This window comes from Scyliorhinus canicula, chromosome 13 (assembly GCF_902713615.1).
Source record: "Scyliorhinus canicula chromosome 13, sScyCan1.1, whole genome shotgun sequence".
Classification (NCBI taxonomy): Eukaryota; Metazoa; Chordata; class Chondrichthyes; order Carcharhiniformes; family Scyliorhinidae; genus Scyliorhinus; species Scyliorhinus canicula.
The window spans coordinates 17,547,419-17,679,669 of NC_052158.1; the positions used below are offsets into that span (position 1 = coordinate 17,547,419).

At 51.8% G+C, this 132,251-nt stretch overlaps 1 protein-coding gene across 1 annotated transcript; it reads right to left on the reverse strand.

Annotated features, from left to right (window-relative positions):
* Nucleotides 1-6,138: 6,138 nt before the first annotated feature.
* Nucleotides 6,139-121,319, reverse strand: LOC119975877 (neurogenic locus notch homolog protein 1-like). Its single transcript, XM_038815772.1, is given in 32 exon segments — nucleotides 6,139-8,229; nucleotides 9,345-9,442; nucleotides 11,488-11,635; nucleotides 15,407-15,708; nucleotides 16,595-16,736; nucleotides 19,475-19,562; nucleotides 24,731-24,947; nucleotides 26,140-26,309; nucleotides 27,397-27,813; nucleotides 29,443-29,960; nucleotides 31,651-31,763; nucleotides 33,567-33,818; nucleotides 39,141-39,273; nucleotides 46,838-47,022; nucleotides 53,196-53,280; nucleotides 53,282-53,350; nucleotides 55,941-56,142; nucleotides 61,477-61,705; nucleotides 62,557-62,708; nucleotides 65,569-65,689; nucleotides 68,026-68,139; nucleotides 70,181-70,326; nucleotides 83,981-84,173; nucleotides 95,152-95,262; nucleotides 96,639-96,872; nucleotides 100,348-100,461; nucleotides 103,695-103,808; nucleotides 106,212-106,397; nucleotides 111,980-112,135; nucleotides 113,636-113,869; nucleotides 117,255-117,377; nucleotides 120,860-121,319. Coding segments are annotated over 32 exon segments (7,008 nt in total). The 5' UTR covers nucleotides 121,251-121,319; the 3' UTR covers nucleotides 6,139-6,978.
* Between the last annotated feature and the right edge of the window lie 10,932 nt (nucleotides 121,320-132,251).

Genomic DNA, 132,251 nt, shown 5'->3' on the forward strand with positions numbered 1-132,251 from the left:
TTAATGTTTTCTCTGTCTCGCTAGAGAATTCTGTCCTTACTCCACACTGATGTGAGGCCTCAGGCATTGGGTGTATATGTTGCCTTGGTGGCACTGAAGCAGCACCGGGGGTCCAGCTCGTCGGCGAGGAGTTGCAGCTCCTTAAGCTTTCTCACTTCACTATTGGTTCTTGTACCTCCGCCTTTGCTGATTGATGAGCTCTCCTCTTTGCTTTGCTGGTTGTGTCGTTTTGCCAGGTGACGATAGCTTTCCTCATGTCAGTGAGGTCTGGGATGGTGGGGCCTTTCTCATCGAAGCAATCGTGGTGTTTCCTGGCCTTGCAGCCGATTGTAGGCTTGGAGCCCTGTAATACTTTACACCAGAGAGGGGGAACCATCGTGTTGACAACAGTCCATCCCGAATCTCCAGCCCCACACTGACCTCCAGTGGACAAAACTGGAATAAGAAATATATACCGACAGGATTGACTCAGCCGGTTCTGAAGGGCGGATCTGTCCTCGTTGAGACAGAATACCTTTGACAGAAACAAAGTAAACAGCGGCTTCAGCAAGTATGCACACAATTGGAGCTCTCCACTGCTGATGGGGCACGACAGTGCTGCTGTTGTGTTACTGGACTAATCTGAAGAACCCGAGTCCTATCAGTTAAATCAACAAACAAAACCTCCTGATTTTGAATACTCACGGCAGCACGGAGTCTGCACGATCTCCCCGTGTCTGCGTGGGTTTCCTCCGGGTGCTCCGGCTACCTCCCACAGTCCAAAGACGTGCAGGTTAGGTGGATTGGCCATGCTAAATTGCCCTTAGTGACCAAAAAGGTTAGGAGGGGTTATTGGATTACGGGGATAGGGTGGAAGTGAGGGCTTAAGGTGCAGGCTCGATGGGCCGACTGGCCTCCTTCTGCACTCTATGTTCTATGTAACTCTATCCTCAACCTTTCCCGCTCTCAGACCAACCATCTGAGTTTCTAACCTCTGAACTTACCCCTCCATCTTGACCAGCCCCTCCATTTTTGTTTTTTGGTTCTCTTGCCTTGCGCCAACACAACCCCACCCTACCCAACGATGCCACTCGCCCATTGTTTTTGCGTTGCTCCAGATGAGTCCTGACCTTTGTTCTCCATTCACAGATTCTGCTGTCTTACCTTATTGCCGCTATCAGCATTCTTCAGTCCTTAACAGCAGCAGTAACATGCCCCTTGGTCCATGACACCTTTGTCAATCTCTCCTTTGCTCGCACCGATCTCTGTCCTTCCATTCTGCCCCACCTCCCTACACCTCTCTCTTCAGTTCCACAGATGCTGCCAGACTTGCCGCGTTTATCCAGCGTTTTCTGTTTTTATTTCTAACCGCTCTTGTGCAAGCTGGAATCCTCACATTTGTTGGCTCACTGATAAATGGCCACAAGCCCATCCTTTTGGAAAGTGAGAGGCCATTTCTCGGGCACCCGCTTGGTGTCTCGCCTGTGAGACCGATACAGCGGAGCGACCTTCCTTCAAGGGCTGAGGCAAGAGTAAGTCCAGGAAGGATTCACTTACCTCCCTCGCCAGGTAAGGTGCAGCATGTGACAAAGAGGCTGAAACATGTGACAAGAGGAAAGGGGATAAGCTATATAGTGGTAAGCATGCATTCACCACATCCAGTCAAACACTCCCAAGTCAGGTTTCTTTTATTCATTTGTGGGATGCGGGCTTTGCTGGCTAGGACCAGCATTTATTACCCATCCCTAATTGCCCTTGAGAAGGTGCTGGTGAGCTGCCTTCTTGAACCCGCTGCAGTCCATATTGTGTAGGTACACCCACAGTGCTGTTAGGGAGGGAGTTCCAGGATTTTGCCCCAGTGACAGTGAAGGAACGATCACATATTTCTAAGTTGGAGTGGCGAGTGACTTGGAGGGGAACCTCCAGGTGGTGGTGTTCCCATGTACCTGCTGCTCTTGCCCACCTCGATGGTTGTGGCTCTGGGTTTGGAAGTTGCTGACTAAGAGCCGGGTAAGTTCCTGCAGTGCATCTTGTGGATGGTACACACAGCTGCCACTGTTCGTCACTGCTGGAGGGAGTGAATGTTTGTGGATGGGGTGCCAATGTAGCTCGAGTTAGAGTAAAGTTCCTTCTGCACTGTCTCATCACACACTAAAGCACATATTAGACACAAAGTATATCTCCCTCTACACTGTCCTGATCAAACACTCCCAGGAAAGGTTCAGCATGGGGTTAGATACAGAGTAAAGCTCCCTCTACACTGTCCCCATCAAACACTGCCAGGACAGGTACAGCACGGGTTTAGATACAGAGTAAAGCTCCCTCCACACCAGTGTTCTTCAAACTCGGGAGCGTGACCTGCAAGTGGGTCGTGGGCGGGTGTCGGGAGGGCCGTGGAGCCGTCGTTGGCGGCACTCCCGATCACGCAAATCCCCGCGCAGCAGCTGGCTTTTCATAACGCCGGCTGCTAGCGGCCTTTCAAATGGCCGCAAACATGTAAAACAAATTGGCCGCATTGCGCATACGATCATCGGCACGCATGCACAGTGCGGCCGCTATTGTTTTAAACGGTCGCAGCTTTTTGTTTTACAAGGTCAGGGTTTTTTTTTTCATTTATTTTATTCATTTAATTTTATTTTTTTCATTTATTTTATTCATTTTATTTATTTATTTATTTTTACAAGTTCGGGGGGTATTATTTTATAAAATTTTACAGGAACAAAATTCAGAACTTTGGTAAGATGGAGACTCCATACTTTCCGACACTGGAAGGCTTCACCTTCATCCAACAGGTTCCATTGGAGGAGCGTGAACGAGGGCCAAAGGGACCCAAACCAATTTCCTCCATTTTTATCAGCAGCAAACAAGGTAAGAGAAAATTGTGGGTCTCTCAGGTCGGCTGCATGGGCCGCGAAGGTCGGCCGGCGTGGGTCCCGAAGGTTGGCCGGTTGGTAAAAATGGGTCCCCGGAAAAAAAGTTTGAAGAACACTTGTATACACTGTCCCCATCAAACACTCCCAGGGCAGCTACTGCACGGGGTGAGATACAGAGTAAAGCTCCCTCTACACTGGCCCATCAAACACTCCCTGGACAGGAACAGCATGGGGTTAGATACAGACTAAAGCTCCCTCTACACTGCCCTTTCAAATACTCCCAGGACAGGTACAGCACAGGGTGAGATACAGAGTAAAGCTCCCTCTACACTGTCCCCATCAAACACTCCCAGGACAGATACAGCACGGGGTTAGATACAGAGTAAAGCTCTCTCTACACTGTCCCAATCAATCACTCCCAGGACAGGCACAGCACAGGGTGATATACAGAGTAAAGCTCTCTCTACACTGTCCCCATCAAACACTCCCAGGACAGGTACAGCACGGGGTTAGATAGAGTAAAGCTCCCTCTACACTGTCCCATCAAATACTCCCAGGGCAGGTAGAGCACAGGGTGAGATACAGAGTAAAGCTCCCTCTACACTGTCCCCATCAAACACTCCCAGGACAGGTACAGCATGGGGTTAGATACAGAGTAAAGCTCTCTCTACACTGTCCCCATCAAACACTCCCAGGATAGGTACAGCACGGGGTTAGATACAGAGTAAAGCTCCCTCTACACTGTCCCATCAAATACTCCCAGGGCAGGTAGAGCACAGGGTGAGATACAGAGTAAAGCTCCCTCTACACTGTCCCCATCAAACACTCCCAGGACAGGTACAGCATGGGGTTAGATACAGAGTAAAGCTCTCTCTACACTGTCCCCATCAAACACTCCCAGGATAGGTACAGCACGGGGTTAGATACAGAGTAAAGCTCCCTCTGCACTGTCCCATGAAACACTCCCAGGACAGGTACAGCACGGGGTTAGATACAGAGTAAAGCTTCCTCTACACAGTCACATCAAACACTCCCAGGACAGGTACAGCACGGGGTTAGATACAGAGTAAAGCTCCCTCCGCTCTGTGTAATCCTGAAAGACTGGTCCTCTATTGGACCAGTGTAACGTTGCGTCTCCTTCATCTGGGCATTGAACTGTGATAGCAAGTTAGTGAGAAGTTTCATGTCAGCACACCTCTACAGTACACAGCTCTGGAAGTAATCACGCTCTGGGTGAACAGTGCGGCAGCATTGACCGTACACATTGGAAGCTATTTTGGGGTGAGCTGATAACAGACGATAAATGATTCTCTCACACAACACTGTCTTTTCAAGGGCCTAGTGACTTGGAAAGTTGCGGGTCTCAAGGATTGAACATTCACCCTTTCCTCAGACATTTTATTTGTCCACAAACCTTTTATTAGAAACACAAGAAGATTTGTTACAAAAAAACCCATATGCACAGTATTTATAAAATTATATCAAAAATAGCCTCTGAGAAAATGCTGCATTTAAGTAACCAGGAGAGAGTAGAAGTACTACAGCTGTGTCGATAATAGTAATAAATATATTAAAATATCTGACTGCAGTTTGAGGGCATGGCCTCATTCTTGCCCAGGGTTTGAAAATTCCCATGTTGTGTAGTCCTGAAGTGGGGGGTCTTCCTTCTGTCAGCGTGGCAGTGATTGAAAGCTCAGTGGGCCAACGGGCAATGTGCTCCAGCTCTGACTTGACTGGCGAGTGGCAGCGGTGCAACAAAGTGAGCGGGGGGGGGGGGGGGGGGTTGTGTGGTGGGGGTATGGTGGTCTGCAGATGAGAGTTTGCAGGCGATGGAGAGAAATGTTGGCACATTCCCAGCTTCTTGCTCCTGGCACTGTTGGGTCAGCCGGAGGCTGGCGGGAGAGCCGTCCGATATTCCCACCTCATCACGGAGTAACTGTCCACGCCGCACAATTTTGCGTGAAGGATCGAGTAAATCTTTCGGACTGCGACCATTCTGCCCATTGTCTTAGTGTTGGCTCTTTGGCGGAGCTATTCAATGAGTTCCTCGCCCCTACTTTGTTCCCACCAACGCCCACCCCACCCTCCCCCATAGCCCTGCCATTTTGTTTTAACCTTCAAGTACATAACCAATCCGCTTTTAAAAGTTTCCGCTAAATCTGCTTCCAGTGCCCTTTCTGGCATCTTCCACATTATAAAGTAGCCCGAGTCCCAGATGGCCTGAGGCTGCTTTCCCCTTTGAGGGGGGACGACTGACTGGTGGTGATTTAACCTGAGGATCAGACGAGGGGCAGGGTTGAGAAGGCGGGGCCTTCATGAATAACCTCAGCCAGTGCGGGGATTGAAGCTGTTGGTCTCAATCCGCATCATGAACCAGCTGTCCAGCCAGCTAAACCAGCCCCTCCACATTATAACGGATATTTGTAACCGTCTGCTCTCCCGCCATGTCACCCTGTGGTTCTTTTCCAAATGACCTTCAACCCATGTCCCTCTGGTTCCTAACCTGCTTAGCCACGAGAAAGTGTTTCTACTTTTATTCCATCAAAAACACTCATCACTCTGAACACTGTCAACCAAATCTCCTCTGAACCTCCCCTGCTCTAAGGGGAACAAACAATCGCCCCCCCTCCCCTTCTCATCTCTTCCCACATAACCAAAGTCCCCGATCTCAGTGCTATTTCAATAAATCTCTCCTGAGGGCTCTCCAAAACATCCTCCCTTTCTGTTGTACTCTGTGCAACGCTGAGCATCCCAAACTCTTCTTTCGAAGATTTCCTATCTTGCCATCTTCAATGATTTGTGTACATGTACCTGAGACACTGTGACTCTGCACCTTCCCCCACCCCAACCCCCTGCCTTTTAAAATTGTACCATTTACATTGCTTCTCCCCCCCCCCACCACCCCTACCCAAAAGGTATTGCTTCATACTCGTCTGCATCAACTTTTAGTCGCCCTCTACCCACCTATTCCACCAGCCTGTTTATATTCGATAATAGAACAAAGAAAAGTACAGCACAGGAACAGGCCCTTCGACCGTGCTGCCCGTCTAAACTAAAATCTTCTACACTTCCGGGGTCCATATCCCTCTATTCCCATCCTATCATGTATTTGTCAAGATGCCCCTTAAAAGTCACTATTGTCCCGGCTTCCATCACCTCCTCCTCAGCAAGTTCCAGGCCCCCACTACCCTCTGTGTAAAATACCTGTCTCGTACATCTCCTCTAAACCTTGCCCCTCGCACCTTAAACCTATGCCCCCTAGTAATTGACCCCTCTACCCTGGGAAAAAGTCTCTGACTATCCACCCTGTCTATTCCCCTGATAATTTTGTAGACCTCTATCAGGTCACCCCCTCAATGTCCGTCTTTCCAGTGAGAACAAAACGGGTTTATTCAACCTCTTCCCATAGCTAAGATCATTTTTAGATGCTCTTCACTCTGAATCCAGGACTTTCTCCTTTAACCCCGTGGGACTCAGAGGTTTGGGAAGAAGGTTCAGGGACTAGGTTGGGGTTAGCTTTACGGTTAGGGACAAGTTATCAGGTTGGGCTTCGGGGGTGTGTTTGTTATTCTTTGCCATGTGATGGTACTGCCTACACATCCCGAACATGGGGGACCATCGGCAGTGAAACCTGGCCACGGTGCCCTGTGTTTCTTCACTGACCACAGGAAACCTCTCTCTTGGTCTCTTGTACACAACAGCTCATCTCCTCAAAATGACACAAGGCTTGGTTCTTTACAGTGAATGGTGGATGGAGGGGGCTGTAGGTGGGAGGGAAGGTGAGGGGTGATGTTCACCCCCTCGGTTTGGGACTGTTCAGAGCTTTCATTCCAGGAGACATGTGGAATATCACACGGTGGCGCGACCTGATTGACGCTATCCCGCCCGCTGCCCTGGTCCAGTGCTCTTGACGCATGTGGCAAGAGACTGGCATAACTGATAGGTAGTGTTCCCCAAGCAGACACAGACTGGTGAACATGTTTCCATTTGTAAAGCCGGCGCCGTCACCAACTATCTTCCTGTGTCTCTTTGACCCGATGTTCAGTCGGAGGCGAAGCCGTGCCCACTACCCACAATTCATTGCTGGTCACACGACTTGCCCCTTTCCCTTACCTCGAAGAGCAGCCTAGGAGGTGGGGCTGACTATCCCGTCCGACCAATCAGACTGGTTGGAATGCGGCGAGGAGCTCGACCATTGGTCGGGGGATTCGGGGGAAGGCGTCAGGAACGGGTGGCGGCCCTGGCGAGGCGGAGGGAGGTCTGTATCCGGGGGTGACGGGTAGCTATGCTGGGATGGCGGGGTTGGGTACAGGCTGGTCCCCGTGGCAACGGGTTGCTCGTGGATGGTTGGCAGCGAGGCGGCATAACGATGCGGCTCGTCTCCGGGCGTCCCCTCTAGGGGCAGGTTCCCGACACCCACAGGTGCCGGCCCAGGGATGCCTGATTGGTTGCACGCAGCTCCCTCCCGGCCGATGCCACTGCTCGGGATGGGCACTGATGCCTGGTAGGGTGGCCGCTGGTGGACTGACGGTATCAACTGCTGCCCGCCTCCGCACCCCAGCCCCTCAGGCCCACTGCCCTTCCCCGTCCACAAATCCTGGCGCTGCCCGGGATAGTGGCTCAGCTGCCAGGGCTGGTTGCGTCCTCCCTGCATCTCCCTCTCGGTTGGCCGCTGGGGCATTGGCAAGTACCCGTGTGCCAGGTCTGGCCCCAGTAGATGACCCGCAGCAATCAGGCAGGGCCTTTTGGAGTAGCCTTGCTGAGATGCACCTGTCACCATTAGGCTGCCACCGCCTGCGTCTGGCATGGTCAGTAGCCGGGGGTCACTAAGGTTGGGCATCCTGTGCTTGCATAATTGGTCAATGCTGAGATGGTGGGGACCATTCAGGTTGGCATGGGAACTGTGGCAGTGCCCATCCACTGGATGCGCTGCATAGGATGGAGGCAAGAAGGCCGGGGGTGAAGCTTGATAAGCGCAGTGCAAAGTCTGGGGGATGTACAGGGAATGATTCAAGTCTATCTGGGGTTGCAGAGAGGGGTCCTGGAAGCCGCCAGCCCCTTGGCAGGGCACCACCCTCCCGCCCGCGCCGTCCTCCCCACACTCCTTTGGGCAGACTGGCCCCCGGGGACCCTGCCTCCTCCCCTTCTTTGGGGGCTTGATGGCAGGGAAGGGTGAGGAAGGGACGACGGCCGGGTCGCACGACAGGCTGCGGTCGTCGAGGAGCTGGACGATATCGTGGTGTTGGCGCTCGCTTGCGATGGCACGGGGCAGCCGGTTCATGTGGTCGGCCAGCTCCCGGTTGGCCAGATGCTCCAGCAGGACCTTCGCTGTCTCGTAGCTTCCCTCTCGGGCGGCGATGAAGAGAGGACTCTCCTCCTGTGGAGCAGAAAGAAAAAAGCAAAAGGAGATGGAGATGAGGCAACATGATTTCTCTGGTCAGTCAGTGCGAATTATCATCATGATCAGCATTTCCCAATCAATCCTTGTGCACAGTAATAGATGGGAACTCGGTGTGAGAAAGACAGAACTCTTTGTCTCAATCACTCCCAGGACAGGTGCAGCACGGGGTTAGATACAGAGTAAAGCTCCCTCTACACTGTCGTCATCAACACTCCCAGGACAGGTACAGCACGGGGTTAGATACAGAGTAAAGCTCCCTCTACACTGTCCCATCAAACATTCCCAGGCCAGGTACAGCACGGGGTTAGATACAGAGTAAAGCTCCCTCTACACTGTCCCATCAAACACTCCCAGGACAGGAACAGCATGGGGTTAGATACAGAGTAAAGCTGCCTCTACACTGTCCCCATCAAACACTCCCAGGAAAGGTACAGCACGGGGTTAGATACAGAGTAAAGCTCCCTCTACACTGTCCCATCAAACACTCCCAGGTCAGGTACAGCATGGGGTTAGATACAGAGTTAAGCTCCCTCTACACTGTCCCATCAAACACTCCCAGGCCAGGTACAGCACGGGGTTAGACACAGAGTAAAGCTCCCTCTGCACTGTCCCGTCAAACACTCCCAGGACAGGTACAGCATGGGGTTAGATACAGAGTAAAGCTGCCTCTACACTGTCCCCATCAAACACTCCCAGGGAAGGTACAGCACGGGGTTAGATACAGAGTAAACTCCCTCTACACTGTCCCATCAAACACTCCCAGGACAGGTGCAGCAGGGGTTAGATATAGAGTAAATCTCCCTTTACACTGTCCCATCAAACACTCCCAGGACAGGTACAGCACGTGGTTAGATACAGAGTAAAGCTCCCTCTACACTGTCCCATCAAACACTCCCAGGACAGGTACAGCATGGGGTTAGATACAGAGTAAAGCTCCCTCTACACTGTCCCCAGCAAACACGTCAGAAATGAAACTTCTCTGTGTGGCAAAGACTGTCTGTCAGTCGTTGGGATAAACCGGTGTGAACTATCACGCTCACATCCCTGGATAAAGGTCTTTCTCCATCAAAGGCTCTTCCTACCCTCCTCACCTTGTTGTCCTGCATGTCCTTATTGGCCCCATTGCGCAGGAGGATGAGGACAGTGCCCACGTTATTCACAGCAGCAGCCCAATGTAGAGCAGATTTCCCTGAGGGAGCAAAGGGACAGAGTGTCAGGTCGCTTGAGTTACTTTGCCATGAGTGCTGAACCTTCACAGATGTCCAGAGTCTGATTGTGACACACAATAGAGGGACGCATTGTCCTGCTGTCGAATAGTTATCCAGGAACCCACCCAACATAACACACACTGTTCACTGTATCACTGTCAACAGAATGTACCTGTGCTGGATCGCACTGTGCCAGCTGTGGCTCAACACATTCTACACAATCAAACGTTGTGACTTCAAGTTTCACTTCATAGCTTGTAAGAGTGCTGCACAGAAAGAGGGTCAGTACTGAGGGAGTGCTGCACTGAAAGAGGGTCAGTACTGAGGGAGTGCTGCACTGAAAGAGGGCCAGTACTGAGGGAGTGCTGCACTGTCAGAGGGTCATTACTGAGGGAGTGCTGCACTGTCAGAGGGTCAGTACTGAGGGACCGCTGCACTGTCAGAGGGTCAGTCCTGAGGGAGTACCGCACTGTCAGAGGGTCAGTAGTGAGGGAGTGCTGCACTGTCAGAGGGTCAGTCCTGAGGGAGGGCTGCACTGTCAGAGGGTCAGTACTGAGGGAGAGCTGCACTGTCAGAGGGTCAGTACTGAGGGAGTGCCGCACTGTCAGAGGGTCAGTGCTGAGGGAGTGCTGGACTGTCAGAGGATCAGTACTGAGGGAGTGCTGCACTGTCAGAGGGTCAGTACTGAGGGAGTGCCGCACTGTCAGAGGGTCAGTGCTGAGGGAGTGCTGGACTGTCAGAGGATCAGTACTGAGGGAGTGCTGCACTGTCAGAGGGTCAGTACTGAGGGAGTGCTGCACTGTCAGGGGCAGTGCTGAGGGAGTGCTGGACTGTCAGAGGGTCAGTACTGAGGGAGTGCTGCACACACAGAGGGTCAGTACTGAGGGAGTGCTGCACTGTCAGAGGGTCAGTACTGAGGGAGTGCCGCACTGTCAGAGGGTCAGTGCTGAGGGAGTGCCGCACTGTCAGAGGGTCAGTACTGAGGGAGTGCTGCAATATCAGAGGGTCAGTACTGAGGGAGTGCTGCACTATCGGAGGGTCAGTACTGAGGGAGAGCTGCACTGTCACAGGGTCAGTAGTGAGGGAGCGCTGCGCTGTCAGAGGGTCAGTACTGAGGGAGTGCTGCAATATCAGAGGGTCAGTACTGAGGGAGTGCGGCACTGTCAGAGGGTCAATGCTGAGGGAGAGCAGCACTGTCAGAGGGTCAGTAGTGAAGGAGTGCTGCACTGTTGGAGGGTCAGTATGAAGTGAGTGCTGCACAGTTGGAGGATGCCTATTTTGGATGTGCACAGTAAGAAGTCTTACAACACCAGGTTAAAGTCCAACAGGTTTGTTTCAAACACGAGCTTTCGGAGCAGGGCTCCTTCTTCAGGTGACATTTTTGGATGTGACATTAAATCAAGGTCCCTTTTTCCCGATACGGTGATGTGAAAGATCTATTTCAAAGAGGTGGGGTCGTTCTGGCGTCTTTCAGAATAGTCACCCCCACAAGCAACAGGAGTAAAATAATACCATCATCACATTGTTACTGGTGGGGAGCTTGCTGTGATCCGCCTGGCAACCAGGATTCCTACATTACATCAGTGACAGTACTTCGGGAAGTTTGTATCGTGCTAACTTTGTGAAAGGCTCTCTCAATGAAGTGTCATTTTCAACCTGGGATGGCTGCCGTGTCAAACTCCCAGTGGAAAGAGTTGAGTCGAAGAGTTAATCGTTTATCGATCAGCGGGAAGGCCGACTCACTTTACTCTTCACCTGCAGGCTGTCCGTCAAAGTGACTGACGTCCCCCCTCCCCCCCGCCCCGCGGTGGTTTGACCGAATCCCCCTCCCCTTCAGCTCCCTCCATTTTGAAGGTGGAACGGTCCACCTCAGCTCCACTGGAAAACTGACGCAGCTGTTTTCAAATTATTCTCTGCAGCTGACGGGGAGCAACATTGTGGGGGGGGGGGGGGAGCATATGCGCGCGCGCTGATGTTTAAAATCACTGGCGACGTTCTTTGCCCAAACCGCCGCCTGGCGGATTACCGTGATTGTCTGTGGCGCTGACGTCGGCGTTGCAGTTTAACAGCTCCTCCACCACGTTGTCGATGGCGAGCCGGGCGGCCAGGATCAGCGGCGTGGTCCCGTCGTGCATGCGCGCGTCCACGTCGGTCGACCGGTTGCGCACGAGGATCTGGGGGGGGGGGGGGGGAACAAAGGACGGTTAGCCCACCTCTCCCAGCTCGCTCATCACTCGGCCCCTCTCTGTGTCCTACTTTGCATCGAAACATTTACCGGCTGTGCCCACCTCCTGTCAAGGAACCGCGCTTGCCTTTGGTCATGGCTTCTTTCTACGTGAAGTTTGAGGATGGCCATGTCTCCTGATAGAATTCCTGTGTAAATCCTATCATTTCAGGATGTGGCCAGTGGCGGCTCCCAGTACAGAACGTGCATATCGCTGAAAAAGGGACGTGCTGTTAAAGCTTTCCAGCCTGCACTTATCAGCACAGACACAAGGATGCCAAATTTCAAAGGGATCAACAATTCATGCTGCGTGAGAAGTAGGGTGCTGATTGGTTGGTAAGCGGACTTTGATTGGTGGAGGTGTTGCCATGGAGAATGTATCAGGGCACTGCTACCCAAAAGCCATTGTTTACATTTAAAAAAAAAGCTTGTCTGATGGGTTGAGATGCACAGTGGGGGAGTTTACCGAGGATCAGTGTCCAGCCCCACCTCCCCGCCACGTTTTTGGTTAATTGAAAAGGCACAATGTCTGGACAAGTTCCTTTTGCCTTCAGAGAGCTGGACCCTGTATCTGAACATATGTAACTTCTAGTAAGCGTAGCCAGCCCAACGGACTTAAATTGGTTGTTAATATATTTCTTGACACATTCGGGAGTGTTCAGTCAGTGCTATCCATTTGCGGAATCACTTCTAATGTTGGACACTGTGTTCTGAGTTAGGCACGTCCGGCTGGTTCAGTAGTCAGCACTAAGAATAGCCAAAGTGATGTGCCATTTGATGCGATCCATCAGTCAGTGGGACGTAAGCCCTACATACCCGGTATGTACATACCTGGCGCTGAAAGTCATATCGGAACGTAGGAATGTTGGATTTCGGAGCAACAGAAGGCCAATCCGCTCTTCAAGTTTGCTCTACCATTCAATAAATTCATGGCTGATTTGGTTTTGATCTGAACTCCACTCACCTTTAATCCCATAACTATTGACTTCCTTGTCAATCAAAAATATGTGGAACTGTGCCTTGACCATTTGGCCATCTTATGGCCTGTTGAATCAGTAAAGGGAGAAGACTTCTGTGCGTTTCGCACAGCCCATACATACACGGATGCAGTGAGCCGTGAAGACCAATCCCATCTTACATGGCAGCTCTCTCCGCACACGCGAGCCCAACACGTGTTTTTTGTAACCTGCTTTCGAGCAGGGCCGTGCCATCATGCTGAGCAGCAGGCTACACGGATGTGGATTTGGATCGATCATTGAACAGCGTGAGGTTTGTATCAATGCAGTTGTTCTGGTCAGAGATGACTGTTCCAGTCCCTTTATTAGGTTTTCAGATATGTATGTCTGGATTGGCCTTGATGCTTCGCAATGCCCCCGCCCCCCACCCTTCCCCCCCCCCTCCCCCCACCCCCCTCCTCCCTCCCCCACCACCCCACACCCCCACCAGACATTCACAGTGCTTGTGAAAATGGGGCAAGCCAGTGGTTATCCTGCAATGTGCGTGTGCTGGACCAGCGAGGTGTCCTTCCAGGGCCCAGCTCCAAAGCCGCTGACAAAAACATTTGTTGGGCTTACGTAAGAGTAACGAGCAGCCGGGTGGTATCCATATGGTTGGATTAATCTTTGCGACTCACTGCGTCCGTCTATCTATCGGCTCCCAGGACGCGCACAAGTGATGTGTCTGCCTATTTTATCTTTGGCATGAATTGGACAAATCGCTGAGTGAGTTGCTGCAGTCAAGTCTGACTGAGTTTTCCACATACACAGTGACAATTCCTTCTCCTTCGTCGAGAACAAGAGGACTTGCATATCAATAGCAAGGCTGTGTCCATTGGCTCGTTCGATATAGCGAGTCCGTTCATTATTGTACCGTTCATGGGGGGGGGTCGGGGGCCATAGACATTTACACCACGTTAATGTATCATGGTGAGCTAGGAAAGCCACCATTGTCTCAATCTGTATTCATTGAACTTAGCAACTCACACAGTTGGGTTCGGTTTGAACTAGGACCACGTGTGCCCAAATAGATAGCGTTGCCGTCGGATCCCCTCCAGGCCCTGCTCTCGCAGCCACCTTTGTCGATTTGCATGAGAAATCCCCGCATCCCAGCACCCCCTTTGCATGTTTCCAGCACATAGACGATATGTTTGCTGTATTTGAATCTGAAATGGCATGCAAGAACCTCCTTACACACCTTGAATGGGCTCCATCCCATGTGCAAATTCTCCTCTGAAATGGAGCAATCGACTGCCCTTTCCTCGGTGTGCTGGTCGAGAAGTCCACTCACGTGATCTCTACTACTGCCCGCCTTTGCTGTTGAATACACACATTAGGATTCCTATAGCTTCACAGGCTATAAGTGGCCCTATCAGTAATCCCATGATGAGACCATCAATTCACGCGACACGTGGTTAGAAGTGAACAGTGGTTTTAATCGTCTTACAACAGAGCCTGTCTGTGACACGATGAACTCCAGATGAACTGCAGGCAGGCTCTCAGCATCACCCTTTATACTTCTGGTTAGGGGGGAGGAGCCGTGGGTGGAGCCACGGGTGGAGCCCAGTACAAACTCCCGTACACTCCCAGTGCATCTCCCCCTAGTGGCAGATAAGCACAACTGCTCGTGTGCCGAGCTTACAGAGACATAGTAATACAGTGTGAATTACGCTACTGTGATTCACCAAATCTCATAAATAGGGCCTCAGCTACTTGCTCATCATGTGAGTTTGATGCTGAATTAGGGTGCATCAAAGATATCCTGCGGGATAATGGCCAACCCGATCAAATCATTGTTTAGAGTATACCGTGCAAGCTCATTAATGGGCATAAAGCTGCCACTTTTAGTCCTTCACACTGCTACTATGCAGTAGCAATGCACTACGGCTGGCATTCTGCATTAACAGGATGCAGACATCAAATTGAAAATCATTCCGCCGACCACAGAACCGGGTAATGTGGTATATGAAGTACAATGGCAGTGTGATGCCAGATGTGTACGCCGTACGTCCCAATGACTGGGGGAATCGTATCAAACAGCATGTCCCCCTCGGATGTTCGCAACAGGCAAAGCACTGACCGTCCCCAACCAACCCCTGCTTGCAAAAGCTCAGAGCGTACCGTCAAACACTTGATATGAGTCCGCAATTGTGCAGCACTTACTGAACAATCCTGAGTATGCGCCAGGAATTATACCAATTAGCAATTTAAGATGATCAGTCAGGCTTGTAATGTGGCTCATTGATGTTTGCTGGGAAGCGACATATTTATAAGCGTGAGCAGATCCTCTGAAGGCAAAAGGACTTTGTCCAAGCATTGAGCCTTTCCAGTTGAGCAAAAGCTCGGCGGACACTGGTCCTCGACGCATTTCCCAGGGCATGTCCCAATCGTATGGTGGAGGCCGCGGGTTTGGAAGGTGCTGTCAAAGAAAGTTTGGTGAGTTGCTGCAGAGCACCTGGAAGAAGCTGCAGACACTGCGTACTGGTAGCAGAGGGAGTGACTGCTTACTGTCGAGATGGTGCCGATCAAGCCTTACCAGTGAAGAGCGGTTTCAACTGGTCTAACCAGGACTGGGAATGTTCAATCTCAACACTTGGTATTAAAGCAGGAAACATTCCAATAAATTCAGGAATTACACATGTACATCTGGGAGGTAAGGTGAAGCATCATGAGATATAGGAAGGAGAGTGAAGAATATTGAACGTCACTGTCATGGCGTACAGTACCTGGAAGACTCCCTGTGCATCCGCTGCCACCGCTGTGTGCAAGGGGGTGCGTCCCGATCGATCTTGGACGTTGGTGTCGGCTCCCATGTCCAGCATGCATTTTGCTGCGTCTGCCCGAGAGAACCGGGCTGCCAAGTGCAGGGCTGTCTCACCGGTCACGTCCGTCTGAGGATGGAGGCTCGCTCCCTGGCCCATAAGGTCCATAATGATGCTGGCTGAACTTTCTTGGGTCTCCGTCTCGGCGTAACTAGATTCCAGACCTCCGCCCGCGCAGGCAGCCAACATCAGTGGCGTAACTCCATCTGAAACCAATAACGGACCGTGCGGAAAATGGGATTAAATAGAGATGGTCAGAGTAGGGAGGAAAAAGAACTAGGAACAAATAAGGTACGGAGACAAAGAGCTAGAATGTCATACAGAGAGGATGACGAGGGTAGAGAGTAAAGGGACGGAGTCTGAGGCCTATTGCACACTGCTCCAGGTTTATTTGAGCCATAAATGGGAAAATGTTGGTACAGCAAAGGGAAATCAAGGGGAAAGGTCATTCCAGGGAGGTGGCTGACACTTAACAGTGGTTTGGGTTTCAAATTTGTTGAAAGGCTATGTTGTCCTGAACCTGGGAGTAGGCCACATTGTCATGGAACTTGGGAGAAGGCCTGCTTCACCATGGAAGCAGGGTGCAAGCCATTTCACCACGGTACCTGGGAGAAGGCACATTGTCATGGAAGCTGGGAGGCCATGACGTCATGGAAGCTGGGAGAGGAGGTCATGTCATGGAAGCTGGAGCAGGCCATGTTGTCATGGAAGCTGGAGCAGGACATGTTGTCATGGAAGCTGGAGCAGGCCATGTCGTCATGGAAGCTGGGAGGAGGCCATGACGTCATGGAAGCTGGGAGGAGGCCATGATGTCATGGAAGCTGGGAGGAGGCCATGATGTCATGGAAGTTGGGAGAGGAGGACACGTCATGGAAGCAGGAGCAGGCTATGTCGTCATGGAAGCTGGGAGGAAGCCATGACGACACGGAAGCTGGGAGAGGAGGACACGTTGTCATGGAAGCAGGAGCAGGCCATGTCATGGAAGCAGGAGCAGGCCATATCGTCATGGAAGCTGGGAGCAGGTCGCGTCTCCATGGATGTTGGGAACAGACATTGTCGTGATAGGTGGGACAGTGATTGGTGTCTACATACCTGGGCCTCTTGCATCAACATCCATGTTCTCAGTGTTCTCCTGTGGTGGGGTCAGCGCTACAGACTGTGGAATATTGACAACGGCCTTGATGTGCTTTTGGGTCCATTTACGATGATCAGGCAGCATCGAGATCTCCTCAGACTGAATGAATAAACACATAGTATCAGCACAAAAAGGTCTAAACCATCTCTAAAGCCGAATCTGGTCTCCCCCCTTGGGTACATATACACAGGCATGGGCTGGAATCTCCGGTTCCTCCAGCTGCGTGCATCTCAGCAGCGACCCATTCTCTGGAGGTGGGATTCTCTACTTCCACTGTTTGTCAATGGGATTTCCAATTGAAGCCACCCCAAGCTGCCGGGAAACCTGTTCGGGCACTGGGGGGAGCGGGGGGGGGGGGGGGGGGGGGGGGGGGTAGAGGGGGAAGCTGCCGGTGGTAAAAGAATCACTGGAGATTCCAGCCTTTTATCAGCTGTGGCTCGGTCGGTCACACGTAGTCCCCCAATTACAAAGGTTGTGGGCTGAGGCCTCACTCCAGAGATTGTCTGACACTGTTAAAGGGTCAGTACTGAGGGACGCTGCACAGTTAGCGGGTCAGTACTGAGGGAGTGCTGCGCTGTCAGAGGGTCAGTACTGAGGGAGTGCTGCACTGTCAGAGGGTCAGTACTGAGGGAGTGCTGCACTGTCAGAGGGTCAGTACTGAAGGAGTGCTGCACTGTCAGTGGGTCGGTACTGAGGGAGTCCTGCACTGTTAGAGGATCAATACTGAGGGAGCTCTGCACTTTCCGAGGGTTATAACTGAGCGCCCACCATTTTAAAATTTGTTCATGGGTTGTGGGTGTCGCTAGCTGGGCCCAGCATTTATTGCCCATCCCTTATTACCCTTGAACTGACCAACTTGCCCAACCATTGCAAAGGGCATTTTAAGATTCAGCCACATTTCAATGTATCTGGAGCCAATGGAGACAAGATCAGGTAAGATTTCATTCCCGAACGAGTGATGGATGTTCCCGACAATCGACAATGGTTTCATCAGGGATTTAATTTCAGATTTTTATTGAATTCAAATTTCCCCATCTGCCGTGTTGAGGTCTGAATCCCAATCTCCAGAACATCACCCTGGGTCTCTGGGTAACTAGTCGAGTGGTAGAAATCCCCTCCCCCCCCGCCCCCTCCTGTCCCTGACCTATTTTGCTCCACCCAGCAGTGTACAATCCACCAGATTTCTACCTCCCTTCAGCTCTAATGAAGAGCCACACGGGCTCGAAACGTTGGTTGGGATTCACTTTTCCTGCTGGCAGTGTGGGATGGATCCAATGGGAAATACCCCTGACAAATGGTGGGAGGATAAAATCCCGCTGTCAGTGAACAGGGGCGCCTCTGAGAAACAGGGGGATCGGAGGAACCCACCCGTTTGATGTGTTCTGTACTCTGGGATAACACAGGCTGCACCCTCGATGCAGCTTTGACCAAAAGATACTCCAGACTTTGAAGTAAATTCTGTGTGATTTATTGAACCATTAGCACAGTTCTCTATGAGTTCGACTCTCCTGCTAATCTTCCATAGTAACTCAGTCTAACTAACCAGTCTGCTCTGAGCCACGTGGTGGGTGTGATGCTTCTGATCTGCCCCTGTCCTTCTCTTTGAGTGTCGTCTGTGGAAAGAGACAGAGCATGTGTGCCCTGTCCTTTAATATGGGTTGTTTAAATGCCCCCTGTCACCTCTGGGTGTCTTGACTGCCCATTGGCCGTGTCCTATTCTATGCGTTCATTAGCTGCATGTCTGCATGTCATGACATCTCTGGTGCTCCCTCTAGTGGTTACTTAGTCATAGTGTATTTACATTAACCCCTTGTGTATTTACAGTGATGCATATCACCACACTATCGACTCTCTCAGCAGACTGCGATGGAGGAGCCGAGGGCTCCATCACGAGGTTCATAGCGAAACATCAGTCAAAATTAGTTCAGAAAATGCAGGAGGGCGTTGGAATCCACACAGTGTACCTGGGCAGCAAAAGAGGTGGTGGATGGATCAGAAGAGGGATAAGGAGCAGAAAGGGATAACGGTTGTCACCAGTTTATATTTACAAATGGTTAGACAAATCAATGCCAAAATGCTGAAGAGTTGGTAACTGCAGGTTACAGCGACACCGTTGGGCAGATAAGGGGCGGGGCTCCAGTCCAATAAACACAGTCACCGAGTTCCCTCTTAGGCCAAGGACACTAAGCCCATCATGGCCCTGTGGCCAGAACCAAAAGATCGAGTAGATCCTAGAAATGCAGTAAGACTAAACCTGAAGGAATTTGAATTTGTTGAGGAGTGGGAAGGTGTCACTTTCCCTCACCTGAAAGCATTGGAAACCGACTGACAGAATGAAACAATTAGGCTGGCCTAATTGCTCAAATGTCGGCTTGTGTCTGAAAAAAATTCCTTCTGTGGAAAAGAATTTTGCGAGCCTCAACCAAAGCCATTCAGAGCGGGACGCAAGTTAATAAGGAAAAGTACAGCTCCTTATGCAATTATGGAGGGAGAATGTGCAGACTCCGCACGGACAGTGACCCAGCCGGGAATCGGACCTGGGACCCTGGAGCTGTGAAGCAACTATGCTAACCACTATGCTACCGTGCTGTCCTTATCGTGCACATTAACATTTTGTGTGGCGCCTTATTGAATGCTTTTTTTGGACATCCAAGTATACTACATCTACTGGTTCCCCTTTATCCTATTAGTTACATCCTCAAAAGAACTTTAATATATTTGCAGGTTATCTGGTTACAGATCTTCCCAGCGGTGGAAATTATGTACACCATGAAAATCCTTCACAATTTTGAACATCTTAATTAAATCTCTCCTTAACCCTCTGTGTTCTTCATTACCTTAGATTTCTTGTTGATGGGCGGACCTTCCACTAAGCAATTCTGATTGTCTTCTTCATCTTCACAGTCAGTTTCCTGGTTCAGAATCCTGGATTAACAGTTCACAATGAGAAAGAAATTTCCATCACGCCCTTCCTCTTTGCTCCTGAGTCACCAATCTTTCCATGGGTGGTGTTGAAATGTACTTCAGTCTTGTTTCTCTCAATAACATCTACCTCGCACCACCATCACTACCCCCCCCCCCGCCCAAATCTCTTTTCCCCCGCACCCCAAACTCTTTTTTCAGCTTCTCTGTATCTTCACTGAGTAGAATTCCATGGAATAACATCCATAGAATCCCTACAGTGCAGAAGGAGGCCATTCGTCCCATCAAGTCCCATCGCCGACCCTTTGAACGACCACATAACCTCGGCCCAATCCCCATCCTATTCCTGCAACCCCACCCCGAAGGGGCAATTTAGCACGGCCAATCCACCTAACCCGCACATCTTTGAACTGTGGGAGGAAACTGGAACAACCCACGCAGACAAGGGGAGAATGTGCAAACTCCACGCAGACAGTTACCCGAGGTTGGAATCGAACCCGAGTCCCTGGCGCAATGACACAGCAATGCTAACCACTGTGCCACCGTGCCACCCTTAATTCAGGAATAATTATACCAACTCTAACCCATCCTTCCCTCGGGCATTGAGATTGTGGATTTCACCCTAGAACATAGAACATTACAGCGCAGTACAGGCCCTTCGGCCCTCGATGTTGCGCCGTCCTGTGAAACCATTCTAAAGTCCCTCTGCACTATTCCCTTATCGTCCATATGCCTATCCAATGACCATTTGAATGCGTTTAGTGTTGGTGAGTCGACTACTGTTGCAGGCAGTCTCTTGAGTGTCCACTCCCTCCACACCCACATAACATAGGTGTGCCATTCAGCTGTTATTCGCTTGCACTCCAAGAATAATACACATGTGGAACTCCCCACCCCCCCGTCTGTCTCACATTCCTCTAACCCTCTCAGATTGGTCCCAAGTTGCGATCAAAGACACTGGACAATGCAGTCTGAGCATCAAAGTTGGCTTGATAGTAATGGTACAGTGGGGAATACGGTGGGCCATGAAGTTACAGATTGCGGTTGAGTACAATTCTGTTGCTGCTGTTGGCTCACGGTGCCTCTTGGAAGCCCAGTCGTGAGTTACTGGATCTGTTCTAAAGCTATCCCATTCCGTATGACGGTAGTGTGACACAGTGTGATAGAGGGTATCCTCATTGTGAAGACTGGACCTTGTCTCCATCAGGACTGTGCGGTTGGTCACTCCGACAGATGCATCTACAGCAGGTGGACTGGTGAGGCAGAGGTCAAGTATATCTTCCCCTCTCGTTGCTTCCCTTACCACCGGCTGCAGACCCAGTCTATGTTTAGGACTCGGCCAGCTCGGTCAGCCGTGGTGGTGGACGCTGAAATGACTGCCCTTGTTGCCCTGGGTGCTTCATCGAAGTGGCTTCCAACATGAAAGATTCCATTTCGACATGCATCACCGGCTGAGCGGGGTTTGGGCGGAGGTGGTAATCAGTATGAGGTTCCTTGCCCACGTTTGACCTGATGCCACAGACTTCATGGAGTCTGGAGTCAAATTTGCAGACTCCTAAGGCTGTACATAACAATAATAATCTTTATTGTCACAAGTCGGCTTACATTAACATTGCAATGAAGTTACTGTGAAAAACCCCTAGTCGCCACATTCCGGCACCTCTTTGGGTACACAGAGGGAGAATTCAGGATATCCAAATTGCCTAACAGCACATTCAGGACTTATGGAAGGAAACCGGTGCATCCGGAGGAAACCCATGCAGACACAGGAAAAACGTGCAGACCTCACAGACAGTGACCCAAGCCGGGAATCGAACTGGGGACCCTGTGAAGCAACAGTGCTACCACTGTGTTACCGTTCCGCCCTACATCAAGTTGCCCCTTCCTAACAATGGGACAGTACGTACCCAGAGATGGACGAATCTGGGACGTTGGCTTTCGGGTCGGATTTGGAGTATACGAGTACGTCAGGCTGTTGCTTGACTGTGGGATGGGACTCCCAATTTTGGCACAAGTCCCCAGATATTAGTAAGGGGGACTTTGCGGGGTTAAGTAAGGGGGTCTGATGTTATCAGGGACAGGCGGGAGGCTACAATCTGATCCGCCATAATCTTATTGAATGGAAAATCAGGCTCAAAGAGCTGAATAGCCTATTCCTGCTCGTGATTTGTGTGTTCATATGTATACTGTGATGAATGTAAGAAATTAGTACATATTGCATTTTATATCTATTGCAGTAATGTTTTTAAAAGCCTGAGTTCAGGTATATATATCTGCTGCAGTAATAATATTAAAGGATCTAGGTTAAGGTATCCAGATTCTGTGGTTGCAAAAGGTGCAATTAAGATGTTGTAAAGGGGAGACAATCATTCATTCCAACCATGAAATTGTTTACCAAGTAAGACCGAATGGTATTTTGTTCTGATTACCGGATTCCCTGGAGAGTTAATCCTTTGAGACATTGGGCATGATTGAACGGCTTGTCGTGCCTGATTCTGTGTCAGGACGAGGCAGTCAAATCTCGTGAAAGGACTGGATTGAAATTCGCAATGTTCAAAACATCTGATGAGATTCAACAGAATCTTGCGGCACAACGCGATCTGGATCTCACTCTCGCTGGGTGAGACACAGGCGAACATATTTAAATGAACCGTTGGGCTCATTTAAATATACACTCATCCAATTCATCCGGGATTCGCCGGCCTCGCCAGGGAGACCTCAACCATGACAAAGTCGTGAACCAGTTGTGATGGCAACTAGGGGTCTCGCTGGGGATTTGAGGCACCTGAGTGGTGGGGGTCAGGGAAGGATGATACACTGGCACTTCCTGGCCACCTTGGCAGTGCTACCCAGGCTGCCCAGTGGCTCCCAGGTCACTACCAGGCTTGCACAGACACTGTCAGGGTGCTAGGGTGGCAGCGTCTAGGTGCCAGGTTGCCCATGCCAGGGTTGGGCTCGGAGGAGGGGGTGCCTTGCCCATAAGAGGTGGGGTGAGGGGGACTCGAGGACCCCAGGAGTGGTAGGTTGGGTGAAGTGGAGGCTGAAGCCACGGTCGGGGTATCAAAAGATTGGGCTGCCTTTAGAAAATGGCGTCCCAATCCGTGAGTAGTCTTCTCGCACTTGCTCCCCAGTGCGGGAAATGACTTAAAGAGTGGCCTTGACAGGGAGTTCCTCCCCGAGGTCACAAAAAAACAGCACAGTGCTGTTGAATAACCAGCTCTTAGCGGCGAGAAACACCCCACTAAACTTAAATGTGAGTCCGTTGAATTGTGTCCATAGCATTTAGACTTAGGTTAGCAGGTGAGGGGATCTGGGTGGTAAGAAGATGATGTAATTAATGGGAAGAGGCAGGTCTGTTGGAGGCAGCTTAGCTTTTGGAGTCTCCTCGGAGCTTTAAGCTAAGCAGAAGCTTTTGCCAAAGGATGTCAGGTTAAGCAGTAGTCTGACACAGACAGAAGGATCTGCAGGTTGTTTTCAAAACAGTTTTCTCTCTCTCTCTTCAAGCAGTCTTTCCAAGAAAGGTATCCTCAAGTGTACAGCAAGTTATCCTGCGTTTGCTAACTTTATTTACAAGTGGCTTTTGACCTGTGATGGGCTTTGCTTCATTGGAGATCGAGAAAGAATAAGTTAGCAGTAAAATGGGTTTAAGTGTTTATTGAAAAGCTATTTTCTGTGATGTTAATGTCTTTAAACCTCTGTTAAGAATAAAGTTTGTTCTAATATAAAATATACCGATTGGCCAGAGTTCTCTCTCCTTGAGCGAAGTATTTTTTCCTCACAGTTTTACAAATTAAACAATTCATACATGGGATTCTTGTCTGGTATCTTAACAAATGTTGGGGTCTGGTCCAAGATCTTAGCAAAATATCTGGGCACTGGATACCTTTGTTGTTTTGGATGCCGAGGTCAATGCCAGGTTTGTTCTCATTCAACTTTTATTCAATTTTCTGATCGAACTGAGTGGCTCGTCGGCCATTCCTGAGGGAGTTAAGAGTCAACCACATCGCTGTGGGTCTGGAGTCGGGTGCAGGCCAGACCGGGCAAGGATGGCAGATTTCATGCCCAATAGAGCATGAGGGAACCAGATTTGTTTTTTTAAAATAATAATCCAGAGGTCAGCATTACTGAGAGCAGCTTTCAATTCCAGATTTATTAATAAATTCACTCCATTACCATCAAGCCTACTTCGATAACTAAGACGGTATTGTCCAGTGTCTTTGATTGTAACTCGGGACCAATCTGAGTGGGTTAGAGGAAGGGGGCAAGGAATGTTCCACATCTGGACCGAGGGTTAGAGGGAGGGGGGGTTGAGGAATGTTCCACATCTGGACCAAGGGTTAGAGAAAGGGGACATTGAGAGAGGGAGAGGAATGTTCCACATCTGGACCGAGGGTTACTGGGAGGGGTAACTGAGAGGGGGAGAGGAATGTTCCACATCTGGACCGAGGGTTACTGGGAGGGGTAACTGAGAGGGGGAGAGGAATGTTCCACATCTGGACCGAGGGATACTGGGAGGGGTAACTGAGAGGGGGAGAGGAATGTTCCACATCTGGACAGGGTTACTGGGAGGGGTAACTGAGAGGGGGAGAGGAATGTTCCACATCTGGACTGAGGGTTACTGGGAGGGGTAACTGAGAGGGGGAGAGGAATCTTCCACATCTGGACCGAGGGTTACTGGGAGGGCTAACTGAGAAGGGGAGAGGAATGTTCCACATCTGGATCGAGGGTTACTGGGAGGGGTAACTGAGAGGGGGAGAGGAATGTTCCACGCCTGGACCGAGAGTTAGAGGAAGGGGATACTGAGAGGGGGTAAGCTGTGTTCTCTATGTATATTATTCTTGAAGTGGAAGTGAATACAGCTGAGTGTCTCATGTATATAACCCTGGGTGTGGAGGAAGCATGCACTTCCTGATTAACCCCATAAAACCCTTCTGGGAACATGTGGTAAAATTGGGAAACTGGTCCCACATTGAATTGAAATGTCCCTCCCCCAGCCGGGATTTGAATTTATAAACCCCGACTATATAAGTCCAGACCTCGGGATTACTCGTCCATCCGTAACATCACTGTCACGCCATTATGCCCAGATTCTCTGCCGTGCCCGCGGTAAGAATGATGCCGCCTCCATATCTTCCCAACCATTCCCCCCCCGCCCGCCTGCCCAAACTTACTTCATTCCGATGGCGTCTTCCCCCACCGGCTCCCTCCTCTTGTAGTTCTTGGACTTCCTGCTCGGGGCAAAGCCGGGGGGCAGCCAGAGGGGTCCTCGTTTGCGTTTCGGTTTTTTGGCGACGTGAATGCCGACGAAGATGCCGACGACGATGGCAAAGAGGACAGCCAGTGAAATGCCAGTCAGTTCCCATGGAAAGGTCACAGCTCCCACCTCTGCTTTAAAGAGAAGCACCAGGAATGTCACACAAAGGGTCGGCAGCCAGGCAATTGCACATTAACCACCGACGGGTCAATTCCTACATGGTGGTTGCACGCAGTCAGAAACAAGCCTCGCCCAGAGCTCAGGGGATTGTCTACTTTCCCTGTCAGTCACGCTTACCGTGATGCTGTACAATCTGACTGGATCAGTTTTACAACTTTTATAATTTTGAACATAACTATCTTCCACTGGCTGAATTTGACAAGATAAATAATCTTGCTCCTCTCAGGAGACTCTGCTTCAGTTTGTGAATAAACAATGAGTAAAGGGCCACAGAATAAAATCATAGAGTTAGTTTGATCATGTCCAATCCACCTAACCTGCACATCTTTGGATTGTGGGAGGAAACCGGAGCAAACCCACGCACACACGGGGAGAACGTGCAGACTCCACACAGACAGTGACCCAGCGGGGAATCGAGCCTGGGACCCTGGCACTGTGAGACGGCTGTGCTAACCACTGGGCCATCACACCGCCTCAGGTGGGGGTGTGGAACTGGCAGAGTTGCTCCTACGGTTTCTGTCGGGGTGTGTGGTCGGAGAACTCCTGTGTTGTAACCATTCTACTTGCTGTGGTTTGTGCATTCAAACCACAAATCCCACCGAATGCTTGCCTGAGAGAGTAGTGTCGGTTTTCTGATCCTGCCGTGTGATCCAAATCTTCTCATTGGCGACAGGTAGTTTAAGGAGGGGTGGGGGGGGGGGGGGGGGGTAAGACAGCCTGGGAGAAAAGTGAGCCTCTTTGTAATCATACACTTTCAGAGACTTCACGACTGAACTAAAAGGGGATTTATGAACAAATCATATAGAGCAGCATGTTTGCAGCTCATTCCAAAGTCCCTGTGCCCTCGGAGGACTCCTCCCCCTGGGGTGATTCTGCATTCTGAGTCCTGATTGGTCACCCAGGCCAGGTGACCCTTACTCTGCTGTGTTGCCCTTACAGGGACGATCACCACACCATGCCATCCCTTCAGGGTTTGGTGCAGCTCCGCGCAAACTGGGGGAGACGGAGACGGGAGGATGAGACAGTCACAGGGGTCAGTGGATGAGCCCCATGTCCCATTCCGAAAGTGGCAGCAACGAGAAATTATGAGGTTGGTGGGGGGTGGGGGGGGGGGGGGGGGGGGGGGATTTGAGAGACCTGACTGACCTTCCTTAGACATGACGGCGACAGCTTGCAGTGGGAAGGGGAACTCCTGCCCACCATTCTCGGAGGAAGCCAGCGCGACGACAAAGGCAGCAGCGTCCAGGACGGTGGGGAAGCAGGTCGTGTAGGTCACCAGACAGGGTTGTATGTTGATCTCCACAAAGATGATGCACCTTCCGTTTGAGTGAAAGACAGCACAGATGAAGGTTAGCATTACGGAGGCTTTGCAACACAGAAATTGGTCCATGCCAGTTCCACATGAACCTAATCCGACCCCTCCTTCATCTCACCCTCTCAACCCACCTTCCCTTTTCTCCCTTGAATACATCCGTATTATCCACCTCAATTACTGGGTGTGGCGGCGAGTCCCACACTGTTCCCACACTCCTGCAAACTTGTTCCTCATTACCGTACATTTCTGTCCCTCCGTTTTAGACTCGCCCAGAAGTGGAAACATCTCTCGGCCTATCCCTCATCATTGTGAAGGTTTCCATCAGTTTTCAAGTGGGACATTCAGGTCCCGTGGGGGGGTGGGAGGACTGGGAAATTCAGCGAGCCATTTAGAAGACCATCGACTTCAGTGAGACCGGAGACCCCGCCCCCTCCAAAGTTTTATTTACTGACGAGCGGGGCTGCTTGGTCTTTCCTTTTCTCGTTCAACGGTTCCAGCTGGCTGGCCCAGGGTTTGTTGCCCATCCCTCTCATCGCCCTCACAATGGCGCGCTAGGCCGCTTTGGAGTCAACCGGGATTCAGCAGTAGCTGTGAATTCCAGACGAGCTCAATTTAAATCTGCCCACCCCCCCACCCCACCCCCGGCCGACTCAGAGACCAACAAATCTTTAGCATTCTCTGCCCTCCCCACTCCGGGGGACCCCATGGATGCTCAGCCAATGAAGACTGAGTTTGACAGATTTTGGGTCCTCAAGGAGTTAAAGGGATGTGGGAATATAATGGGAAGGTGGAGTTAGAGTCATAGAGATTTACAGCACAGAAAGAGGCCCTTCGGCCCAACGGGTCTGCGCCAGCCATTGAAGCACCTATCCTAATCCCATTTTCAAGCACTTGGTCCGCAGCCTTATTTGCTGTGGGGGACCAGCCGTTATCGTTTTGATTGGTGGAGCAGGATTGAAGGACCAGATCACTTCCCCCAGCTCCTTTTGCTTATGTTCCTATCCGCTCTCAGTTGTGGTACCATTCGACCCCAAGACCAATGAGTTTGCCGCTTCGTCAACATCAACCACGTGTGCTGGGGTTCTTACCCGAGGACTTTGCGTTCTGCGCCCTGCATGGGCCCAACTCCCTCCTCCTCCTCGTGCCGGGCGAGCTCCCTCATCACGCGTCTCCTTCCCGGGGTACTGACATTGTAAACCAAAGCGGTCAGGTTGTCCAGGTCCTCGCGTCCGTGGTATGGGAAGACCATGTCCTCCCCACTCGGGCTTCTCTTGAGCCGCACGGTGGAGTGCAGGACCAAGCCCAGGTTCCAGAGGAAGCTGGAAAGGCTGTGCCGCAGCCTCCCCGGGCTCAGGGAAGTCACCAGCACCAGGGTGCCGCTGGCAAAGTCCTCGGCTTCGGGGCGGGCGCAGTCCATGCCGTCCCAGCCACAGTCGGCCGAGCTGCAGCCCTGGTCGCAGTGGTCGTCGTTGTAGTGGTGCTTGCAGTAGGCATCGTAGTGCGGGCTGTGGAGACAAGGCAGCGGGTAAAGACAGGGAAGAGCGGACAGGAGAAAGGAAGCAGGAAAAGGGGGAGAAAGCCAGAGACAACGGAAGGAGGACAGAGAAGTTGGCATTCACCACCAGAGGGCATCTTACATCACGCTACCGTCAATGAAGTAGGTTTTGAAATGTTTCCATTGTGTTAATGTAGGAATTGGGGCAGACAATGTACACACAGGGGTTTCTGTTGTGAGATTGGACTATCAAGGTAGACATGACCAATTCAAAACAGATCAGGGGAGTTCACCCTTCATCAAACACTCAAAATAAAAACAGATCATTTCTATATTTTTTTTATTCGTGCCAGTTAGGATTTATTGCCCATCCCAAAATTACCATGAGGTGGAGGTGGTGAGCCCCCCCCCCCCCCCCCCCCTGAACCTGCATCCATGTGGTGAAGGTACACTCATAGTGCTGGTAGGGAGGGAGTTCCATGATTATGAACCAGTGACAGTGAGGGAACGGCCGATATATTTCCAAATCAGGTTGGCAAGTGACTTGGAGTGGAACCTCCAGGTGGTGGGGTTCCCAGGTATCTGCTGCTCTTGGCCTTTCGGATGGTGGCTGTCATGGGTTTGGAAGGTGCTGTCTAAGGAGCCTTGGTGAGTTACTGCAGTGTATCTTGTAGATGGTACACACGGCTGTCACTGTGCGTCGGTGGAGGGAGTGAATGTTTATGGAAGGGGGAGCAGTCAAGCAGCTGCTGTGATCTGGATGTTGTCGAGCTTCTTGAGTGTTGTTGGAGCTGCGCTCCTCCAGGCAGGGGGGGGGGGGGGGGGGTTCCATTACAGTCCTGACTTGTGCCTTGTAGGTGGTGGACAGGCTTTGGGTGATCAGGAGGTGAGTTTCTCACCGTGGGATTCGTGGTCTCTGACTTGCTACAGCATTTATTTATATGGCTCGTCATCATCACCACACTGTGAGTGGGACTGCCACATTTTACTACATTTTAATGATGATTCAATAGATTTGGTGCTTGAGGTGAAGTATATGCGTCGTAATTCACACTGTATTTTATTGTATGATATTGTGTCCTTGTGGGCTCTGTATGTGAGCCGTTGCGCGGCTCTGCCCATAGGGGGAGATGAGGAGTTTGTACTGGGCTCCGCCCATGGCTCCGCCCATGGCTCCGCCCATGGCTCCTCCCACTAACCGGAAGTATATAGTACTGCAGCCGTAAGCCTGCTCTCAGTTCCTCTGGTCGCAGGCTGGCTCAGTTGTAAGACAATTAAAACCACAGTTTACTTCCAATCGTGTGTCTAGTGAATTGATGGTCACATCAGTGCTTGAGTAAATCCCAAGGTGATGAGAAGCAGTGGTCAGAATTCCCCAGCTGTTGGGATTGTCTGTTCCCACCGGCAGCGCACCCCTAGCCCGTGGTTTTCCTGGTGACGTGGGGTGGCTTCAATAGGGAATCCCATTGACAAGCAGCGGGGGTAGAAAATCCCGCCGCCGGCAAACGGCGCGGCGTTGAGAAACACGGGGCTGGAGTGGGGTGGGGGCAGGGACAGGAGAATCCAGCCCTTTGGTGTACGAGGCCCTCAGATCACGCCAGCCACCCACAGCCCCATTCAGGAAACACTGCTCACTCACTTGCACTGGGCTTTCTGCTGCTGACAGTCAAAGCCATCAAAGTGGCACTCCATGTTGTTGCAGCCCTCATCACACTTGCCGTCCTTGAAGGCGGCTTGGCAGAGTTCCTCCAGCGCGCACTTCCTCCAGGGGTCGCCGGCGCAGTCACCTCCATCCCAGCCGCAGGCCAGGGTGTCGCAGGCCGCGTCGCAGGAGCCGTCACCAGCCCGGAGGGTGCAGAGATCATCCGAGCACCCGGCTCCAGCCGAGCGGTTGCGGCCCACCTCTGGGCTCTGGCAGTAAAGGCCTCGGAAACCAGGCGGGCAGCGGCAGAAGGCACGGGGCTCCCGGGCCTGCTCCAGGCAGGTGCCCCCATTTTGGCATGTGTTGGGCATGCAGCGGCCGCTTTTCGGGGCTGAACAGTCCGCGCCCCTGAAACCCAGCCGGCAGACGCACCGGCCCGAGACGCAAAGCCCACCATTTTGGCAGGACCGGGAGTTGCAGGAGTTGTAAATTTCACACTTTCCTCCACTGTAGTCCTGTAAACAAACAAACAAAAAAGAATATTATTGCTGGCAAATCATCATCACTTGTTGTCAATGATATTGGCCAATGGAAAGCTGCGCCCTTACGTTGCCAGGAGACATAAAATCTGCTCGGTGCAAACAAGATGGGGGAGTGGTGTAGGGCATCCAGAAGCAAATGTTCCTCTTGCCTGTCATCTATTCCGCTAATTGCACAATGGGGCGGCACAGTGGTTAGCACTGTTGTCTCACAGTGTCAGGGTCCCGGGTTTGATTCCTGCCTCGGGTGACTGTCCGTGTGGAGTTTGTACGTTCTCCCCGTGTCTGCATGGATTTGAGACCAAGGGCAGGAGATTTAGAGGAGATTTGAGGAAAAACCTTTTCACCCAGAGGATGATGGGAATCTGGAACGCACTGCCTGAAAGGATGGTAGAGGCGGGAACCCTCACAACATTCAAGAAGCATTTAGATAAGCACGTCAAACGCCAGAGCTCGAACAATGCTCCAGACCAAGTGCAGGAAAATGGGATTAGATTAGATAGGAGAGGGTAGCACGGTGGCACAGTGGTTAACATTGTTTCCTACGGCACTGAGGACCCGGGTTCGAATCTCGGCCCTGGGTCACTGTCCGTGTGGAGTTTGCACATTCTCCCTGCGTCTGCGTGGGTTTCGCCCCCTGTGGTGAATTATATAGCTCGTAATTCTCACTGTATTGCCTTACATGTATTGTGTCCTTGTGGGCTCTGTATACAGCCGTTGCGCGGATCTACCCATAGGGGGAGATGAGGAGCTTGTACTGGGCTTCACCCTTGGCTCTGCCCATGGCTCCTCCCACTAACCGGAAGTATAAAGCACTGCAGTCGTAAGCCTGCTCTCAGTTCCTCTTGTCGCAGGCAGGCTCAGTTGTAAGACTATTAAAACCACTGTTTGCTTCCAATCACGTGTCTTGTGAATTGATGGTCCCATCACCCCACAACCCAAAAAGATGTGCAGAGTAGGTGGATCGGCCACACTAAATTGCCCCTTAATTGGAAAAAAATAATTGGGTACGCTAAATTTATTTAAAAAAAAGATTAGATAGGGGATTGATGACCGGCGCAGATCTTTTAAAATAACAACGGTGACAGCTTCATGGTCAGCATTACTAAGGCCAATTTGATATTCTCGGTTTATTAATTGAATTAAAATTTCCCTCCATGCCGGGATTTAAATCCCTGTCATTAGAGCATGCGCCTGGGCCTCTGGATCACTAGTCATGTGACATTACCATGACGACACTGCCTTCCTCTTTGCTTGTTTTCTTCCCACCCCCTCACCCCTGCAAACTCCCCCCCCCCCCCCGCCGCCCAATCAGGACTGGGGCCTCGAGTCACCGCCCTCGGATCTTCCTTCTTTCCATGAATTTTGCCTCGTTAAATAGGAAACACCCAGAAATTGGGAAAACCCTGGTCGAAGTGATGCCTCTGCCATTTTCCTGAATGGGGGGGATGCATATCTCCTCATCGCTCTGCCCCCCCCCCCCCCCCCCCCCCCCCCACCCACTGCTTTTGTCTCCCTCCTCAATCCTTGAGGAATTCAGCCTCCTCTACCTCGGTCACATCCACAGATCTTCCTCCATTTCCCGCACCCCCCGCCACCCCCTCCCCCAGCCCTCACATCACCCTGGCGAGGATGCAGCAGATGGGCAGAAGGCGCCGTAACTCACCGGCGGGCACTTGCACCGGAATCCGAAGGGCGTGTTGACAGTGAGGACGCAGGTGCCACCGTTGTGGCAGGGCCCGGATTTGCAGTTGTTGATGACGGACTCACAGCGCCGACCTGCGGGAGACACAGCGGGCAAGATAACGGAGCACCCGTCGATCACGCGTGAGCAAGGGTGGTCACACCACATCCAAACCAGGCCTTCGAAATGAAATCACCCAGCACGCCGCCAACCTGCGGCTGGTTACACACGAGCACATTGAGGGGGGGGGGGGGGGGGGTGACCTGATCAAGGTGCTCAAAGTGTGAAAACAGTCCCGTCGGCTGGAGAAAATGGTTCCCTCTCTTTCCCCCTTCATTTCCCTGAAATCTGGAACTCCCTCCGTGAGACTGCCATTGGGGCAGCTGGAGCTTTCAAAACTGAGGTCGCCGGAATTATTGATCGAGCGGACCAGGTGACCAGAGGCCAAGGGTCATGATCGAATATATTTTTTTTTTCTATGATCGAATATAATGGTGCAGCAGGTTCGAGGGGCTGAACGGCCTCATCCCAGGCACTAATCTACCTTCAAGGCACTTGCCGAATTGCCGTTCACCGAGCTCCCCCAGTAAGACATAGCGCCTCCTTCAGGGGAAGAGAGATAGTTCAAGAAGGGAGAAATGGAAAATTAAAACTTGCATTGATGAGAGCACCGTTCGTCCCCTTAGTAGATCCCAAAATGCTTCACAGCCAATGAGGGGTGAGGTGTCGCCATCGTTGTCATGGAGAGGAAGGATGGAGTTAGTGAACGGCACAGTAAAACTCGGAAAGTGGTCTTGGGGTTGGAAGGTTCAGACTCTTATTTTTAAATACTTGTTCCTGTTACCAATCGTCAATCAGTGTTCAAACACTGGATGGGGGCACTGGTGGCAAAGCTGGCATTGACCGTCCAGCCTTGGTTGCACTGGAGCAGTCGTGGTAAGCCTTCTCTTGGGGCCACATGTGTTTTTTGCCTTCCTGAGTTGTGGGCGACGCTGGCTAGGCCAGCATTTGTCGACCATCCCTCATTGTCCTTGGCTTACTCGGCCCTTTTCAGAGGGCAGTTAGGGGTCAACCACATTGCTGTGCGTCTGGAGCCACATCGAGGCCCGACCGGGTAAGGATGGCAGATCCTTAAAGGGGACATTAGTGAACCAGATGGGTTTTTCAACATTGGGCCACAGTTGATGACTAACTTTTATTTTAACATTCCAGATACATTAACTGAATTTAAATTCCTGGGTGATTTGAACCCCTGCCCCCAGATCATGAACCTCGGCCTCTGGGTTTGTTTCTTCCGGGTGCTCCGGTTTCCTCCCACAAGTCCCGAAAGACGTGCTTATTAGGTGAATTGGGCATTCTGAATTCTCCCTCTGTGACCCGGACAGGTGCCGGAATGTGGTGGCCAGGGGATTTTCACAGAAACTTAATTTCACAGTAGCACAGTGGTTAGCACTGTTGATTCACAGCTCCAGGGTCGCAGGTTCGATTCGCCGCTTGGGTCACTGTCTGTGCGGAGTCTGCACGTTCTCCCCGTGACTGCGCGGGTTTCGTCTGGGTGCTCCGGTTTCCTCCCACAAGTCCCGAGAGACGTACTGTTAGGTAATTTGGACATTCTGAATTCTCCCTCTGTGACCCAAACAGGCTCCGGAATGTGGCGAATCGGGGCTTTTCACAGTAACTTCATTGCAGTGTTAATGTAAGCCTACTTGTGACAATAATAAAGGTGATTATTATATTAGCCCACCCTAATGGTGGTGCCAAAGAATGTCGGATGAAGGTGATTAAAATTGAGTGGAGATTAGCCATGGACTCATTGAATGGAGGAGCAGGTGGGAGAGGGGCCGAATGGCCTCCTCCCTTTGCTCATGTCGCTGCTGCCGGAGATTTGAGGCACTGACCTGTGTATCCAGGCTTACACTCACAGTGGTAAGCATTGACCAGTTGCACGCAGCTCTGCGTCCCACTGCTGTCGCACGGGTTGGAAAGGCACTCGTTGACATCGCCCTCACACCGCTCTCCAACATAGCCGTCTTGGCAGTCGCAGGAGTAACCACCGATCCTGTCCACACACCGGCCTCCGTGGTAACACCTGGGCTGGTGGCCCGAGGCAGGAGAGGCACAGTCATCAATGTCGTGTTCGCAATGCGTACCTGTGGAGGGATTTACACCGAGAGAGAGAGGGAGGGAGAGGGAGAGAGGGAGAGGGAGAGAGAGGGGGGGAGGAAGAGCGAGAGAGAGGGCATAGAGAGGGGGGAGAGAGAGCGAGAGAAAGGGGGGTGAGAAAGAGAGAGGGGGAAGAGAAAGAGAGAGGGGGAAGAGAAAGAGAGAGGGGGAAGAGAAAGAGAGAGGGAGGGAGAGAGAGGGGGTGAGAAAGAGAGAGGGGGAAGAGAGAGGAGAGAGAGGGGGTGAGAAAGCGAGAGGGGGGAAGAGAGGGGGGAGAGAAAGAGAGGTGAGGAGAGAGAGAGGGGGGAGAGAGAGAGGGGCATAGAGAGGGGAGAGAGAGAGGAGGAAGAGAGAGAGGGGAGAGACAGAGGAGGAAGAGAGAGGGGGAGAGAAAGAGAGGTGGGGAGAAAGAGCAAGGGGGAAGAGAGAGGGGGAAGAGCGAGGGGGAAAGAAAGAGAGAGAGAGGGAAAGAGAGGAGAGGGAGGAGAAGAGAGAGAGGGGAGAGAAAGACAGGGGGAGAGAGGGAGGGGGAGAGAGGGAGGGGGAGAGTGAGAGGGGGAGAGAGAGAGGGGGAGAGAGAGAGGGGGAGAGAGAGGAGGAAGAGAGAGGGGAGACAGAGGAGGAAGAGAGAGAGAGGGGGAGAGAGAGAGGTGGGGAGAAAGGGAGAGGGGGAAGAGAGAGGGGGAGAGAAAGAGAGAGAGGGGGAAAGAGGGGAGGGAGAGGAGAAGAGAGAGAGAGGGGAGAGAAAGACAGGAGAGAGAGAGAGGGGGAAGAGAGAGTGGGAGAGAAAGAACGAGAGGGGGAGAGAAAGAAAGAGAGGGAGAGAGAGGGGGAGAGACAGAGAGAGGAGGAGGGAGAGAGAGAGAGGGGGCGAGAAAGTGAGAGGGGGAAAAGAGAGAGGGGTAGAGAAAGAGAGAGGGGGAGAGAAAGAGAGAGGGGGAGAGAGGCGGAAGAGAGAGAGAGAGGGGAGAGAGAGGGAGAGAGAGAGAGGGGCGAGAAAGAGAGAGGGGGTTAGAGAAAGAGAGAGGGGGAGAGGGAGAGAGAGGGGAGAGAGAGAGGGGGAGAGCGGCAGAGGGTGTGATGGGGAGAGAGGGAGTGAAAGGGGGGAGAGAGAGGGGGGAGAGAGAGTGGGCAGAGAGGGTTGTCATGATATGCAGACACATAAACAATGGGTCATCAGAACAGGACATAACCAATAGATAATCAGGACACCTAGAGGTGGCATTACCACAAGGTGGCACTACACGACCACTATAAAAAGGATAAGGCACACAGTTTCTGTCTCTTCCACCAGCAGATACCAAGAGAGCAGGACAGGGTTGATTATCAGCAACATCACACCCTAGCACGTGGTCTAGAGCAGGCCTGCATAGTTAGCAGAGTAGACTGAGTTACCAGTCAGATTAGCAGAGTGTCAAACTCATTTAGGAGCATTGTTAATCGCTCACTAAATACGTTGAACTTATCTCAGAGTCTGGAGTATCCTTCAGCAAAGCCTACATCAAGTAGCAGCTTATGGCACTCGAAGTAACATAACACAACAAGGGGGGAGAGTGAGAGGGAGAGAGGGGGGGGGGGGAGGGGGAGAGAGAGAGGGGGTGAGACGGGGAGAGAGAGGGGAAGGAGAGAGAAGGGGAGGGAGAGAGAGATGGGAGAGAGAGAGAGGGGGGGGGAGAGAGAGAGGGGAGAGAGAGAAGGGAGAGAGAAGGGAGAGGGGGGAGATGGGGAGAGAGGGGAAGGAGAGAGAAGGGGGAGGGAGAGAGAGATGGGGAGAGAGAGAGGGTGGGGGGGAAAGAGAGAGAGGGGGAGAGAGAAGGGGGAGAGAGAAGGGAGAGGGGGGAGATGGGGAGAGAAAGAGGGGAAGGAGAGAGAAGGGGGAGGGAGAGAGAGATGGGAGAGAGAGAGGGTGGGGGGAGAGAGAGAGGGTGGGGGGGAAGAGAGAGAGGGGGAGAGAGAGAAGGGGGAGGGAGAGAGGGGGTAGAGGTGGAGAGAAGGGGAGGGAGAGAGAGGGGGAGAGAGAGGGGGGAGAGAGAAGGAGAGAAAGGCAGAGGGAGTGAGGGGAAGAGAGGGGGCAGAGAAAGAGGAGAGAAGGGAGAGAGGGAGGAGGAGGGGGGAGAGAAGGGGAGGGAGAGAGGGGGGAGAGAGAAGGGGAGAAAGGGAGTGAGGGGGCAGAGAAAGAGAGTGGTGGAGAGAGGGGGAAAGTGGGGGAGAAAAAGAGGAGAGGGGGTAAACAGAGAGAGAGGAAGAGAGAGAGAGAGGGGAGGAGAGAGGGGAAGATGGAGGGGGAGAGAGATGAAGAGCGAGAGATAGAGGGAGAGTGGGGGAGAAAGAGGGAAAGAGAGAGAGGGGGAGAGACAGGAAGAGACAGAGCAGGACAGAGAGGAGGAAAGAGAGGGTTGAGGGAGAGAGGTTGGTGAGCAAGGTAGGGGGGATAGAGGAAAAAGAGAGGGTGGGGAAGAGAAACAGTGGGGGGGGGGGAGAGAGAGGGGGAGAGAGTAGGGAGAGAGACGGAGGGGGAGAGCAAGAGGTCGAGAGAGAGAGGGAGGGAAAGAGAGGGGGAGAGAAAAAGGGGGAAAGAGAGAGGGGGAGAGCGATAGGTGGAGAGAGAGATAGAGAGGGGGAAGAGAGGTCGGAGAGGGAGGATGGAGATAGAGAGGGAGAGAAAGAGAGGGGGAAAGGCGGAAAGCAAGACAGAGAAGGGGGAGAGAGGGGGTGATAGAAGGAAAGAAAGAGGGGTAAACAGCGGGGGAAATCAGAGACAGAGTGGGAGAGAGAGAGTGGTGGAGAGGGAGGGGGAGGGAGAGAGAATGGGGGAAGGAAAGACGGAGAGGAAGAGAGAGGAGAAAAAAGAGGGGAAGAGAGGGAGGGGAGAGTAAGAGGGAGGGAGGGGGAAGAGGGAGAAAGAGAGCGAGGGGGAGAGAAGGGAGATAAGGAGAGAGGGAGAGGGATGAGCCTTTCAATCTGGAGGAGGAACAGCACGAACAAATTCCACAGGGACATGAATCATACTCTGGGAATCCCCGTTCCCAGTATTCCATCTTCAGCAATGTAACAATTCACTCCCACTGTGGGGAGGCGGGGGGGGGGGGGGGGCATAGGGTGGGGAGGGGTCTCCCAGGTATTGTGGGGAGGGGGTCTCCCAGGCACTGTGGGGAGGGGTCTATCAGGTACTGTGGGGAGGGGGTCTCCCAGGTACTGTGGGGAGGGGTCTATCAGGTACTGTGGGGAGGGGGGTCTCCCAGGCACTGTGGGGGGGGGGTCTCCCAGGTACTGTGGGGAGGGGTCTATCAGGTACTGTGGGGAGGGGGTCTATCAGGTATTGTGGGGAGGGGGTGTATCCGGTACTGTGGGGAGGGGGGTCTCCCAGACACTGTGGGGAGGGAGGTCTCCCAGGTACTGTGGGGAGGGGTCTATCAGGTACTGTGGGGAGGGGGGTCTCCCAGACACTGTGGGGAGGGGGGTCTCCCAGGTACTGTGGGGAGGGGTCTATCAGGTACTGTGGGGAGGGAGTCTCCCAGGTACTGTGGGGAGGGGTCTATCAGGTACTGTGGAGACGGGGGTCTCCCAGGTACTGTGGGGGGGGGGGGGGGGGGGGGGGTCTCCCAGGTACTGTACTGTGGTGAGGGGGTCTATCAGGTACTGTGGGGAGGGGGTCTATCAGGTATTGTGGGGAGGGGGTCTATCAGGTACTGTGGGGAGGGGTCTCTCAAGTACTGTGGGGAGGGGTCTCTCAAGTACTGTGATGAGGGGGTCTCCCAGGTACTGGGGAGGGGGTCTCACAGGTACTGTAGGGAGGGGGTCTATCAGGTATTGTGGGGAGGGGGTGTATCCTGTACTGTGGGGAGGGGGTCCCTCAGGTACTGTGGGGAGGAGGTCTCCCAGGTACTGAGGGGAGGGGGTCTCTCAGGTACTTTGGGGAGGGGGGTCTCAGGTACTGTGGGGAGGGGGTCTCCCAGGTACTGTGGGGAGTTGGTCTCTCAGGTACTGTGGGGAGGGGGTCTCCCAGGTACTGTGGGGAAGGGTCTCCCAGGTTCTGCGGGGAGGGGGTCTCCTAGGTATGGTGGGGAGGGTGTCTCTCAGGTACGGTGGGGAGGGTGTCTCTCAGGTACTGTGGGGAGGGGGGTCTATCGGGTACTGTGGGGAGGGGGGGTCTATCGGGTACTGTGGGGAGGGGTCTATCGGGTACTGTGGGGAGGGGTCTATCGGGTACTGTGGGGAGGGGGTCTATCGGGTACTGTGGGGAGGGGGGTCTATCGGGTACTGTGGGGAGGGGTCTATTGGGTACTGTGGGGAGGGGTCTATCAGGCACTGTGGGGAGGGGGGTCTCCCAGGTACTGTGGTGAGGGGGTCTATCGGGTGATGTGTTGGGTACTCTGGATCTGTGGAGACTGCATTTACCTTAGCAGTAACATAGACAGGCTACCAACACTTGTAATAGTACAACTCTATTTTATTTAACTATGAGCTGTTGAAATACTTGCACTTATGGGTTTACACTATGTTAGATTGATTGAAGACCTATGCCTAACCTGACCAGCCTATGCTGCTAGCACATGGTGGATGTTTGTGCTACTGACTGCGGGCTCTGTCTGTCTCAGAGGCTGCATCCCGAATGAGCAGGAAAACTAGTGCCCTCTGGCTTTATAGTGAGCGTGCTCTAACTGATGAATGGCTGCTGTGTTGTGTATGTTGATTGGTCTTGCAGTGTCTCAGTCAGTGTGTGTCTGCACCATCATATACTGATGTGTATATTAAGACATTGGGTACTGGGGGTCTCTCGGGTTCTGTAGGGAGGGGGTCTATCAGGTACTGTGGGGAGGGGGTCTCCCAGGTACTGTGGGGAGGGGGTCTCCCAGGTAGTGTGGGGAGGGGGTCTCCCAGGTACTGTGGGGAGGGGGTCTATTAGGTACTATGGGGAGGGGGGTCTCCCAGGTTCTGTGGGGAGGGGGTCTCCCAAGTACTGTGGGGAGGGGGGTCTCCCAGGTACTATGGGGAGGTGGTCTCCCAGGTACTGTGGGGAGAGGGTCTAGCAGGTACTGTGGGGAGGGGGTCTATCAGGTATTGTGGGGAGGGGGTGTATCCGGTACTGTGGGGAGGGGGTCTATTGGGTATTGGGGGTCTCTCAGGTTCTGTAGGGAAGGGGTCCCTCGACACATTCTGCAGGCAGCTCGATTGTACATGGACAGTGGGAGGAGCAGTTTCTCAGCCGAGTGACTGTTTCCTGTTGTGTGTATTCTCACAGGGCAGAGAGGAGATGCTTCAACCTGCCGATGAGATAATTGCCCCTTTTGGGTTTGATGGTTACTTACCCCGAGTTCCATGGAGGCAGGAACACTGATAACCGTCAATCATGTCAATACAGGTGCCACCATTCTGACAGGGCTGGGAGCGACATTCATCGGTCGCTTCGGAACAGTTTGTGCCGGAATAACCAGGAAGACACTGGGAGCAAAAACATAAAGAGCCCCGTCAATCATTGCTGCATTGACTGTGAACAGGAGGCTGCAGGAGTTACCTGGTCAGCGCCTGCTGCATTACTGGAACACCCTGACAATATACTCACAGCCACTCTGACATTTCCACCTTTCCCTGCCAGAAAGCACAAAGGGAAATTAACACACTCCAATAAATATTTGGAGAAGACAGGGTTCTGGGCGGGGGAATGAGAAATTAGGGGATTACAAATTCCTCGGGGAGAATTAGGGATCTACTAGATTAAGGATGACCAGAGCTGATGGACTCCAGGACTGAGGGTCATTGAGGCTGAGGGATAACACGATTGAGGGACACTCGAACTGAGGGGCACCAGGACTGAGGGACTGTGGACTGAGGGTCACTGGGACTGAGGGTCAGGAGGAGGGAGAGACATCAGGACTGAAGGACACCAGGACAGAGGGACTCGGAATGGAGGGTCACCGAGATTGATGGTCTTTGTAGTTTCGGCTCACCATGATCTGAGGGACGGAGGGGATCGAGGGTCACTGGGACTGAGGGTCACTGGGACTGAGGGTCACTGGGACTAAGGATCACTGGGACTGAGGATCACTGGGACTGAGGGTCACTGGGACTGAGGGTCACTGGGACTGAGGATCACTGGGACTGAGGGTCACTGGGACTGAGGGTCACTGGGACTGAGGATCACCGAGTGCCAGAATGAATATCAAGTGCCCATTCCTCACGTATGAGTTCAGAGAGTGAGCAGCAATTTTCCTCCTTCAATGATCCTGAAAATATTCCAGGAATGTAAGCTTCCAGCCCCATTACCAGACCATCGGGGTGAACACACGGCATGTCAAAGTGGAACGTCTCGACATTTAAAATGCGGACTATTTAGCCAAGGGGAGTGAGCGAAACAAACTGTTGAGGGTGAGGGACGGAGAGTGGTGCGGTGGGGGGTGGGAGGGGGCGAAGGTAGGGGGCCTCACAATGAGTGAAGCCAGGTTGGGATTTGGGGTTTCGGAGCCAGAATCACACTGTTAACTGTTGTGTTATGTACTCTGGGATAACGCAGGCTGCAACTCGATGCAGCTTTGACCAAAATATACTCCAGACTTTGAAGTTCAATGTGATTTATTGAACCATTAGCACAGTTCTCTATGAGTTTGACACTCCTGTTAATCTTTCTATAGTAATTCAGTCTAACTAAGCAGTCTGCTCTAAGCCACGTGGTGGGTGTGATGCTTCTGATCTGCCCCTGTCCTACTCTCTAAATGTCACCTGTGGAAAGAGAAAGAGCATGTGTGCTCTGTCCTTTTATATGGGTTGTGTAATGCCCCCTTGTGGTAGTGTCACCTCTGGGTGTCTTGTCTGCCCATTGGTCGTGTCCTATTCTATGTGTTCATTAGCTGTATGTCTGCATGTCATGACGTCTCTGGTGCTCTCTCTAGTGGTTACTTAGTTATAGTGTATTTACATTAACCCCGTGTGTATTTACAGTCATGCATATCACCACATTAACAGCAGCCAACAGGTGCCACTATAGAGCCAAGGAGAGCTGGATGTACTGGCTGCCTTACACCAAACTCTCGGGTACTGAGGCCTCGTGTAAAGGTTGCTGCAATGCCTCAGCTGACTCACAGACTAGACAAGCAAAGCAACAGCCCGCTGTAGTCATACTCAAGAAATCATACCTTACAGACAATGTCCCAGAAACACCATTACCATCCGTGGCTATGTCCTGCCCCACCGACAGGACGGACCCAGCAGAGATGGTAGTGGCGCAGTGCTATACAGTCAGGGGAGAATTGACCTGCGAGTCCTCAACATCGGCTCTGGACCCCATGAGTCTAGCATTACCGCTTACAGGCTACCCCCCCCCCCCCCCCCCCCCCCCCCCCCCGGCTGATGAATCAATCCTCCTCCATGTTGAACATCACTTGGAGGAAGGGGGAGGGCAATGTCCATAACCAAGCATGGCTTGTTAGTACCAGCACAGACTGAGCTGACCGGCTCCTAAAGGACGTAGCTGCCATTCTGGGACTGCGGCAGTCGGTGAGGGAACCAACAAGAGGGAAAGACATACTTGACATCTTCACCAATCTGCCTGCCGCAGATGCATCTGTCCATGATATTATCGCTGTGACCACCACACAGTCTTTGTGGAGGCAAAGTCCCATCTTCACATTGAGGATACCCTCCATCGTGTTGTGTGGCACTACCACCGTGCTAAATGGGATAGACTTCAAACACGTCTAGCAACTCAAGACTGAGCATCCATGAGGTGCTGAGGGCCATCAGCAGCAGAATTGTACTCAACCACAACCTGTAACCTCATGGCCTGGCATATCCCCCACTCTACCATTACCTCCAAGCCAGGGGGTCAACCCTGTTCAATGAAGAGTGCAGGAGGGTACGTCAGGCGCAGCATCAGGCGCACCGAGAAATGTGGTGTCAACCTGGTGAAGCTACAACACAGGACTACTTGTGTGCCAAACACCATAAGCAGCAAGTAATAGAGTAATAGTGATGCCACAATTAATGGATCAGATCTAAGCTTTACAGTCCTCCCACATCCCGCCTTGATTGGTGGTGGACAATTATACAGCTCACTAGAGAAGGAGGTTCCATAAATATCCCATCCCCAATGATGGAGCAGCCCAGCACATCTGTGCAAAAGACAAGGCTGAAGCATTCGCAATAACTTTCAGTCAGAAGCCCTGATTGGATGGTCCATCTCGGCCTCCTGTGGATGTCCCCAGCATCACAGATGCCAGTCTCATTTGACTCATACTACGTGATGTCAAGAAATGGCTGAAGGCATTAGATTCTGGTGGTAGCGGGACCCCTTTCAGTGAGTGATACTTTGAGGGCCGTGTGAATGGACTCAGGAGCGAAGAACACGGACTTTATCCTATCTGGGGTTTAGGCGTGGTTCTGGCTGTTGGGGGTTTGGTCAGAGTTGGCCCCTGAGTTGTGGGAACAAGACCTAGTTGGCGCTGTCCTGTGTATATACTTCTTCTTAGTTCGATAAACCTCTGCTGTCTTTTAACACTGTCTCACGATGTAATGTTGGCGACGAGAATAGATCAAACCGGTCGAAGGAAACTTGTGAAAAATCTGGAAGGGAGAGGAAGAACCTCTCAGAATACTGAAAGGTAAAAGATCGTCAGCAGTCGAATAGCGATGTCACTCTTTGGAAAAATTGATCCGTTTGATCTGGAGGTCGAAGGTTGGGGCCAATATGTCGAAAGACTTCAATACTTTCACTGCTAATTAAATCACTGCAGAAGAGAATCAAAACTTAATAGTACAATTTTCGGCCCTCAAACATATAACCTCATGCGAAGTTTAACTTCTCCGGAGGCTCCGGACTCTTTGATCAATTGGTGCAGTTAGTGAGAGACCATTATAACCCCCCCGACCTCCATTATTATGCAGACATCCAAGTTTCATTCTGTCATCAGAGGTCTGGGTGAGACGGTATCTGCTTTCGTAGCCAGGCTTCGACAAATTCGGTACTCCTCTCAGCGACACGCTACGTGACAGGTTGGTCTGTGGGGATCAACAACTTAAATATTCAGAAGATGTTGCTGGCAGAAACCAGGATATCCTTGGGCAAGGCAGGCGAGTTGGCTCAAGCGACTGAAAGCACTGAGCAAAGGGCTTTCGAATTACAAAGCATGCGGGCCGAGGTGACCCAGTTATGGCGGGTATCAGCGGCCGCTCACGGTTGCTGAAGAGAGGGATCAGCGGAGCCTGAAATGAAGAAAGTGACCGACTGTCACAAGGGTTAGAGGCTTGTTGCTGTCGTAGGGGAGAACACTCTAAGAAAGATGCAGCTATGAAGAATTCAGCATTTAGGATGTAATAAGAAAGGCCATTTGCAAGCTAGATTCAGAGGTAGTCTACTCCAAGTTCCCAAAAAATGATGGTGACTCCAGTCAACAAGCTTGAGAAAGACGCTGAAGAAACCTTAGATACATACAATGCAAATATGGTGAGATTAAGTAAAATAACCCCGTTGTGATCATCCTCGATGTCAATGGCTGTCTGCTCAAAATGGAGGTTGATATAGGGGCATATGATGCAGTAGTGGGTGAGCAAATGTTTAAGTATCTGGAGGAAGGGCTGCGGCCTGTGGTACATCGGCCACCTTAGCCACCTGTACTGGAGAGGCACTGAAGATATTGGGGATGGTGTCCATAACAGTATCATACCAACATCAGTCAGCCCAGTTACCATTAATGGCTGTGGGGGGAAGGAGGCTAAGCCTCATGGGGTGAGGTTGCCTGAGGAAAACCAAATTGAATTGGTTTGAAATATTCAGCATCACTGGCGGGGTCTCCACGAGCTTCTACGGAATTATCATAAGGCCTTCCAGAGAGAGTTAAGATGCAACGCCAAATGTTTTAGGTGCCAAAGCCTTATGCTTGACACCAAAAGGTGGAGGTGAGGTTGAAGCGTCTGGAAGACCTGGGGGGTAATTACTCGGTACAGTTTTCAGAATGGGCAGCACCCATCGTACCAGTTTTGAAGCCAGACTGGACAGTCCCAATCTGCAGTGATTATAGGATGATGGTGAGCAGGGTGGCAAAAGTAGATAAATATAATAATAATAATTGCTTATTATTACTTGTAGGCTTCAATGAAGTTGCTGTGAAAAGCCCCTAGTCGCCACATTCCGGCGCCTGTTCGGGGAGGCTGGTACGGGAATTGAACCCGTGCTGCTGGCCTTGTTCTGCATTATAAGCCAGCTGTTTAGCCCACTGTGCAAAATCAGCCCCTGTATCTTTTACCCAGGATAGAAATGTATATGCCAAGTTGGCTGGAGGTCTTAAATACACTAAGTTGGATTTGAACCATGCATATCAGCAGCTTGAGCTGGAAGATGAGTAAAGAATGTTCGTTATCAGGTTTATTCCAGTAGACAAGATTACCCTTCGGTATTTCATCTGCCTGCGCAATATTCCAACGCGCAATGGAGAGCCTTTCGCAGGGACTTCCGAAGGTTGTCATGTATCTGGACGATGTCCTAGTGACAGTGAGGGGCAACACCAGAGGAACACAGAACAAATTTGGAAGAAGTCCTCTCGAGGTTTAAAGAAGCTGGTATTCGGTTAAAGCGAGAGAAGTGCATGTTTCAGGTCGATGAAGTAATGTATTTATGTTCCAGAGTCGATGTGAAGGAGTTCAACCCGCTCGAAGATAAGATAAAAGCAGGAAAAGGGGGTCCTGGGACCAAGGAATACATCAGGATTGAAGATTGTTGCGAATGCTTCAGCCTCATCTTTTGCACAGATGTGCTAGGCTCCTCCGTCATTGAGGGTGGGGATATTTGTCCTTTCTAAGGAATAGTCAATTTGGGCCACGCTCTTGCCCAACCTATTGACCATTTTGGCACCTCTGCATAAACTGCCGAGGAAGCACCAATGTTGGAAGTGGGACGATTCCCAGAGAAAGTCTTCTCAGGTCAAACAGACCCGGCTGTCGTCACCCTTGCTGGTCTATTTCAAGTCCATCGATGTTACTCGCGATGCATCACTCCATGGGCATCGGTGCGGCCTTCTCACACAAGATGGAAGATGATGTGGAAAGGCCTGTCGCCTTTGTGTTCCTGTCAGATGTTGAAAGTAAATATTCCCAGAATGACAAAGGAAGTCCTGCGGTCAGTTATGCCGTTAAAAAATGTCATTGATGTTCATGGCCAAAACTTCACTATCATGTCATAGAATTTTACAATGCAGAAGGAGGCCATTCGGCCCATCGAGTCTGCACCGGCTCTTGGAAAGAGCACCCTACCCAAAGTCAACGCCTCCACCCTACCATCACGGACCATCAGCCATTACTCGGCATTTTTCATGCCTGCCCCGCCAATGCTGCCGCCTGAGTCCAGAGATGGACACTGTTCTTGGCTGCACCTGTTCGTTCACCTGTCGATTTACTGTGCACCTCAAGGGAAGGCAGCTCACCATCACCTTTTCAGGGCAATTAGGGATGGGCAATAAATGTTGGCCTAACCAGTGAAGCCCACATCCCGCAAATGAATGGGGAAAAAAATATATACAAGAGAATGAGAGAGAGAGAGAGCGTTTTTGAGGATCAGGGAGAAGAAAAATTAGAAAATGTGATGTGGTATGTTCTGTCCACCAGCGGATGGCGATGTTGCTCAAAGTTTGTTCGACTCAGTGAGAAGGTTGCGTGTACTCCGTAAACAACAACCTATATATCGAGCGCCTTTGAAATGTTTTTTTTAACAGGAGTGTTCTCAAACAAAATTTAACGTGGAGTCATGAAGGAACATTGGGGCAGGAGTAGGCCATTCGGCCCCTTGAGCCTGCTCCACCTTTTAACTAGATCGTGAGTGATCTGCAGTCTCCACACCACCTTCCAGCACTAACCCCTAACGTTGCTGGTAATTAGAAATCTATCGATCTCTGTCTTGAACGTGTTTAATGACTGAGCCCCTCCCCCCCCCCCCCCCCCCCACAGCTCTCTGGGATAGAAAATTCCAAATATTCACCACCCTTCGTGTTAAGAAAATCCTCCTCCTCTCAGTCCCGCGTGGCCTACCTCTTACTCTGAGACTGTGACCCCCCCCCTAGTTCAAGATGCTCCTTCCTGCGTCTACCCTGTCGAGTCCTGTGAGAATTTTGTACACTTGGATGGGAGACCGTCTCTCATTGTTCTCGACTCTGGAGAATCCAGGCCCAGTCCCCTCAATCTCTCCTCAAGGGACAATCCCACCATCCCGGGTATTAACCTGTTGAACCTCCGTAGTCAGTGTGTCGTTGAACACACAGGGAGATACCAGGGCAGACATCAAACCTTGGTCAAAGAGGCAGGTTTCAAGGAGCAGAGAGGCAGCAAGGGGCAGGGAACGAATTCCAGAGTTTGGGGCCCAGGCAACTGAACACGTGGTCACCAATGACGGAGCCATTGAAATCCTGGATGTTCCAGAGGTCAGAATGAGAGGTGCGCAGATGTCCCGGAGGATTGAGGGGCCTGGGGCAAGGTTACGGAGATGGGGAGGGGGGCTGAGGCCATGGGGTGGATTTGAACACAAGAGCAAGGAATTTATAAAAACGGAGGCATTGCCAGACCGGAATCCACGGCAGGTTTTTTCATAGAATTTACAGTGCAGAAGGAGGCCATTCGGCCCATTGAGTCTGCACCGGCTCTTGGAAAGAGCACCCTACCCAAGCACACCACTCTATCTCCATAACTCAGTAACCCCACTCAACCAACACGGAGGGCAATTTTGGACACTAAGGGCAATTTAGCATGGCCAATCCACCTAACCTGCATATCTTTGGACTGTGGGAGGAAACCAGAGCACCCAGAGGAAACCCACGCGCACACGAGGAGAACGTGCAGACTCCGCACAAACACTGACCCAGCCGGGAATCGAACCTGGGATCCTGGAGCTGTGAAGCAAGTGTGCTAACCGCTATGCTACCGTGCTGCCATTGTGAGGGACATAGATGTGTTATGAGGCACAAGGGGTGAGAGGTCAAAGCGGACCGGACTAGGCCTCCAGCTTCCTTCGGGATGCGAGCAAACCCAGTACCTGGCAGGAATACTTTGCGGTCAAGTCGCGGCAGGTGGCTCCATTCTGACAGGGGTCGGGCTGGCATTCATCGATGTCCGTCTCGCAGTAGCTGCCCTCGAAGCCAGCCGGGCACTGGCAGAAGTGGGAGTTTCCCGCATCGATGCACTGCCCGCCATGCTGGCACAACTGCGTGGCATCCAACCCTAGTGGGAGGGAAATGAACAGTTTTAGAGAGAGCATCGCCCACATCGTGCGCCATGCGCAGCCCAACACTTTGTCACTGAACCAGAGGGTAACCGTCAACACTGGACCCTTACCACACTGTCATTCATCGTTCCAGTGGTACGACCTAAAGATTTAATTTCTGTAGCGCCTTTCACAACCTCAGGAGCTCCCAAAGTGCGCTGCAGTCAATGCAGTTCTTTTTCTTTTTGAAGTGCAGTTATCGTTGTCATGTAGAACCAAGTGTGTCCGCCTATCGATCCATCTCTCCATCCAGTGGGGAGGGCAGCGATGAGAGAAAGATGGAGGCACCAATTGTAAAATCCCCCAAACTTGACTTCAAATCCCTCCACCATGGCCTTCACCCCTCCCGATCTCAGTCATCTCCCCAAGTCCCACAGCCCTCTCAGATACGAGGCTGGCTGGGTCTGAGAGGTTGTTTTCCTTCGGGCAGTGAAGGCTGTGTGCGGGGGGCACCTGATTGAGGTGTACAAAATTATGAGGGACATAGATAGGGTAGCTGGGAAGGAACATTTTCCACTTAGTAGAGGGGTCAATAACCAGGGGGGTCATAGATTTACGGTCAGGGGCGGAAGGTTTATAGGAGATGTGAGGAAAATCTTTTTCACCCAGTGGTTGGAATCTGGAACTCGCGGCCTGAAAGGGTGGTAGAGGCGGGAACGCTTGGCAATATTTAATAAGCATTGAGATGAGCATTTGATATGCTACTGGTTACAAGGCTTGGACCAAGTTCTGGAAAGTAGGATTGGAATAGGTAGTTGCTTGATGACCAGCATAGGCTTGATGGACCAAAGGGCCTCTTTCTGTGCTGTAAAGCTCAATGTCTGAACTCCTGCAACTCCGACCTCTTGAGCAGCCCCGATTTTAATCGCTGCACCATTGGTGGCCGTGCCCTCAGTTGACTAGGCCCCAGGCTCCGCTTTCCCTCTCCATTTCCCTCCGCACCTCATTTCCCTCCCTTCAGTCACGACTTAAAATCTTCCTCTTTGACCATGTGTTTGGCCACCTGCCCTCGGACTTCCTTACGTGACTTGGTGTCACATTTTAATTCATCTGCTCAAGCGGAAGACTTTATTTGGGGTGGCATGGTGGCACAGTGGTTAGCTCTGCTGCCTCTCAAAGCCTGGGTCCCGGGTTCGATTCCAGCCTCGGGTGACTGTCTGAGTGGAGTTTGCACGTTCTCCCCGTGTCTGCGTGGGTTTCCTCTCACAGTCCAAAGATGGGCAGGTTAGGTGGGTTGGCCGAGCTCAATTTCCCCTTAGCGTCTGGGGATTTGCAGGCTGGGTGGGATTGCAGGGATGGAATGGGGATTGGGTCTAGATGGGGAGCTACTTCAGTGAATTCATGCAGGGGGTCATAGATTTACAGTCAGGGGCGGAAGGTTTATAGGAGACTCGATGGGCCGAATGACCTCCTTCTGTACTGTAGAAACTCCATGTCATTCTGTTACATTAAAGGTGTTGTATAAATAAATTGTATAAATAACTTGAAGAGATGTCCACCTCTGTTCTTTCTCGTGTATAAAACAAATGAGAGGTTTAATGTGAAGAATAATGAGAAACATTATTCTAAATGAAAGGAAATGAAATGAAAATCACGTATTGTCACAAGTAGGCTTCAATTGAAGTGAAAAGCCCCTAGTCGCCACCTTCCGGCGCCTGTTCGGAGAGGCTGTTACGGGAATTGAACCGCGTTGCTGGCCTGCCTTGGTCTGCTTTAAAAGGCAGCCTTTTAGCCCTGTGCTAAACCAGCCCCAGATTCTAAAAGGGTACAATTTGAAAGAGGATGGTAGACTACAGGGACCCAGTACAATCAGTTCGCTACGCAATGCTTTTCCAGTAAGAGGAACAAACAAAATTAATCAACATGGTTGATGAAGTAGACCTCAGAGACACGTTCGTCGTCAACATTATTTCTAGTGAGGACAAGGATAGTCCAGATATACAGAAAGATGACACCTCAATGACGATTTGCAGCAATAGTGAAGCAAATACTCAAAAAGACAAATGGACAGTTCCATTAATGATTTCTGACACACTAATGAACTTCAAACTCAACACGGGAGCGAAGGCTAACCTTATCAGTTTGTCAGATTTAAAAGCTGAGAATGAAACTGCAAGTATTAAATAAAGCAGTAATACTGTCAGACTACAACGGAAATGAAATTACTACACTAGGAGCATGTGGGCTCGATGTAAATGTGAAAAACAGAGTTCACATGGTAACATTTTCTATTGTAAAGGTGGAACGCGAATCTTTCCTAGGACTGGAAGCGTGTGATGCTCTTGAGCTAGTTAAGCACATTTACAGTGCAGACAGCACTGCAACCAGACAGCATGCAGCATTAGATTCCATACTGAAGGAATATCCTAAAATATTTCAATGCTTTGGCATTTTACCATACACATATAAAATCCAATTAAAGGAGAATGCAAAGCCAGTGATTCACGCAACGAAACGTGTACCAGCTCCATTGAGAGAGAAATTGAAGGCTGAGCTAGAAACGATGACAGTTTAGGCACAACCAAATGCATAGAAGAACCTACAGATTGGGTAAACTCTATGGCTTGCGTCGAGAAGAGAAATAACGACCCACGAATCTGCATGGACCCCAAAGATCTGAACCTCAACAGTAAAAGAGAACAGTAAGAAGTCTTACAACACCAGGTTAAAGTCCAACAGGTTTGTTTCAAACACTAGCTTTCGGAGCACTGCTCCTTCCTCAGGTGAATGAAGAGGTATTCACCTGAGGAAGGAGCAGTGCTCCGAAAGCTAGTGTTTGAAACAAACCTGTTGGACTTTAACCTGGTGTTGTAAGACTTCTTACTGTGTTCACCCCAGTCCAACGCCAGCATCTCCACGTCTTAGAAGAGAACATTATCCGATTCTGAAGAGGGAAGAAATCACACGGGAAATGTCAGAAGCAACATGATTTTGTAAGTTGGACGCTTAACAAGATTTCTGGCAGCTCAAGTTAGACAAAGAAAGCACAAAGCTGTGTACTTTCAACTCTCCATTCGGACAACATTGATTCTTATGGATGCCATTTGGTATAATTTCTGCATCATAAATTTTTCATTGTGCCATGGAGAACATAGTTGATGGGGTTCCAGGAGTCAGAGTATATGTTGGCGAGATAATGGTCTGGGAACCAACAATAGAAGAACATGACAAAAGGCTTCTCAAGGTCCTGAAGTGCATTAAAAAGCATGGCTTGGGGCGGCACGGTGGCGCAGTGGGTTAGCCCTGCAGCCTCACGGCGCCGGGGTCCCAGGTTCGATCCCGGCTCTGGGTCACTGTCCGTGTGGAGTTTGCACATTCTCCCCGTGCTTGCGTGGGTTTCGACCCCACAACCCAAAGATGTGCAGGGTAGGTGGATTGGCCACGCTAAATTGCCCCTTAATTGGAAAAAATTAACTTATTTTTAAACAAGCATGGCTTAACGTTGAACAAAATCAAATGTCAAATTGGTGTTGACAATATCACTTTCTTGGGAGATAAGCGTTCTTGGGAGATAAGCTTTTTGCAAAAGTCGTTCAGCCTGAACAAGATAAGATAAAGGCAATCTTGAAGATGCCACGTCCCAATGACAAATCAAGATTGATAAAGGAAAAAACGGCCAAAGACACAGTTGTGTAAAAGGTGATAACTTATCTCCACGAGGGACGGCCTCAAGGTTCCTGCTCCAGCTATTATAAGGTTCGGGCTTTTGCTTCAACAACAGAGAATTGTAATTGCACAATCGTTAAGGTCGATGATTCTGAGGAAAATCTACGGAGGGCACTTGGGAAGAGAAAAGTGCAAAAGAAGAGCCGAGGACACAGTTTATTGGCCGGGCATCAACCGCGATATTGAAGCAACGGTTAAAAAACTGTGCACAGCGCAGGAAAGTGAACAGCTGCACACAGTGTAGGAAGCTTCAGTTCAACTGCCGAAAGAGTCAGTTACTCGTAGATTAGAGAGGAAACCGATCTTTCAAAAAAGGAGGCATAAGAGATTTTACGATAAATCTCCGAGAAGACTCCAACCATTGCAAGCAGATGCCACAGTCAGGCTGGAGGATTCCAATGGGAACAGATGGTCAAAGTATGCAAAGTATGCAACTGGCAGGTCCTCATTTGTATCTGATCATCACTGATGATGGAACAGTCTTGAGGAGAAACAGAAGAGCTCTGGTGAAAGTTCAGTAACCTTTTATAGTGGAACCGTAAGAGGGATTTGTGCGCAATCCTAAGACAGTTGAAAAAGATACAGCTCAGCAGGCAGAGCCAGGACAAAATAAAAATGCAAATAAAAATGCAAAATTCAACAAGAACAAGAAGAAACAACTGCAACAACTGATGAAAATGAAACACGGTCACAAGTTCAACCACTGCTCAGAGGCAAAGACATAAGCCTGAGATACTGAATTTGTGATGGACCGTAAATAGTCAAAACCGTCTGCACTGACGGAGTCCGTATCCTTCCATTCCCACCCTATTCATATATTTGTCGAGATGTCCCTTAAATGCCGCTATCGTACCTGCTCCCACCACCTCCCCAGGCAGCGTGTTCCATATATTTACCACTCTCTGTGTAGAAAACGTGCCTCGCACATCTGTTCTAAATTTTCCCCATGCACTTTGAACCTATGTCCCCTAATACTTGACTCTCCGACCCTAGGAAAGAGCATCTGACTATCCACTCTGTCCATGCCACTCATAATCTTGTAGACCTCTTTCAGGTCGCCTCTCAACCTCTGTCATTCCAGTAAGAACAGACCGCGTTTATCTAACCTCTCCTCATAGCTAAAGCCCTCCATATCAGGCAACATCCTAGTAAACTGCTTCGGGACCCTCTCCAAAGCATCCACATCCTTCTAGTTCAACAACTTCAGATGATTAGCTCTACCTCACCTCAACCCATTTGTTTTCATCTCATTTCATTTTAACTGTCTTTTACCATTTCTTTCTTTCTTGTCTTTCTTCATATATATTCACCCCCCCCCCCACCCGCTTTTATCCACCTTTCCTTACCCTTTCTCCCCTTTCCCCTCCTCCCACATTTACATCTGTCACAGTTTACCCTCTGATGTTAGTTTCCCTGCTGTTTGACCTTTCACACCTTTTGTCCTCTCTGGGGACTGCCATTAGCACTCGCTCTCTTTGGTATCTGTGGCCATTAGCACCCAGTTAGAACATAGAACAGTACAGCACAGAACAGGCCCTTCAGCCCTCGATGTTGTGCCGAGCAATGATCACCCTACTCAAACCCACGTATCCACCCTATACTCGTAACCCACCAATCCCCCCCCTTAACCTTACTTTTTAAGGACACTACGAGCAATTTAGCATGGCCAATCTACCTAACCCGCACATCTTTGGACTGTGGGAGGAAACCGGAGCGCCCGGAGGAAACCCACGCACACACGGGGAGGACGTGCAGACTCCGCACAGACAGTGACCCAGCCGGGAATCGAACCTGGGACCCTGGAGCTGTGAAGCATTTATGCTAACCACCATGCTACCGTGCTGCCCCATTACCCAGTTTACCTGGGTTTCTGTGGCTATGACTCATCTTTCATTCTCACTCCACAGTATAAATATTTCCTACTTTCTCTGCAATTTAGCTTTGACAAAGAGTCATCGGACTCGAAACGTTAGCTCTTTTCTCTCCCTACAGATGCTGCCCGGCCTGCTGACATTTTCCAACATTTTCCCTTTCGTTTCAGATTCCAGCATCCGCAGTAATTTTCTTTTTTCCCACATCCTTCTAGTAGTATGGAGACCAGAGTTGTACACAATATTCCAAATGAGGCCTAACTAAGGTCCTGTACAGCTGCAACATGACTTACCAATTTTTATATTCAATGCCCCGACCAATGAAGGCCAGCATGCCGTATGCCTTCTTGACAACCTTATCCACATGTGTTGCCACTTTCAGTGACCGGTGGACATGCACGCCCAGATCTCTCTCCCTGTCGGTACTCGCAAGAGTTCTACCGTTTATTGTGTACTTCCAACATGTACTGGACCTTCCAAAGTGCATTACCTCACATTTGTCCAGATTAAACTCCATCTGCCTTTTCTCCACCCAAGACTCCAACCAGTTCAGAGAAAACAATTGAGGTTTAACGGCTCCCCCAACCCCTTACCACGTTTGCCAGCAGCGACTTCGCAGGACACCTTAGGCACGTCACAGTAAAGACCCGACCAGCCCATCTTGCACTCGCAGTGGAAACGTCGTATTCACCTGCTCACACTTCCCATCGTTCTTGCACACGGGTTTGGCACACCAATTTATCAGAGTCTGTGGGCGAAAGAAAGGGATGGTGAGAGGTGGACCAGGCAGGTGGGGTGAAAGGTGAAGGGTCGTGCGGTGCAGGACCAAGGCTAAAGCCAAGGCGCCGCACAGCAGCAACACTGACACGGTGCAAGGAGAGGTCAAGGTGCAGTCAAGGTGAACAAACGAGATGGTCTTTTTAAAAAGCTGCAGATGATTGGAGGATGAGGCATGAGGAGTCCCATAGCTGCCATTAGCATAATTACAATTATTGTCAAAAAAGCCAAGAGGGAGATGAGGAGAATGTGCTTTTTTTTGTAATGAAGTGAGTTGTGATCAGGAATGCACTGTCTGAAAAGACAATGGAAAATGATTCAACAGGCCTTTGAAATGGATAAAAATACAAAATTAAATTGAAAATTGCAGGCCTTTGGGGAAAGAGTAGAGGGAGTGGGTCTAATTGGATTGTTCTTTCAAAAAGACAGCACAGACACGATGGGCTGAATAGGTTTTCCTGGGACCTGGTTCCTTGGTGTGGTTGACATGTGCCTGCAGGGTGAGACTGCAGACCTGGATAGTTGTACTGGCACAAGGCCAGCTTTCGTTTTTAGAATTTACAGTGTAGAAGGAGGCCATTCGGCCCATCGAGTCCGCAATGGCCCTTGGAAAGGTAATCCTACCTCAGGCCACACCTCCACCCTATGCCAGTAACCCAGTAACCCCACCTAACCCTTTTTGGACACCAAGGGCAATTTAGCATGGCCGATCCACCAAACCTTGTGGGAGGAAACCGGAGCACCCGGAGGAAACCCACGGAGGCACGGGGAGAAAGTGCAGACGCCGCACAGACAGTGACCCAAGCCAGGAATCGCACCTGGGATCCTGAAGCTGTGAAGCAACTGTGCTAACCACTGTGCTACCGTGCTGCCTATGCTTCGCGGGCGTCTTCCACCCATGTTCCCATCAGGAACTGGTACCGCTGGTGGATGTTCCCCACTCCCCCCCCCCCCCAGAGCAACCTTTACCTCTGGTGATGCACAGTGGGGGGGGGGGGGCGGCAGGGGGAGGGCAGAGGGGGGTAGGGGGGAGGTTTTGTGGCACAGTGAGTAGCGTCCCTACCCCGGAGCCAAAAGCTCCTGGTTCCAGTCCCACTCCAGGACTGGATGGCCAAGGAAGGTGTGTTCGTAACGCGGAAAAACAAGGTTGAGTATCAACCATCAAAATCTTTCCAAACTCACGCGAATGGCAGGCGGCAAGAGTGGAAGAGACTCCTGCTCAGCCCCATTTGATATGGAGAGATGCCCCCTTCAAGGTATAAGCACCTGGTGTCAAACCAGCGACCGGTTCCCCGAATTAACAGTTGTGGATTAATAGTATGCCTTAGGTACGGGAAGAGAATTGGAGTTAGAAGACTGAGATGAGATGGATGGTTTTTGTGGGGTCAGGGCACCATAGTCCGTGAAGCAACGGCGGGCAAACTGGGTTGAACTACAGGGTCTGATTGACTGAAAGACACAGGTCCGAGGGCAGACGTTCCTTTTCTGTTGGAAAAGCGAGCAACATAGGTTAATGTGCTGGGAATTAGCCACGCAAATCAGATTTACGAAGCTGTGGTCATGAATGAAATGGCAACTGTCCAAACACTTGACTGACTGATAACCTGCGAGTGACTCGACATGGCACCTTCCCCATTACTGGTGGGGCCTTCGTTCTTGCTCTCGGTATCCGTGGGTGACCCAGGGCTTACTGCCGCTTGGTGATAGTGGAGGACTGGAAGGGCCCCACCAAACAGGATGTGGAACTCATGCACCGGGCAGGGCGATATGTGAGGAAAGGTTAGAAGGAAGCTGCAAATGTTTCCTTTTGAAAATAGGTGACATCCAGTTTCTGAGGCGACGAGAGGGTTTGACAGAACATTCCCAGGGAAATACTTCACCGTAGACGAAGATTGAAATATCAGGGGGTGAGGGAAGAGGATAGCAATTAAAAATGAGAATATGAGTCAATGTCAAGTAGAAAAGTCTTTAATAAGGCCGCCAAGCGATCTTTGAAAGAATAATTACAATTATTCTCGCAATTAAAAACTTTAACCTCAAGCAATAGCGGTTTAGATTACACCCTGTCGGACAAAATGGCCACAGAAGGCTGTACGGTCTGCAAGTTTGCACAGGCCGTGACATTAGCTGAGATCTAATTGAATTCGAGTGGGCTGGGCAGGGGTTATACTGAGAGGTCGCCAGTCCTGGCCGGAGAACTGGGATGCAGACTCAGGATAAGAGCTCAGTCGTTTAGGATGCAGTTAAGGAACAATCTCTTCACTCAGGAGGCTCTGAATCTTTGTGAGTCGAAGCCAGGGAGCTGGAGTGGATCTTTCGTTGAGTGTCTTTAAGGCTGAGATTAAAAAATGATTGGGCAGCAAAGAAACCCAGGGGTGTGGTGGGAAAGTGGAGTTCAGGTGGGGGGTCAGCGATGATCTTATCGAATGCTAGAATTTAACTTCAAAAGCCTGAACTGACAACTCCTGTTCCTAATACCCCAACTCCCCGAGAAAAAACATTTTGCTTCTTATCCATTGCCGTAACCCATTGACCCTCCATTTCCTCTGTTGCCTGGTTACCTGGCAGTTGCTGCCTGTGTAGCCCTGAGCACAGGAACACTTGTAGGTCCCATAGCCGTCCTGGCAGGTGCCTCCATTCAGGCAGGGCTGGGAGTCACACTCGTTTATTTCCTGCTGGCAGTAGTGACCAGCGAATCCGGCTGGGCAGTGGCAGGAGAAGTTGGCGACTTGGTCGACACATGTCCCTCCGTTCAGGCAGGAGCTGTGGAATAAGGAGAAAAAAGCTCATGATAAGGTAGGAACAAGTGGCTGAACATACCTACCTGGGTTCTGACATGACATTAGTGCAGTACTAATTAAATATCATCGCAATCAGGTCAAAATCAGTTCACCACAAACAGGAGTTCACCACAAACATACAAAATAGGAACCGAAGTCGGCCACTCGACCGTTCTATCAGATCATGGCTAATCTGTTTGTGTTTCAAGTACCACATTCCCAGTTATCCCCATGACCTTAGGCAAATGTGGCGCGACGGCGCTTCCGCGATTCTCTGCGGACCCGCCGGTCGCGTGCACGTGGGTGACGCGGCGCTGGTCGGGGGCCGTTGGGGGCCATCTGGTACCACCCGGCGGGGCATCCTGGTGGGGGGGACAGGGGGAATCTGACTCCATGGGGGGCCTCAGCGGTGGCCAGGCTCGCGATCGGGGGCCACCGATCGGCGGTCCATTGTGATCTGGGGGGGCCTACCTTACTCCGCATGGGCCCGCAGTGTGGGTCCGCCATGTCGTGCCAAAGGGGGCCGCCGCGCGCATGCGCGGTCCCGCATGCGGGCGCTGTGCGCACGCGCAGCTGCTCGGTCTGGACAGCAGGGCCCCGCCGGCAGCCAGAGCTGTGGGACGCACGCCGGTCCCTGCTAGCCCCCTGGAAAATGGGGAATCACCCCGGACTTTCGAGGAAAAAGTCTGGAGTGATTCTCGCCCATTTTCCGTGGGACCTGGGGACTTAGTCCCCAAAAGTCAGAATCCCACCCCTGGCAACTGATCTATGCTCACTGTGCTTGATTGGTTAGGTCTGGTTGTTGACTCAGACCGAAAGTGAACAGAGGAGCTACTAGAAGCTAGAGCTAGGATAAGCAAAGGAGCAAGCGTCTATAATGTCTGTACAGGCAGCATGCTTGCCTCTGATTCAGAAGACTGTAGATGCACAATATCTGAGCTGACAGTGCTGAGGGAATGCTGCACTGTCAGAGATGCCATCTATTTGGATAAGACAAGTAGCCAAGGCCCTGCCTGCCCTCTCAGGTAGGTATAAAAGGTCCTTGGGCATCTTTCAAGGAGCACAGAATTTCATCCTGGTGTCTTGGCTAATAGTTATCCCTCACCCTGCATCATAAAATGCACGATTATCTGGCCATTATCATTTTGCTGCTTGTGGGAGCTTGCTGTGCACAAATTGTGCGCCAGATTTCCCTACTTGGAAATACAGACCTGGGTGTACAGGGCAAAAGACAACATTTGCAGATGACTTAAACTCGGAGGTGTCCTGAACTGGTTTGGAGGATAGCGATAGGTTTCGAGAGGACGGCGACAGGCTAGTGGCATGGGCTGACATGTGGCAGATGAAGTTTAAGCAGAGATGTGTGAAGTGATACACACTGGTCGGAAAAAGGAGGAGAGGAGAGACAAAGTAAAATGAAGGGGACAGCGTGGCCACGGGACATACCTGGGGGCACATCTGCACAAATAATTGAAAGTGACAAGGCAGGTTGAGAAAGTGGTTAAAAGAGAATTTTTGTAGACTTACAAAAGCAGGGAATGCCAAGATGAATCTTCATAAAAGATTGATTTGACGTCAAATGAAATACCCTGTCCAATTCTGCCCACCACACTTCAGGAATGGATCTGAAAGCTTGTGATAAGGTGCAGAAAAGATATGCGAGAGCTGTTCCAGGGTTTGAGGGAATTCAGTACAGCGGATAGATTGGAAAATCTGGGATGTTCTTGGAGAATAGAAGGTTAAGAGGAGATTGGAAAAAGATGTTCAAAATCATGAGGAATTTAGTCAGCGCAGGTAGGGAGAAACTGTCCCCATTGGTTGAGAGGTCAAGACCCAGAGGACATTGATTTAAGATGAATGGCAAAAGGAGCAAAGACGTCATGAAGAAAACAGAAATGGATTGGATTTTATTTATTGTCACGTGTACCGAGATACAGTGAAAAGTATTTTTCTGCGAGCAGCTCAACAGATCATTAAGTACAGGAAAAGAAAAGGAGATAAAAGAAAATACATAATAGGTACACAATGTAACTACATAGACACCGGCATCGGGTGAAGCATACAGGGGTGTAGTGTCAATCAGGTCAGTCCATAAGAGGGTCGTTTAGGAGTCTGGTGACAGTGGGGAAGAAGCTGTTTTTGAATCTGCCCGTGCGTGTTCTCAGACTTTTGTATCTCCTGCCTGATGGAAGAACATAGAACATAGAACAGTACAGCACAGAACAGGCCCTTCGGCCCTCAATGTTGTGCCGAGCCATGATCACCCTACTCAAACCCACCCTATACCCGTAACCCAACAACCCCCCCCCCCCAACCTTACTTTTTATTAGGACACTACGGGCAATTTAGCATGGCCAATCCACCTAACCCGCACATCTTTGGACTGTGGGAGGAAACCGGAGCACCCGGAGGAAACCCACGCACACAGGGGGAGGACGTGCAGACTCCACACAGACAGTGACCCAGCCAGGAATCGAACCTGGGACCCTGGAGCTGTGAAGCATTTATGCTAACCACCATGCTACCCTGCTGCTGAAGTTGGAAGAGTGAGTAAGCCGGGTGGGAGGGGTCTTTGATTATGCTGCCCGCTTTTCCCAGGCAGCTGGAGGTGCAGATGGAGTCTATGGTGCAGCGAGTGGTTAGGATAGGAAATGTGTTGCCAGAGAGTGCCGTGGACACATTCAATCTCAAAAGGGAACTGGGTCAACATCTGAATGGAAAAACATTGCAGGTAGACAGGACAAGGCCAGACGAGTGGGCCTAGTCAAGTGGCTGTTGCAGAGAACCAGCATGAACCTGGCGGGCCAACTGTGCTGTAACCATTCTATAATTTCCACCTGGGAGGATAGGAGTTGAACTTGACTGAAAAAAGAGACAGGTTGCAGAATATTTTCATCTCGCACTCATCAGGACAAACACACGAATGGTATATTTTGAACGATCACCATAATTAACTTCATTGCGGTGTTAATGTAAACTTATTTATTTGTGACAATTTATTTGTTTAGATTGCAGGAGAAACGGGTGCAGGTCAGTCAGCAAGCTGACTCTGATTGGCTGAGGCGTTGCCACGGAGAAAGCAATGGAGAACTACAGGCTCAGACGTGTTCTCCAGAAAAAAAAAAGGAGTGTGTTCCAGCCTTGTGCCTTCATTTTGTTTCACTCAGGAGCTTGGGGAGCTGATAGTTCCTCATTATTTTCACCACGGGAATGATGTGTTATATGTGCTGGCCTAACATCGACTGCAACTGGATGCAGTAAAACGAAAAACAGGCTTCCGACACAGGAGATGGTCCAACACTGTTCTATCGAACCTGTTGATTGCTGTACATCATCTGCTGTGGGTTGACACTCTGTTAACCTAACTGATAACCTCCTACTGGCTTGACCAGACTAGCTCTCTATCACATGGTGATGATGTTCATTGGCCTGTGCACTGCCACTATCTCCCTCGCCGTGTCCTGTGAGAGAGGGAGAGCCTTAATGCCCGGTGGGCTTTATAGTGGTGGTGTCCTGTCTGGTGATTGGTTGTTCTGTGTCGTGTGTGTTCATTGGTCATCCTGTGTGTCAATCACTGCCTCTGCCTGTCTGCATCTCATTATATACATGAGTGGATGTCATGCCAGGCAATGCCTCAGTGAATCAGTGCTGACTGGCTGACCAATCACCACTCTTCCATCTTGTGGTATAATATTTTGGGGCAATTGTTTGAAATTTGATATTCTAGCATTTGTCCCAAGGATCGCAGGATGTAGAACTTTGGCAACAAGCCTCTCCCTCTTCAGCAATCATAGAATCATAGAATTTACAGTGCACATTCTATGATTCTACATTACACCAGCCACAACAGTTTAAAAAATATTACATTCTGGTGGGTGTGGCATAAAAGAAAATTTCTTTCTCACGAGGGTGAGGATGAGCCGATTCTTTGAAGGGGTGGAAGATGTGTGTGAACGTTGCGGGGGGGGGGGGTGGGCTAATCACACGTTCATATGTTTTGGTCCTGTCCAAAGCTGGAGGATTACTGAAAAGAGGTTTATGGGTAATCTCTAAAGCGGTGCATGTGAAACTGGACCCGGGCCCCCGGGTGGCCATATTCGGGGTGTCGGACCAGCCGGGGTTGGAAACGGGTGCGGAGGCAGATGTTGTAGCCTTCGCCTCGTTGATCGCCTCGTTGATCATCCTGATGGGATGGAGAGCAGCCTCTCCACCCTGTGCCCTGGCATGGCGGGGAGGGGGGGGGGGGGGGGGGGGGGGGGGGGGGGTACCTGTTGGAATTCTTAACTCTTGAGAAGGTTAAGTTTGAACTGAAGGGAAGGATGGAGGGGGTCTACAATTCATGGGCATTATTCATTATGCACTTTCAAGAACTGGATAACATCGAACATTAGTTGGGGGGGAGGTGGCTGGGAGGGTTTCATAGAATTTCATAGAATTTCCAGTGCAGAAGGAGGCTATTCCGCCCATCGAGTCTGCACCGGCTCTTTTTTGAAAGAGCACTCTTCCCAACTGCACACCTCCACCCTATCCCCATAACCCAGTGACCCCATCCAACACTAAGGGCAATTTTGGACACTAAGGGCAATTTATCATGGCCAATCCACGTAACCTGCACATCTTTGGACTGTGGGATGAAACCGGAGCACCCGGAGCAAACCCACGCAGACACGGGGAGAACGTGCAGACTCCACACAGACAGTGACCCAAGCCGGGATCAAACCTGGGACCCTGGAGCTGTGAAGCAATTGTGCTAACTGCTATGCTACCGTGTTGCCCCAGAGTTGGGGTGAGGGGGGGGCGGTGTGTGTTGATGATGACTGGGTGATTCATGATTCCTTTTTGTCATTTGTTCATGTGAACATGCAGGCTAATGTTTGGGGTTTGGTGGAAGGATGGGATCGTTGTTATTGATATGGGGATTGACATATTTGTTACTGATTATTGTTTGTTGTTGGTTGGTGTAAATTTGGGAGAAAATGTGAAAAGGGAGGAGAATAAAAAATATTTAAAAAAAAGAACATTTCTTTCTTTGGCCCTGGACCTTATCGATGCCGTCATCCATTATCCCTCCTGTAGTAACCCAGGAGACACGAAGATAAAGGTTAAACGAAATTTATTTAAACTCAAAAGTAAAGCGTAGCCATGGCCGACAACATTGATGTCCCAGCCCGGGACTAACGGCTGGGGTCCAGAACGTTATTGAAAAGGCTCAATAACGAGCCTCCGCCCGTTACCATGGGAATGTTTACTCCAAGAGCCCCACGGGGAGATGAGTGAGGGAGCCCTCGTGGTTCCCCGTGAGGGTTATCACACCTACCTCGGGGTGCAGTCTGGAATGTCGTTTTCACAGCGGATGCCATCGTACCCCAGTGGGCAGTAGCAGGTGTACCCGTTCACGTGATCATTGCAGAGCGCCCCGTTCCGGCACGGGTCACTGCTGCATTCGTCCATGTCGTCCTGGCAACGCTCACCGGCGAAGCCCGCCGGACAGGAGCAGTTAAAGGAATCTACCCCGTCCTCACAGGAGCCACCATTGAGGCACGGGTCTGGAGGAAAACACAGGTAGAGGTTATATCTCATATCAGCCTTCCCCTCACCGCTCAACCAACCATCCTCAGCCCCCTCCAATCCCCAACACTACTATTGTCCCGTTCAACTGGCTCAATGCACTTTGCGTCAAGTTGTGCCCTGTCAAAAAACTGCTGTAAAGAACCAGGGGAGAACAAAAAGAAAGTGTGTCCACCTGGGGGTTAAAGAGGCTGCAGTGTCACTGATTGGCTGAGGGTGGATGGAGACATGGTTGTGAAGTTTGGGGGGGGGGGGGATCCATGAAGATCTGCATAAAGGAGGAAGGGGCAGAGAAGAAACGGGGCGATTTTTAAAAAACAGAGACACGCTGTCAAAGTTTTCTGACTTGCACTCATCACGACAGATGCAAGAGTGCCCAATTTCAAAGCGAGCAAGAATTTATACTGCTTGAGAAAAGGGTGCTGACTGGTTGTCAGGTCAACTCTGATTGGTCAAGATGTTGCCATGGAGAATGCACCAGGAAACTATTGTCCCCGCGTTTATGTTATTATGAGCCAACTATTTTCCACTCAACCAGAATCGACTTACCAACCAACCAGCATCATTTTCCATGCACTTTAACTGTTGCTACCCTTGAAATAGGCATTCTTGGTCACATTTTTCCAGCCTTACCCACGGGTGGGATCATCCAGATTTGCAACAGTGACCTTCTGCTGCAGCCGAGGAAGAGACAGTTTTCTTCCCATTTCAGCCCAGTATAGAATGTGTGACCTGATAGTGGAGGGAGGGAGGGAGAAAGGGAGTGCGGAAGGGAGGGAGGAAGAAGAGAAAACTGAGGGGAGGTAAGAAAGGAATCCTGATCACTTACTGGGTGAGCAGTCGTCAATGTCCACGTCACACAGCCGGCCACTGTAGCCCACTTGGCACTTACAAAGGTGCCCACCTTCAGAGTTCTGGCACTCCCCTTGGTTGAGGCAGGGGTCCGAGACGCATTCATCAATGTCCTCCTGGCAAACACGCCCTGCAGAAGTAACCAGTAAAAGCCATTGTAGTCCTTCATTTTCCACTGCATGTTGTGCTTCTGCTCTGTACTCTGTCTGCTTCATGGCCTACAGCACAATGGATATTATTCCCTCTCCGCTTAAACTCTTAGAATCATAGAATATCTACAATGCAGAGGGAGGCCACTTGGCCCATCGGCTGTGCCCCCACCCTCAGAAAGAGGACCCATCCAGGCCCACTTCCCCACACTGTTCCCGCAGCCCTGCCTAACCTGCTCATCCTGGGACATGAAGGAACAACTTACCAGAAGCAATCCACCCAACCAGTACATCTCTGGACTGTGGGAGAAAACCGGAGCAACCGGAGGAAACTCACACAGACGGGGGGGGGGGGGGGGTAGATTCACTTGCACCTTTTGTACAGCACCCGATCTGACAATCCTTGCATCATACTCAACAGCCTCCGAATTATCATAACGACAGAGATAGTATAGTGGGTGGGAGCCCAAATCCCGTTGGGCCCGGGGGGCGGGGATTCGATGTTTACGTGGGACTCGTGCCCGGCGCCGCTCCCGCAATTCTCCGGTCCACGGAGAATGCTCGCACGCTGATTACATGGGGCGGCTGGAGGGGGGGGGGGGGTGGGGGGCCATTGATAGAGGCCTCTCATCCCCCCCTCCCCCAAGCGATTCTCCAGGCAAAACTGGCCTGGTTCCCAATGGCGTGGTTCTAATCCCAGGTTGTCAGTAGGGAACCTCGGGTGGGGGGAGCCGGGGGGATCAGGCACTGAGGGTGGGGGGGGGGGGGGGGGGGGGGGGAGGGGGCTCATGGGCAGCGATCGGGCGGCTCGCATCCGCGGGCGCGCGCCATCTCAGGGGCCTACATTGTTGATGTCGGTCCGCAGTCAGAGTCCGCCATGGCGCACGACGGTGGCCTGCATGCACGGTCTCCCGACCGGAGGTGCGGGGTCCCGTATCCGCAGCCAGAGCTGCGAGAAGTACTCCGGGGTCGTGCCAGCCCCCCGCAGGTAAGTGAATCGCTCTTGAATTTTTTAAGGAAAGTCAGGAATGAAACGCCAGCGTTTGTACACCAGCGTGGGGACATTTCCCTATTTTTGGAGAATCCAGCCCAGTATATTTTCATGTGTGAGTATCTTTAAGAAATGGGTGTTTATAAATGGGTGTGTATATGAATATCTGTAATGTGAGTACCTTTAGGAAATAGGTGTTTACTACTGTAGTGATGTCAGAGAGTGGGTGGAGCTGGGCTGTCTGTCAAGCTTTTTACTTTCGTTTTTGAGCGGGCTGCAGGGTGCGTTTTAGTTTCGTTTTCAGTGTTGGAGCTGAAGCCAGACCAAGCAGGTGTACTGTTGATCTCGCTGCCATCAAAAGACTATCTCTTGATCATTTGGTGAATTCAGAATTATAAATGCTTTCAAGCGTGACTTTAACCTGATATGCTTCTGTTAAAGGTTTTGTTTTTAAGTCTTATGGATGTTAAAAAGGAAAGCTTAAAGGTTTACTTAGTTTTGTAGTCTTTGGAGATTGTATTTGAATTAATGGTTGCTAAGATGTTCATGTATGTTTTAAAAAGGTTAACTTGAGTTGATAGAATAAACATTGTTTTGCTTTAAAAAATACTTTTCCATTTCTGCTGTACCACACCTGTAGGGTGGGCCGTGTGCTCCCCACACAACACAATCTATTAAAAGTTGTGGGTCAGGTGAACTCCATGATACACTTTGGGGTTCTCTAAACCCTGGCCCATAACAATATTTATTTCCTCAACATAAAGGAAGAAAACTTGGGCAGAATTTTCTGCCCCCTTCCCCACCCCCTCCCCTGCAACTGCGTGTTTTCAGGCAGTGAAACAGACTCATCATTGGCCGAGGTGCTAATCACAGTGCTACAGAGAAGCAAATGGAATGCTGGCTTTTATTTCAAGGGGACGGAACATAAAAGTGACGAGGTGTTGCTGCAACTGTACAAGGTAGGAGTGAGTCCACATTTAGAATACGGTGAACAGCTTTGGTCCCTTATTTAAGGAGAGATATATTATTGGAGGCAGTACAGAGGAGGTTTACTAGGATATTACCGGGTTAGGAGGGACTGCCAGGCGAGGAATGATTAAACAAGTTGGGCCTGAACTCCTTGGAGTTCAGCAGAATGACAGACGATATGATTGAAACATAACCAGATTCTGGGGGGTGAGACAGGGTAAATGTTGGGAGGATGATTCCACTCATGGGAGAGTGCAGGGCCAGAGGGCATAGTCACAGAATAGTGGGGTGCTCATTTAAGACAGATTTGAGGAAGAATTTCTACTCCCAAAGTGTGGTGAATCTTTGGAATTCTGTAACCCAGGAAGCTGTGGAGGCCGAGTCCCTGAACATTTACAAGGCTGAGATCGGTAGGTTTTTAATCAGTTGGGGAATTAAGGGTTACGGAGATAAGGCAGGAAAGTGGACTTAGTGAGTGTTGGATCAGCCATGATCTTATTAAATGGTGGAACATGTTCGAAGGGCTGAATGGCCTACTCCTGTTCCTGTTTTTTATGGTCAGGTGGTCTTATAGAATACCCTATGCATACTCCTAAATGCCTTTGTATCTTTGCGGCTTCCCTGGGAGTGTTTGATGGGGACAGTGTAGAGGGAGCTTTACTCTATATCTAACCCCGTGCTGTACCTGTCCTGGGAGTGTTTGATGGGGACAGTGTAGAGGGAGCTTTACTCTGTATCTAACCCCGTGTTGTACCTGTCCTGGGAGTGTTTGATGGGGACAATGTAGGGGGAGCTTTTCTCTGCCTCTAATCCCATGCTGTACCTGACCTTCTTTCCCACTTTGGGGTTGAGGTAAATAACATTATCAGAAGTCTCTCACCCGCTCCATCCAGCTGGGCATACACAAGAGAATTCCTGGTAGTCTGCTGACTCAATACAAGTGCCACCATTTTTGCAAGGGTCCTGAGCACAAGGAGCGAGGAGGGTCTCGCAGCTCAGACCTATGAGGAAAATAAGCGTGAGAAAATTAATCAACTGCGGAAAATACTGACCGAGCAGAATCTATACAATTGCACTGAATATTGATAGGATATGCCAATCAAATGGACACTCGAAAATCAAGATCAATCTCAGCGCAGGATTGCAATATCTACAGGTACCCCCAAACACTGGATTCCCCCTATTCACAGGATCACTCAAAACACAGGATCCCCCCCTTACACCAGGGACTGGATTTACCGATTTTGAGGCTAAGTGCCGATGCCGGTACATTTTACGAAAGCGGCGCCGACCCCTCACCGATCTGGTATGGGGCAAGCGCCGTGCCGTGTAACCCCCCCCCCCCCCCCCCCCCCCCCCGGCTCTCTCGACAGAAACGGCTGGAGAATGGCCGGTTGCCCATGACGCCGGCCCTGCGTGGACAAGACCTGCCAAATACTGCCTGCCTGGCCACCCTCTGGCCAACTCCCCACCAGTCCCCCCCCAGCCCATTGCGGTAACCCTACCCAGCCTCCAGCACGGCTCACGGCCGACTGTGGCAGCGCTGGACACAGTCCACCGCAGTCACGACATGTTCCCGACCGCTGCGGCCACACATCCCCTGCATGGTCGGGAACTCGGGCCATCGGGGACGGAGAATCGGGGAGCGCCTTCATGTGATGCACATGCAACGTGTGCTGCGATGACACCATTTCTGAGGGGGCGGAGGATAGAAAACCGACGTCAAACATGGTGCCGCCCCCAATTGGGGCATCTGAAGGGATTCTCCACCCAATCGGCAATTATAATATCAGCGTCAGGCAACGGTGAATCCCGCCCCAGATCTCCTGAATCACATGACCACCCTCCCCCCCGACCAGGCCGCCCCCCAGATGGATGCACGCCGAGGTCCTGCTGGGTAAGACCACACGTGGACGGTGTATTGTTATGCTCTTGACGTAGCATAAGCTGCTTCCTTGATGTGCACTCTGACAAAGGAAGGTTCAGACTTGGAGATAGCTTGAACACATTTATTAAACTGTTAACAATTCTCCTACTTGTATTCGACTCTCCTGTTAATCCTGCTATAGCTACTCAGACTGACGAACCAGTCTGCTACAATCCACGTGGTGGGTGGGATGTTCAATCAACCCTGTATCTGTACTCACTGAGTGTCTCCACTGGAAAGAGGAAGATCATGTGTGCTGTGTCCTTTCATATGGGTTGGTGTAATGCCCCTCCTGTGCTAGTGTCACCTCTGTGTGTATCGTGAATGCCCATTTGGTTGTGTCCTATCTTACTGACCTATTGATTTAATGTCTGTGTGTCATGTCTTTGGTGCTCCCTCTAGTGTCTAGCTGGTCTACATGTATTTACATGAACCCCTTGTGTATTTACAGTGATGCATATCACCACAGACGGCGCAGGCGGATTTTTTTTACGGCCCCCGGGCAGAGAATCGTCAGGGTGGGCCGCTCGGCCCCACGCCGACTGTGCTGGCGCCAATGAGCGCCGATTCTCCACTCCCGGGGCTGCATCACGCAATTCACGCCTGGCCCAGCGATTCTCCAGCCCGGCCTGGGCTGAAAGAATCCCGCACCCTATCTCCAGCTCCCAGAACTGCTTGATGGGTCTGGATCAACCTAATCAATAAATCAGTCCATGTTCTTGGCAACTTCATCCTATACATAGATTACATAGAATTTACAGTGCAGAAGGAGGCCATTCGGCCCATCGAGTCTGCACCGGCTCCTGGAAAGAGCACCCTACCCAAGGTCAACACCTCCACCCTATCCCCATAACCCAGTAACTCCACCCAACATTAAGGGCAATTTTGGACACTAATAGCAATTTATCATGGCCAATCCACCTAACCTGCACATCTTTGGACTGTGGGAGGAAATCGGAGCACCCGAAGGAAACCCACGCACACACAGTGACCCAAGCCGGAATCGAACCTGGGACCCTGGAGCTGTGAAGCGATTGTGCTATCCACAATGCTACCGTGCAGCCCACGGTACTGAGGAGTATAATCAGCCAGAATCAGTACATCCCTGCACTGGGGAAATTAATGCTCAGAAACAAAGCTCACTGCTCATTTGATGGCTGTTTTTTAGGACTTTCTGCAAAGTCCAGTAAATACACATCTGGGCAGAAACACTCCCCTTCCCAGTAATGTCTCTACAATGCGCCAGCCACCGCCAACCCCCCCCCCCCCCCCCCCCCCCCAACTGCCCACCTCCCACCATCGGTGGTGTAGCAGATTAAAAAGTGCTATTCCCATTGCCAAGCTATGAAGGCCAGTAAAGACAAACATTGATAAGGTCTGTTCTCCAACCCATTTGAAGCACTTGTGTACCTGTGTAGGGAAGCTCGCACTGACACAGGTAGCTGGCAATACCATCGACGCAGTGGCCCTTGTTCAAACAGGGGTTGGTAAGGCAGTCATCTTGATTGATCTGGCAGTTCTGGCCTAGTGCAAAGATCAATAAAACAAAAAGGAGTTATTCGAGGATCGGAATCTGGCTGGTAGCTCACAGTGACCGGTCATTCTGTAATGGACGGCACCGCAGGGGAATGCAGCACAGTCAATATTTTCTGGCTGTTAGAGGCCTCCTCTCCATTATGGCCCTCTCGACAACAAGAGCTTAGTTTTATATAGTGACCTCCACGGCACAAACTGGCTATCTGACAACTGGGATCAATTTCCTTCACCTCGGAGACCTCGAGCGAGCGCCGTTCAGCACCAGTCTCCACAAACGGGGACCAGACAGGGATTGGAGGCCCCCAGATGCATGCCCTTTGGGCAGGGTGGTAACCTGGTACTGTTGGTGCCACCCAGGCACCCTGACAGTGCCAGACTGGTGGCACTTGCTGTGGGACTTTGGTCCCTTTTAGCTGAATCGTGCCCACAGAGTAATGCTCCCTCTACACTGTCCCCATCAAACATTCCCAGGACAGGTACAGCACTGGGTTAGATACAGAGTAAAGCTCCCTCTACACTGTCCTCATCAAACACTCCCAGGACAGGTACACACGGGGTTAGATACAGAGTAAAGCCCCACTACACTGTCCCCATCAAACACTCCCAGGACAGGTACAGCACGGGGTTAGATACAGAGTAAAGCTCCCTCTGCACTGTTCCATCAAACACTCCCAGGACAGGTACAGCACGGGGTTAGATACAGAGTAAAGCTCCTTCTACACTGTCCCATCAAACACACCCAGGGCAGATACAGCGCAGGTTAGATACAGAGTAAAGCTCACTCTACACTGTCCCATCAAACACTCCCAGGGCAGGTACAGCACAGGTTAGATACAGAGTAAAGCTCACTCTACACTGTCCCATCAAACACTCCCAGGACAGGTACAGCACCGGGTAAGAAACAGAGTAAAGCTCTCTCTACACTGTCCCTATCAAACACTCCCAGGACAGTTACAGCACGGGGTTAGATACAGAGTAAAGCTCCCTCTACACTGTCCCCATCACACACTCCCAGGACAGCTACGGCACAGGGTTAGATACAGAGTAAAACTCCCTCTACACTGTCCTCATCAAACATTCCCAGGACAGGTACAGCACGGGGTTAGATACAGAGTAAAGCTCCCTCTACACTGTCCCCATCAAACATTCCCAGGACAGGTACAGCACGGGTTAGATACAGAGTAAAGCTCCCTCTGCACTGTCCCATCAAACACTCCCAGGACAGGTACAGCACAGGTTAGATACAGAGTAAAGCTCTCTCTACACTGTCCCTATCAAACACTCCCAGGACAGGTACAGCACGGGGTTAGATACAGAGTAAAGCTCCCTCTACACTGTCCCCATCAAACACTCCCAGGACAGGTACAGCACGGGGTTAGATACAGAGTAAAGCTCCCTCTACACTGTCCCCATCACACACTCCCAGGACAGCTACGGCACGGGGTTAGATACAGAGTAAAACTCCCTCTACACTGTCCTCATCAAACATTCCCAGGACAGGTACAGCACGGGGTTAGATACAGAGTAAAGCTCCCTCTACACTGTCCTCATCAAACATTCCCAGGACAGGTACAGCACGGGTTAGATACAGCGTAAAGCTCTCTCTACACTGTCCCATCAAACACTCCCAGGTCAGCTACGGCACGGGGTTAGATACAGAGTAAAGCTCCCTCTACACTGTCCCCATCAAACATTCCCAGGACAGGTACAGCATGGGGTTAGATACAGAGTAAAGCTCCCTCTACACTGTCCCATCAAACACTCCCAGGACAGGTACAGCACGGGGTTGGATACAGAGTAAAGCTCCCTCTACACTGTCCCATCAAACACTCCCAGGACAGGTACAGCACGGGGTTAGATACAGAGTAAAGCTCCCTCTACACTGTCCCACGGAACCAGCAGGCAGGCTTCACCAATGATATTGCTGTCTCAGGTACCTCCCACACCAATGGTCTTACAGCCTCAGCCTGCGTATCATAATACCCCTAATACCGACTACCACAGCTGCCTACGCTGCTGCCCCTCTTACCTTTGAACCCCTTTGGGCAGAGGCATTCGTAGCCATTGACACGATCCCGGCACGTCCCGCCGTGCATACAGGGGTGCGATTCGCATTCATTGACATCCACTTGACATGTGGTCCCTGTCCAGCCTGACTGACATAGGCACGTGAACCTGGAAAAGATAAATCAGAAACTGCTGGTATCAATGAGCAACTGAAGGAACAGACCTTCCGGATTGTTGAATAAAGAGAGTGCTGATTGCTTGGCACGTAGTATGTGATTGGTAGATTGGTAGAGGTGTTGCCATGGAGAATGCAGCAGCGAATATTACTGCAGGTGTCAACATGGCTCACTGGTGGCACTATCACTGGCTCCCTCCCCCACAACCGCCCCCCTCAACCCACACTGCTCCCCATCCTGCCCCTCCAAGACAGAAAGTCAAGGGTTTCTGCCTCACTCCAGGACTTGAGCCCATAAACTTGGCTGATATTTCACTGATAGATAGAAATAAAATATGTGGCACCTTTCACAGTCACTGATCAGCTTAAAGTGCTGAGCAGGCAACTAAATTATTTTGCGGTGTCGCCACTGTTGCAATGTAGGAAACTCTGCAGCCAGTTTGCACACAGCAAGATTCCACAAACTGCAATGCAATAATGGCCAGATAATCATTTCTTTGCGATCTTGTTTGAGGGATAAGTATCGGCCAGGACTATGACTGTAACTCCCTCGTCCTTCTCTGAAATCGCGCCATTGGATCTGTTTGTCGGACACATGAGAGGGTAGCCGGCTCCTGAGTTTAGTGTTTCAGCTGAAAGTCAGCACTGTACAGCCGTCCTACAGTACTGCACTGGAGCATTGGCCTTGATTTAGTGCTCGAGTGTCAGGCTGCACTGACAGCGGTGTCGTCTTTCCCGCGAGACGCTGAATCGATTGCTTCAGGGGTGGATGTGAGAAAAATCCAGATGTACAGTTGGGAGGGGTTGGGAGTTCTTCGTCGTGTGCCCGCCAACATTTCTCATTTATCTCACTGCTGTTTAAAATATTGCGCTGGGCACAATCTGGCTCGCACATTTCCTCATTCGCAGCAATGACCACTGAGGTGGCTGTCCACACTTAATGACTACGCTTACAGGAAGGGAGAGCGATAGTGGATTAGTGCTAAAGTCACTGGACTGGTAATCCAGATGTCCAGGCTAATACTCTGGTGACGCAGCCTCCAATCCCACCATGGCACGAAGCGGAATTAAAAAATTTAGTAAATCGCTGCTGTGATAAATCTTTACCGGAGTGATTCCAGGGATGGCGGGATTGTCATATGAGGAGAGATTGACTAGGTTGGGATTGTTCTCAATGGAATTCAGAAGAATGAGGGGGGATCTCATAGAGACTTATAAAATTCTAACAGGACTAGACAAGGTAAATGCAGGAAGATGTTACCAATGATGGGTGTGTCCAGACCAGGGGTCACAGTCTGAGGATTCAGGGTAAACCATTTCGGACAGATATAAGGAGACATTTCTTCACCCAAAGAGCCTGTGGAATTCATTACCACAGGAAGTAGTTGATGCTAAAACATTGAATATATTCAAGAGGCGGCTGGACATAGCACTTGGGGAGAATAGGATCAAAGGCTATGGGGAGAAAGCAGGATTAGGCTATTGAGTTGAATGATCAGCCATGATTGTGATGAATGGCGGAGCAGGCTCGAAGGGCCAAAAGGCCTCCTCCTGCTCCTATCTTCTATGTATCTGTAAGATGAATGCAGTTGCGACCGTGTAACAATTCTGGTGCTTCAAAACCCATCGGGTTCGCTAACACCTTCATTTATTTTCATCTGGGAAGGAAATCTGCCGCCCTTACCCAGTCTGGCCTACACGTGACTCCAGGCCAACAGCAATGTGGTTGACTCTTAAACTGCCCCCTGATATGCCAGCCACAGTTCATTTCCAGGGCAAATAGGGACGGGCAGAATTTACTGCTCCTGCCAGTGATGGAATCATAGAATCATATGGCACAGAAGAGGCCCTTCGGCCCATCAAGCCTGCACGGGGGAAAAAAAACCCACTCTAAACCTACACTATCCCATCAAAGAATAAACGGAATAAATAAAGCTACGTCTAATTTTGGAAAAGTACTTTGGGATTTCCTGAGAGATTGAAAGGAACTGGATCAATGTCAGTCTTCCTTTGTAGCTTACAGATACTGGGCGGGAATCTCCGGTCCCCCAGTCGGGTGTTTCTCGGTAGCGCGCCGTTCGCTGGCGGTGAAATTCTCGACTCCCGCCGCTTGTCAATGGGATTTCCCATTGAAGCCACTCCACACCACCGGGGAAACTGACGGCAAGGTGCGCTGCTCGCCTGAAGAGAATCCCAACGGCCGGAGAATCACTTGGTAGATTCTTTGTTTTAATTCCGCTTTTTAAAAAATATTTTAATTCTCCTTCTTTTTCACATTTTCATCCAAACTTACACCCACCAACAACCAATCAACGGGAACAAATACAATGTCAATCCCCTGGCCAACAATTCCTCCCTCCCACCAGCCCCCAAACAACCCCCAACATTTAAAATACAAACATCAAAGAAAAGGATTCAGGAATCCACCATCGCCCCATACATAGTCACCAACAACATACACAGTCCAACTCAGTCCCCCCTCCCACCCCAACCCCCTCCTAATGTTCGATGTCATTCAATACTTGAAAGTGAATAATGAACAAAGCCCATGAATTGTAGAACCCTTCCGTCCTTCCCCTCAACTCAAACTTCACCTTCTCGAATGTTAAAAACTCTAACAGATTCCGCGCCCCCCCCCCCCCCCCCCCCCCCCCACGCCAGGGCACAGTTTGGAGAAACTGACCTCCACCCAAACAGGATTCACCTTCAGCCGATCAGCGAGGCGAAGGAACAATGCCAGCAGCGCGGGTTCAATTCCAGTACCAGCTTACCCGAACAGGCGCCAGAATGAATGAAATGAAATGAAATGAAAATTGCTTATTGCCACGAGTAGGCTTCAATGAAGTTACTGTGAAAAGCCCCTAGTCACCACATTCCAGCGCCTGTCCGGGGAGGCTGGTACGGGAATCGAACCGTGCTGCTGGCCTGCTTAAAAAGCCAGCGATTTAGCCCAGTGAGCTAAACCAGTCCCTTGTGGTGACTACGGGCTTTCACAGTAACTTCATACTTGTGGACAATAAAAGATTATTATTAAAACATCTGCTTCCGACCCCTTCCAACCCCGGTCGATCCGATACCACGAATATGGCCTCCAGAGGACCCGGCTCAAGCTTCACATTTACCACCTTCGACATTACCCTGAACACCTCCCTCCAATACCCCCCCCCAGCTTCGGACAGGACCAAAACATATGAATGTGGTTTGTGGGGCCCCCCCTGCAACATTCACAAATATCCTCCACCCCTTCAAAGAGTCGGCTCATCCTCGCCTTTGTGAGGTGTGCTCTATACACCACCTTTAGCTGTATCAGCCCCAACCTCGCGCACGAAGTTGAGGCATTCACCCTCCGGAGCACCTCACACCACAACCCCTCCTCCATGCCCTCTCCCAACTCTTCCTCCCGCTTTGCCTTCATCCCCTCCAGCGATGCCTTCTCTTCTCCCAGAATCCTCCCATAAATCGCCAACACCCCCTTCTCCATTACCTCTACCGTCAGCACTTCTTCCAACAGTGTGGAGGCTGTATCTCCATCTGTATCTCCTTCTTTTCGAAATCTCGGACCTGCATACACCTAAACATTTCCCCCTGCCCCAACCCATATTTCGTCCCTCAGCTCCTTCAATCCCGCAAACCGGTCCCCTAGAAACAAATCCTTTAATGCCCTGACTCCCTTCTCCTCCCATCTCCGAAAACTCCCATCCCACTTCCCTGGCTCAAATCTGTGATTGCCCCGAATCGGCATTTCCCTTGATCCCGCCCACAGCCCAAAGTGTTGGCGCAACTGCCTCCAGATTTTCAACGTCGCTGCTGCAACCGGACTCCCCAAATATTTTCCCAGGGCACTTGGTAGATTCTTTTTTAAATGATCACCAGCGGAGAATTATTTTTCCTGTGAACTGATTTTAAATTCCTTTTTGTCAAAGGGACAGTGGGATCTAAGAAGATATCTGCACAGATCACCGAAGGCGGCAAGGGAGATTGAGAAAGCATTAAATCACGAGATCCTGGGCTTTATAAATGTAACAGAGAGTACGAAAGCAAGTGGATCTTTATGAAACACTGGTTGGCTGCAAACTGGGCTATTGCGTCCAATTCTGACCACCACACTTTCGGAAGGATGTGAGGGACTCAGGGAGGGCCCAGAAACGATTTGCAAAAATCGCTCCGATGATGGGGCAGCACGGTCGCACAGTGGTTAGCATTGCTGCCTCACAGAGTTAGGGACCTGGGTTCAATTCTGGGCTCGGGTGACTGTCTGTGGAGTTTGCACTTTCTCCCCCTATCTGTGTGGGTTTCCTCCGGGTGCTCTGGCTTCCTCCCACAGTCCAAAGATGTGCAGGTTAGGTGGATTGGCCAATATTAAATTGCCCCTTGCAGGAATAGGATGATGTATTGGGCCTGGATAGGGTGCTCTTTCAAAAGGTCGGTGCAGATTCGATGGGCCGGATGGCCTCCTTCTGCACTGCAGGGATGCTCCAAGGCACAAATATATGCAGACAGGCTGGAAAAGATGGGACCGCTCTCTTTAGAGAAGGAAACATTAAGGGGAGGGTTTGATCGAGGTAGACAAAATCATGAGGTGTCTAGGCAGGCCAGATGCTGAGAAACTGCTCCAATTGGTAGGACGTCTTGTGTACCAGAGGACACCAGTGTAAGGCAAGTGGCACTGGAAGCACAGGAGGCACGGGGAAGACACTTCCATACACGGAGATGCTTACAAACCCGAACGTGTGGAGAGCTTGGGTTGAGGCAGAGTCACTTGTGACTTTCACAAGAGAATTAGATAAGCAGCTGAATGGAAAAAAAAAAATGATGCAGCGATACAGGGGAAGGGCGAAGGGAAGGGGGCGAAACCAGGTGAGTTGCTCTTGCAGAGAGCTGGCCGAATGGCTTCGGCTGTGCTGCATCCGTTCAATGGTTCTATGTAACTGAATGACCCTTTGTGCCTGCTTGAAATTATACTGTGGGGTCATCTCATCCAACTATAAACCATTTAATGTATTGTGTACTATTGTGTGTGGGGAGGGGAGGGGGCAGTTCAGTTTACATGGCTAGCATGTGGTCCAGAATAATGACAAAAGCGGGGTTTTCAATGCCTGTTCAGGCTGAGGTAGACAAAGGACCTGCTTCCTTGCCTGCTCAATGTTTCATTTGGAGTGGTGACCCTCAAGCGAGACAGCAACAGTCTCTCCAACAGAGAGAGAGAGATGCTCACAAACTCTTGTGGAAAATGGCTCATTACCTACTCACCTACCCTGTCATGGGTTAAATATATATATGGCACATAATAGCATGGAATCACCTTCTCCATTGATATACACATTAGTGATACTCCCTTATTTTTTATATTCCTGCTCAGAGGGGTAATTGTCATAGAGTCATAGAATTTACAGTGCAGAAGGAGGCCATTCGGCCCATTGGGTCTGCACCGGCTCTTGGAAAGAGCACCCCACTTAAGCTCACACCTCCACCCTATCCCCGTAACCCAGTAACCCCACCTAACCTTTTTGGACACTAGGGTCAATTTAGCATAGCCAATCCCACCTAACCCGCACATCTTTGGACTGTGGGAGGAAACCGGAGCACCCGGAGACAACCCACGCAGACCCGGGGAAAATGTACAGACTCCGCACAGACAGTGACCCAAACCGGGAATCGAACCTGGGACCATGGAGCTGTGAAGCAACTGCGCTATCCACAATGCTACCGTGCTGCCCCCAACGACTGCCTGCTGCACCTGCAGGCTTACCTTCAGCGATTGGTGTACAAGGACACCCAGGTCTCATTGCACATTCCCCTCCCTCAATCCAAATCCATTCGGATAATAGTCTGCCTTACCGTTTTTGCTCCCAAAGTGGTAATATATCCAAAGGGAAAGGTGAGTGTAAAGATTAAAGTTTGTGGAATGCATAAATCTGACTCTGCATGAGGAGACTCACCCCCTCCCTCCCTTCCCGCCCTGACGTGGCACAATCCCAGAGTTATCCATTAGGAAGCATCTGTTTCCTGCCTGGGAATCACAACAACAAAGGGCTGTGCTGGCTACCCTGTGGAAACGGCTCAGGAGGATCATTTGGGAGGGGAGTGAGTGCTCAGTCCGAGTGATGACAGACTGCGCTGCTTGAGCGATGCTGGCCTCCCAGTAGGAGCCCTGTCACCACTCCCAGGATAAACAGCACTGGAGAAGTCGCTCGACAGGAAGGCAAACACGCCGGGTGCCGTTCAGCTCCGTGAGACCACGACCCTGACGGAAGGGTGACGTCAGCTATTACGGGGGCTACAACCCCAGAAAGAAGGGATTATAGCGCTTCACAGCACAGGATCCAGCATATCGACAGGCCCCACCTGAACATGCTGGTGTCTATCCTCCTCTCTCTAGCATCCTCCCATCTTTCCACATCTAACTCTAGCATCATAAGCCTCAATCCACTTTTCTCTCTGATATTAACCCTCCCTTTAAATGCAGCTAGAGTACTCACTTCGACCACTCCCTGTGTTCCACATTCTCCCACTCACTGGATGAAGATGTTTCTTCTGAATTTCCGCTTGGATTTCTTGCATTGCGGTCCCCTAGCTCTGCTCTTCCTTACAAGAGGAAACAGTCCCTCTGCATCCACTCCATCAAAGCCCCTCATCATTTTAACGACCTCTATTAGGCCCCCCTTTTTTCCCTAAGCCCATTTCCTCTCTCCTGATAGGTATACACACACACAGTGCTGGTATCATCTTTGTAAATCATACAATCATCCAATCCCTACAGTCCAGAAGGAGGCCATTCGGCCCCATCGAGTCTGCACCAGCCCTCCAAGAGAGCGCCCTACCTCGGCCCACATCCCGCTCCGTCTCCGTCACCCGCACATCTTTCAGACACGAAGGGGTAATTTTTGCATGGTCAATACGTTTAACCTGCACTTCTGGATGGAAACCAGAGCACCCAGAGAAAACCCACACAAACACGGGGAGAAGGTGCAAACTCCCCACACAGACCCCCCCAAGGCCGGAATTGAACCCACGTCCCTGGTGCTGTGAAGCGGCAGTGCTAACCACTGTGCCACTGTGCCATCCTGCATTCTCTCCAGTGCCTTTGCATCCTATAAGAGCATGAGGAATAAAAGCAGGAGTCGGCCATTTGGCCCATCTAGCCTGTTTCAGCACTCCAAAAGATCAGGGGTGATCCACTTCCTGTATGTCACCCCCCCCCTCACCCAAACTCTCGACTCCGACGTAGATCAATAATCTGTCCAATCCAGCCTTGAATATGTCCCAACTTCGACTGCTTCTTGTGGGGAGTTCGAAAGATTAATCGTCCCATTTTTATCTTAAATAGGAAAAACAATTTTTCTTTCACAAAACCACTTTTACTCTGTCTGATTGTATTATGATTTTCTGAATGTCCTGCTCCTATCTCCTTAGCGATGGATATTAGCATTTCCCAATGACACATTTTTCTTTATAATATTGCGAACAGAACTGCTGATAGGGGAAAAGAGGGCAGGATTCTCCAGTCCCCGATGCCAAAATCGCTGCCGACTATGTTCAGCGCCGCCACAGTTGGGGGGTGGGGGGAGCCGATCTGAGGGCAAGGAGGGCTGTGGGTACTGGTGGGGGGTGGTCCGGGGGTGCTGAGCCTGGCCAAAGGGGGGCACTATTTGGCAGGCTGGGTCCGCACACGGCTGGCGCCATGTTGCACGTCACGGCCGCTGCAGGCTGCCGCTGTGCGCATACGTGGCCACGGACCAGGCAATTCTCCGTCCATATCCACAGCTAGAACCGGGGGTTCTACGCTGCTTGGCTGCTACCCCCCCCCCCCTCCCCCCACCAGATGGAGGATCGGTGGAGATTCTGTGCTGTTTTCTGGGTGTAAAACGCCACCGGTCCCATGCTGACGTCAGCACCTAGCCTCTCAAACGGAAAATCCAGCCCAGAGTCTTTATGCAAGTTAGGATATGGACATCAGAGGTAGGATTCTCCCGCAATTGGCAGGGTAGCCCATACCGGCGCCAAAGAGTGACGTGAACCACTCCGGCGTCGGGCCACCTGGAAGGTGCGCAATCCTCCGCACTTCCGGGTTCGAGGCTGGCGCCGGCGCGAGTTGGCGCATGCACAGGACCGCCAGCGTGTTTCCTGCGCATGCGGTTTGTTCTCTGCGCCGGCCATGGCGGACCCTGACAGAGGCCGGCCCGGAGGGAAAGAGTGACCCCATGGCACAGGCCCACCCGCAGATCGGTAGGCCCCGATCGCGGGCCAGGCCACCCAGGGCCAATCCCCCCGCGCCCCCCCCCCCCCCCCGAGGACCCTGCTAACCGCCCTCCGAGCCAGGTCCCAACGGTATGGACCTGGTCTATTTCACGCCGGCGGGACTGGCCAGGAGAATTGCCGGGGGGGGGGACCGCTGCCAATGGCCCCCGACTGGCGCGATCCCCGCCCCGCCCGAAAACTGATGCCGGAGAATTCGGCAGCCAACGCCGGAGCGACGGAGCGGGATTCACGCCGCCCCCGGGGATTCTCCCACCCAGCGGGGGGTCGGAGAATCCCACCCCAGAGTTCTGGATTATCAATTACAGAGGGCCATATGTGTACTGCTGGACAGATGTCTATTGGAATAGCCGAGTCTGGAAGTGAATTGACAGGAATGAGGGTTTGAGGTGCAGATGAAACCATAAGACAGAGGAGCAGATGTAGGCCACTCGGTCCATCGCGTCTGCTCTGCTATTCAATGAGATCATGACTGATCTGATGTGATAATCCTCAACTCCACTTTCCCGACTTCTTCCCATAATCCTTGATACCAAAGAACAAAAGAACATAGAGTGCAGAACCTTGAACATTCTTAATTACCCAGCCTCCGCAGCTCTCTGCAGTGAAGAATTCCACAGATTCCCTGCCCTCTGAGAGAAGAAATTCCTCCTCATCTCTGTCTTAAATGGGCGACCTCTTACTCTGAGATTCAGCCCTCTGGTCCGAGAATGTCGCACAAGAGCAAACAACCTCTCAGCATCTACCCCTGGGAATTCTATGTGTCTCAGTAAAGTCGCCTCTCTTTCTTTTAAACTCCACTGAGTACAGGCCCAACCTACTCAACCTCTCCTCAGAAGAAAATCCTTCCATAGCCGGGACCAACCTAGTGAACATTCTCTGGACTGCCTCCAATGCCAGTGTATCTCTCCTTAGATATGGGGACTGAGGCTGATCCGCAGTCAGGCCATGTCATAGTGCTTGATATAAGTGGTCTCAGTGAATATGTGGTTGGAAGCTCTTTGTGGGATCAAAAACAAGCCATATGCCCTTTGACCTCCCCCAGTCAGATAAAATCTGAAGAAACAAGATCAGCAATATGGATCCTGGAAAATAAAAGACAAGGCTGAACGACAAAATATTTGTTGGGTTTGGAAGCATCCTGGCTTCAGTATTTGGTCAGAAACCTGAAGCCATCGGCTATCATGGCCCCTCTGACCTGCAGCTATTGGCTATCACATCTGCTTTAGTCTGCAACCATCGCTACCACTCTAATCCGCAGTCATTGGCCATTAATGCCTGTCTGACATGCCGCCATTGGCCAGCCCCACCTCTCTAGCCTGCAGCCCTTGGTCATAACTAACTCAGCCATTGTGGTCATCACTGCTTTTCCAGATTGCAATCATTGGCTGCCACCTCCTTTTTGTCCTTTAACCTTTACCTGTCACTGTATCTCTCTCGCCTGCAACAATTGACTATCACTGGTTGGGCACCACCGGTTCTCAGTATAAATATCACACCTCAGGGAATGCTGGGTAGTTAGCAAAGGAGAAAGATTGAAAACAGCTCGTGGAGGAGTTTAGATTAGAGAGAGTTAACACGAGGATATCATTAGTGACTACTAGATTATAGATTACAGCTAGACAGATTCATTATTACTTTATTACTAGTTATAGCTCAGTAGTGCGTGCAAACTTCATTTAATTAATCATTATCCAATAAATTAGTTTTGATTCAATCTAAAGATTGGTGGTTTCTTTGTCATCAACTCAACGGACCATTCTCGATCAAAACACAAAGAACAACGACATATTACCACAAAAGGTGATATAACAGGTGTCAACAGTACAGAAAAGGCCCTTTGGCACATTGTCCCTCCGTCAGTCAAAAACAGCCACCGAAGTATTCTAATCCCATTTTCCCCCACTTACAGAGTCATACAGGTCCTTCATAAACAGTTTCATGCAGAGATTTACACCAACTACCTCAAGTCAATCATAGAATAAGCAAAGGTTCATCAAAGTGTGGTGAAACAAACAAGACATGATGATAGCTGATCGAAGCAAGGCTGCCACAGGAAAATCACATCCAATTAGTTTCCACTCAGGTCACAGAGTTCCTCGCAGGCAATGGGACATACCAGCATCTGGCATTGTAATACAACCCATAATCAAATGGTGGCATTGAATGATTTAACAGGGTGATAAAGGGCAGTCTGAGAGCTCATCTGTCACAGGGCAAAACCGTTTCAACAATCCATTAGTTTCCTATTCCACACATAGCGATCCAGTCTATACCCACTGACCAGGAAGACACCAGCTGAACTGGTGCCCGGAACTTTCGCATGCTGCTCACCATTCTTAATCCATCACTGCTATCCAACGGAAATATCAAAACCAAAGCAGGAAAAATCGCCAAGTGACAAGGTACAGTAAAAACATACTTAGACAAGTTGGACATGTGCCTTGGGACCACTATTTGGAGTTGGAGATGGGACATGCACTAAACAGCAAAGTTCGACCATAAATTTTAATGCTCTCTGTAAAGATCAAAACATAACAAGCAATTTCTCAGTACCAATAATTACCTGTTGGATGGATTGGCCATGCTAAAATTGCCCCTTAGTATTCAAAGGGTAGGGGATTATTGGGATAGGGCGGCAGAGTCGACCTAGGTCGGGTGCTCTTTCGGAGGGTCGGTCCAGACTCGATGGGCCGAATGTCTTCCTTCTGCACTGTGGGGTTTCTATGACAATACAACATGGAGCGCAAGAAACTTGATAGAGAGTGGTTCAGGATTTTCCGAGGACAGTGATTATGACGACATACCCTTTCCCGATCCGCGATTGAGATGTTGGTCATTTACCTCACCAAGCTGATCACGCAGAATCCACAACCTCAAATTCACGGATCTCAATCAGGGCACCAGAGGCCTGCCTTTCTCAAAGGCTATATCTATACTTTAAAAAAACGGACAAGTTGAACTCTACAACGTGACTTCATGCACAAAGGTTTGTTGCTTTACTTTTTATAAAAGATCTTCTGCTGGATTCTCAGTTCCTAAGTCTTAGGGCTGGATTCTCCGATTCTGCGGCTATGTCTGCAGGATCCGTCCGGTCGGCGCCGCCCCCTGCGCCAATGCTCCGCCCGGTGGGGGGGGGGGGGCTAGCAGCCGCGCCCCCTAAAAGGCTTTACCTGCGGATACGGCCGCAGAATTGCCGGGGCTGTGGCCGCACATTGGCACGGCGGCGGCCTGTGCCAACATGGCGCCAGCCTCGCGCGGACCCGGCTTGCCAAAAACTGCCTACCTGTAAACCCTCCTCGCCAACCTCCCACCAGTCCTCCCAGGCCCCGTTGAAGCCCCTCCTGTCAGCAGAACGGCTCCTCCCCCCCGCCCCGTCTGTAGCAACGTTGGACTCAGTCCCGAAAGTTGTGAGGACACGTGTCCCACGCCGTCGGGGACTCGGCCTATTGGGGGCGGAGCATCGAGGGAGGGCCTCAGGTGACGTACTCCTCAAGTACGTCATTTTCAGGGGGTGGCACAGCGGGAAAATGGCGCCGCCCCCACCGATTTCAGCGTAAAAATGGATTCTCCGGATGATGGCCGAACGTGATTGTTGTGTTGATGCCAGGGCACGATTCATGAACTTTTACGACAGCAAAACTGGGGCTGAACCCGAACTAACCAGTGACTGTGGAGGGGCTAGCACTGGCACCATGTGGAACACAATCGATTCCAATGAAAAACGGTGCGGGATTTGTCAAGTCAGTGATTGACACTCGGGAGGCTGACAAGCTGCAGTCGCACATACACATTACACTCCGCACACATACCCATTCCAGCCAACAAGATGGTACTGGTTGTGCTGGAGCGTGTTCATACAGCTGTTGGGTCGGCTGGGACCAGAGGGCATCTCGTGGGTGGCCTGGACGGACACCTATATGACCTGTGGCACTAAGTTCACATTAGGCAGCCAGCCTCGTGTGCAGCTGCATGGCTTTCCAGCTGTGGCAATGGTGTTCCGTGCCCGTCCATCCTGACCCCACAGCCCACCTCCTGGCAAATGTCCGCTACTCCCCCCGGCCCTGGCAGAAACCACCTGGCTAGCGACACAACTGTCAGAAAACTATGGTGATATTAGACACTTACCATATCCTCTCTATCTCCCTCAGCAGACACGACGCCTGTTTCACGATTTTTAAAGTGAACCGTGCTGTTGGGAACACGGCCCATCGGAGCCGGAGAATCGCGGAGGCCCCGGAGAATACCAGGTCAGGCCCGCTAATAATATGCAAACGGTGTTTACTGTACGTGCGTTCCAGACATCGTGGGCTCCACTGTTGAGCAGACGGAGAATTGCGATTTGGCGTCAAATCGCGCCCGCCGCGATTTTGGCGTCGGAACCTATCCTCCGCCCAAACGTGTTTCCCTATTTCAGCGACATCCAACGGAGAATCTCACCCGGAAACAATTGCAGTGGAATCCTCCAATGGCGGGATCCTCCAGTCTGCCGGCAGCGCACCCACACGCCTGGGTTTCCCGGCGGTGTGAGGTGGCTACAATGGGAAACCCCATTGGCCAGCTGCGGGGACGGAGAATTCTGCTGCCGGTGGGGGGCGTGCCACACTGGAAAACGCAGCTGGTGGACTGGACGATCCTGCCCTTGGTGTTCAATGGTTCAACTCTTCTGAGTTTGATTATGTTTGTCTGTTGGCCAATCTACATTCACTGTGCTTGATTGGTTAAAGCTTAAGTGTGGACTCAGAATAAAATAAACAAATATACAGAAGCTACTAGAAGCTAAGCTAGAAGCATGGGAATAGATTTTTTAATGCACTGTATAAAACAGTAAATTAAGTACCTGCACGCTTAGAAATTGGTGTCATCATTGCACTGCGTTAAAGCTTTTTAAATATAAATTTAGAGTACCCAATTTATTTTTCCAATTAAGGGGCAATTTAGTGCGGCCAATCCACCTAACCTGCACATCTTTGGGCTCTGTGGGCGAAACCCACACAGACACGGGGAGAACGTGCAAACTCCACACGGACAGTGACCCAGAGCCGGGATCGAACCCGGGTCCTCGGCGCCATGAGGCTGCAGGGCTAATCCGCTGCGCCACCATGCTGCCCACACTGCGTAAAAGCTGATCAAATATATGAAATGTATGAAAATTGGCGTGTGTTACCACTGAGGGGCAGATGACATTTATCGAAGTTGCAATGATTTGTGCTTGTTGCATTATAATGAAATTCCTCCTTGCACCCACAAACCCTGTCACCACAAAGAAATATAGGTTCCCCTTTTAGGAGATCTATTTCCCTGCTTGCATTGTGATTGGCATTTGAGCCACTCCCCCCCCCCCCCCCCCACTGACCCCTGCCCTTCAACCCCTGACCCCCATTTCCATACCCGTTGACGTGGCTGAGGCAGGTCCCTTGAGCGCATGGGTTGCTTTTGCACTCGTCGACTCTCGAGAAGCACTGCGGGTCGTAATAGCCATCTGGACAGACACAGGAGAACCCATTCACCCCGTCCTCGCAGGTGCCGCCATTGCGACAAGGACTGGAGACGCACTCGTCGATGCCAACATCACACCGAAAGCCTGCAATTGAAACAATGGGTCAAAAAATGGTTCGTCGCCTCTTTTGAAAATGAACTCTCGCTTGTGTTGCCCGAGTTGAACTTTTAAAACAGCAACGTGCATTCCTATAGCGCCTCTAACATAATCAAATGCCCAAGGCGCTTCACCAGAGTTTTATGAACTCATAATAAAGCTTACAATAGTTGTGCCACGTTTGGCTCAGCATTTGTTCCCAGGAGCGGAATCCAGGGACGGAATTCTCTGCAGCGAGTCCGCCCCTCGACTAGCGAGGACAGCGAATTTGGCGTGCCGTTAGTCGGTGGCGGGGTTATGGTGGGGGGTTAGGGGGGGGGGGGGGCAGTGGGACCAGCAAACCCGCCACCAGCGAACGGCCCACATTTTTCTCAATGATGTACAGAAGCGTTCATTAGTCATTCAAAGGGAGGATAATCGCACTCCGATGCAAACATCGGGCGTTATTGTGAGATCTTTCCAGCATGTTAAGATCCAGGCCTCGTCTATGGATACGGCAGGGGAGTAGTCTGAGCCAGGTGTAAAGGAGACCAGGCAAATTCATTCATGAACAGAGAGCTTGGAGATATCAGAGCTGTGCTGTATTCTGCTGCACACCGGCAAAAAGTGAAACTGAGACTGGATCGGATGACACACTGATGTCGTTGTTCTGATGATGTTGTGCTGCTGTCCCTTAAAGTCACATCACAACGTAATCCTGATGTGGCCATTTAGATCGACAGCGTCATGAGAAAAGATATCTCACAGGCTTAAAGTGGAGCGCTTAACAAAAAGGTCTCTCTGCGTCTCTCTCTTTCTTTCTCTCGCTCTTGCCCAGAGACAGGGCATTCTTAATATTCTCAGTGATGGCATGAGGCTATCTGGACAGCTGAGGGGTAGAAACACATGTCAGGTGTTGAGGCAAAACGGGCAGCACTCGTCAGTCTGCCTGTTCTATACAGGGGGTGATACTTAACCCCATCAATGCAGCAGGCCTGAGTATCAGACCCTGTGTACTTTGGGAGACAGCTTGTGCCAACTTACGAGATTGATATCCAGCTCTTAAAGTCTGAACCAGCCCAGGTTTGAAAGTCTGATGGTGTTGAAGGTAAGGCCATGTTGAGGCACTTAGTACCTGGATAGTTGTAGCTGCGAAGGATGTTTAAATAGGCCGGGATTCCCCTCCAGCAGAGGAGGCTGAGGAGAGAGCTGATGTGAGGAGTCTGGACAGAGTAGATGCAAAGGGCCTATTTACCTGAGCAGAGGTTGTCACTGGGTCTGGATGGAACTCACTGCCTGAAGAGGTCATCAAGGTATACCCTCTGGAAATGCACCTACAGTGCAGTAGCCTGCAGGGCTAGGGACCAAATGGTGGAAAGGGGATTCAGGCTGGGTGGTCTCTGACTGTGCCGGAAACCTTTTACACTTGCATGATGAACATTTTTTTTCTAACCGAGGAGTAGAAGGCAATTAACTCTTAGATAAGAATTTGCGACTCCTCAGATACTGAAGCTACTGGTCCATGTATGAATGCAGCAAGACCTGGACAACATCCAGGCTTGGGCTGACAAGTGGCAAGTTTCATTTGCGCCTCACAAGTGCCATGCAATGACAAGAGAGGATCTAACCACTGCCCCTTGACATTCAATGGCATTAGCATTGCTGAATCCCCCATAATCAACATCCTGGGGGTTACCATTGATCAGAAACGAAACTGGACTAGCCATATTAATACTGTGGCTACCAGAGCAGGTCAAAGGCAAGGAATCCCGCAGTGAGTAACTCACCTCCTGGCCACCCCGCCAAAGCCTGTCCACCATCTACAAGGTACAAGTCAGAAGTGTAATGGAATACTCTCCACTTGCCTGGATGAGTTCTGCTCCAACAACACTTAAGAAGCTCAATACAATCCAGGACAGAGCAGCCCCGCTTGATTGTCCCTCCTTCCACAAACATTCAAATCCTCCACCACCGACAGTGGCAGCCGTGTGTACCATCTACAAGGTGCACTGCAGTAACACACCAAGGCTCCTTAGGCAGCACCTTCCAAACCCACAACCATTACCATCTAGATCAAGGATCCTCAACCTTTTTTAACCCATGGACCCCTTTTCCTCTTAATTTTTTTTTGTGGACCCCCATAGCCATTCCACAGAAAAAAAAGCTTCTTATATTTTTACGAGCTTTTGATAGTAAGTGAAAAACACGACTAAATCCTGATTCAACAAGGTAAGATGATGGAAAAGCTATAATGTAGAGCTGTGCTTTATCCCAGAGTAGTGGGTAGTTTTTCGCAGTGTCATTTGTTTTCCATATATTATGCTTCCCAGCTTTGAATTTTGCGTGCAATATTTCATCACTTTGTAATTCAATGAGGGTCTCCTGTAAAGAAATGTCTACATCGGCAACATTAACTTCAAAAGAAATTGCCACCCAAGTTGGTATATCCATCATGAGTAGGTCACTAAACCGAGCTTGCATATTTTCATGCAAATTTTCCAAATATTCAGCATAAATTAGATAGATTATAATCTCTCTTTGACCTTTGTCAGTGCGAGAGAGAGAGAGAGAGAAAGGTGAATATTCATCATGAAAACAAACATCTAAGGTCGCTGCCTGCTACCTGAGAAAAGATGGGTGATTTTCACCTCCGTTTGTTCTAGGTAACTTTAAATTTACGACACTGTCAAATGTAAAGTTTTTTTCTTCTACTTGATTGCCATAAAAAATTCATAGCTACATGAATATTTCTACTTTTAGTATTTTAATATGGCGTAGATTACTGTAAAAATTTAATTCTCAGTAATAACAATTGTTCTGAAGTAGAATTGCTCTATGGACCACTAAAATATCACCGTGGACCCCCGATTCGGTATTTTTTTTGTGTGGACCCCCAATAATGTTACATGGACCCCCAGGGTCCATGTGGACCCCGGTTGAGAACCACTGATCTAGATGGACAAGAGCAGCAGATACCTGGGAACGCCTCCAGGTCACTCACCACCCTGACTTGGAAATATATCACCGTTCCTTCAATGTCGCTGGGGCAACATCTTGGAACTCCCTCCCTAACAGCATAATGGGTGTACCTACACCTTGGGGCAGCAGCGGTTCAAGAAGGCAGCTCACCACCACCTTCTGAAGGGCAACTAGGGATGGGCAATGAATGCTGGCCTAACCAGCAACACCCACATCCCGTAAATGAATTAAAAATTATAAATATGCAAGAAAAAGGAGTTGGCCATTTGGCCGGTTAAGCCGGCTCTACCAATCAATAAAATCATTGCTGACTTGACTGGGGCCTTAGTTCCACTTTCTTTACTTCCCCATCAACCTTGACACCCTCATAGGTCAAATCAGCCTTGAATATAATGGCTGACCCAAACTTTACTGCTCTATTGAAAAGAAACTTCCAAACACTCACAGAGAAGGAATTCCTCCACATTCCTGTCTTAGGTGAGAGACCCTCGGCGGGATTCTCCCGAATTTGCGTGATGTCCCGACGCCGGCGAAAAAAACTGCGCAAACCACTTCGGCGTCGGGTCGACCGGAAGTTGCGGGATTCTCCGCATTTCCGGGGGCTAGGACGGCGGCGGAGGGGTTGGCGCCGCTCCAGCCGGCGTCGAAGGGACTGCGCGAGTTAGCACATGCGTAGAAACACCGGCGTGGTTCAGCATGCGCAGAGCGGCCAGAGTATTCTCGCCATGTGCTGGGGGGGGTGTCTTCTCCGCACCGGCCATGGCGGAGCACGACAGGGGCCGGCGCAGAAGGAAAAAGTGCCCCCACGGCACAGGCCCGCCCGCAGATCTGTGGGCGCCGGATCCCCACCGGGCCCCCCTCCACCCTTCCCGCACACTGGCGGGTCCCGCCGTGTGGGACCATGTCCATTCCATGCTGACAAGACAGGCCAGAAACCGATGGTTGCCCGGCCCACCGGGGCCCGGAGAATTGCCAGGAGGGCTTTATTTTGTTACCTTGCCGCCCAGTTCAAGATTCCCACACGAGGGGAAACATAATCTCAGCATCTACTCTGTCAAGCGCCTCCACGATCATTCTTGTAAACTCCAATAAATGTAGGCCCAACAGGCTCCACCTTTCTTCATAAGACAGGCCACTCACTGCAGAAACCATACCCTGCTCCTACGCATATTGTATACAGATAAACCAGGAGATGATGTAAATCAGTGATGCAGAGATTCACAATATTAACACGCGCTCCCATCAGGACACTGATAGATTTGTGTGGAATGGTGATTTACACCCGAAGCAATACTATTCTCCGTCAAAGCCAATAGACAACAATATTCGGTCGGATACAAAGCTGGCATTCCACTATCATTATTGTAGGAGTGCTGCACTGTCAGAGGGTCAGTCCTGAGGGAGGGCTGCACTGTCAGAGGGTCAGTCCTGAGGGAGTACTGCACTGTCAGGGTCAGTACTGAGGGAGAGCTGCACTGTCAGAGGGTCAGTACTGAGGGAGTGCTGCACTGTCAGGGTCAGTACTGAGGGAGCGCTGCACTGTCAGAGGGTCAGTACTGAGGGAGTGCTGCGCTGTCAGAGGGTCAGTACTGAGGGAGTGCTGCACTGTCAGAGGGTCAGTACTGAGGGAGTGCTGCATTGTCAGAGGGTCAGTACTGAGGGAGTGCCGCACTGTCAGAGGGTCAGTCCTGAGGGAGTGCTGCATTGTCAGAGGGTCAGTACTGAGGGAGTGCCGCACTGTCAGAGGGTCAGTACTGAAGTGGCGCTGCACTGTCAGAGGGTCAGTACTGAGGGGGTGCCACACTGTCAGAGTGTCAGTACTGAGGGAGTGCTGCACAGTCAGAGGGTCAGTACTGAGGGAGAGCTGCACTGTCAGAGGGTCAGTACTGAGGGAGTGCTGCACTGTCAGAGGGTCAGTACTGAGGGAGCGCTGCACTGTCAGAGGGTCAGTACTGAAGGGGCGCTGCACTGCCAGAGGGTCAGTACTGAGGGTGTGCTGCGCTGTCAGAGGGTCAGTACTGAGAGAGTGCCGCACTGTCAGAGGGTCAGTACTGAGGGAGTGCCGCACTGTCAGAGGGTCAGTACTGAAGGGGCGCTGCACTGTCAGAGGGTCAGTACTGAGGGAGTGCAGCACTGTCAGAGGGTCACTACTGAGGGAGTGCAGCACTGTCAGAGGGTCAGTACTGAAGGAGTGCAGCACTGTCAGAGGGTCAGTACTGAGGGAGTGCTGCACTGTCAGAGGGTCAGTACTGAGGGAGTGCTTCCCAGTCAGAGGGTCAGTACTGAGGGTGTGCTGCGCTGTCAGAGGGTCAGTACTGAGGGGCTGCTGCACTGTCAGAGGGTCAGTACTGAGGGAGTGCTGCATTGTTGGAGGGTCAGTGCTGAGGGAGTGTGGCACTGTCAGAGGGTCAGTGCTGAGGGAGTGCTGCACTGTCAGAGAGTCAGTACTGAGGGAGGGCTGCACTGTCAGAGGATCAGTACTGAGGGAGCGCTGCACTAACAGAGGGTCAGTACTGAGGGAGTGCTGCACAGTCAGAGGGTCCACACTGAGGGAGTGCTGCACTGTCAGAGGGTCAGTACTGAGGGAGTGCAGCACTGTCAGAGAGGCAGTACTGAGGGGGCGCTGCACTGTCAGAGGGTCAGTACTGAGGGAGCGCTGCACTGTCAGAGGGTCAGTACTGAGGGTGTGCTGCGCTGTCAGAGGGTCAGTACTGAGGGAGAGCTGCACTGTCAGAGGGTCAGTACTGAGGGAGTGCTGCACAGTCAGAGAGTCAGTACTGAGGGAGTGCTGCACTGTCAGAGAGTCAGTATTGAGGGAGTGCTGCACTGTCAGAGGGTCAGTACTGAGGGAGTGCTGCACTGTCAGAGGGTCAGTACTGAGGGAGAGCTGCACAGTCAGAGGGTCCACACTGAGGGAGTGCTGCCATGACAGAGGGGTTATATTGTGATCGAATTGTGAACTGTCAGACGTTCGGATATGCGAACATCCCATCAAGTTGTTGTAAAGGGTGTCACAACACTGCAGTGAAGAAGAGTAGGAGAGTTCTCCCCTGTGTTCTGGTCCATGTTTATCTCTCAAAGATCAGCACGAGAGAATATTTGGTTATTGTCAACATAGCTGGTTTTGGGATCCTGCTGTGCACTCTTTGTTTGCTGTGGTTCCCATATTACAGCTGCAACAAATTACTGTCATGCTGGTTGAGCCCTTTGGAATGTCCTGAGATTGTGACAGCTGCCAGATATTTGTAAGTCTTCATTCCACTGTGGAATGGGGTGCTGGTTCCCTTCACACTGGGCGGAGAGGGGGAGGGGGGAGGGGGGTGGGGTGGGGACGGTGGGTGCAGAGAAACCGTGTGCGTCGTCGTATTGTGCTCTAAAACCTTGGGCAATTCACACTCACAGCAACCAGAGGTGGGAAGGGACGGGAGGGGAAAGGGAGATAGGACAAGACTTCAACACAGGATGTGAGAAAACGTGCTGATTGTGATAATAGAGGCCAGTTTGCGGTTAGCCGCTCAGCCGTCACATTAGCTGTCACGGTTTATGCTGACACCGCTATATCTTGATGAGGGTGTGCCTTTTCTTTTGTCAACTGACTCGCAGCTAAATGGCAAGTTCGAAAGCCTCCCTTTCTGTAGCCAACCAGTCTGCCCTCTCCCCATCCACAACCTCTCACTCACATTCCCGGAGTGGAATAAGACGGGGGGGGCGAACCGGCGAGGCGGGCCACTCCGGCGCCGAGAAGGGGCGTGAACCATTCTGGCATCGGGCCGCCCGAAGGTGTTGATTCCTCCGCACCTTCAGGGGCTAGGCCGGCGCCGGAGTGTTTTGGTGCCGCGCCAGCCAGTGTGGGACGGCTTGGCGCCATGACAACCGGCGCCAAAGGGCCTACGCCGCCGCCCCCCCGGGGGGGGGGGGGGGGTCGGAGAATCCCGCCCCAGCTTCTGCACAGGTCCCTGGGTCATGCTAAGAAGCCACAGAAGAGTCTGATAAAAACCGGATAGACCAGTTCAACGTCAAACTCACCAACTGAGAATTCTGTTTTGTGAGCTTTGTAAATTTCCCACGACTTTTGAATTCACAGTGAGAGGGACTGTCAGGGGCAGGTGACTGGGGCAGTCCGTCCCAACTTGATTCACCTCCTCCTTGCCCATCACTGCTTCCGCAGCGCTGGTGTCATCGGTGCTGACAGCAGATCACCGCAAAATAGATCTCCTCGGTTTCCAGCCAAGGAGGTTTACAGATATCCCCCGAGGGAGAACTGAGAGTCCCCAGTCAGTGTGCTCATGTTCCCCGACGGTACGGGACTGGGAGATGGCACGGTGACACAGTGGTTAGCACTACAGCCTCACAGCGATAGGGACCCGGATTACAGACTTGTCTGTGCGGACTCTGCACTTTCTCCCCGTGTCTGCGTGGGTTTCCTCCGGGTGCTCCGGTTTCCTCCCACAATCCAAGATGTGCAGGTTAGCTGGATTGGCCGTGATAAATTGCTCCTCAGTGTCCAGGGATGTGTAGGTTAAGGGGTTATCGGGATCGGGCAGGGGAGTGGATATCATAGAATCACATTTCTACACTGCAGATGAGGCCCTTCGGCCCATCGAGTCTGCACTGACGCGTGAAAGGCCCTGACCTGCCACCCTAATCCCACTTGCCAGCACTTGGCCAAACAGGATCGAGGTGGACAGCTCTGTTGGAGGGTCGGTGCAGACCTAATCAGCCGAATGGCCTCCTTCTGCACGGTAATGATTCTATCACTGAGAGACTCCAGTCAGTGTGCAGATATCTCCCTGAGACAGAGGGACTGAGAGACTCCAGTCAGTGTACAGATATCTCTCTGAGGGAGAGGGACTGAGAGACCCCAGTCAGTGTACAGATATCTCCCTGAGGGAGAGGGACTGAGAGACTCCAGTCAGTGTACAGATATCTCCCTGAGAGAGAAGGACTGCGAGACCCCAGTAAGCGTACAGATATCTCCCTGAGGGAGAGGGACTGAGAGACTCCAGTCAGTGTACAGATATCTCCCTGAGAGAGAGGGACTGAGAGACCCCAGTCAGTGTACAGATATCTACCTGAGAGACGGACTGAGAGACTTCAGTCAGTGTACAGATATATCCCTGAGAGACGGACTGAGAGACTCAAGTCAGTGTACAGATATATCCCTGAGAGAGAGGGACTGAGAGAGGAGAGGGACAGAGACTCCAGTCAGTATGCAGATATCTCCCTGAGCGAGAGGGACTGAGAGACTCCAGTCAGTGTATAGATATCTCCCTGAGAGAGAGGGACTGAGAGACTCCAGTCAGTGTACAGATATCTCCCTGAGGGAGAGGGACTGAGAGACTCCAGTCAGTGTACAGATATCTCCCTGAGAGAGAGGGACTGAGAGACTCCAGTCAGTGTACAGATATCTCCCTGAGAGAGAGGGACTGAGAGACTCCAGTCAGTGTACAGATATCTACCTGATTGGCGGACTGAGAGACTTCAGTCAGTGTACAGATATATCCCTGAGAGACGGACTGAGAGACTCCAGTCAGTGTACAGATATATCCCTGCGAGAGAGGGACTGAGAGAGGAGAGGGACAGAGACTCCAGTCAGTATGCAGATATCTCCCTGAGACAGAGGGACTGAGAGACCCCAGTCAGTGTACAGATATCTCCCTGAGCGAGAGGGACTGAGAGACTCCAGTCAGTATACAGATATCTCCCTGAGTAAGAGGGACTGAGAGACCCCAGTCAGTGTACAGATATCTCGCCGAGAGAGAGAGGGACTGAGAGACTCCAGTCAGTGTACAGATATCTCCCCGAGGGAGAGGGACTAAGAGACTCCAGTCAGTGTACAGATATCTCCCTGAGGGAGAGGGACTGAGAGACTCCAGTCAGTGTACAGATATCTTCCTGAGAGAGAGGGACTGAGAGACCCCAGTCAGTGTACAGATATCTCCCTGAGAGAGAGGGACTGAGAGACTCCAGTCAGTGTACAGATATCTTCCTGAGAGAGAGGGACTGAGAGACCCCAGTCAGTGTACAGATATCTCCCTGAGGGAGAGGGACTGAGAGACCCCAGTCAGTGTACAGATATCTCCCTGAGGGAGAGGGACTGAGAGACTCCAGTCAGTGTACAGATATCTCCCTGAGGGAGAGGGACTGAGAGACTCCAGTCAGTGTACAGATATCTCCCTGAGAGAGAAGGACTGCGAGACCCCAGTAAGTGTACAGATATCTCCCTGAGGGAGAGGGACTGAGAGACTCCAGTCAGTGTACAGATATCTCCCTGAGAGAGGACTGAGAGACTCCAGTCAGTGTACAGATATCTCCCTGAGGAAGAGGGACTGAGAGACTCCAGTCAGGGTACAGATATCTCCCTGAGAGAGAAGGACTGAGAGACTCCAGTAAGTGTACAGATATCTCCCTGGGAGAGGGACTGAGAGACCCCAGTCAGTGTACAGATATATCCCTGAGAGAGAGGGACTGAGAGACCCCAGTCAGTGTACAGATATCTCCCTGAGAGAGACGGGACTGAGAGACCCCAGTCAGTGTACAGATATCTCCCTGAGAGAGAGGGACTGAGAGACTCCAGTCAGTGTACAGATATATCCCTGAGAGAGAGGGACTGAGAGACTCCAGTCAGTGTACAGATATATATCTGAGAGGGACTGAGAGACACCAGTCAGTGTACAGATATCTCCCTGAGGGAGAGGCACTGAGAGACCCCAGTCAGTGTACAGATATCTCCCTGAGGGAGAGGCACTGAGAGTCTCCAGTCAGTGTACATATATCTCCCGGAGAGAGAGGGACTGAGAGAGGAGAGGGACAGAGACTCCAGTCAGTGTACAGATATCTCCCCGAGGGAGAGGGACTGAGAGACCCCAGTCAGTGTACAGATATCTTCCTGAGAGAGAGGGACTGAGAGACCCCAGTCAGTGTACAGATATCTCCCTGAGCGAGAGGGACTGAGAGACTCCAGTCAGTGTACAGATATCTTCCTGAGGGAGAGGGACTGAGAGACCCCAGTCAGTGTACAGATATCTCCCCGAGAGAGAGGGACTGAGAGACTCCAGGCAGAGTAAAGGCATGTCCCCGAGAGAGAGGGACTGAGAGACCCCAGTCAGTGTACAGATATCTCCCCGAGAGAGAGAGGGACTGATAGACTCCAGTCAGTGTACAGATATCTCCCTGGGGAAGAGGAACTGAGAGACCCCAGTCAGTGTACAGATATCTCCCTGGGGAAGAGGAACTGAGAGACCCCAGTCAGTGTACTCAGTGTATAGGTAACTCCCTCAGAGAGACACACTAAGAGACAGACCCCAGTCAGTGTATGGAAATCCCCCTGAGAGAGAGACTGAAGATCCGATTGTGTATATCACCCTGAGAGAGAGACAGATAGAATCCAGCAAGATATCTCTCTGATCATCTGAGTGGGACTGAGAGACAGACACCTTTTCACAGTAACTTCATTGAGTGTTAATGCAAGCCTACTTATGACACTAATAAAGATCATTATTATTATACCAGCCCACATACAGGTGTCTGAGAGAAAGGGGACTGTTAAACACTGTGCTTCGCTGTGTTTGAAAATTTTGCAGTTGATGCAAGGAAGGTTTGAAATGTGGGACCAGGCAACAGCCACCTGGCTCTGGAAATCAAAATTTAAGCTAATTAAAACTCTCTGCTTAATGGCACCAAGTGAGTACCCCACTGACAGAGAATATTGTCCCTCATTTTAGCAGAAAGTACAACAAAGACGTGATGATTATCCTATTCAGGGAAACACAGCAGAGTAAGGGTCACCTGGTCTGGGTGACCAATCAGGACTCAGAGTGGGGGAATCACCCAAGGGGGAGGGGTTCTCCTAACTTAGAGGTGTGTTGGAATTAGCTGGAAACATGCTGCTGCTGAGGATAACTTGGAAGTAAATCCCTTTTTGTTGACTAGTGAAGTCTGTGAAAGTGCGCCATTACAAAAGAGCAGCGCGTGATCGGTTTGTAGGAGGGAAACTGATTGCTTTTACCTGTGAAACCAGGCTCGCACACGCAGGCGTAGCCATTGACATAGTCTCTGCAATGGCCAGACTGGCACGGCTTCCCGACACACTCGTCAATGTCAATCTCACAGTGCGGCCCTTCAAGAGAGAGAGAAAAGATCAAATGAAAACCAAAACAAGAGGAGGTGTGCGTGTTGAAAAGTCTGTCAAATAACCCAGTCATTAATCAATTGCACTCTGTCATCGACCAGTTGCACCTTGACAGCTCTGCAGCAACGCTCACTGGCAACGCTTCTTCAACTGTTGTGCACTCCTCTGCATTTCAGCCGTGTCGGCAGACGCACTTTCACTTCGAGTCGGAGCTTTGTGAGTTCAAATACTACCCCAGCCACATAAACCGGGCCGACGGAGTACTGTACAGTCGGGACTCCTTTTGAATATGATGTTAAACACAATACCCACCTCCTGACAGATAAAGGTCCCTCATCACTTTTATCTCTGGCGTTTTGACCAACATTTATCCCTCGCCAGCATCGCAAAAACATGTTTATTTCGTCATGATCATATCATGGGATCATGCCGTGCACGAATGGGCTGTCATTTTTCCTACATTACAGTAGTGGCTGGAATTCTCTGGCCGTTGGGATTTGCTTTCCCTGTGGGCAGCGCACCCCAGCCCTGCCTCCCCGGTTTCCTGGCGGTGAGGGATGGCTTCAATGGGAAATCTAGAACACAGAAAATACAGTGCAGAAGGAGGCCATTCAGCCCATCGAGTCTGCACCGACCCATTTAAGCCCTCACTTCCACCCTATCCCCGTCACCCAATAACCCCTCCTAACCTTTTTGGACCCTGAGGGCAATTTTATCATGGCCAGTCCACCTAACCTGCACATCTTTGGACTGTGGGAGGAAACCGGAGCACCCGGAGGAAACCCACGCAGACACGGGGAGAACGTGCAGGCTCCACACAGACAGTGACCCAAGCCGGGAATCGAACCTGGGACCCTGGAGCTGTAAAGCCACAGTGGTAACCACTATGCTACCGTGCTGCCCAAGCATGGTAGCATCTCATTGACAAGCAACGGGGGTAGAGAATCCTGCCGCTACCGAATGGCCCGCCATTGAGAAACGCGCGGCTGGGAACCGGGAGAATTCTGCCCAGTGACTACTTTTGAAAAGTACTTCATTGGGGAGAAAGCGCTTTGAGATGTCGCGGTTTGGTGAAAGGTACTGCGGAAATAGGAGCCTTTTTTGGCGAATTACCCTTCACTTCCTGGAAAAACCCCGATATTCCAACAAGTGGGCCGCAGCCCATTTGCGAGTGAAACCTTCAACCATGTGGGGAATCACCTCCCCGGTGTGACTAACCCATTGCTCTCCTGGTTGGAGGGTCTCCCATGCTCCATCGAGAGAATTCTGCTGCCCAAGTGCCCACTTGTCACCACCCTCAGCTGTCCAAACCCTGCCCCCCCCCCCCCCCCCCCCCCCCTCGCCCCCCACACCACTCTGGTTACCTGTGATCCCAGGCGGGCAGACGCACCGATAGTTGTTCACCAGGTTTGTGCATCGCCCGCCATTCTGGCAGGGCTGGCTCAGGCACTCGTCAATTTCGATGTTGCAGATGCGTCCCGTGTACCCGGGCACGCAGGCACAGGAGTAGCCAGAAATCCCATCCAAGCAGGTCCCATAGTGACATGGGTTTTGAAGGCAGTCGTCAATGTTTGTCTGGCACAGCATCCCTTCAAACCCTACAGGGAGAGAGAGAGAGGGATAATCAGTGAGAGGGAGAAATAGAGGGACACAGCAAGTGAGTGATTGTCAGACAGAGACAGTGAAAGAGGAAGTGAGAGAGACAGAGTGCGTGAGTGGGAGAGACAGACAACCATTGAAAGAGAAAGAGACAGACAAACAGAGGGAGGGGGAGAGAGAGCGGGAGTCAGAGTGAGCGAGTGAGAGAGAGACAGAGCGAGTGAGAATGACTGAGAGAGACTGAGACAGAGGGATAGAGAGACAGAGCAAGTGAGTGATAGTGAGAGAGACAGACAGAGGCAGTGAAAGAGAAAGAGAGAGTCATTTGAAAAGAGTGGAAGTCATTTGAAAAGGGAATAGAGAGGGTACAGACCAAACAGGTTCATACAAAGGTAAAGGGTGGGAACAATAAGTCCGGAGAAATTTGGATGTCATGGAAAATCAGGATTGGATAAGGAAAAAAATGAAGGCTCCTGGCAAATACAGGGATCTTAAATAAATGCATGTCCGAGAGGAGTATAGAAATACAGGGAAGTACTTTAAAAATAAATTAGGAGAGCAAAAAGGGGGCATGAAAAAACGCTGGCGACAAAATAAAGGATAGTCCCGAAATGTTTTATTAAGGGCAAGAGGGTAACCAGAGAAAGAGTAGGGCCCATTCAGGACCAAAATGGCAATCTGTGTGCAGCCAAAAGATGAGGGACGGGATTCTCCGACCCCGCGCCGGATCGGAGAATCGCCGGGACGGGAGGCGTGAATAAACGCATCGCCGCTCCGATGCTGCTCCGCCGATTCTCCGCCGACCAGAGATTCCCCGCCATTGGCGCCAACGCGATCAGCGCAGCGCCGGTTGGGGGCCGCTCAACCCAGCTCCCCCGGCGATTCTCCCCGCACGATGGGCCGAGTGCCCGATGAGTTAGGCTGAGTCTCACCGGCGTCGTTCTCGTGTGGTCCTACCCAGCGGGTCCTGGACGTTCATGTTGCGGCGGGGGGTGGGGGGGGGGGCGGCCTAGCACGGTCGCCTGGCACGATTGGGGCCTACCGATCGGCAGGCGGGCATATCCTGGTGGGGGCCTATGTTCCTCCGCGCCGGGCCCCTGTAGGTCTCCACCCTGTTGCATCGGGGCTGGCGCAGAGAAGGCAGCCCATGGCTGACCCACGGCGCCCGTGCTGATGCCCAGATCGGCAGCTGGAGCAGCGTGAGGCTCACCAGTTCTGTGCTGGACCCCTGTGCAGCGCAGGATCATTGATCCTAGGGGCCAGGTGGCGCCGTCGTAAAACGCTCCGGCATTTATGGCATCGTCAACACTTAGCCCCAGGATCAGAGAATCCCGCCCGAGGTATTAAATGAGTATTTTGTATCTGTGTTCACCATGGAGAAGGGCAATGTAGGTATATGAAACAGGGAGGGGAACTGTGATATAATTGAACCGTTTAGCAGGTGTAAGCAGTTTTAGTGGGTTTAAAAGTAGCTAAATCCCCAGGTACAGATGAGATGTATCCCAGGCTACTGCGTGAGACAAGGGAGGAGATTGTAGAGGCTCTGTCGCTAATTTTCAAATCCTCTCTGGCCACAGGGGAGGTGCAAGAGGACTGGAGGATAGCTAACGTGGTACCATTATTCAAGAAGGGAAGTAGAGATAACCCAGGCAATTACAGGACAGTGTCTAACATCTGTGGTATGGAATTAATCAAGGCTTTGTCAGGGGGAGATCGTGGACTGGATTCTCCGGTCACCGACGCCAAAATCGCGTTCAGCAATGGGCCGGAAAATCCAAAGTGGGGTGCCACTTCCACGATGCCCCATCCTCTCCAAAGCGCCGTACTGGCAGATTACACCGCGCCATGTACCCACGGCCTCAAGCCATCGCCTGAGGCCCGCCACCCGATACTCTGCCCTCGACCAGCCGAGTTCCCGATGGCATGGGTCGCATGTGGCCTCATCCGTCAGGGGCTCAGCGTCTGGACTGAGTCTAGAACCGCCATCGTCGGGGGAGGGCCGATCCGCGGGGTGGGGGGATATTATTCGGGGCTGGGGGCACCGTGGTGGGGCGGTCTGGGGCGCACGATCCGGCCAAAGGGGGAGATTATTTTCCGGGCTGGGTCCCCGAGCGGCATCAACCATGAAGCACCGGGGCCGCTGCAGGCCGCCGCTCTGCGCATGCGCGGCCATGGACCCGGCAATTCTGAAGGCCGTATCGGCAGCTACACCTGGGTGCTCTACGCTGCTGTCCGACTAGCCCATCGCAAAATGGGGAATCGGTGGCCGCTTTGCGCCAGTTTTCCCACCGTTCCCACGCCGGCGTGGGGGCGGAATCTCCAAATCGAAGAATCCAAAATTATGTGGGACATAGATCGGGTAGATAGGAGGAAACCTTTCCCCTGAGTAGAGGTATCAATTCCAGGGGGCATAGATTTAAGGCAGGAAATTTAGAGGGGATTTGGATTTGAAGGGAAAAAAAATTTCACCCAGAGGCTGTTGGGAATCTGGAACTCACGAACTGAAAGTGTGGTTGTGGTGGGCACAACATTTATGAAGCATTTAGATGAGCACTTGCAATGCCACAATACACAAGGCTGCGAACCAATTGCTGGAAAATGGGATTATGAGACTAGAATAGATAGGTGTTCAATGGCCAGCGCAAACTCGATGGGCCAAAGGGCCTCTTTCCGTGCAGTATAACTCAACGACTCTGTGAGAATGGGTTCTCGAGAGAGGAAGGGAAGAGGGCTGCCTGCACGCTCAGAACTGAAGCCAGAAAGAAGCCAACACCCTCAGGAGATGGAGGGCGGGGCAGGGGTCGGGGGGGGGGGGGGGGGGGGGGGGGGAGGACCTAGAAAAGGGGGAGGTAAAGCAAGAAATTAGAGAAAGAGAGAAAAAAGCGGAGAGCAGAGAGAAGGGAAAGAGGGAAGGAGGGGCAGAGATTGAAAGAGAAGACGAGCCATAGAAGGGGTTGTAGGGAGAGAGACAGGTGAAAGATAGACTTCCTTCAGGAGCGAGGGAAGGGAGGAGAGAGAGAGAGAAAGACTGAATGGGAGGGGAAAGAGGGGGAAACGGCGAATGGTGAAGCGGGGGTAGAGAGATGGACAAAAGAAAGGAAGAAGAGGGAGGGCGAGAGCGAAGAGTGAAGAGGCAGTGGGAGAAGTGTGAAGGAGCTGATGGTAGTGGGGGGGGTCAGAAGGCAGTGGAGGTCAGGTGGGGTGAAGAACTCACAGGGAAAACAGTGAGCTTAGAACCCCGAAAAATAAAATATTGAATCATCGAACAATTATACAGCAGACAGCAACGTTGTGCCAGTGTCAGAACTCGAAAAAATACAACATATACAATGAGGCAACACACAATTCCTTTGGTCTAGTGACATACAGGGCACAGAAATCTCAAAAGTTTCATCTGCAGTTACATGTTGACCTTGGTGGACAGCAATCATTGACCATCGAACACGACCATTGATTGAAAAAAGCAGCACGCACCTTCTGGGCACTCGCAGTCATAACGGCTGGGACCATCGATGCATTTGCCTCCATTCAGGCAGGGGGTGCTGGAGCACTCGTCAATATTAATCTCACATCGCTGCCCAGCGAAGCCTGGGATGGGGGGGACAGACAAGAGGTTAACATTCACAGGGGTAAACTGATCACCAACTGAGTGGGCACCAAGGCGGTGCCCTATAAAATAGAGCAGGGTGGGTCAGAGGTGCAGCCCTCCATCTGGGGTCATTCCTCAATATGTAGACTTTTGGTTGCCGGGACGTTGTGTCAGATGTGTTTGATAATGTGTCAAAGCCTGACGTAAATCCCTTTCCCATTACACAACTGACAGTGAAGGATGTGATACTGAAAAAGGGGAGGGTGAGGGAGAAATGAGAGAAAGAGAGAGAAAAGCAGAGAGATAAGGGAAAGAGGGAAGGAGGGGCAGAGATTGAAAGAGAAGAAGAGACACAGAAGGGTTTGCAGAGAGAGAAACAGGTGAAAGATAGACTGAATGAGAGCGAGAAGGGGAAATAGAGGGAAGGGGAAAGAGAGTGGTGGGGATAGAAAAGGAGAGGAGAGAGGTGGTGAAAAAGGTCGGGGAAACAGGAAGGAAAAGGGTAGAGATGGTAGGGGGCGATGGTGATGAGAGACAGAAGGTGGAGATAGGGCAGAGGAGATGGGTTGAGACAAAAGAGAGAAAGAGATAATTTTACGTCAAACCCAGATCTTGTGACTGTTTTAGTGGGATGGTGGAGGTGTCTGGATGAGGTAGCCTACATAGAGGTAGGAGCTGACATGATCTTTTGACCCAGCCTATATGGGTACTGCTGGACTGCTTTCTTGCACCTGCATAGACCATTGAAACTTCAGCTCTGAGAAGATCCCATTCCTGAAGGTTAGGTAAGTGTTGCTTTCTGATTGATGAATAGCCAAACTGGCTACACAACTGTCAAGCAATGACCATCTCCAAAAAGAGAATCAAACCATCTCCCTTTGACATTCAATGGCATTAACAGGCGGGATTCTCTGATCCTGAGGCTATGGGCGCGATTCTCCCCAAAGGCGGAGAGTCGTGAAGGCTGCCACGAAAATGGCCGTGTTTCATGGCAGCCTCCGAGCCCCCGCCCAGGACCCGATTCTGCTCCCCGTTCGGGGCTAGCATCACGCGGCCGTGAACTCCGGCATTGCGGGCTTAACGAATTTCGCTAAGCCCGCGCGCCAAAGTTAGCGACGGCTGACGCATATGATAATGTCAGCTGCGCATGCGCGGATTGGACGACTCCAACCCGCGCATGCGCGGATGACGTCATCACGCATATGCGTGAAACCCGCGCATGCGCGGGCCGTTATGCCCCTCAGAAGCCCCGCGGACGGATCCATCGGGGCGGCGGAGTAAGAAAGAGTGCGTGGGGTAAGTACCCGCTGCCCGCGATCGGTGCCCACCGATCGCAGGCCCATGGCACCCTTGGCACCCTTTGATCGGTGCCATGGTTCCCCAGAACGGCACTTTACGGCCGTTTTTACGAAAAGGTGAGAGCAGGTTTGTTTTTAGTTCGTAAAAACGGCCGTAAAGGCCTTGGAAATCGGCCCATCGGCCAGGGGAGAATCGCTGCTCGCCGTAAAAAAACGGCAAGCCGCGATTCGTGTCGGGGGGCGGCCGTGTGGGGGGGAGAATAGCGGGAGGGCGTCAGACCAGCGTGGCCGTAAAAATTTGCGCCGCCCGCTATTCTCCGACGCGTCGTGAGTCCGGAGAATCGCTCCCTAAGTGTTGACGTCGTCGTAAATGCCGTTGCATTTCCCGACGGCGTCAACATGGCCTCAGGAGCAAATATTCTGACCCCTACAGGGGGTCAGCAGGGCACTGGAGCGACTCACGCTGCCTATCCTGGCGTCAGATGGGCGCTGCGGCGTCCGCGCATGCGCAGTGGTACCGGCACCGATGCGCGCATGTGCAGTGGGACTGGCGCGATTTCCGCACATGCGCGGTGTCTCCCTTCTCCGTGCCGGCCCTGATGCAACATGGCATAGGGCTACAGGGGCTGGCGCGGAAAAAAGGAGGCCCCCAGCCCGAGAGGCCGGCCCGCCAATCGGTGGGCCCCAATCGCAGGCCAGGCCACAGCTGAGGCTCCTCCCGGGGTCGCACGCCCCTCATCCCCCCACAGGCTTCCCCCGGATCCTTCCACGCCGAGATCCCGCTGGGTAAGACCAGGTTAGAACGTTGCCGGCAGAACTCGGGTTTTATGGTACAGCCGTTCGGCACATCCCGGGCGGAGAATCGCCGGGGGGCCCCATGGAGCGGACCCGACCGGCGCCGTGATGAAAATCGCGTACCGGCGTCGGGGCGATTCTCCGGCCTGACCCTGGGGTGAGAGAATCCCGCCCCACATCACTGAATACCCCACCATCAATATCATTGACCAGAAACTGAACTGCACCAATCATGTAAACATGGGCCGGGATTCTCCGATACCGCGGCCAAGTACTGACGCCGGCATCAAAAGCGGCGCCTGCCACTCAGGTGCCAACGGTCTCCAGGCCAGGTATTCACCCCTTCCTAGGGGGATAGTATGTCTGCTTTCAACTGCCCCCTACCGGCGCAGCGGTGATCAGTTGGGCGCCCGAGAATCGGCACCGGAGAATCGACGGGCCGGCGTCGGAGTGGTGTGGCGCAACTCTCGCGTCGTCCCCCTGGCGATTCTCCGACCCGGCGTGGGATCAGAGAATCCCAGCCATTGTATCTACAAGGCTGGGTCAAAGGCGAGGAATTCTGCAGTGAGTAACTCTTCTCCTGATTCCCCATAGTCCGTCTACCATCTACAAGGCACAAGTCAGGAGTGTGATGGAATACTCTCCACTTGCCTGGGAGTGCAGCTCCAACAACACTCAAGAAGCTCAACACCATCTAGGGTACTGCAGCCCCACTTGATTAGGACCCTTTCCACAAACATGCACTCTGTCCAACAGACACAGAGAAACACTACCTCCTGACGTCCCCTCCGAGCCTTGGAAATATAACATTGTTCCTTCACTGTCGCTAGGTCAATATCGCAGCGGTGATCCTGGAACTCACTCTCTAACAGCACGGTGGGTGCACCTACACCATATGGATTACAGCGGTTCAAGAAGGCAGCTCACCACCACTTTCTTAAGGTTATCCAATAAACTACTGGCCTACCAGCAATGCCGACAACCTAAGAATAACATTTTAAAAACACTAAAAATATATATGTCAATTGCTCTGAATGTTGCATTATTTTATGATGGCGCCATGAGGGAATGCGAGTTCTAACTTTCTTCCATCCTTTAATTGGGTCCGAGGGTGTTGCCCAATGTTGCACATTCCTTACCTAGAAGGCACTGGCAGTGCACCCCATTCACAAGATCCTGGCATATGCCGCTGTTCAGGCAGGGGTTACTCAGGCATTCATCACTGTTGATCTCGCAGAACAGGCCTTCGTAACCTGAGGGAAGATGGGACAAGGTTGACGAGGGGGGTGGGGAGGGAGGCGGTCACATATTAGTAATGTTACTGGACGAATAATCCAAGCCCTAATGGTCACGGGACATCAATCTGGAATATAGGCTAGTCTCAGAAATGGTGACCATGACTGATCAGCGACTACACCTGCGGCCGGTACGTTGGGAAACGATGCAAAGGTGATGTCAATGAGTGTCTTTCCAACGCGTGCGACAGCAGTGAGGCGTAGAGCAGTCAGTAATTACCGCTGTGAGTGTAAGCCCGGATACACAGGTCAGTGCCTCAAACCACTGGAGGCAGCGACATTAGCAAATGGAGGAGGCCATTCGGCCCCTCTCCCGCCTGCTCCTCCCTTCAATGAGTCCATGGCTAATCTCCACTCCATTTTAAGCACCTTCATCCAGTACCCTTTGACACCACCATTAGGATGACTGGGGCGTGTGGTGGTGGTGTCAACTGTGCTAATAATCCAGAAGATCAGGTTCATGCTCTGGGGACATGGGCTCAAATCACCCAAGGATTTACATTCAGTTAATTAATATATCTGGAATATTAAAATAAAACTCAGTCAATAGCTCATCAACTGTAATCCATTGTTGAAAAAACCTATCTGGTTGACTAATGTCCCCAGAGGAAATCTGCCTTCCTTACCCAGTCTGGCCTACTCGTGGCTCCAGACGCCATCAATGTGGTTAATTCTTAACTGTCCACTGAAATGTTCCAGCAGACCACATAGCTCAAGGAAAATTAGGGATGGGAAACAAAGGCTGGCCCTGCCAGCAACACCCACATCCCATGAAAAGGTTTAAATATTCACTGCAGGGCATTGTCAGCTCTGCTTTGGGATTTCCAACCATACCCAGGCCTAATCTTGAAGGCTCTATCACATGGCCTCCCATTGCTCCATTTCCCCCCTCCCCCCACACCATTGACTCACCCCCTAGCCAATTGGAGAGAGAATGGTTTGAATTCCAAATTGGTAAATATTGCAGTCCAATTCAATAAACTCTGGTGACATCTGGGCCTACACCAGGACAAATGGGTCAGTGAAGGCCATCGTGACAACCCAGCCAGATGACTCCCACCCTTCAGGGAAGGGGAGGGAACCTGTCACCTCTCTCCCAGTCTGGCATTTCATTTACCAGAGTCATCAGCAAAGCCAGGCATGCCTCTCCAAGAAATGGTCCACAAAGTCAACAATGAAGCTGTGCCCTTACCCGCCCATGCAGATATTGACCTCGCCGCCCATGCAGAATGTAACCATACCCTCCTATGCAGATTGTGACCCACTGCCCATTCAGATTGTGACCCACTGCCCATGTAGATTGTGACCCACTGCCCATGTAGATTGTGACCCACTGCCCATGTAGATTGTGACCCACTGCCCATGTAGATTGTAACCTCACCACCGCTGCAGATTGTAATCTCACCGTCCATACAGAGTGTGACCCACTGCCCATGTAGATTGTGACCCACTGCCCATGTAGATTGTAACCTCACCACCGCTGCAGATTGTAACCTCACCACCGCTGCAGATTGTGACCTCACCACCCATGCAGATTGTGACCCACTGCCCATGCAGATTGTGACCCACTGCCCATGCAGATTGTGACCCACTGCCCATGCAGATTGTGACCCACTGCCCATGCAGATTGTGACCTCACCGCCCATGCAGATTGTGACCCACTGCCCATGCAGATTGTGACCCACTGCCCATGCAGATTGTGACCTCACCGCCCATGCAGATTGTGACCCACTGCCCATGTAGGTTGTGACCTCACCACCGATGCAGATTGTGACCCACCGCCCATGCAGATTGTGACCTCACCGCCCATGCAGATTGTGACCCACTGCCCATGTAGGTTGTGACCTCACCACCGATGCAGATTGTGACCCACCGCCCATGCAGATTGTGACCCACTGCCCATGCAGATTGTGACCCACTGCCCATGCAGATTGTGACCTCACCACCGATGCAGATTGTGACCTCACCGCCCATGCAGATTGTGACCCACTGCCCATGTCAATTGTGACCTTATCCGCCATGTAGATTGTGACCTCATCGCCCATGCAGATTATGACCTTACCCACCCATGCAGATTGTGACCTTACCCACCCATGCAGATTGTGACCTTACCCACCCATGCAGATTGTGACCTTACCCACCCATGCAGATTGTGACATTACCCACCAATGCAGATTGTGACCTTACCCTTCGTGCAGATTGTGACCTTACCCACCCATGCAGATTGTGACCTTACCCACCCATGCAGGTTGTGAAGTTACCCACCCATGCAGGTTGTGAAGTTACCCGTGCATGCAGAATGTGAATCGCCTGCCGGTGCAGATTGTGACTTTCACCCACCCATGCAGGTTGCGATCTTACCCGCCATGCAAATGCACTTAAACTCGCCAATCTGATCCAGGCATGTCGCCTCATTCCTGCATGGATTCGACCGGCACTCATTGATGTCCAGTTCACAACGTGCCCCCGTGTATCCCGCCAGGCACCGACACTCGAAGGAGCCCACGTTGTTCTCACAACGGCCATTCAGCTCACAGGGATTGGCATCTGCTCAGGAAGATTCCGGAAAATAACAGTGTTAGAATGTTTTCAGAGTGCTGTTGAAGGTGAGAGAGGTCATGATAACAGGATTCTCCCGATTTGGTGACCTCAGTACTCAGGAAAGAGCATTCAATCTCACCAATCATGTTAACCAGCTTGAATCTGGTCATCAAAATATGAAAAGTACAATGTTCTGTTAAGGGAAATGTGCAACGTACAGAATAGAGTCACATAACCGTCAGCTGTGCTTCAGTGGGTAGCACAGTAACCTTGACACAAAAGGTGCAGGTTCTAGTCATTCCAGTGGCTGACACATAATCTAAGATGACACTCCCAGTGTCATACTGAGAGACTGCTGCATTATCACAGGGACAGTGCTGAAAGAGTTATGCACTGTTGAAGGGACTGTACTGAATGATGCTGCACTGTCAGAGGGTCAGTACTGAGGGAGTGCTGCACTGTCAGAGGGTCAGTACTGAATGATGCTGCACTGTCAGAGGGTCAGTACTGAGGGAGTGCTGCACTGTCAGAGGGTCAGTACTGAGGGAGTGCTGCACTGTCAGAGGGTCAGTACCGAGGGAGTGCTGCACTGTCAGAGGGTCAGTACTGAGGGAGCGCTGCACTGTCAGAGGGTCAGTACCGAGGGAGTGCTGCACTGTCAGAGGTTCGGAACTGAGGGACTGCTGCACTGTCAGCGGGTCAGTACCGAGGGAGTGCTGCACTGTCAGCGGCTCAGTACTGAGGGAGAGCTGCACTGTCAGAGGGTCAGTACTGAGGGAGTGCTGCACTGTGGGAGGGGCAGTACTGAGGGAGTGCTGCGCTGTCAGAGGGTCAGTACTGAGGGAGTGCTGCACTGTCAGAGGGTCAGTACCGAGGGAGTGCTGCATTGTCAGAGGGTCAGTACTGAGGGAGTGCTGCACTGTCAGAGGGTCAGTACTGAGGGAGAGCTGCACTGTCAGAGGGTCAGTACTGAGGGAGAGCTGCACTGTCAGAGGGTCAGTACTGAGGGAGTGCTGCTCTGTCAGAGGGTCAGTACTGAGGGAGAGCTGCACTGTCAGAGGGTCAGTACTGAGGGAGTGCTGCACTGTCAGAGGGTCAGTACTGAGAGAATGCTGCACTGTCAGAGAGTCAGTACTGAGGGAGAGCTGCACTGTCAGAGGGTCAGTACTGAGGGAGCGCTGCACTGTCAGAGGGTCAGTACTGAGGGAGTGCTGCACTGTCAGTGGCTCAGTACTGAGGGAGTGCTGCACTGCCAGAGGGTCAGTACTGAGGGAGTGCTGCACTGTCAGAGGGGGCGGGGGCGGGGGGGGTCGGGGGCGGGGGGTGCGGGGCGGTGGGGGGGTGGAGGGGGGGCGGCGGGGGGCGGGGCGGCGGGGGGTGGGGCGGGGCAGCGGAGGGGGGGGCGGGGCGGCGGAGGGGGGGGCGGGGGGGCGGGGCCGGGGGGGGGGCGGGGCCGGGGGGGGGGGAGGCGGGGGGGGGGGGGGGCCGGGGGGGGGGGGGGGGGGGGTGGCGGGGCCGGGGGGGGGGGGGCGGGGGGCGGAGGCGGGGGCGGAGGGGGGGGCGGAGGGGGGGGGGCGGAGGGGGGGGGGCCGGAGTGACCACCGGCGAGCCTGGATCCATCCGCCATGTTTGTGCGGGGCGGCCTGAGGGAGGGCGGCCACCGTGCATGTGCTGGTTGGCACCGGCCCAACTGCGTATGCGCGGGACCCGCACTCCTTGATGGCGCCCCCTAGCACATGGCGCCCCGGGCGACTGCCCGAGTTGCCGGTACCTTGAGCCGGCCCTGGTCAGTACTGAGGGAGTGCTGCACTGTCAGCGGGTCAGTACTGAGCGAGAGCTGCACTGTCAGAGGGTCAGTACTGAGGGAGAGCCGCACTGTCAGAGGGTCAGTACTGAGGGAGTGCTGCACTGTCGGAGGGTCAGTACTGAGCGAGAGCTGCATTGTCAGAGGGTCAGTACTGAGGGAGTGCTGCACTGTCAGAGGGTCAGTACTGAGGGAGTGCTGCACTGTCAGAGGGTCAGTACTGAGGGAGAGCCGCACTGTCAGAGGGTCAGTACTGAGGGAGTGCTGCACTGTCGGAGGGTCAGTACTGAGCGAGAGCTGCACTGTCAGAGGGTCAGTACTGAGGGAGAGCCGCACTGTCAGAGGGTCAGTACTGAGGGAGTGCTGCACTGTCGGAGGGTCAGTACTGAGCGAGAGCTGCATTGTCAGAGGGTCAGTACTGAGGGAGTGCTGCACTGTCAGAGGGTCAGTACTGAGGGAGAGCTGCACTGTCAGAGGGTCAGTACTGAGGGAGTGCTGCACTGTCAGAGGGTCAGTACTGAGGGAGAGCTGCACTGTCAGATGTTCAATTTTGAGAAAGTATTGCTCTGTTGGAGATTCTTTTGAGTGAGGTGTTAAACCAGAGCCCCATGTGCCTCTGAAATCGCAGTAAGTGACCCACTGACACTGTGTTAATGCAGTGCCATGAGTTCTCCCTGCTCTCCTGACTCAATATTTGTCATTTAGCCAACATCACAAAAACTGATCATCTGGTCATCTTTACATTGTAGATTGTGGGATCTTGCTGTGCATGAATCAGCTGCTGGATTTCCTATATTGCAACAGACACTTCAAAGATACATCATTGGTGTATAAATGCAGGCAGTTTCTTCACCTCTGGAATTATGGCACAGGCCCAGCACACCCTGATAGTGTGATCGGATTGAGTGGCTGAGGCCTGGATAGAGTTGAGAAAAATGTGAGGTGATCTCATTGAATTGTACAAAATTGTTAGAGGGCTCGAAAGGGTAGATGTGGGAAGGATATTTTTCATGGCTGTGGGGGAGTCGCGAGGCAGGGGGCACAGTCTCAGATTGAGACTATAAGGCTATTTCCGACCGGGATGAGAAGCCATGGAGAGGGATTTTCCGATCCCGACACGACCCCGATGTCGGACCGCCGATTCTCCAGTCACTGGAGAATCACCACCATTGGCGTCGGAGCGGCCGGAGCAGCGACAGTCGCCGGCCGCTCTATGCTGCCCCCCCCCCCCCCCCCCCCCCCCCCCCCCCCCCCCCCCCGTCCATTCTCTGCGCGCGATGGGCCAAGTGCCCACTGAGATAGGCCGAGTTCCACCGGCGCCGTTCCCATGTGGTCCTACCCGCCGATACCTCGGCGTTCATGTTGCGGGGTGTGACCTGGTGGGGGGGAGGGGAGAACCAACTCCGGGTGGGGCCTCCACTGTGGCCTGGTGCACGATTGAGGCCTACTGATCGGCGGGCATGGCGTATCCTGGTTTGGGCCTATGTTCCTCCACGTCGGGCCCCTGTAGCTTTCTGCCATGTTGCGTCGTGGCCGGCGGGGAGAAGGCAACCATGTGCATGCGCAAATTTGCGCTGGCCGTAACGCGCATGCGCGGCGCCCGTTCTGACGCCAGTATCGGCAGCTGGAGCAGCATAAGGCTCTCCAGTGCCGTGCTGACCCCATGTGCGGCGCAGGATCGCTGATCCTCGGGGCCTGTTGACACCGGCGTAAAACGCTCCGGCGTTTAAGACGGCGTCAACACTTCGCCGCAGGATGAAAGAATCCCGCCCCAAGTGTTTCGTCAGATGGGGTGATGAATCCTTGGCTTTCTCTACTGCAAAGTGCTGAGAAGGGGCTCAGTCATTGGGAGGGTCTCTCCGGTTCCCCAGCCCCGTGTTTCTTGGCAACGCACTGTTTGCTGGATTCTCCCTCTCCCGCCACTTGCCAATGGAATTTCCCATTGAAGCTGACCCACGCCACCGGAAAACCCACAGGCGGCGAGGGGTGCACTGCCGGCGGGAAAAGTGAAGATCAATAGATTTCTAGATACCAATGGGGAAAGTGAGGGAAGATGATTTGACGTTGAAGATCAGCCATGTTGAATTTAAATGGCAGAGGAGCCGGATAGCTTACACTATGTTACACCTATGTTGCTCTCTTCAACCCTCACCATTTGGCTGTCAGTGTCCTGGACAAAGGAGCTTATCTGTCCTGATCCAATCGGTCCATGGACAGAGCTGTCCCACATTCTGCTGAAGCGCTGTAGGAATGCCGGTGTGGGGAAAGCAGTGTGGCAGTGTAGCAACTGGGCTCCTCTGACAGGCATTTGGACATGTTGTTGAGCGGGGGTGGTACTGTAGCTTCACTCACCCAACCCCATGCACACCTAATGCTAATTTATATTAAGACCTGTTGTACGACTGATCTCAGCAGTCAAAGGGTTAAAGCAGAGCACCGGCAGAGAGACAGAGAGCAGACAGCTCTGAAGCCCACCCAGGCACAGTCCTCCAGTGGCCGGAAGACGTACTGCAGTGACATGCCCGAGGCTCGGTGTCGGGGGACAAGGGGGCCAGGTAAGGGGTAGGGGTTCAGGGGAGCGAATGGTAGGGGGCTCCTGTGTGGGGTCACAACGGGGGCGTTTGATTTTCTGGCTGGGTGGGGGGGAGGGAAGGTGGCAGTTCAGGAGGTGCCCACTCCTTGAAAGGGGCATCTGATGGAGATGTCCCCCCGCCACCCGCCACCTTCCCGTCTAAAATCCAGGAAGTTACATTTTTATTGATGTCCGTAAACCCGCGCACACGCAATTTAACACTGCCCCCTGCCCCGTCTGACTGCAACCAGCACTGACCGTACAATGCTGCTACCAAGGGTTTGGCCATAAGGGTTTCTGGTGAATCTACCCTGTGAAAAGTGCTGACGACAAACTGGGAAATGTGGACAATTGCGGTGACGACCATGCCCGTGGATCACGTGTTGGTTTGGGAGTGCCTATTGGACAAGAATCGGCGGTTAAATCCTGACAGAAAAGGAGTTAGAATTTCACCTGAGAAAATTCAGAAGGAGTTTGTGTCTGAGATCAGTGCCACGTACCAGGAGAGGACTGCCAAGGAAACCCATGAGCTGTTTGTTGTATCTGCTCTTTAATGTGTCACTTGTGATATGTGTTTACCATAACTTGACGAATAATTCCCATTCAATTTATGTTGATTTTAATTTGATTGTTAAAGCAATGGTTCTTGTTGTGTTACGTACTCTGGGCTAACACGGGCTGCAACTGGATGCAGCTTTAACCAAAAGATACTACAGACCTCGAAGTTAGTTCAATCTGATTTATTGAACCAGTAGCACAGTTAGCACAGTTCTCTGTGAGTTCAACTCTCTGCTAACCTAAGTGTGGTTACTCTGTCTGACTGAACCAGACTAGCTCTGAGCCACGTGCTGGAGGTGTGATACTGTACATACACCCTGTCTCACTCTGTAGATGTTCATCAGTGGAACGAGGCGGAGTGTGAGTGCCTCGTGCCTTTTATAGTGAGATACCACCCCTGAGTGTCCTGCCTGCTCATTGGTCATGTCATGTTCTCTGTGTTCATTAGCTGCTGTCTGTGCCTGTCTGTATATCATTATCTGCATATCATGACAGTTCTAAAAAGTGAAATCTTGTCCGCTGGTTTTCTTGTTATTTCTTGGTCTCCACGGAGACCATGGCATGAGGGAGGCTGAAAGGGGAGGGGAGGCAGGGGTCAAGGGGCCTGAGGGCAGGAGAGCACAGCCACTTGGTTACTGACCCAACCAGACTCACCCATCGAGCACTCGTCAATGTCCTTCTTGCAGGAAAGTCCCGTGAAGCCGACGGGGCACTGGCACATGGCTTGCCCTGTTAACGGGTTCATCTCGCAGACTGCGTTCTCGTGGCACGGGTTACTGACGCACGGATCGTCCAGTTGGCAGAACAGACCTGGAGCAAAAATGACAAAATGGTCACTCGGCACCAAAACGTCTTCACAACGCCGAGGGAGGGATGGAAATAACAAAGAAGGAGAGGAAGGAAGGTGCGCGTGAGGCCTATAGGAAGTGAAAGGGAAGGGAAAGGACACAAAGGAAAGAGAAAACGGAATGGTCTTCCGTATTACAATGAGGAGAGCCTTTGTTCAATGGTGGCTGCTGGTCCTCTCTCATTGGCCTGGCCACAGGCTCATGTCCCTGGGATGGTAAGGTGGAAGGGGAAGCAGTGGGATGTCGGAACAAGATAAAGAATTGGGTCCAGCAGGTTCACCTCCCAACATTGTGAATGCCGCACATGATACGACGATCATGGAGTTGTTCATTCACTGTAACCTTCAATCTCTCTCCCTGAGGCTCAGGTGGAGCATTCGTGGATTGCAGTCAGAAGGAAGCGAGTTCAAGTCACAGGCCACAAACCTGACCACTAAATTCTAGGCCCGATACTCCCAGTGCAGCACTGAGAAAGCGCTGCACTGACAGGGGTGTAAAAGATCCCACAGCACTGTTCAGAAGGAGAGCAGGAGAGTTTCCCCCAATGTCCCGACCTCGAGATAACCCTCAATCGGCATCACAGGACAAACAGCAGATTATCCGCTCACGATCACTTTGCTGTTTGTGGGATCTTGTTGCATGCAAATTGGTTGCCGCGTTTCTGAAATTCCAACAGTAGCTACAGTTTTAAAAGTACTTCATTGGTTGTAAACCTCTTAGACACAGCCTCTGGTGCTGAAAAGCACCATGGAAATGACGACTTTCTTTGTGATTTACCACAGACCCGGATGTGACACCGGGGCACACGGGGATGGAGAGATCTGGCCAACTGTCCATTCCAAGCATGCCGCGCTTACCACATTTCACATCTCAAATTAATCACAGACTGTATCCCAAAGGGTTATTGTCCGAAAGGGATCTCTTTAGTTTGCAGTTGAATAAGTTGATATTACCGGCTTCCATCACCTCCCGAGGGGAAAAAAACTGACCTCTCGCTCTTCGGAATAATGGGGAAACTTTCATCCAACCCAGCCATCATTGAAACTGTGGGGTGGGTGTGATGTTCATGTTCAAACCAGGGCCAATTTTACTCTCCACCAAAGTCCATCAGTGAGTGATATCAGGCCTGGTGTCAACCGGCATTCCCGATCCTGTGAAATTCCCACCCAGTGAGTTCACTTAACTCTCTATTTCCAGCACGGCACCAAGGCTCCTGCTCCCCCATCCCAGTGTCCAGTGACTCTTGTTGAATTTGGTCAAGTTGAGGTTGGGCTTTTCCATGGTTAAGGTGACCGACCATCAAAATGGGCTGAGGTGGATCCCCACCATCCGTTTGTTAAATATTGTGAGGACCCCCCCCCCCCCCCCCCCCCCGCTGTTTCCACCACCCTCACCCCCACCACACCACCCCCCACCAAGATATCCAAGGCACCCTGACAAAGGGGAAGCTGAGCATTCTTACCTTTTTTGCCAGGCGGGCACTCACACACAAAGTTTGCCACTTTGTCGTGGCAGGTCGCGCCATGTGCGCAGGAGGTCTCCGTACAGTCATTGATGTTCTCGCTGCAGTCATGGCCAGACCAGCCATTGACGCAGATGCAGTTGTAGCCGCCGTCCGTGTTGGTACAGGTGCCCCCGTTCTGGCACAGGTTGGGTTGGAGTTGGCACTCATCCACGTCCTCAGTGCAGTGCTGGCCTGTAACCCAACCGGGGACAGTTAGGAAGTCACACCAGCTCACGGTAAACAGCTCGCACAACGGCTGCCCCACCCTCTGACCCACACAGCAGCTGTCTGGGACAGCATTTAATTATTCCGCAGCCACAACAAGGGTATTGTTGTGAAATAACGTTTGCCTCTCTGTCACCCCCAAATTCATCATGAACTTCTCCCCCAACCAGTGAACTCACCTTACCCTGTCAATCCCTGAACTCACTGTGACCTTGTCCCGCTGATCTCACCTCACCTTATTAACCTCACCCTATCCTATCAATCCCTGAACTCACTGTGACCTTGTCCCGCTGATCTCACCTCACCTTATTAGCCTTATCCTGAACTCACCGTGACCTTATCCTGAACTCACCGTGACCTTATCCTGAACTCACCGTGACCTTACCCTATCAGTCCCTGAACGCGCTGTGACTTTACCATGTCGATCCCTGAAATTATCGTCACCTTGTCCCACTGACAGACTGAACACAGAATATTTATCTGCAGTTGAAGCACTGGGGTGGAGTTGGCAGTGGGGTTAGAGGTTGGGTTGGATGGGGAGGTGGGGTTAGAGGTTGGGTTGGGGGATGGGGAGGTGGGGTTAGGGGTAGGGGGGATGTAGGGGTAGGGGGGATGGGGAGGTGGGGTTAGGGGTTGGGGTGGGTTGGGGAGGTGGGGTTAGGCGTTGGGGGGATGGAAGGTGGGGTTAGGAGTTGGGGGGATGGGGAGGTGGGGTTAGGGGTAGGGGATGGGGAGGTTGGGTTAGGGGTTGGGGATGGGGTGGTGGGGTTAGAGGTTGGGGGGGGGATGGGGAGGTGGGGTTAGAGGTTGGGTTGGGGATGGGGAGGTGGTGTTAGGGGTTGGGGGATGTGGAGGTAGGGTTCGGGGTTGGGGGATGGGGAGGTGGGGTTAGGGGTAGAGGGGGATGGGGAGGTGGGGTTAGGGGTAGGGGTAGGGGGAGGTGGGGTTAGGGGTAGGGGGATGGGGAGGTGGGGTTAGGGGTAGGGGTAGGGGGAGATGGGGTTAGGGGTAGGGGATGGGGAGGTGGGGTTAGGGGTTGGGGGGTTGGGGAGGTGGGGTTAGGGGTTGGGGGATGGGGAGGTGGGGTTAGGGGTAGGGGGATGGGGTGGGGAGGTGGGGTTAGCGGTAGGGGGATGGGGAGGTGGGGTTAGGGGTAGGGGGGATGGGGAGGTGGGGTTAGGGGTTGGGGATGGGGTGGGGTTAGGGGGATGGGGAGGTGGGGTTAGGGGTGGGGGATAGGGAGGTTGGGTAAGGGGTTGGGGGATGGGGAGGTGGGGTTAGAGGTTGGGGGGATGGGGAGGTGGGGTTGGGGGTTGGGGGGATGGGGAGGCGGTGTTGGGGTTGGGGGATGGGAGGTGGGGTTAGGGTTTGGGGGGATGGGGAGGTGGGGTTAGGGGAGGGGAATGGGGAGGTGGGGTTAGGGGTTGGGGGATGGGGAGGTGGGGTTAGGGGTGGGGGGATGGGGAGGTGGTGTTGGGGTTGGGGGATGGGGAGGTGGGGTTGGGGGTTGAGGAGGTGGGTTAGCGGTTGGGGGGAGATGGGGAGGTGGGGTTGGGGGGATGGGGAGGTGGTGTTGGGGTTGGGGGATGGGGAGGTGGGGTTAGGGATAGGGGGATGGGGAGGTGGGGTTAGGGGTTGGGGGGTTGGGGAGGTGGGGTTAGGCGTAAGGGTAGGGGGGAGGTGGGGTTAGGGGTTGGGGGGATGGGGAGGTGGGGTTAGGGGTTGGGGGATGGGGAGGTGGGGTTAGGGGTTTGGGGATGGGGAGGTGGGGTTAGGGGTTGGGGGGATGGGGAGGTGGGGTTAGGGGTTGGGGGATGGGGAGGTGGGGTTAGGGGTTTGGGGATAGGGAGGTGGGGTTAGGGGTTGGGGGGATGGGGAGGTGGGGTTAGGGGTAGGGGTAGGGGGGGAGGTGGGGTTAGGGGTTGGGGGGATGGGGAGGTGGGGTTAGGGGTTGGGGGATGGGGAGGTGGGGTTAGGGGTTGGGGATGGGGAGGTGGGGTTAGGGGTAGGGGGATGGGGAGGTGGGGTTAGGGGTTGGGGGGGTGGGGAGGTGGGGTTAGGGGTAGGGGGAGGTGGGGAGGTGGGGTTAGGGGTTGGTGGGATGGGGAGGTGGGGTTAGGGGTAGGGGGGATGGGGAGGTGGGGTTAGGGGTAGGGGGGAGGTGGGGAGGTGGGGTTAGGGGTTGGGGGGATGGGGAAGTGGGGTTAGGGGTTGGGGGGATGGGGAGGTGTGGTTAGGGGTTGGGGATGGGGAGGTGGGGTTAGGGGTTGGGGGGATGGGGAGGTGGGGCTAGGGGTTGGGGGGATGGGGAGGTGGGGTTAGGGGTTGGGGGATGGGGAGGTGGGGTTAGGGGTAGGGGATGGGGAGGTGTGGTTAGGGGTTGGGGGGATGGGGAGGTGGGGTTAGGGGTTGGGGTGATGGGGAGGTGGGGTTAGGGGTTGGGGGGAGGTGGGGTTGGGGGGATGGGGAGGTGGGGTTAGGGGTAGGGGGGATGGGGAGGTGGGGTTAGGGGTAGGGGGAGGTGGGGTTAGGGGTTGGGGGATGGGGAGGTGGGGTTAGGGGTTGGGGGGATGGGGAGGTGGGGGTAGGGGGATGGGGAGGTGGGGTTAGGGTTTGGGGGGGATGGGGAGGTGGGGTTAGGGGTTGGGGGATGGGGAGGTGGGGTTAGGGGTTGGGGGATGGGGAGGTGTGGTTAGGGGTTGGGAGATGGGGAGGTGGGGTTAGAGGTAGGAGGATGGGGAGGTGGGGTTAGGGGTTGGGAGATGGGGAGGTGGGGTTAGGGGTAGGGGGATGGGGAGGTGGGGTTAGGGGTAGTGGGGATGGGGAGGTGGGGTTAGGGGTTGGGGGGATGGGGAGGTGGGGTTAGGGGTAGGGGGATGGGGAGGTGGTCATAGGGGTTGGGGGGATGGGTGGGGTTAGGGGTTGGGGGGATGGGGAGGTGGGGTTAGGGAGAGGGGAATGGGGAGGTGGGGTTGGGGAATGGGGAGGTGGGGTTGGGGAATGGGTAGGTGGGGTTAGGGGTTGGGGGATGGGGAGGTGGGGTTAGGGGTTTGGGGGATGGGGAGGTGGGGTTAGGGGTTGGGGGATGGGGGATGGGGAGGTGGGGTTAGGGGTTGGGGATGGGGGATGGGGAGGTGGGGTTAGGGGTTGGGGGATGGGGATGGGGAGGCGGTGTTGGGGTTGGGGGGATGGGGAGGTGGTGTTGGGGTTGGGGATGGGGAGGTTGTGTTGGGGTTTGTGTGAGACATGCTGTTGGGGGTTGGAGCAGGGCGTGGGGGAGCAGAGGGAGTGTGGGAGGGGTGGGGGATTGTTAACTCAATGAAATGTTCATTGAATAGTAGAGGGTTATTACCAGTCCACACGGAGGGACATTTGCAATCGTAGGTACTGACTCGGTCGACACATATCCCTCCATTCTGACACCGATGTCCTTTACAGTCATCGACATTCACTTCGCAAAACCGACCAGTAAAAGCTGCAAAAAACAGATATTGAAATTGCGAGATATAAATCATCATAAAATTATTTCCTCAGCTGCCCCTTCTTTCGTTTTTAATCTCTTGCCACAATGTGAGTGGAGGTTTAGTGTGTCGCAATCCTGCCTGAGTCAAAATCCTCTGTTTCGACCCAATTGAGGGAATGCTGCACTGTCACAGGGTCAGTACTGAGGGAGTGCTGCACTGTCACAGGGTCAGTACTGAGGGAGTGCTGCACTGTCACAGGGTCAGTACTGAGGGAGTGCTGCACTGTGGGAGTGTCAGTACTGAGGGAGTGCTGCACTGTCAGAGGGTCAGTACTGAGGGAATGCTGCACTGTCAGAGGGTCAGTACTGAGGGAGTGCTGCACTGTCAGAGGGACAGTACTGAGGGAGTGCTGCACTGTCAGAGGGTCAGTACTGAGTGAGTGCTGCACTGTCAGAGGGACAGTACTGAGGGAGTGCTGCACTGTCAGGGGGTCAGTACTGAGGGAGTGCTGCACTGTTAGAGGGTCAGTACTGAGGGAGTGCTGCACTGTCAGAGGGTCAGTACTGAGGGAGAGCTGCACTGTCAGAGGGTCAGTACTGAGGGAGAGCTGCACTGTCAGAGGGTCAGTACTGAGGGAGTGCTGCACTGTCAAAGGGTCAGTGCTGAGGGAGTGCTGCACTGTCAGAGGGTCAGTACTGAGGGAGTGCTGCACTGTCAGAGGGTCAGTACTGAGGGAGTGCTGCACTGTCAGACGGTCAGTACTGAGGGAGTGCTGCACTGTCAGAGGGTCAGTACTGAGGGAGTGCTGCACTGTCAGAGGGTCAGTACTGAGGGAGTGCTGCACTGTCAGAGGGTCAATACTGAGGGAGTGCTGCACTGTCAGAGGGTCAGTTCTGAGTGCCCTACCACAAATTCTGCCACCCCTGGCAAGCGCCCTATTTGCATAGTTGTAGGTCAGCTCGCCTGCCTGCTCCATTCCTCATGTCAATGCCAAGCCATTGTCCTTCCAGACACTCACAACCAGAAGGACAGTAAGAAGTCTTCCAACACCAGGTTAAAGTCCAACAGGTTTGTTTCAAATCACTAGCTTTCGGAGCACTGCTCCTTCCTCAAGTGAATGAAGAGCTATGTTCCAGAATCATATATACAGACAAAGTCAGAGATGCTTAGAATGCAAACATTTACAGGTAATTATGTCTTTACAGATCCAGAGATAGGAGTAACCCCAGGTTAAAGAGGTGTGAATTGCCTCAAGCCAGGGCAATTGGTAGGATTTTGCAAGCCCAGGCCAGATGGTGGAGGGTGAATGTAATGCGACATGAATCCAAGGTCCCGGTTGAGGCCGTGCTCATGCGTGCGGAAGTTGGCTATAAACTTCTGCTCCAGAAGGATAAGAATTGTTCCGGCGCAGAAAGAGACCATTCCGCCCATCATGTCTACACCAGCTCTCTGAATATGCATTGTGACTTATTGCCACTCCCCTGGGTTTTCCATCTACACGTGCACATTGTTTCTTTTCTGATTATCATCTCACGTCCCCTCCATTGCCTCGATTGTACCTGCTCCACTATAATAACAACCTTTATTGTCACAAGTAACTTACATGAACACTGCAATGAAGTTACTGTGAGAAGCCCCCAGTCGCTACGTCCGACGCCTGTTCAGGTACACAGAGGGAGAATTCAGAATGTCCAATTCAAAATAACAGCACGTCTTTCGGGACTTGTGGGAGGAAACCGGAGCGCCCGGAGGAAACCCACGCAGACACGGGGAGAACATACAGACTCCTCACAGACAGTGACCCAAGCCGGGAATCGAACCTGGGACCCTGGCGCTGCAACCAACAGTGCTAACCACTATGCTCCCATGCTGCCCTAAACTTCCAGGCAGCGCATTCCAGACCCCAACCACTCGTTGCATGAAAGCGTTTTTTCTCGCCTCATATTTACATCTTTTACAACTCACTTTAAATCTGTGCTCTCTCGTCCTTGCTCCTTTTATGGTCCTCCGGGACTGTGTCGCCACTTCCACAATGGGGTGCCCAGAAGTGTACAGAAAACTCCAGCTGAGATCCAAATGGTGTCTGTCAGCGGACACATTGGGACACCACCACGTGGAGGTTCCCCTCCCTGGACACAAACAGGTCCTGATTGAAAACCTATCGCCGTTCCTTCATCGTCGCTGGATTGGCATCCTGAGTCAGCACTGCGGCTCCAACGACAGCTCAGGGACTGCAGCCGTTCAAGATTGCAGCTCAACGCCACCTTCTCAGGGGTAATTAGGGGTGGGCAGCACATGCTGGCCTGGCCAGCGAGACCCACATCCCATGAGTACAAAAGGGGAGGCAGGGGGATTCGGACAAGGCGGGGGCAGGTTGGTGGGGAATATCTGTTGGGATGTTGGTTATGTAAAGCCATGCTGGCTAGTTTGGAGGTGTGTTGTTGTCCATTGTGTTAAAATTTATAATACAACATACCGTGCAGAAGGAGGCCATTCGGCCCATCAAGTCTGCACCGACCCACTTAACCCCTCACTTCCACCCTATCCCCGTAACCCAATAACCCCTCCTCACCGTTTTGGTCACTAAGGGCAATTTAGCATGGCCAATCTACCTAACCTGCACGTCTTTGGACTGTGGGAGGAAACCGGAGCACCCGGAGGAAACCCACACAGACTCGGGGAGAATGTGCAGACTCCGCACAGACAGTGACCCAGCTGGGAATCGAACCTGGGACCCTGGCACTGTGAAGCCACAGTGCTATCCGCTTGTGCTACCGAGCTGCCTTTCAAAAAAAATGTCCTGTTATGGTGACCGTTTGAGAATCACCTGCCAGAGCCAGACTAGCTGAATGTTTCCAAATTTTCTTTGTTTTACTGCCATTAAGAGTATTGTGTGCATTTAATGGATCCACAATCTACCCTGATCAACTGGGGTTTTGTGAAAAAGATTCATGGTCATCATTAGATGTTTTAATTTTAGATTTTTATTAAATTCAAATTTGACCATCTGCCATGGAGGGATTTGAACCCAGACTTCCAGAGCATTACTCTGGGTCTTGAGATTAATAGTCCAGTTACAATCCTATCATGTCACCACCTCGCCAATCTACTCTACCAGGTTAATTTAGGATGTTGTGTCAGGACCAGATACAGTCGTAGAGTTTTACAAGACAAAAAGAGGCCCTTTGGCCCATTTTATCCGTGCTTGCCTTCAAACACTTATCTATTCTATCCCATTTCCACCCTTGCTCCGTTACCTTGAATGCTATTCAGAGTGGGCTCACAATGCTTCTCACAATGCCACACCCAGCTACACACAGCAAACCGAGCCACCAGGCTGATGTTACGAAGAGCGAGTTTTAACACATGAAAAATAACAGACTGTGCACATTCCCCAACATATAGCCCAAACCCCTCTCATGACCCTCCCATCACCAGAGTGGAAATTGTCAATTTGCTTTGTGTGAGTTATCGACAGTGAAAAGGAACTTACCTGGGAGGCAGGCGCACTGGTCCATCACGCCATCTCTCGGAAAGCATGTCCCCCCATTTTGGCAGGATGATGGGTAGCAGGAGGTGGAGGGGATCTCGCAGTTGGGGCCGGTGTAGGTAGATGGGCAGGAGCATATGTACGAGCCGGGCACGTTGATACAGGTGGCTCCGTTCTGGCAGGGCCCTCCCAAGCCGGAGCTGCACTCATCCACATCGATCTCGCACACCTGGCCCTCAAATCCCGGGTCGCACTGGCAGGTGAAGTGCCCCTTGGTGCTGGTGCATCTCCCGCCATTGGTGCAGGGGTTGGCAGTGCATAGATCTGCCAGCTGACATTGAGGACCTGCAGGGCAGAAGATAAATGTCAGTGAACTCAGTCCTACTTGAAACATTCACCTCATCCACCAACAAAAAGAAGGAAAATGTAACCACCTCCCCATGAGATTCAACAGCATTAGCATCACTATGTTGGCCAACATCAACATCTGAGTGGTGACCATTGACCAGAAACTAAACTGGACCAGGCACATAAATACTGTGTAAATACTGTGGCTAAAAGAGCAGATCAGGGACTAGGACGTCTACAGTGAGTAACTCACCTCCTGACTCTCCCATGCCTGTCCATCACCTACAAGTCAGGAGTGTGATGGATTACTCTCCCCTTCCCTGAATAAGTGCAGCTGCAACAACATTCAAGTTGCCCGACACCATCCAGAGCTGCATGATTGGCACCCCATCCACAACCATTCACCCCGTCCATCATGGACGCTCAGCGGCAGCCGTGTGTACCATCTACAAGATGCACTGCAGCAACTCACCAAGGCTCCTTAGGCAGCACCTTCCAAACCCACGACCCGCTCCCATCTAAAAGGACAAAGGCAGCAGATATCGGGGAGCACCACCATCTGCAATTTCCCCTCTTAAGCCGCCCATCATCCTGACTTGGGGGTTCTCTCACTGCTCCCTCACCACCACTGGGTCAGAATTCCCGGCCACTAAAAGTCTTTCCTACCTGACAGGAATGTTTTAACCTTCTCAACACCTGGGGAGAGAGGACCGACCTTTCTAGGCCGACTTTGCATCCAGGTCACCTCCATCCTCGCCCATCGTCGGGAAGCTGGCTCCACTCGGGCCTGGTGACACATACACGGTGAACCTGCTCCATTGGCCCAAAGGGACTTGCTGCAGATTATCAGTATCCAGCAGATAACAACAACTTGAATGCATATAATGCCTTTAACATAATAAACTGTCCCAACGTGCTTGACAGGATTGTTAGATTGATACCTGGGATGAACGGGTTTTCTTATGAGGAAAGGTTGGATGGACTGGGCTTGTTCCGCCGGAGTTTAGAAGAGTGAGGGGGTGACTGATTGAAATAGACAAGATCCTGGATCATGGTGGATGTGGAAAGGATGTTTCTTCTTGTGGATGAGTCTACAACTAGGGGACAATGGGTTTAAAATTTCAAGTCACCCTGATTGAACAGAGGTGAGGGGAAATGGTTTTGGCTTAGAGGGTTGTGCGACTTTGGAACTCTCTGCCTCGGAAGGCGGTGGAGGCGGGGTCACTGAATATTTTTAAGGTGGAAGTACATAGAACATACAGTGCAGAAAGAGGCCATTCGGCCCATCGAGTCTGCACCGACCCACTTAAGCCCCCACTTCCACCCTATCCCCAGAACCCAATAACCCCTCTTCACCTTTTTGGCCACTAAGGGCAATTTATCATGGCCAATCCACCGAACCTGCACGTCTTTGGACTGTGGGAGGAAACTGGAGCACCCGGAGGAAACCCACACACACACGGGGAGAGCATGCCGACTCCACACAGGCAGTGACCCAGAGGGGAATTGAACCCGGGACCCTGGACAGTAGAAAGATTTTTGTTGGGCCAAGGAATCAGCGGTTATTGGGGATAAAGGGGAATGTGGAATCCGAAACGCAGACAGATCAGCCATGATTTTATCGAATAGCGGAGCAGGCTCAAGGGGCCTAATGGCCTGCTCCTGTGTGGCTGTTTGTGTGTTATGAAACAGAATTTGACACCAGCGAAACATTTCATCACTTGAACAACGGCTTGGTCAAAGCAGTATCATAGATTATTATAGAATTTACAGTGCAGAAGGAGGCCACTCGGCCCATCGAGTCTGCACCGGCTCTTGGAAAGAGCACCCTACCGAGGTCAACACCTCCACCCCTATCCCCATAACCCACCCAACTTAGTGTAGGGCAATTTTGGACACTAAGGGCAATTTATCATGGCCAATCCACCTAACCTGCACATCTTTGGACTGTGGGAGGAAACCGGAGCACCCGGAGGAAACCCACGCAGACACGGGGAGGATGTGCAGACTCCACACAGACAGTGACCCCAAGCTGGAATCGAACCTGGGACCCTGGAGTTGTGAAGCAATTATGCTATCCACAATGCTTCCGTGCTGCCCTCAGGGAGAGTCCTTAAAGCAGGAAAGAAAGAGGCAGAGTGGTTTTGGGTGCTGGAGTAACTCCTAGAGGTAGGGCAATGGTGGAGTGCTTAAAAGTTGGGATGCTCAAGAAGTCAGAATGAGTGGAGTGCAGCTACCTCCAGGGGTGGGAGGGGTTTACAGAGACAGGAGGGATGAGGCCATGGAGCGATTTTGAAAACGAGGATACGAATGTCACAATCAAGTGTCCCGCATCTCTCAGCAGCTGGCAACAATACAGAGGATAGGAGAGAAATAACCAGGAGGTAAGACTGCCTGCCCTTGTGAGCAAAGAGGGGCCTTGAAACCTGGGCCTAGTCCTCCCAGATTAGCACCAGGGGCTCTCATTCTCCATTACCTCATTAAAAAAAATTCAAGGCCTTGGTGAGGATGCAGACGGGATTGACCAGAATTGTACCAGAGATCATGGAGTAACGTCAGATGGAGAGAGTGGGGAAGACAGAGTCATTGGGTTAGATTCAGTGGTGGCGTTGGGGGTCTCAGTCCATGCGCCGCCTCTTTTTGGGGAGGCCCAACGGATTAAGTGCCACTCAGGCGCTTTATAGGCCAGCAGGGGGCTTATCCGTGGGGGCGGAGGTCCTGCCCGCTGAAAGCCGACAATCAAAGACCAGTAACTGATCCGTACACAGCAAGGGTCACCTGTAAGGTGGAGGCACCTGCTGATATGATGCCCATCTGAGGCCATGGATGCGGAGGGAAACAGGGCACAGATAGTTGGGCATGGGTTGTGGCGTGGGGGGTACGGGAGGGGAGGAGGGTGTGGGTTAAGGGGCATCAGGACAAGGAAGGAGGAGGGCGGGTGGATGGGAGGGGCTGGAAAATCAGTGGGGCCCACACTTATTGAGTTGGATCCTTCAATCAGACATTGATCGAGGGACCCCACTCACAAGGAGTCCGCAAACAAACATGCCAGGGTTTGCTTGTCACGCTCACTGATGTCCCCTGCCCGCCGCTGGGTTAATACCCATGTTATGGGCCAGGGTTTACACAAAGTGTATCATGGAGGTTACCTGACCCACAGCTTTTTAATAGATTGTGGTATGGGGAGCACATGGCCCACTCTACAGGTGTGGTACAGCAGAAATGGAAAAGTATTGTTTAAAGTAAAACAATATTTATTCCAACAACTCAAGTTAAACTTTTTAAAACATACAGGGAACATCTTAGCAACCATTAATTCAAATACAAGCCCCAAAGAATACAACACTAAGTAATCCTTTAAGCTTTCCTTTAACACCATAAGACTCAAAACACCTTTTAGCAGAAGCACATCAGGTTAAAGTCACTACTGTTATTAGTTTTAAATCACCAGGATTGATTTACAGTCTTTAGATTACAGAGAGAGATCCATGTATCTTCTGGCTGTGACTGCAGCTATCAGCGCTAAAACACACCCTGCAGCAACAGCCTAAAACGAAAGTAAAAAGCTGACAGACAGCCCAGCTCCACCCACTCTCTGACATCACTGCAGTAGCAAACACCCATTTCTTACAAGTACTCTCACCACAGATATTTATATACACACCCATTAATAAACACACCATTTCTTAAAGGTACTCTCACATAATAAGACATAAGAACATAAGAACTAGGAGCAGGAGTAGGCCATTCTGGCCCCTCGAGCCTGCTCCGCCATTCAATTAGATCATGGCTGATCTTTTGTGGACTCAGCTCCACTTTCCGGCCCGAACACCATAACCCTTAATCCCTTTATTCTTCAAAAAACTATCTATCTTTACCTTTAAAAACATGTAAGAAGGAGCCTCAACTGCTTCACTGGGCAAGGAATTCCATAGATTCACAACCCTTTGGATGAAGAAGTTGCTCCTAAACTCAGTCCTAAATCTACTTCCCTTATTTTGAGGCTATGCCCTAGTTCTGCTGTCACCCGCCAGTTTGGAAACAACCTGCCCGCATCTATCCATCTATTCCCTTCATAATTTTAAATGTTTCTATAAGATCCCCCCTCATCCTTCTAAATTCCAACGAGTACAGTCCCAGTCTACTCAACCTCTCCTCATAATCCAACCCCTTTAGCTCTGGGATTAACCTAGTGAATCTCCTCTGCACACCCTCCAGCGCCAGTACGTCCTTTCTCAAGTAAGGAGACCAAAACTGAACACAATACTCCAGGTGTGGCCGCACTAACACCTTATACAATTGCAACATAACCTCCCTAGTCTTAAAACTCCATCCCTCTAGCAATGAAGGACAAATTCCATTTGCCTTCTTAATCACCTGTTGCACTTGTAAACCAACCTTCTGTGACTCATGCACTAGCACACCCAAGTCTCTCTGAACAGCGGCATGCTCTTTAATATTTATTGTTTAAATAATAATCCCGTTTTGCTGTTATTCCTACCAAAATGGATAAACTCACATTTGTCAACAATTGATTCCATCTGCCAGACCCGAGCCCATTCACTTAACCTATCCAAATCCCTCTGCAGACTTCCAGTATCCTCTGCACTTTTCGCTTTACCACTCATCTTAGTGTCATCTGCAAACTTGGACACATTGCCCTTGGTCCCCAACTCCAAATCATCAATGTAAATTGTGAACAATTGTGGGCCCAACACGGATCCCTGAGGGATACCACTAGCTACTGATTGCCAACCAGAGAAACACCCATTTATCCCAACTCTTTGCTTTCTATTAATTAACCAATCCTCTATCCATGCTACTACTTTACCCTTAATGCCATGCATCTTTATCTTATGCAGCAACCTTTTGTGTGGCACCTTGTCAAAGGCTTTCTGGAAATCCAGACATACCACATCCATCGGCTCCCCGTTATCTACTCCACTGGTAATGTCCTCAAAAAATTCCACTAAATTAGTTAGGCATGACCTGCCTTTAACGAACCCATGCTGCATCACATGACACCCACAAAGGTCAGATGAGGTCAAAGGTCAAAGGCAGGCATTAATTGGCCAAGCAAGGAGCCTCAATTGGCAACAGGGTGGGAATTGCGTCCACTTGCCTTCCCGTCATGCACTTAATCGGGATGCAGAGGGAACGTGGCGGGATGCCCAGCCACCACCCTCCTGGCCAAGTATATGCCAATCCCTCCCCCCCCCCACCTTCCATACCCACCACTGGGGAGGCCATTAAATCCCGATCCTGTCTTAAATTCTGGACAATGTTACAGGTGATTTAAAACAATTGCTTGCAATTCTGAAGAGCTTTGATGGAACAAATTTGGAGAACCTGTTTCCAGGCGGCAGAAGGCATACTAATGAGAGATTACCGATTTCAAATGATCAGCAAAGGAACTGAAGGGGAGATGAGGAAAATGTTACTCACTCAGTGACTCATTCTGACCTGGAACGCACTACCCGAAAGTGGTGGGGTGGAAGGTAACTGAAGAGTAACTTTTAAGGGGATTTTGACCATAAATCAAAGGATATATTTTCAGATCTATGGATAAAAATGGTTTGGGGGGGGGAGGACTAATTTTGCTGCTCTTTCAATGGGCCCAGTCAATTCTTTGATGGCTCTCACCCATCTCTAATTGGACTGAGCGGCTCGCTTGGCCATTGAAGGACCAGCCACATCACTGTGCGTCTGGAGTCACACGTAGGCCAGGCCGGGTAGGAGCGGCAGATTTCCTTTCTTAAAGGACATGAGGGATGGGTTTTTAACACCGACATTTTCACAGTCACCATCACCATCTAGCTTTGAATTCCAGTGCATGGATTCAATTTAAATTCCACTCGCTGCCATGATGGGGTTCGAGCGTATGTCCACAGATCTCAGCTCGGAAGAAGAGATACACGGATGCGGAACGTTGGGGGGATTCTCCAACCCCGCCGGGGCGGAGAATCGCCGGGGAGGGGGTGGGGGGGCGGCGTAAATCCCGTCCACGCCGGCTGCTGAATTCTGCGCCGCCGGGGATTTGGGGGCAGGAATCGCGGCGTGCCTGTCGGTGGCCGCTGGCAGCCCCCCCCCCCCCCCCCCCCCGGCGATTCTCCGGCTCGCGATGGGCCGAGTGGCCGCCCGTAAGTAGGTATTTACCAGAGGGGCCTGGCTGCGCGGGCGGCCTCCATCCTCATGGGGGCATGGGGGGGGGGGGGGAAATCTGGCCCTGGGAGGTGCTCCCACGGTGTCCTGGCCCGCGATCGGGGCCCACTGATCTGCAGGCGGGCCTGTGCCGTGGGAGCACTCTATTCCTTTGCGTCGGCTGGTGTGGTCCTCCGCGATGGCTGACGCAGTGATGAACCCCCCCACGCATGCGCTGGGATGCCGCCAGCACACGCTGGCGCTCCACGCATGCACCAACTTGCGCCGGCCGGCAGAGGCCCTTCGGGGCGCGGTTGGCGAGGCGCCAAGCCCCTTCCGCGCCGTCGCCGGGGCGCAAACCACCCGGCGCCGGCCTAACCCCTGAAGGTGCGGAGGATTCTGCACCTTTGGGGCAGCCCGAAGCCGGAGCGGTTCACGCCGCTCCTTCCAGGGCTGGAACCGCTCGCCCCGGGGTAGGGAGAATCCCACCCGTTAACTTTGTGTCTCCCCCACAACGCTGCCAGACCTGCTGAGGTTTTTATCCCAGCACTTTCTGTTTATTGCTTTCCCCAGGGTGTAGGCCCGTGCCTCTATACTAATGGCCCAGCGACATTATCATTACCCCTCCATTCCCCCCAATATCCATGATATGTTATTCTATATAGCAGCCTTACCTGTCCAGCCGTGCAGGCACTTGCATCTGTAGTCATTGTCGGAGAGCAACTCGCACGTCCCTCCATTTAGACAGGCGTTTTTCCTGCAGCCGCTGCTGAGGAGAGTCTCGCACCGCCTGCCCGCGTGGCCGTGTGGACAGACGCAGGAGGCGGCGACGGAGCCATTCCGGATGACGGCCTCACACGTGGCGCCATGCAAACACGGAGCGCTGGAGCAGGGGTCCAAGTGCTGGCAGCGGTCACCAACGTAGATTGGCGCACAACTGGGGAGGAAGCAAGATTGCAATCAAAAACGGAAGCAAGTCAGGCCGATTTCATCGTGATGAGAGTGCGGTTGCCCCTGGGGACAAAGCACTGTGAATAGCAGAGGGCACCAGCCATAGCTCAGTTGGGATGGGGGCTGGAGGTGGGGTTGAAATCACCCTCACCTCTGCGTTGTGATAAATGTAAGAAATTGCTACTATATATATTGTATTACCTGTATTTGTTGTGATGTTTGATAAGCCGGGTTAGGATGTGTACGTATTTGCTGTCATAATTGTTTTTTGAATCCTGGGTTAAAAGACAAACTTTGTGGCTGCAAAAGGTACAATTGTGGTGTTGTAAAAGTGAGATCAACATTCTTTCAAGCCACGTTTCCCAGCTTGGGTCACTGTCTGTGCGGAGTCTGCATGTTCTCCCGTGTCTGCGTGGGTTTCCTCGGGTGCTCCGGTTTCCTCCCACAGTCCAAAGATGTGCAGGTTAGGTGGATTGGCCATGATAAATTGCCCGTAGTGTCCCACAAAAAGGTGAGGTGGGGTTACTGGGTTACGGGGATAGGGCGGTGGCGTGGGCTTAAGTCGGGTGCTCTTTCCAAGAGCCGGTGCAGACTCGATGGGCCAAATGGCCTCCTTCTGCACTGTAAATTCTATGATTCTATGATACAATGAGAGGCATAATGAGATTTTGTTACGGTTTCTGGGGATTAGATAATTAGACATATTGGGCATTTTTCTCCATTGGCGGATCCTCCACTTCGCTGGCAGCGCACTCGTGCCACAATGGGAAATCCCATTGGCCGCTGCTGGCAGGGGTGCGCCATGCCAGAAAATGGATCTGGCGGGACGGGGAATCTCGCCCAAATGTAAGTAATTAGGTCAAAGGATTTGAGTGGGATGAAGATGATGTAATTCGTGGGAGGAGCCAGGCCAGTAGTAGGCAGTTTTTAGTTTGGTTTCTGGAAGGTGGAAGCTGAACAATAGCTTTTGCTGAAGGCTGTCAGATTCAGCATTAATCTGACAGACAGGGTTCTGCAGGTTGCTTCCTAAAAGGGTCTCTCTCTCCCTCGCTATACATGCAGTATTTTAAAAGAACCCTTCATCCAGAAGCCGGCGAGTAATCCTGTGTTTGCTAACTTTATTTAAAAGTGTTTTTTGACCTGCAATGGGTTTTGCTTGATTGGAGACAGAGAAGGTATCATCCAGAAGTTAGTATTTTATTTTATTGTTAAGCATTGTTTCACTGGTAACTGTAAACTATATTCCTGTGATGTTAAGGTAGTTTAATACCATGTTAATAATAACATTTGTTTTAATATACCATATCGCGATTTGAGCGTGGAACCACTCCGGGAGCGAAGTATCCTTTCCTCATAGTTTTATAAATTTAAAAAAGTTGTTTGGAGTTCCTGTCCAGTATCCTACAAAATGTTGGGATCTTGGGCAGCATGGTGGCACAGTGGTTAGCATTGTTGCCTACGGTGCTGAGGACCCTGGTTTGAATCCCAGACCTGGGTCACTGTCCGTGTGGAGTTTGCACATTCTCCCCGTATCTGCGTGGGTTTTTACTCCAACAACCCAAAAGATGTGCAGGGTAGGTGGATTGGCGATGCTAAATTCCCTCTCAATTGGGAAAAATAATTGGGAACTCGACATTCAGAAAAATAAATGTTGGGTCCGGGATTGTAATAGTGTCTAACGGTTATGTAGATGGATTGGAGAAACTGGGACTATTTTCCTTCGGGAGAGGAGGTTGAGAAGGGATTTGGTGGAGGGAGGCATCCAAAATCATTAGGTGCCCAGAGGAAGTAGATGGAGAGAAAGTGTTCCCAAAGACGGCAGCGTGGGGACCCAGAGGTGAAAGGAGTAATGTTGATGTGAGGAGAACCCTTTTCCCTCAGCAAGTGGTGAGGATCTGGAACGGACTGCCCGAGTATGCGGAGGAGGCAGATTCAATCCTGGCATTCAAAAGGAAATTGGATCATTAACTAAAAATGCAGGGTTCCGGGAAAAAGGCAGGGAGTGGCACTCGGCCAGTTGCTCCTCCGGGAAGCCAGTTCCGATATGGCAGGCTGTATACTGTAACCACTCTATACGTCTTTGAAAAGCTCCGGAGTTTCAATCCCTTTCCCAAGACTTGAGCACACAAACAAGGCTGGCTCTTCAGTACTGAGAGACTGCTGCTCACTCACATGAGGAATCAGGGGCAGGATTCTCCGACCCCCCGCTGGATCGGAGAGCGTGGGGGGGTGGCGTGAATCCCCCCCTGCCGGCTGCCGAATTCTCCGGGCGGGGATTTGGGGGGGGGCGCTGGCAGTGACCCCCCTGGCGATTCTATGGTCCACGAGGCCGAGTGGCCGCCTGTTTTCAGCTGGTCCGCCAGTGTAAATTAGAGTAGGTACTTACCGGCGGGACTGGCGGCGGGGAGGGCTCCACGGTCCTCAGAGAGGGCAGGGGGAATCTGGCCCCACGGTGGCCTGGCCCGCGATCGGGGCCCACCGATCCATGGGTGGGCCTGTGCGTGGGGGCACTCTATTCCTCCACGTCGGCCGCTGTGGTCCTCTGCGATGGTCGAGCGGAAGATCCCCCCGCGCATGCGCTAGGATGACGCCAGCGCCCATTGGCGCTCCTGCGAATGCGCCAACTTGCGCGGGCCGGCGAAGCCCTTAGGTGCCGGTTGGCGTGGCGCCAAGCCACTTTCCACCGGCCGGCGCGGCACAACCCACTCCGGGGCCGACCTAGCCTCTGAAGGTGCGGAGGATTCCGCAACTTTGGGGCGGCCGACGCCGGAGTGGTTCAGGCCACTCCTTGGCGCCCGGACCGCCCGCCCTGCTGGGTAGGGGAGAATCCCACCCCAGATATTTTTTAATTCATTCATGGAAAATGGCCGGCCACCAGTATTTATTGACCATCTCTAATTGCTCTTAAACTGAGTGGCATTTCAGCAGAGCAGTTGTAAGTTACCACCGTGCACCAGAGTGTGTCTGGAGTCACATGTAGGCCAGGCCAAGCAAGGAAGGACATTGGTGAAGTGGGTGTGATTTACCAGCTGTTCTCGCCAGCAGGAAATGGGCGGCCTCCCCTGCCAAATAACACCCGGCGGCCTGGTCAGTAAATCCCGCCCGCTGTCTTTACCCCAAGTGGATTCCCGGTCATAATTTCTAGATTTTGCTGAAGTCAGACTTCACCATCTGCCATGGCGGGGGGATTCAAACCGGGTCACAGGACTTGGATTGCCTAGACCAGTGACAAAACCACTGTGCCATCGTCTCCACTAAATTAATGTCCTGTCTGCTCCCGATCTATAAGATCCACGAGCAGCAGGGGAGAATTCTCCCCAGTGTCGTGAAACAATATTTCTCCCTTATTACAGGTTATTACAGGGCACTGTGACAGATAGACAGTGTTACAGGACAGAAAGTATCATGGGAAAGAGAGCATCAGAGAGTGCATCAGGAACTGTGATTGCATGTTTAACGGAACATCATATCACAGACCAGAGAATATAAAAGAACAGGGTTCAATTTGACTGGTAGAGGATATTACAGGTCAGGGAATATTACAGGGTATCACAGAAGGGCACAGAGTATTACAGGACAGAGTATTACAAGACAGAGGGCATTGTAAGTGACAGAGACTATGACAAGACACGGGGCACTGTAACTAGGAGAGGGTGTCACAGGGCTGTGGGAGTGTACAGGGCAGAGTATACAAGGCATAGAGAGTGTACAGGACAGAGGACATTCTAAGTGACAGGCTATTACAAGACACGGGGCACTGTAACTGGAAGAGGGTGTCGCAGGGCAGAGAGGGCAGAGGGCATTCCAGGGCACAGGGCAAAGTGGCTAGCAGAGGTTATCAAAGGACAATTTGATGATCCATTGGACTGCCCTGACTCTCAGAGGTTACGTATCTACGAGCTCGCGATAAAACTGGAGCCAGTTCCATAGGAAATGTTAGACGTGCTGATTTATG